The sequence below is a fragment of the Corylus avellana genome, chromosome 6 (genome assembly GCF_965113065.1).
Source record: "Corylus avellana chromosome 6, dhCorAvel1.hap1.2, whole genome shotgun sequence".
Taxonomy (NCBI): domain Eukaryota; kingdom Viridiplantae; phylum Streptophyta; class Magnoliopsida; order Fagales; family Betulaceae; genus Corylus; species Corylus avellana.
Genome location: NC_142495.1, coordinates 20,763,174 through 20,898,376, shown reverse-complemented (window position 1 = coordinate 20,898,376; position 135,203 = coordinate 20,763,174). Strand labels below are relative to the sequence as shown.

At 35.9% G+C, this 135,203-nt stretch overlaps 9 protein-coding genes across 14 annotated transcripts in view; 5 read left to right on the top strand and 4 right to left on the bottom strand.

Annotated features, from left to right (window-relative positions):
• Positions 1-103: 103 nt before the first annotated feature.
• On the bottom strand, positions 104-2,120 carry RBL5 (RHOMBOID-like protein 5). Its single transcript, XM_059602694.2, has 5 exons — positions 1,834-2,120; positions 1,394-1,557; positions 1,138-1,301; positions 793-1,049; positions 104-377 (listed from the first exon to the last, which is right to left on the bottom strand). Exons 1-5 carry the CDS (start codon positions 2,118-2,120, stop codon positions 314-316), a joined length of 936 nt encoding a protein of 311 aa, XP_059458677.2. The 3' UTR covers positions 104-313.
• A 3,156-nt stretch (positions 2,121-5,276) lies between these two features.
• On the bottom strand, positions 5,277-7,832 carry LOC132187177 (Putative thiol-disulfide oxidoreductase DCC). The gene is made up of 5 exons (XM_059601396.2): positions 7,307-7,832; positions 7,101-7,158; positions 6,074-6,181; positions 5,643-5,735; positions 5,277-5,529 (listed from the first exon to the last, which is right to left on the bottom strand). Exons 1-5 carry the CDS (start codon positions 7,482-7,484, stop codon positions 5,448-5,450), a joined length of 519 nt encoding a protein of 172 aa, XP_059457379.2. The 5' UTR covers positions 7,485-7,832; the 3' UTR covers positions 5,277-5,447.
• A 7,934-nt stretch (positions 7,833-15,766) lies between these two features.
• On the top strand, positions 15,767-18,082 carry LOC132187992 (uncharacterized). Its single transcript, XM_088517651.1, has one exon. It carries the CDS (start codon positions 15,767-15,769, stop codon positions 18,080-18,082), a length of 2,316 nt encoding a protein of 771 aa, XP_088373777.1.
• A 7,680-nt stretch (positions 18,083-25,762) lies between these two features.
• On the top strand, positions 25,763-36,626 carry LOC132187533 (Peptidase S24/S26A/S26B/S26C family protein). The gene is made up of 8 exons (XM_059601873.2): positions 25,763-25,941; positions 26,981-27,093; positions 27,452-27,523; positions 32,566-32,601; positions 34,009-34,054; positions 35,133-35,220; positions 35,943-36,000; positions 36,393-36,626. Exons 1-8 carry the CDS (start codon positions 25,863-25,865, stop codon positions 36,441-36,443), a joined length of 543 nt encoding a protein of 180 aa, XP_059457856.1. The 5' UTR covers positions 25,763-25,862; the 3' UTR covers positions 36,444-36,626.
• Positions 36,627-37,667: 1,041 nt separating this feature from the next.
• Positions 37,668-41,594, top strand: LOC132188855 (Tetratricopeptide repeat (TPR)-like superfamily protein). The gene is made up of 2 exons (XM_059603420.2): positions 37,668-41,211; positions 41,301-41,594. Exon 1 carries the CDS (start codon positions 38,228-38,230, stop codon positions 39,434-39,436), a length of 1,209 nt encoding a protein of 402 aa, XP_059459403.2. The 5' UTR covers positions 37,668-38,227; the 3' UTR covers positions 39,437-41,211; positions 41,301-41,594.
• Positions 41,595-42,504: 910 nt separating this feature from the next.
• Positions 42,505-50,837, top strand: LOC132188827 (Pentatricopeptide repeat (PPR) superfamily protein). Of its 2 annotated transcripts, none has more exons than XM_059603384.2 (3): positions 42,505-45,287; positions 45,381-45,521; positions 50,201-50,837. In XM_059603384.2, exon 1 carries the CDS (start codon positions 42,637-42,639, stop codon positions 45,091-45,093), a length of 2,457 nt encoding a protein of 818 aa, XP_059459367.1. In that variant the 5' UTR covers positions 42,505-42,636; the 3' UTR covers positions 45,094-45,287; positions 45,381-45,521; positions 50,201-50,837. The 2 variants fall into 2 exon arrangements, with proteins under 2 accessions (XP_059459367.1, XP_059459369.1); XM_059603386.2 differs by having other exon boundaries at positions 45,376-45,521.
• Positions 50,838-58,723: 7,886 nt separating this feature from the next.
• LOC132186217 (O-fucosyltransferase family protein) lies at positions 58,724-62,951 on the top strand. 2 transcript variants are annotated; one of them, XM_059600077.2, is made up of 6 exons: positions 58,724-58,965; positions 59,612-59,691; positions 60,152-60,222; positions 60,335-60,423; positions 61,002-61,223; positions 61,491-62,951. In XM_059600077.2, exons 1-6 carry the CDS (start codon positions 58,838-58,840, stop codon positions 62,221-62,223), a joined length of 1,323 nt encoding a protein of 440 aa, XP_059456060.2. In that variant the 5' UTR covers positions 58,724-58,837; the 3' UTR covers positions 62,224-62,951. The 2 variants fall into 2 exon arrangements, with proteins under 2 accessions (XP_059456060.2, XP_088373892.1); XM_088517766.1 differs by lacking the exon at positions 58,724-58,965 and having other exon boundaries at positions 60,118-60,222; positions 61,491-62,950.
• A 126-nt stretch (positions 62,952-63,077) lies between these two features.
• On the bottom strand, positions 63,078-65,613 carry LOC132186216 (Pentatricopeptide repeat (PPR) superfamily protein). Its single transcript, XM_059600076.2, has one exon. The coding sequence runs from the start codon at positions 65,474-65,476 to the stop codon at positions 63,911-63,913; it is 1,566 nt and encodes a 521-aa protein (XP_059456059.2). The 5' UTR covers positions 65,477-65,613; the 3' UTR covers positions 63,078-63,910.
• A 64,015-nt stretch (positions 65,614-129,628) lies between these two features.
• Positions 129,629-135,203, bottom strand: part of KPL (kokopelli) — an 8,607-nt gene continuing 3,032 nt past the window's right edge. For 3 of the 4 annotated variants that reach the window (XM_059600073.2, XM_059600075.2, XM_088517122.1), the window contains 2 exons: positions 134,241-135,203; positions 129,629-129,970 (listed from right to left, as the gene is read on the bottom strand). The exon at positions 134,241-135,203 is cut by the window's right edge. In XM_059600073.2, coding sequence (XP_059456056.2) covers positions 134,282-135,203 — 922 coding nt within the window. In that variant the 3' untranslated portion in view covers positions 129,629-129,970; positions 134,241-134,281. Of the gene's footprint in view, positions 129,971-131,619; positions 132,220-134,240 lie in introns of those variants that run through there. The other variant, XM_059600074.2, reaches the window with a different exon arrangement.

Here is a 135,203-nt window from a genome sequence, read left to right as displayed (position 1 = left end):
CAAGAATTTTGAATTTTCATGATCGAATTATGATCTTCTGATTCCTTGGATCGATAGAGACGACCGCCGTTGTTGGTTGGTGTACGTGGGAATTATCCTTAACAAACATCAATAAAGATGTCTACATTTACATGGGAATATAGATAAATATTAAATAATGCCCCCAAGAAAGAAACAGAAACAGTAGTAGATCTGTAGATGAATTACAAACACATACATATGCATCATCTGATATTCAAACATTTGTGGTGATCGATCGATGGATACAACAATTAGATTCACAGAAGCATTCAACGTCTGATGGATGCTCGATCTATAAAGACAAACTATACGTCATCGTCCCACCCTTAAACAGCATAACACAGCAATACCCATACCTGGTAAACAAAAAAAAAACATAAAAAAAGGTTAGCTTATATATTGTCTCAATGGTGATTTTCATTGTTATTTCAGAAAGTAAACACTAGCTTGGAATTATGGCTGGCAAAATGGGTTGGTTGGTCGGGTACAAGATGATTCGTTTGATCCTTTAAGGGTAAACCTGAACACGACCACCAGTTTGACAAGTTTTCAACATGTATTTACTATATAAATTAAAAATATATATATAATTTCATAAACGAGTCAAATAGGTCAACCGGTTTATGACCCGAACTCATTTATGCTAAATCCTAACTCTATAATTTTGTATCGGATTTGCGGATCGTGTAAAAACTTGTTAGCCCTACTTGAAATTACATGCATGCACCATTTTTGTATAAAGAAAAGGAAGAAATTAGTTTAATTACGTACCCAACAATCAAGAGGAGTAAAGCTGAAATCCAGAAAAGGTACTGATACCACTTGTGCCTGGGAATACGCTTGATATCATACCCAGGAGGAATGTATTTGCGGCTTACAAATCCAAATTGAGGACGGACTAAAAGAATGAAGCCAAGTAGAAATCCTGACACAAATCCTCCAATGTGAGCTGAATTGTCCACACGAGGAAGAAACCCCACCGCCAGATTTAAGGCAATTATCACTACCAGAGTTACAAGTGCTGCACACTGAACAATATTATAATTACATTTAACACCTTTTCTCACAAACTAATATATATATATAGTACTCAACAAATTAACCAGAAAATGGTACCTTGTTTGCATAGATTGTCCAGTTAGTGAGAAGCTCAGAAAGCATGGCTCCCAATAACCCGAAAAGTGCACCAGATGCACCCACTGATATTGATGATTTAGAATTAAGAGCAGATAACAAGCTTCCACCAAAACCAGAAAGTAGGTACAAGACTCCGATCCTCACTGCCAAATAAGATGAAAACTGATCGATGATCGATATATCATCATTAAACATAACCTGATCATATATATATATATATAAAATAAGTTCTTACCAAATCCAAATTCCTGCTCAAGCCGGATTCCTATGAACAGAAGGCTAAACATGTTAGCAACTAAATGGACAACTCCAACGTGAAGCCACATGCAAGACAAGAGGCGCCATCCTTCATCTTTTTCCACCACTAATTTCTTTTCAAGCCCCCCTAGTTGTATCAGCCTGTATAATGATCAAGTTATATATATATATATATATATATATATATATATATATATATATATAATAATTAGTTTGATTAAGCTAAAATTAAAGGGTTTGCCCAATTTCATATATAATTGTCAAATAGGACGAAATAAAAGAAACCCATTTTCAAATTCTCAAGATATATATACAACAAATGAATTAACGAAAACCCATATAAGAAAAATCTAAAATCTAGAATAAAAAAAAAAAAAAAAAAGAAGAAAAAAAATGTGGATGAAATTAACTTCTTACGTGGTGGTGGAAGGGCCAAGGAGCGGGTTCTCTCTCAAGGGTTGGAAAGAAAATCTGCCCAAGTATGTGCCCAACAGACACCTGCTCTCTCCGGTGTGGGCTGGGCAATCATTGACGTACATGGTGTACGCGAAGATGGTGAAATTAGCAGCAAAAATGAGGGGGACAAGCCAGGAGAACCATGGCTCAGGGGCTGGAGGGTGAAAATATGGTGACGGCGGTGGCGGTGGCCGAGCTTTGAGGGGTCCACACTCAATGTCACACGGCGGTGGAGGCCGCTTCCCCATAGGTGTCAATGGGGGAGGAGAGTAGAGCTAGTGAACACTGCACCGACGCCAATTCGTGGCGGTGATCAGAGATGCGTTATTAATGTGAACCAATTGTTCGAGAGAGAGACAAATAGGGCGGTATGGGAATGGGATGGCAAAGGAGCGGGTCTTGCTGGCTTGACAGTTATGTTAGGTACTTTTCCCGCTAATAAAAGTAGTCAAGTTTACATACATTAATTACCTTTATTCAGTTACTTTTTTTTTCTTTTTTTTTCTTTTTTTTTTTTTGAGCATGCGAGGGGAGGCATATTCTATGTGCCTTATTGAGATTAAAGCTTTGTTTGTTTCGACGGAAAATATTTTCTTTATTTACGAGTGTTTGGTGTAGCTTTAAATATTGGTTAACTTGAAAAAAATTTCAATTGAAGGTCATTCTCCTCCTCAAACTCACTATCAAATGAATTTTGCATGTTTAAAGATGTATAATTATCGGCTCATAAGAACTCTCATAGGAGTCAGTAAGGGCCAAGTAATTGACCTCTCTTCAAGAATGTTTTATCGATCTTCTTGCATCTTAAGTTATTCAAATTTGGAAATTAGTATTTGAAGTTTTGAAGATTTGACAATTTTTATTCCTTCATGCGTAATTTTCAAAGTATTGCACGCTTCCTTGGCAATTTCACACAGAGTTATTCGTGTGAATTCTTTAGGTGTGAGTGGTATAAAGATGGAATTTATTGCCTTCATTCCCATTAATATAAGTGCTACTTTTATCCCTAGTCCATTTAGCCATTGGCCAGTCTAGAGCGTTTTCATTCAAACTCGGCAATAGTCCAAACGTCTATTGATTTAAGATATGCTCTCATATGAATCTTCCAAAAGACATAGTTAGATTCATCCAAGGAGAAAAGAGAATTAGGATCCATAGATTAATACATTTGATGTGGAGTCAAAGATTACACTCAGGAGATTAATCATTCACAAAGTGAACCTTACTCTAATATCATTATTGAATTAGGCTCCTCTGACCATCTCATATGAAAATTAATTAGTTCTAATAAGAGAAGTGAAGACCTTTTATAACATTCGAAAATCACACCCCTCAAGGCACATTTTAAGGACTATCCACGTTAGCTGAATGGCCCTATTGCACCTCAACAACAAAGCTAATTAAATAACTTGTGGCTTTGTTTTCTAAAGACATATTTCTCGTCATTTTAACTATTGGATTTTCTTTTAAATCAACCAATTGTTGATGCCTTTATTCTTGATAACCTGAGTGAATCAACAAGCCTAAAAAATGATTTTGCTCATGACATTTGTGTGCAAATCAAGAAATTAAACGTTAAATATTTAATTGAAATGTAAGGTCAACGACGGAAACAAGGTTCAAATTCAAGATTTTCATTTTGATATCATGTTAAATTACTAATTATATTAAAAGTTTAAGTTAATAAGAAATTGTTAATTTAACCATAGTCATAAAGCTTTCTAGCCTATTAACATGGGACGTGATGAACTCTGCCATGCTTGGACCTTTAAATATCATTGACGTTTTTGTGGTTGTTTTAGTCTGGTTGGCTGCCGAAGAAAAAGATTGGCCTTTTTCCTATTCATCTAATTCTTCCTCTAAAGCCAAGTTGGCCTTCCCATAGGACTTCCCTTTCTCTGACTTTTTGATAAATAATTTATTCAAATTTATTAAAAGGGCAAGTGTAAAAAAAAAAACACTCTTAAATATCCAGTTTCACAAACTTCAAAACTCCTTGTGTTCTTTTCTCTCAAAATACACCACATTAAATACTATGAGCCATTATAATTAGCACACTGTAATGCTTTGGAAAGGTAGTTGGAAGTTGGGAGCACAATCTATCAGGGACAAATCCTCTAGAGGTCCTCCAAAGTTGAAGATCTTCTAGAGTTGTTAGAGAACCCAGCCTTGCAAAGTTCTTTAAATCCTAGCCATTATTTTCAAATTAAGTGGTTCAGATTTTATTATCTCCATATTTATCTAGTGTGAATGCTAAGGTTAATTTTTCTCTAACTACTTGCATATCACATGTAACAAAGATGTCGTTGTATTGAGTAAGAGATCGAGTTTGCTAATTTTGACACTTATATGCACTTACACACAAGTTCTGGTTCAAGTTGAAGCCTTTGATAAGCATCCATTGCTAGAGGCTTTAGGGTTAGTCAATGCTATTTGAAAAAAGAAATTTTACATATATGATATTTGCCCTCAGACAGATCTGCATCCACGCATATTTTCTAAGCAATGTAAAGTTTCATAAACAGAAAAGGAGAGCAAAGGTAGAGGAATGGAACCCCAAAACATGCATACAATGCCTAGAGAAAGCAGCAAGAATGATGGGCATTAAGCCTCTTACAAATTTGCCAAAGGTGGGTTGTAAGCCTGAAACCAAACAACTGGCCGTAAGGCTAGGAAAGACAGCCTTCTCGCAAGGCGGAGAAAAGCTGAGACCTCGTGTGTCGGTTTGAACATCGAAGTTGGGGAGAAAGGAGGAAAAGCTCCGCCCTCTCCCCGGGACTCTCAAAGCGGAGAGGGAGAGTGCTTTCACTAGGAGATAGGAAGCTCACGGGAGAGATGGGGGGATTTCATTGAGGAGAGGGAAAGGAATTTGCCCAAATCTCTAAAACCTTGTGAGTTCATTAGTATGCTTTTGTGTTATATTAATATCTTGTCGAAATAGATTTGGGAATTTATGCAGAGGCAGAAAGGAATAATTGACAAAGAAAAGCGTTTTAGCATGTGAGAGATGCATACTATAAGAAATGAGCTTCTAGCAGGGGCTCTGCCCCTAGATAAGAGAAATAGAAAGAAATATCAATCCTTTTTATTTAAGGCAGTGATATCAAAGAGATCCTTTGTAAAACAAATATTATTCATCTTGATCATTACAATTTAAAGAAGACGAATAATCAACTTCAAGCATTATTTACACGTCTGAAACAAATTAACTATTTTCTCTAAACTACCACGGAGAGGAACTACAAAAGCAAACCTCTTCTATTTTTTTTTTTTTTTTCCTTGATTGACAAGAATATAGAGGGGAATGAAAAGGAAAATTATAGGCTTACAACTATTTGAGATTTGAAAATTGTCGTCATATCGTTCATTTATTCCTTCTCTTCTGGCTAGCAACACAAATCAAGTAATTTGAAAAGAAAAGCCACATAATATACACAGAAAGTTCAATTGGTAAACATGATTACATCTTCATTCTAGTCCGACAAAACATATAATAGTTCACCAAACGGAGGAACCTTATTCTGGACTTTATGATATATAGAACATATGCCAAGTACAATGATGAGTAAAGATGTTTATATCTCACATGATTCTGAGCGGCCAAAAATTGTGTAACGATTGTTTGCCACATTATCATATGCAAAATCCCTTATGAACCTGCAGTGATCCATGGCAATGGATAAATAATATAGCATCTCCGGCTGCTTCGATTAGATTCAAATCTGAAGTGACAAAGAAACCGTAACAGAAACTGGAAAGATAGTACTTACAGAGGTACAAACTGTAGAAAAAATGCTAACTGGGGGAAGGGTAAGTCTATGTATTCCATTATCTTCAGCACAGCTTCTGACTTGATGTATGACCTGAAATCCACCATGGTTTCTCAATTTTCTTCACAAAATATATCTTTAGGTCCATCTCCTATGTTATAAATTATAACCTCTTTTTTACAAGAAAAAACTCTGTAGCAATCCATTTGATGGATGATAAGAGGCAGGACCACTGAAGGAAATTTGGATTATCAGTCGGTTAAGAATCCTCAAAGTTTAGAAACTATTCTTTTCTTCCTATGCATTGCCTTCACTATCAAATGAACTACTATAGAATATTTTATGATTGGTAACTGAATTATGGCAGCTATGCTCAGAAACTTGATTTTGATTTATCAAATTTAAAGACATGTTGAACATGTTATACAAACCTATCCTTTTCAACAAGTACGACACTGGAGATATCATCAGGAGCTCTTCCTGACCTCCTAAGTAAGTTCTTGCCTGCTTCACTTTGCAGAGCTTCAAACCTAATACTCCTGCCAATATTGAGATATACAAGCAAATGAACAGATTTTGAGTGGTAAAACTTAGCCTAAAAATGTCGCAAGGAAACCATATTCATAAAAAGTATGAAAGTGCATTATCTTTTCTTTCCTTGTGGGGAAATCACTCTCTATCTATCTTTTCAGTATAGTTCATACTTTATTAGATACATCTTTAGTAAGAATTTACTTCAAAATGGTTGAAATGGCAAATACTTTAATGAAATTAAGGTTCTTAACTCAACATTTAAATCCAAAGTGCAATAATAAGTCATGGTAATTTGTTATGCATCAGACTTCCTTCATCTCTACCTTACTAGGCAATAACGTGTGCAGCACATAATTATCATACCCAGAGAAGCTCTGCTTATTTTAAGTGATTTTTGTGATATCAATGTTCTTGCTGAAATCCATATCATACTTTCCTTCAGGATGAACCTTAACCAAGATCTTCAGGATGAGCTTTTACATTTTTTTTATTTTTTTTGTTGACATATCCACACAAGGAAAAGGGGAGGGGATTCGAACTAGTGACCCAGAATGAGGCATGATTCACAGCCGATTGAGTTACCCCCTGAGGACTGAGCTTTTACTTGGTGCAAGATGCAGAACAAATCTCATAACAAGGTACTTGTCCAATGCTAAAAACCATCATGATATGATGATTTTGAACCGTTCAGCCTGAAGAATTCCTTCATTCTTATAAATTTTCAAAGTAAAATGGGCCAAACTTCACCAATTCCATCACATTACATATAAATCCACTTATCAAAAGTAGAATCCATTATTTAGCCCCCAAATATTAAATCTTTATGAGCCACAAGACCAAATTTCAGGTGTTAATGATGTTGAGAAACATTTGAGAAGCATTATAATTAGTATTAATTAAAAGAGGACGAAAAGAAACACTGACCCATTTCGATCATTTCGGCGCACAAACCTCACACCCCCATTACATAAGTTGCATACACCTGTCAAACCAAATTTAGCAGACACGTTTACTTGATAAACCAAAGGGAAAACTTGGCAGAATTACTTTTAAAATCTGGCAGCCATTGCCCCCATAACATAATCTGTACAGAATCCCAGGTAGAGAATGTTAGATAAACTGAGCCTTACCATCAAATAACATGATGGGCCTCGTGTCTTGTTCGAAAAAGCTCGAAGTTGCTTCAACCCAGTCGCCGGCATGGCCTCGAGGAGGAGATAGAGTGGCAAACGTAGCGCCTCTTTGTCTAACGTGCGCAGGGCGTGGCACGCATATCCTTGCAGAGCCACCAGGAGCCAGCAGCGCCATGAAAAAGAGTCGGAGACTGTGCGTGAGCTTCAGCTATTGAAATTACGAATTCGGGTAATTGCCAGATTTTTTGTAGACAATCAGCCTTGAAGTTCTTCATAATTACAGGATGTCCCTTCATCCTAAAGTATCAGCCTATGAAGTGTATTGCATGGAATTACGGGAATGGCTTTCTTAGTAATAGTGTGTGAAGTTTTAGGGTGATTAATCAAGGGATGATTAATCAACCCTTTGCTCTGAGTTGACGTGGCTTCATAAATTTGGTGCCACATGGGAATTCAAACGCCACTGGAATTCCAACAATATCAGGGCCCAGACCAAAAACACATGTACATGCAGAGAGGCCTGTTCTGTTTTCTTCTTCTTCATTTTTTATTTTTTTTTTTTTATTTTTTTTTTTTGAGCAATTAGGGTGATTATTATTGTTCCACCGACTATAGTAATATCGGTCCGTCGAGAATTAATGACAAGATAGACGTAGATAATAAAGGGAATGGGATCCTCTTCGGTCCAAAATATTTAGCTCATGATTAAGATTTTTTCTCATAAATCTTAGGGCCACAAATGAAATACGTATCCCACAAATAATAATAATAAAATATTATTTAAAATTAAAAAAATAATTTATTATTTTATTATTTTTAAACTTTAAATAATTTTTTTTTTTATTTTTTTATTATGAGTACAAGTGTCTCATTTGTGGCCCTCAAATAAATCTTAGTTATGAACTGGATACTTTCCAATATTCTATAATGGGCTGGAGAAGATCCGGTTCCATAATAAAAACTGTAGATGTTGTTGATCCTGCCTCATAGGACATTTTATATTAATTAGATGTAAAAAATTTTCATTCAAAAAGTGGAAATCATACCCTAACATTTACTTAATAATAATAATAAAAAAATTAAGAGCCCAATATTGATTTTCTTCTTTCATCTTGTTCAATAGGAAATAAGTGTTCTAAAAAGAGTGGTAGTAGGGATAGTTAGCAAAAAAAATATTGGGAAAAAAAAAATTCTATTTAGCCCATAAATTTTTATTTAATATGGATTTGGTACCTATATCTCATTTGATCCATGACCTAATATCAATGACACACATATCAACCATAAAAATAAAAAATGACCAAATTCAAGAAACAAAAATCATCTTGTTCCTCATCCCAAACCAGCTATCACCATGATCTACTACAGTAATGAAAATTTTGTGGAGCATTTTTCCGGTTGAGATTTCGGAAATCATTACCTTTACGGGTACTTCAATAACTATCGATGGAATTAAAAACTAGGTAATTTTATACAAACAATTGAATAATAACTTTTTACATAACAAAGTAAAAATTAAAGATTTGACTTTCATAATAACTTTTTACATTTTGTGAAATAGTTATTCTCTTTTGGGAACGTCCCCATGTTAGGAAATTAATCATATTTTCTAAAACTCGTGAGATGCGAAAAATAAGAAGAATGCGGAATAACAAAGATAAGCAATCACACACGACACAAAGATTTAAGTGGTTTATGCTTAACAAGCCTACATCTACTGGCGGAGACGACCCGGATAAAATCCACTATCAAAAGATGGAGTACAAAAATAGTAGAGAGAAAATCACTTAGATCCCAAAGCCCCTATACACCCAAATCTCACTATCACACAAGAGAGATTATTTCCAAAATAGAATACAAAGATAGATGTACAAACTCTTCTTTTGATGGAACGGATGGCGGCTGATCTCTATTTTCTTCTCTCACTCTGCAATACCTTTTTTCTTCTAATCACTTGTTTTTGGCTCCTCTAAAAAACCACCAAGAAGAAAACATCCTTGCTGCCCTTGTACCTCCTTCTCTCAAATTCTCTCTTTTTTCTCCTCCCTTTGGTGCTCACAAATACTCACGTTTGGCACACACAAATTCACCTTGTGCTTTGTTCCTTATATAGAAGCTTAACTCTCCTTTTACATGTTGGTCTAGGACTCCTACTATAAGTCAAACAAGGAGTCCAAGTACACATAGCAAAAGGACTCCAAAACCCACATGTAAAGAAGCAAACCGGTTGAACCAAGAACCTCTCCTACTTGAAGAAGGAGACAAATCATTGGGTCCCACCATGACTTTTAATTCAAGTCATACTTAACAATCTCCACCTTGACTTGAATCCCATCAAGTTTACCAAAACGTGTCTCCTCCAGATGTCTCCGCCTCAGCCCCCAAGGGCAATCACACTCCACAAGTGTCCTTCAAGTCCAAGCGCCTCTTGAACTTGAGCATAGGACCTAATTTAGACATTACACCATGCCTCCCTATCAGCCCCGTCGACCATACAGCTTTATCCGATGACTCTTTCTTCCTGTAGACCCATCTGCACCCTTTAGCCTTCTTTCCCTTGGGTAATTTTACCGATTCCCAAGCTTTACCACTCCATAGTGACTCCACCTCTTTCGACATACCATCCTGAGCAGACGATGGATCTCCACTACTAGCTGCTAGAGCAAAAGAAACCATATCCTCAAACTCATACCTCTTTGTTGCTTTTCGATCACGTTTCTCTTTGCTTCTTGTTAAAGAATAAGATTTTTTCCGGTGCTGTAAGTCTCTTAAAGATTCTCTGTCATCACATTCATCCATGAGTGAACACTGTTCATCAAGCTCCACCTCCACGAATTGTTTCTCTTTCTGCACTGTACTTTCAGAAAGCTCATCTAAGTTAACAAACTCAGACTTCTTCGATTCATGCTCTGTAACTTCAGGTTTTGCACTTGACCCATCCTTGTACATAGCACACTCATTAAAAGTCATATTCCGACTTCTAATGATCTTCCGATTTTGATCATCCCAAAATCGATAACCGAATGCCTCATCTCTATATCCAATGAAGAAACACTTACTAGATTTACCATCTAGTTTACTCATAGCATTAGACTCAACATGGACATACGAAGCACAACCAAAAACTTTCAGATGTGAAAGATTTACTTCTTTTTCACTCCAGACTTCTTCCGGTAGTCTATGGCTCAGGGGAATGGAAGACCCCCTATTTATCAGGTATGCAGCAGTGCTCACTGCATCAGCCCAGAAAGTCTTTGGTAACCCAGCATGCAATCTCAAACTCCTGGCACGCTCATTGAGAGTCTTGTTCATGCACTCACCCACGCCATTCTGCTGCGGCGTTCCTAGGATAGTTTTTTCCATTCTAATCTCATTCACTGTGCAAAATTGTTTAAACCCCCTGTCTTCGTATTCTCTTCCCTTGTCTGATCTCAAACACTTTAGCTTCAAGCCCGTTTCAATCTCAACCATGGCCTTCCATTTCTTAAAAGTCTCAAATACATCAGATTTACTTTTCAAGAAATAAACTCATACCTTTCTGTTTAAGTCATCAATAAATGTGAAGTAATACCGCGAGCCTCCAAGAGATGCCACTGGTGCGGGACCCCACAAATTCGTGTGTACCAGCCCCAGCTTTCCATGCTTAGGTGCTTTGCCAACTTCAGCAAAACTCACCTTCTTCTGCTTCCCTAGCATGCAGCCTTCACACAAATCAGACTCAACTGACTTTAACCCCGGTAGTTTCCCTTTTGACATAAGTAAGTTCATCCCTTTTCTCGCTCATGTGCCTAAGCCTTAGGTGCCATAGTTTTGAGTCAGAACCCGTATCTGCAACAGCAACTGTATCCTTGCTGTTTGTCATCATATAGAAAGTACCCGTCTTATGGCCACGAGCCAAAATCCTAGCTCCCTTGCTGACCTTCCACTTTCCACTGTGGAAATAAATTGAATGCCCTTTCTCATCAAGCTGGCCCACTGAAATCAAATTCTTTTTCAGCTCCGGAACATGCCTGACCTTCTGCAGCTTCCATACCGAGTCACTGTGAACTCTAATGCGAACATCGCCTAGGCCCACAACATCCAGCATCATTCCGTCAGCCAAATACGCCTTCCCGAAATCTCCACCAACATAGTTCTCGAGAATTTCACGGATTGCTATCGTATGAAAAGATACTCCTGAGTCTAAGACCCAAGAATCAAGGGAACTGTCAACAGATAGAAGTAGGGCATCATATACTTCTTCTGTCACTATGTTTGCATAATCATTCTCGGTCTCCTTCCGCAGTTCCCTGCAATTCTTCTTGTAGTAGCCAGTCTTGCCACAGTTCCAACACTCAGGTTGTTGGCCGAATTTAAATTTGCTTCTCCCTTTTCTAGAATTTGATCTGCCTTGACAAGAGTTTCTATCTTGTCCTATGCCCCGAGTCTCAAGGCTTAAAGCAGCACCAGAACAAGAGGCTTCACCCGCATCTTTTCTGCGAACCTCTTCACTGAGAATCAAATCCCTGACGTCTTCATAGCTCAGTTTACTCTTTTCTACAGAGTTACTCACAGCCATCCCCACTGCTTCCCAGCTATTTGGCAAAGATGCCAAGACGATCAACGCGCGAACCTCATCATCAAAATTAATTTCCACCAAGGACAATTGATTTGTAATGGTGTTGAACTCATTGAGATGATGTGCCACCGAAGCTCCTTCCGCCATCTTTAGGTTGAACAATTTCTTCATCAGATGCACCTTATTGTTAGCCGACGGCTTCTCATACATGCTTGACAAAGCCGCCATTAGACCTGCTGTGGTCTTCTCCTTTACAAAGTTGTGTGCAACTGATTTTGACAGTGATAACCTGATAACTGCTAGGGCTTTACGATCAAGTAGAGCCCACTCGCTATCATACATGTCGTCAGGATGTTCTTCCAAAAGAGGTTGATGAAGATCCTTCCCATAAAGAATATCTTCAATCTGTACTTTCCAATACTCAAAAGCTTTGCCGTCGAATTTCTCGGTTCCCATCTTTCCTTCTTCACCTGCCATCGCTCCCACTCGAACCAACCTGTCTCTGATACCAGTTGTTAGGAAATTAATCATATTTCCCAAGACTCGTGAGATGCAAAAAATAAGAAAAATGTGGAATAACAAAGATAAGCAATCACACACGACACAAAGATTTAAGTGGTTCGGCTTAACAAGCCTACATCCACTAGCGGAGACGACCCGGATAAAATCCACTATTAAAAGATGGAGTACAAAAATAGTAGAGAGAAAATCACTCAGATCCCAAAGCCCCAATACACCCAAATCTCACTATCACACTAGAGATATTATTCCCAAAATAGAATACAAAAGACAGATGTACAAACTCTTCTTTTGCTGGAACGGATGGCGGCTGATCTCTATTTTCTTCTCTCACTCTGCAATACCTTTTTTCTTCTAATCACTTGTTTTTGGCTCATCCAAAAAACCACCAAGAAGAAAACACCCTTGCTGCCCTTGTACCTCATTCTCTCAAATTCTCTCTTTTTTCTCCTGCCTTCGGTGCTCACAAATACTCACGTTTGGCACACACAAATTCACCTTGTGCTTTGTTCCTTATATAGAAGCTTAACTCTCCTTTTACATGTTAGTCTAGGACTCCTACTATAAGTCAAACAAGGAGTCCAAGTACACATAGGAGAAGGACTCCAAAACCCACATGTAAAGAAGCAAACCAGTTGAACTAAGAACCTCTCCTACTTGAAGAAGGAGACAAACCATTGGGTCCCACCATGACTTTTAATTCAAGTCATACTTAACACCCCATTGCAAGTGGTTATAATTCTTATATTGTTGGCCGAAGTTTAATTTTTTTACTAACTTAATTAGCGGTTGAATGTGAGAGAATTCCCTCAAGTGTCAATTTGAGGGATTTCATGTTTACAGGTGGTTATATGAATAAAAAGTGAAAAAAAAAAAAAAAAAAAAAAAAAAATCCAGGTTTTATCCCGAATTTTACCCCATTACTCAATTGTTTATCTAACATTTCTACCGTCATATAAAAATGCTATCAACAATTTGTTAGCTCACTATCTTAGTCATGTAGTTTGTTGTGAAAATTACAAAGTAGGGTAGAATTTGGACCGTAATGCTATACATCATCTGATTACTCTCATTACCTTTTATCGCCTAAAGTTTATGTGCCGTGTTCCATAGTATATATATACCAAAACAAGTCTCCAAGGAGTAACTCAATCAATTGGAAACCACACCTCATGAACCGAAAGTCACTAATTTCTTCTGTGGACATGTCAATATATATATATAACAACAAACAAAAACATAAGCAAATCCTACGAAAGAGAATACAATTGAAAGAAAAGATACACGGCTTGTCAAACAAAGGCCACACAAAAGTCTACCAAAGGAGATCTTTACCAGGGGTGGAACGACGTGTTGCACTGGGGGGATGAATGTCCCCCCAAATTTTTTGAAATTCTTCATTAAATATATATATTTTATAAATTTATCTCTTAAATTAAAAACTTTGTCCCCTCAAATTTATAAATTCGTCCCCCCAAAATAATATTCTTATCCTCTTTAATTTTTTTTTTTTTTTTAATTCCACCCCAACTAAAATTAGATCATTTATTTGCCCCTAAACAATAGACAGTCTTTCTCTAGTTCGTTTCTAACTAGCAGAACTAAAATTAATTTGGAGTCTTCAACTTTTGTGTAGCATCACATCAAACTTACCTGCTGGCAGCCTGGCATCAGAACACAAAGCACAAAATCAACCTTTCCGTCTTGAAAACAAAAGCTTCTCTCATCTCTCTTCACCTTTCAAAACCACTCTACTTTCTCTAGAACGGAAGAAGTGTGCACTGTGTGAGTCTGTGAGTTTGTGACTGAGCCGTGGATCTCTCTTACAATCTTAGATCCATCATCCATTTGACGAAAAATTAAAGCTTGGAAGTTGGAAGATGGAAGATTGAAGATGCTTGTAAGTTGTAAGCTTGTTTATTTTTTCTGCCAATGTATATCTGCATTTTGCAAGACTGCAACTCAGCAACTCTTTATCTCTACTCTGAAATCTGAATCTGATTTTTTGGTAAACTGAAGTGGTGAAGGCGTGAAGCAGTGAAGCCCAAAGGTCAAAGCCGTGTGTCGGTGTGTGATGACTGCCGACTGGTGAGGGGCATGACCTTCTGCAAAACTCTCATTTTCTGTCTCAGTCTCAAGCATTTGAAAAGACTTAAACTTTAAAGCATAAGCAGGTCAATGACTGAGTGCAATTTTTTTATTTGAATAGGAAGTTTCAAGAAGTTTGTCTTTGACTTTGCTAATTGTTGCCTTGTTGGTGAATGGTGAGTGACTTGCCACTTGCCCACTTTGTTAATTATTGTTTGGTAATGGTGAGTCATGAGTGTCAGAGTGAATCAGTGATCACGTGAAGTTGTTTTCTTTTTTTTTCTTTTTCTTTTTTTGTTTGGTCAGTACCTGTTGTTTTTATTATTTTATTTTTTTTTTAATTTTGTTGTAGGTGAGTTGGTGCCTTTATTTCCCTTAGATTTTTGTGAATTTTGGTAGCAACTCAAAAGATAGTCAACATGGAAAATGCAAATCATTATTGTGTGATCTTAAAAATAAATAAATAAAATAAAATAAAATGGACTTGTTGTGTGAGGATGTGAGCTTAAAAAATTTCTATTGTTTGAGGCTCTAAGCTTAGCCTTCAATTGGAATTTTTAGGTTACATGTTTTATAATAAAGTGTAAATTGTAATGATCTTATAATATTCAATTAGTAGCTAAGAGTGGAGTTGAGTCACATGACTATGGTCCATGGATGAGAATGAGATGCCAAAAATATGTGATATGTGATCAGGTTTTAACATTTTTTTTTTTTTTTTTGATAAATAGGTTTTGACAAATTTAGGTTGCATTGTGGTAAGGCACAACCAGTTTTGGGAAGGCAAGAGCAAGGTATCACGCTGAAAGGTACTTTTTTTTTTGGACCCTAGAGATTATGATTAGTTTATTTTGCTAGTAGTTTATACTATTGAATATTTATGATGCCATGAGATTTCGAATCGAATGAGTATTTTGATATAGAAAAATTATGCAATTTTTTTATTTTAGTTTTCATTGTTAGATTTTGTGGGTTAATTTGATAGGTTTGAATTTATTAATTTATTTGGCATTCCTTCACATGTTAGTGATAATAAGAAATACAATGAAATTCTAAACAAAAATCTTATACTTCTAGATATTTTTCAGGTTAATTCTTGATCCATAATTTTTCTTAAAGTTAAGAGAAATATGGGAAAGTCAAAAACACTTGATTCATTCTTTAAGAAAAAAGATGCGAGTAAATCAGAAGTTAGTACTTGTACACATTTAGAGAAACCTTTAGCAACGGATCTCGAGGCTTTAGTGACTAATGAGCAACCCTCCTAATGTCCAAGAATTCAACCTGAAGAAATGAATGCTACCTTTTTGCAACGTGATCCAAGATTGCGTCCGCAAATATGGGAATTCCCTGTTAACTTACAAGATGACATTCGACATGCTTATATTAGAGTTAAACTATGTCAACCCAAGCTTTCGGAATATCCATATTCAGGAACGGGTAATAATCGTCGCCGATTTCAAGCCTCTTGGTTTGAGACATACTCAACTTGGTTGGAGTACTCAGAATCAAAGGACGCTATATTTTGTCTTCAATGCTATGTTTTTGCTAAGAAACCAACAGGTCGTCCAGGATCAGATGCATTTACAAGGAAATGTTTTAACAATTGGAAAAAGGCAAGCGATGGGATGAATGGTTCTTTAATGAGACATGTGGGGAAAAATCGAAATTCACCACATAATATTGCCGTGAAATGTTGTGAGGATCTAATGAATCAGTCAGGGCATATTGACAAGATAGTTGAAAAGCAAACATTACAAGAAACAAAGAATAATCGGTTGCGGCTCGAAACAAAGAATAATCGGTTGCGGCTCAAAACCTCTATAGATAGTGTTCAATGGCTTGCATTCCAAGCATGTCCCTTTAGAGGTCACGATGAAAGCTTTGGCTCGAAAAATCAAGGTAACTTCATTGAATTGGTAAAACTCCTAGCAAGCTATAATGACGATGTTGCTGGACTTGTCTTGGAAAATGCACCAAAAAATGCTAAATATACATCACACAAAATTCAAAAGGAAATCCTACATATCATTGCAAATAAAGTGCGGGATGCGATTAGAAAAGAAATTGGGGATGCCAAATTTTGCATTCTCTTTGATGAAGCTCGGGATGAATTGAAAAGGGAGCAAATGGCTATTATTTTGAGGTTTGTTGATAAAGATGGTTTTATTAGGGAGAGATTATTTTATATTGTGCATGTTAAAGATACTTCTGCATCAACTTTGAAAAAAGAGATATGTGCTGTTCTTTCTCGTTACAGTCTCCAAATTGAAAATATTCGAGGCCAAGGATATGATGGAGCTAGAAATATGCGTGGTGAATGGAATGGGTTACAAGCTTTATTTGTTAGGGATTGTCCCTATGCATATTATGTGCATTGCATGGCTCATAAACTACAATTAGCTTTAGTTGCAGCATCTAGAGAAGCCAAGCGCATTCATCAATTCTTTATCCAGTTGGCTTCAATTATTAATATTGTTGGGGGTTCTTCTAAACGTCATGATGACTTGCAATCTATTCATGCTGTTGAAATTGAAAATTTGGTTGCTTCTAATGCAATTGAGACCGGAAGGGGGATAAACCAAATTGGCACTTTGCAACGACCTGGAGATACTCGATGGTCATTTCATTATCAATCTGTTTGTAGCATGATAAGAATGTTTGGTGCAACTTGTTCAGTTATCAACAAGATCTCAAATGAGGGAGCTAATTATTCTCAACATGGTGATGCTGAAGTGGCTTACATGATATTAACATCATTTGAATTGATTTTGATATTGTATTTGATGAAAGAAATTATGGGACTCACGAATATGCTTTGCCAAACTTTGCAACAAAAGTCCCTAGACATTTTAAATGCCCTGAGTCAAGTTTCAACTACACAATCACTCATTCAAAACATGAGAGATGATGGGTGGGAGCCTTTGCTTGCTACTGTTAAATCATTTTGTGAAGAAAATGATATTGATATTCCTAATATGAATGCTCATTACACTAGAGCTCGAGGTAGATTTTGTCGTCAAGATGAAGGGTCTCCAACAACAATGGAACATCATTTTAGAGTTGATATATTTACTGCTGCAATAGATTTCCAGTTACAAGAATTGAAAAATAGATTTAATGAGCAAGCTGTGGAACTTCTCATTCTTAGCGTCTCTTTAAGCCCTAAAGATGCATACAAATCATTTAAGATTGATGATATATGTAAGTTAGCTGAGAAGTTTTATCCTCGAGATTTCACCGAGCAAGAAAAATTTTGTTTGAAATTTCAGTTGCAGCATTATAAGCTTGATGTGCCAAAGCATCAAGATTTTCAAAATATGTCTACATTATCTGAGTTATGCAGAGGATTGGCAGTTTCAGAAAAATCAAAGATCTATCCTTTGATTGATAGATTGATTCGCCTAGTGTTGAATCTCCCTGTTTCTACTGCGACTATAGAACGAGCTTTTTCTGCCATGAAACTTGTAAAGACTAGATTGCATACTAGAATGGAAGATGAGTTTCTTGCAGACCATTTGGTAGTTTATATTGAGAAAGAAATTGCTAAGAATTTCACTTCAGAGATGATAATGGATGAATTTTATTACATTAGCGATCGTCGTTGAGCATAATTTGAAGGAGAAACTATGTTCTTTTTTTTTTTTGATCTTTTTTGTACATGTCTATAGCAAAAGAAAGTTCTCTTGATCTTTTCTCTGATGATTCTATAGACATGCAACTTTTGTAATGTCGTACAATTTAATATGAAATTAAATTTAAGAGTTCTCAGTTTTTATTTAGCATAAATACACACCTATAAAGAAAGACTATATATATCTATATATTTATGTATTCTATAAGTTCGTCCCCCTAATCCTAAAATCCTAGTTCCGCCCCTGATCTTTACCACTATCAAGTGGAATAACTAACAATGGGAACATATATGAGGAAAAGCTACAAGACGAGGTAATGGTAGCGACCTCATGAGTTATGTTGTGAGTAAGATGATTTACACTCTTATCGATCGTAGTGACAGTCCAAAGCTGACAAAAGAGTTAAGAAGACAAGAGTATCAAAAATAGTAGGAGCAAGTAGTGATGTGTGGTTTTTGATTACCAAGCATAACAACTAAAGAGCCTCCCTCAAGGCTGCAAGAGCTTTTCTCACAGTTGGATCGCAAAGGGAACCCAATGTAGTAGTGTTTAAAATAATGGACCTTTAAGAATTTTGGGGGAGCTTTCTAGGCCTTGAGGTGAGATAGGCTAACAGATTTTAGGGAAAAATTCATTTTACCTCCCTGAAGTTTCAGTGGTTTTTCAATTTGAACCCCAAAGTTTAAAAATTGGCAATGTACCCCCCTAATGTTTCAAAATTTTTCAATTTAAACCTTCCGTTACTAATTTCCGTCAAATTGGATGGAAATCTATGAAATTACCTAACTACCCTCAGGCTTTTTTAAAAAAAATTCCGTTTAATTTAACAGAAATTAGTAACGGAAGGTTTAAATTGAAATTTTTTGAAATATTATGGGGGTACATTGTCAATTTTTAAACTTCGGAGTTCAAATTGAAAAACCCTTAAAACTTCAGGGGGTAAAGTGATTTTTTCCTTAGATTTTATTGGTTTAGAAAGGGTAAGTGGGTTGGGATTGGAGTCTTTGTGAATTTTGTTGTTTCTGACCATTCAAATGAGAACAAAAGGAGACTGCAGTAAAAAGTTGCGAGTGGTGTGTGGATTCAACTACAATGTTTTAAAATGATGATGATTTTTATCCCATCAAGAATGTCAAGGCCAGAAAAGCTTAAAAGTATCCAAATGCCGAGGTGCCATGCAAAAATTAGTTTTTTGGACGGGACTATACTGCATATAGACTTTTAGACAATGAGGGTATGCTTGGGTGTGTGTTTTAAGAGCTTAAAAGTGCGTTTAATACTCAAAAAATCCGTTTAAAGAAAAAATTCGTTTTATAAAAAAAAATTGACGCTTTTAAGGATTTAAAAAGCAAAAAAAAAAAAATACCAAAACGCACTTTTGACAAAAATTTCATTTAAGCTTTTTGTCAAAAAGTGTTTTTTTGACTTAAAACTTTATTTCTCAAATACAATCATAAACATGCTCTAAAAGTGATGGACATAATTAGTGCTGGTTTGAGATTGTGTTATAGAGTTTAAAAGGTACTTTGAGTACATAAAATGTTGTGCACAAAAATAAAAAAATAAAAAAAGGTCCGTTTGGTAAAAAAAAAAAAAAAAAATTAAAAAGTACTTATTTAACTTTTCTTTTTTTTTTTTGTATAAAAAATACCAAAATGTATTTTTGAAAAAAGCTTAAAATTAAGTAGAGCTTTTTTTTTATTTTAAAAGCTGAAATTCTCAACATAATTCTAAACAAACTCTTGTAGCGTGTTTAAATTGCTTTGAATTTTTATTTTTTTATTTAAAAAAAAAAAGAATTCTTTTGAAAAACTTCATTTTTAAGTTTTTTTTTTTTAAGTGTTTTTTTTTAATCAATTTTTAGAATAAAAAAATCAAACAAGTATTTTTTTTGAGTTTTTTTAACCAAATATACTATTTTTTTATTTAATTTTTTTTTTTTAAGTATTAAAATACTTTTTAAATTCTTTAAGGTAATTTTTTCTCGACAAATATAGCTTCCCTTTGAATGGAGGGGAGACGTGATTGGTGCTTTCATGTATCAACATTAAGGTGGTACTGAATTTGAATTTGTAATTTGCCCATTCAATTGTGCTTTGGATGAACACGTAATTTCAACCAATCAGACGCTCCATATGACATTTGTGCCTTTGATGAACTTCACATTTAATAACTATGTCAACCATACATTTTACCAATAAGATGCATTTTTTTTTTTTTTTTGGCTGGTGACGGAAAATAACTTCACACTTTAATAACTTGGATGAACTCATTCTACAACTTTATTATAAAATAGAGTGCTTTTTTAAAACAAAACAATTATAATTAATTCTCTTCTAAAACAACTCTATGAAGTCTCAAATGTACGAGGGTTAAATTGAATAAGATGCCTTGTTAAGAGAATTTCCACATCGTTGTTTATGAAAGCTTTATTTATTTTATTCATTCTTGATCACTTATAAAAAACATGCTTTATTTTATTTCTGTTAGAGATAATATATGGGTCATAGGGGTGTCAATGCGGGCGGTTAAAAGCGCTAACCGTTATAACCGCTAATCGCTTAACCGCTTAACCGTATTAACCGCTAACTGCTATAACTGCCTATCGGTTAGCGATTATTGGGTTTACTAACCGTAACCGCTAACCGCATTTTTATATAATATATTTTTATAATTATAATTATAAAAATATTTATACATATAACATAATCACTTGATCATTAAATCATAATTTTTTTAAAAAATAATTAAATCACAATTTGAGTATTAATATATTGTCACTATAATTTATATGATTATATCACATGATCAATTGATCATTAAATCATTTGATTATATAATAACAAATTATACATCTATAATATGACATAACTCATAAGTATACCAATTCATACTAATACAACAATTAAATATCTAGAAACTTATTTCTAATGTATATTATAAACTTATAAGTCTATATATGTTATAAGTCTATATAAGTCTATGTATGCATATGAATAATATAAATGTATAATATCAATACTTAATCATATGATTCAATGACAATCCAAATACTTTATTCAAGACTTCAAGTGAATTATATTATTAATGTACAATGATGATATGATTCGTATAATATCAAATTAAGTAATTGACATTAGACTAAACAATGACCAATGTGTTACTTAAAAACACAATTTAAGTATTAATGTATTATCATTATATGTTGTGACAGTTGTCTGAATTCTGAACTTTTTTTTATATGTTGTGTTGAATTTTATTTTATTTTTTATATGTTGCTTTTTTTTAAAAAAAAAAAAAAAAAAAAAAGTTAACCGGTTATGATTTAATATTTAAGGAAATTTTTTTAAAGTATAAGTAAATGTAAATTTTGGGTCAAATATTTTTGACTTTTCAATATGGGCTATTTTTATAGCAATTGGGCCCAAGAAGACACTAAAAATACCAACAACAAAAACATGAGGGAAAAAAAAAGCCCAAAAAGCCCTAAAGAAAGCAAAAAAAAAGGCCTAATTTTGAAAAAGCAGTTAGCGGGCGGTTATCTATTTCACTAACCGCTAACCGTTAACCGCTAAGCAGTTAGTGAAATCTACTAACCATAACCGCCTTGACACCCCTAATGGGTTATCCCACATTGCTTAAGTGATGAGAGGCTTTGGCCATTGACATGTATAAAACCCTCATCGTCTTATCCCACATTGCTAAGGAATGAAACTCATTTCTCATGTGTTCTCTATAAATAGATAAGACACTTATATATTTAAATCATTCAATAAAGGCAATATGTAGCCTATGGGACTTATGTGTGTGGTTGTAGGCATATTGCTGAACCACCTTAATCTTGTGTCTCTTTATTTATTATTCCACTTTATATTTCCGCATTATAAAATCTTTCATGGTATCAGAACTAATAACCCAGAATCTAACAATTGGCGTTAGCCTATTAGCTCTGATATCATGAAAGATTTTATAATGCAGAAATATAAAGCAGAATAATAAATAAAGAAACACAAGATTAAGGTGGTTCGACAATATCCCTACATCCACACACTAAAGTCCTATAGGCTACATATTGCTTTTATTGAATGATTTAAATACATAAGAGTCTTCTTTATTTATAGAGAGCACATGATGAATGTGTTTCATTCCTTAGCAATGTGGGACAAGGGGATGAAGCTTTTATACAAGCCAATGGCCAAAGCCTCTTCTCGCTTAGGCAATGTGAGACAACTCATATATATTATCTCTAACAACTTCTATTATTTTATCATTTACCATTTTATGATAAAATAATACAAAAAACAGGAGAAAAATAATGGAAACAATCAAATTTAGTTCTTAAATTTTCATTTGGTCTATATACTATCCAATTAATCAATGATATGCTAGATCAATTATTAATACCACGTGATTCTCATTTAACACATTATGTACTAACTATACTTGCCAACATAACATAATTACTTAAAATTATAGATATATCTTACGTTTTGAAATTTAAAATTTAAAAAATAAGAGAAGTGGCGAGTGATCGATGGTCGTAGTGGAAGACTAAGGTAACTAACTAAAGAGCAGCGTCTTTGATTCTGCAAGGAGAAGTGTCTTCATCTTCTACCCAAAAGATAAAACAAGCTTACAGATTAAAAGAAAAATAAAACTTCACAGAGTATTTGAGAGATAATTATTTGATTTGATAATAATTCAATGGATTGAGTTTTACATAATAAGTTAGCCTATTTATAAAAGAGAAATCTTTGCAATAAAGTAAACCTACTTCTAGTAGAGAAAGTAAATCTAATCTTTATTTATTTTGACATGGAAAGTAAATCTAATCTTAGTAGGAAAGTAATCATAATCCGAGTATGGAAAGTAAACATAATTCTGATGGGGAAATGATTATAAAATAAATAAATAAAAACTATTTTTTTTTTTTTCTTTAGTGGGGACCGATCCTAATTAGTGAGGGAGTTACTCTTTACATAGAGGTGTCGCCATCCCTTTGTGAGGAAATGTAGCCTTTCATGAGAAAAGATTCGCTACTCTTCGATCTTTATCTAATAAGGGATGGCCTTTCTCGTTAATTAGTGGTGGTTGGTCACCCCAATGAAAAAAAGAAATTTGTTTTTTTACTTTTTTTTTAAAGGGTAATTTCACTTATTTCCTGAAATGTCACGTCTTTTGCAAACATCCCTAAAATGTTTAAAGTCTCTCACTTTGGTGTATTAAACTTTCATTTCGTTCCACTTACCCCCATTCCGTTAGAGCATCTCTAGCAGTTGATAGCTATTTTAGCCACTCAAAATCAACTTTTTTAGTTTAGCTACTAATTTTTTACAATGAACTCCAACAGACTATCTATTTTACAATCTACTTTATTTAAATATTATTTTTTTAATCTATTTTTTATTATAGATAAATGAGAGAGGAAGAGAGAGAAGAGAGGAGAAATAAAGAATAAACAATGTTTAGAATGTGCAACAATGAACTTTCAAATATGAAAGTACATTGTAACAAAGTTTAGGAAAATTGCTATTTTATAAGGTCTGTTAGAGCACCAAAATTGTTAAATTTAACTTAAAAGTTAGTTTAAAAGCCCTGCTGGAGATGCTCTTAGATCTTGGGGTTAAATGAGACGGTAGAAATGGTAAAAAGACCTTTATACTCCTTTTTTTTTAAAAAAAAAAATTCCAAATTTACTCTTATTTACAAATAAAAAATTATTATTACTATTTAAAAAAGAATTAAATAAATAAATGAAACAAAGACCCATTGTGGGTATTTTGGGGTGACCCACGATGGGTCATTTGGTGACCACCGTGGGTCACCATGTGACCGCCAGTGGTCACAAGTGACCCGCCGTCGGTCACAAGGACCCACGATGGGATGACCCACAGCGGTTCACTTGGTGACCCATTGGGTCATCACTTGTGATCCTGTGGTTTTTTTTTTTTTTTTCTAAAAAATAATAATAATAATATGACCCGTGGATCATAAGGTGGGTGGGTTATATCCACCAGTAAATCCATAGGTCAGAAGTTTTTTTTAATATAAAATGAGTGCATTTTATAAATTTTGCACCCCTCCGTTAGGAATTTCCTATTAAATACTAACCGAGGGGCTAACTCGAACGAAATGAAAGTTTAATCAGCTGTAAACCACGCCTCATGAAGCAGAGGTCACTAGTTCGAATTCCTTCTTCCTCTTTTCTTGTGTGGACATGTCAAAAAAAAAAAAAAATACAAAAAAAACAAAAAACAAAAAACAAAACATTAAAGATAAGAGATTTATTCCTCTGGATATAATCGAAAAAAGGATTAGATTGTGTAATAATGAGACTAAAAAAGAATATTTACCTACGATGTATGATCCTTTCTTTAAATATTTGAGAAGTGTTTGCAAAATGTGCAACATTTCATTTTTTTTTTTTTTTGAAACATATCATACTCATTCATTGATAAAAGTTGCGAGTCTAAAGCTCTTACAAACAGAGCAAAAAGCTCTGAAGTAAATCATAGCCGAAGCTAAAGATACAGTCATCAATAATAGACCAAATCAACCCAAACACAGCATCCGCTAACCTATGACTAAATATCAGGTTGAAAACTCAGATCTGCATCAAACAGATACCATCTAATGCATAGGTAGCGCTTATTCCTCGGCCTTGAGAGCAAAACCTCCAAACCGATACTTATTCCTCGGCCTTGAGAGCAAAACCCCCAAGCCGATACTTATTCCTCGGCCTTGAGAGCAAAAGTCACAAGCCGATACTCATCCTCCTCGACTTGAAAGCCAGGAAAAATTTCACATCCACAACTCAAAGGTTTGGACCAGTAATATTGGGCAGTAACCGGACGCAACAAAGCAGGAGGAAAAAGCCTTATTACAAGCATAAATAAAACCATACAGGGAAATAAAGGGAACAATAAAACTAATGTAGGAAAATAAATTACAGCAAATAAAACCAAATACAAGGGAACTCAAAGGAAATACAAAACAGAAAAACAACAAAACAAGAAAATAAATGCGAAAAACACTCAAAGCGGGTCACAGCAATCGGAGGAGGCTGATCGCGAGCTGGCTGGAAACCGCCGCGGAAGGTGGCACAAAAAGCTTGGCGCAGGAGGGGCACGTGAAAAGACTCGACAGCGAGCGATGAGCAGCGAAGCGAGCGCGGAGGAGATCGGCGGCACACACAAACAAACAGGGAGGGGGAGAGTTTGAGTGAAAACCCCCAAAAGCAGTACCTACCGAGAGAGAACACAAGCACACCAGAACAGAAAACACCAAAGACAGAAACAAACCTAAACAAAAATCGGAAAGCAAGGAAGGGAGGAGGGATGCAGGCAACGGGCATCCCTCCTCCCTTGAGGCGGCGGCGGCGCTTTGGAGGAGGGCTTAGGGTTTCACATGTGCAACATTTCATGGGGCTAAGTAAAGTTACCCATTTTTTTAATTTAAAATAAGCTTATGATTGGTGCATAATTGGTCAAATAAAACTTATATTATATTATTGATTGGTTTAATGTGATATGCTTTCAATTAATTAGACGAAAGATTATTTGAAACCAAAAGCAAATTTAATTTACTTCCAAAATTTAAAATAAAAAGATTAAATTAATTAAAATCGCATCAAAACCCAAAACTAAATTTGTTTTTCTCTAAAAATAAATGAAACGGCCCTCTGCCGAAGGTCTCCGAGCAAAGTAAGAAGAGAAAGCAGAAGAGAGTGAGAGAGCAGAGTCGCCGAAAACAAATGGGGTGGGTCGGTGAGCAAATGGACTCCATCAAATCCCTTCAGATCCGCCAGGTTCTCACTCAGGGTGTCAGCCTCGGTTAGCGTCCTTCTCTCTTTCTCTCTCTCTACACCCATATCTACACGTACATGTATAGGTGTATATGCCTTTTGTAGAATTTTCTTGATTTCTGCTTGAAATTGTTGCATGATACTGACTGAGGGGTGAGAAAAAATGGGGTGGAAACTTACGTGTTCTGTGCTCTGTTTGGCGGATGAGAAAAATGTGGGCATAGATTAAAAATTGAAGCTCTTAACGATATATGTAATTTTTATGTTCTTTTGAGGCTCAATGGAGCAAAAACCTATGATTTACTGGGCATGATGTGATTCTTTTGGCGTCGTTGAATTGGGATTTTCAATTTTTACCAATTAGGAGCCCCTGCCCTATATCTCTTCACCAATTAGGTTCTTCAACCGTGTTGCTTTAAATTACATGCCTTTGTTACTGTTGTCTCCCGGTTTTTTATTGTAAAATGTTAGCATTGGTAGCCCAACATATGGTAATTGCTCCAATGTAGATTTTTCAAAACTCTGTTCATCAGAAGTAGCAGCAGAATCCAACGTATTAAAAATTCTAGCGTATATGTGAATCAAAATGTTTCAGATTTTATGGAGTTTGAACAATTAGATCTTCGAAATCCTCCAAAAAGTTGTTTCATTCTAAAAACATGGATTGTGGTTCTAAACCTTGTTTTCAAGGTAAAATGTGTTACTTTTTTTCTTTTTTTTTTTTTGTGATTCTGTATTCAGTACAAATGGATATAGCTTCGAGGTTATTTATCCTTTCTATCCTGAAATAAGTCGGTTTCTCAAATTTTCAGAACCTCTGAGATCTTAAATTGTTGATACTGAAAAGAATTTGTTGCTCTTCGATCGGAGGGGCTCTGATCCAAAATTTTGACCAAGTCGTTTTTGTTTTTTTTCAAAACTTCTTTCTTGAATTGAACACATTTGTATATGATGGTACAGATGTTTCACTTTGAAATACAATGCTGTAAAGAACTATTCTCAATATTGTTGTTTCCTAACCTGTCAGCATAAAATTTCTTTACATAAATGTTATGGTTTTGTCCCAGGCATGATTGTTACATCTGCGCTAATAATATGGAAGGCATTAATGTGCATTACTGGCAGTGAATCTCCTGTTGTTGTTGTCCTTTCTGGGAGCATGGAACCTGGCTTCAAGAGGGTAAGTCAATCTAATGTGTGAAAGCTTCCAACTCTCTCTTTCATTTGTAAAGCTACTTCTGCAAGCATAGAGGAAAACTGCATACCCCTATAATGTTTTTAAGAAAATTAGAGAAGAAATATTTTTTTTTCTCCCTATTTATTGTTTACATCTGTAGGGAAGCACTGATTGGTTCTTTCTTTAGCAAAGTATCTTCTCAGAAAGTTGTTTTCCATGGTGGAATTTTAATGGAGGAGAAAGCAATTGCATTTATGCTTGCAATGGATCGTATTCTAAATAAGTCTGCTTCATATATTTGGTTATTCGATCGTAATGTTGTCCTCACCTTGCTTAAGTTTTAACCTTTCATGTCATGCAGGGGGACATCTTGTTCTTGCACATGAGCAACGATCCTATTCGTGCAGGGGAGATTGTTGTTTTTAATGTTGATGTAAGTGCCTTTTAATATATTTTTTTCTTTTATTCTTTGCACTCTAGTTCATTATGATATTGGCTTTGTATGCAAAATTGTTGATAGTTTTCTTTCAGTAAACACACTGGGTTGAAACCATTTTCATTTACCCCAAGCTCTTGGAGGGCAAGCATAATTGCTTCTGTTAGAAACTGAATAGTGATAGTGCTGTTGAGTTATCATTTTACATCTCCCTAGTCATGTTTAGACATCTATCAAATAGAAGGATCATATAGAGTAAAAGGGTATGTTCTTCTACAAGTGAGAAGAAATTATGTAACTGATCATATTAGTTAAGCTAACTTTATAGAAGCACTAGGTAATTTATGGAAGATATGGTTCTAGATGAAGGGATGTTGTAGATAGTGTATGAAAAATGGTTGGGACTGGGTACTAGTTGAAGAACTTCTGGGATTCAATTTCACTCGAATAGCATGCTATTAGGATTGATCCTTAAGTTCTTGGCTTCTCTTCCAATGTGCCCTCTTATCATTTTTGGGGGCTTCAAGTTATATTTTGGCTTGTAAACTTAAGGCTTTGAAAGTTGATTTAAGAGTTTGGAATGAGGCGTGTGGAAATGTAGAGAGAAAGAAAAAGCTTCTCTGGGATGACTTACGAGTTTATGAAGGCTTGGAAGAAGAGAGAGGTTTCAACGAGGAGGAGAAAACAAGGAAGGTTACATTGATTAATGATTTAATGATTTGGAGAGGTCAACTCTTTTGGAAGAGGTGAGTTGGTGGAAAAATCCAGGGCGCTGTGGTTAAGAGAGGGTGACAAGTGCATAAAGTTCTTTCATCGAGTGACCAATTCGAATAGAAGAAATAATTCCATTGATTAGTTGGTGGTTAATGATGTAGTTTCTTCAGATCAGTTTGTGTTTAGAGAACACATTGTGCAGTTCTATGATAACTTGTTTACCAAACAACAATTTAGTTGGCGGCCTAGGTTGGATGGCCTTATTTTTAATTCCATTGGGGGGATGAGGCCATTTGGTTGGAGAGACTATTTGAGGAAGAAGAGGTCTTCGCAGTGGTGAATGCCCTTAATTGTGACAAGGTTCTGACCCGACGGTTTTACTATGGGTTTCTTCCAATCTTGTTGGGAGGTGCTCAAAGTAGACATAATGAATGTTTTCCATGATTTCATACTAGAGGTATGTTTGAGAAAAGCCTTAATGCCACCTTCCTTTCCTTTATACTAAAGAAGTAAGGGGCTGTTGACATTAAGGATTTTCGACCTATTAGCTTAGTGGGTGGAGTTTAAAAGAACGTTGTCAGCGTTATAGCTAACAGGTTGAGATTGGTAATGGAGAAGATCATTTCTAAGCCTCAGAATGCTTTCATTAAGGATAGGCAGATTCTTGACTCTGTCCTCATAGCCAATGAGTGCCTGGATAGTAGGATCAAATTTGGGGAACTAGGTGTATTGTGCAAGTTGGATATTGAGAAGGCCTATGACCATGTCATTTGGGAATTCGTATTGTATTTGCTGAGGAGGTTTGGATTTGGGGAGAAATGGTTAACTGGATAGCTTTTTGTATCTCTTCGGTGACCTTTTTCGGTATTGGTGAATGGCACTCCGTCAGGTTTCTTTAGTTGTCCTTGTGGCTTGAGACATAGAGATCCTTTGTCTCCTTTTCTGTTTCTTATTGGTATGGAGGCATTAAGTAAAATGATTTCTAATATAGTGAATGATGAGCTATTATTAGGCTTCCCGGTGGGACTAGGAGTGGGAGTGCCTCAATATTTCTCACCTTTTGTTTGCAAATGACACTTGAATTTTTTGCGGGGCAAATCCAAATTATCTTTGTAGCTTGTGTGGCTTGTTTTTATGCTTTGAAGCGTATTAGATTTGAGGATTAATATGGCTAAATCAGAGTTGGTCCCTGTTGAAAATGTCACTAATGTTGAAGTATGGCCATCATTCTAAGCTGTAGGGTTTCTTCTTTGCCTATGAAATACCTAGGCCTTCCCTTGGGAGCTATGTTCAAGGCCAAATCTATTTGAGACAACATTATTGAGAAAGTAGAACACCGTTTGGCGGGATGGAAGATGATGTACTTGTCAAAGGGAGAGGTCCTTGATTAAAAGCACTTTATATAATCTACCAACTTCATGTCTCTTTTTTCTCTCCCCCAGTTGGTGTTGCCAATTGCATAGAGAAGTTGTAGCGGGATTTTTTGTGGGACAGCATTGGTGAAGAGTTTAAATTCCATTTGGTTAGTTGGCCTAAGGTGTGCACTCCAATTTCTGAAGGAGGGTTGCAGATCTGGAATTTACTTTTGTTTAACCGAACACTTTTGGGGAAGTAGCTTTAGCGCTATGCACATGAGAGGGTGGTTGTGGGTTCTAATTACAGTAGCTTGTAGGGTGGGTGGTGTTCTCATGAGGTCCATGAGTCCTATGGGATGGGGTTTTGAAAAAATATCAGGAGGGGTTAGAGAGAGTTGTTTAGCCATACTAGTTTTGAGGTGAGTGACGGTTCCAATATTTAGATTCTAGCATGACGGGTGGTGCGGGGATCAAGCCCTCAAGATTGCTTTTCTGAATGTTTAGTATGGCCTGTTTTAAGGAAGCTTCCGTGGCAGGCTATGTGGATCTCTCTAGTGCTTCTCATAAGTGGAATATTTACTTTTTTAGAGCAGCTCACAATTGGGGGGTGGATCTCTTCACCTTGTTCTTCAATTCGTTGTATTCCTTAAGATTTAGCTGGGGTGGTGAAGACAAGCTTTATTGGGTACCTTCCAAGAGAGGTTTGTTCGACATTAGATCACTTGTACCTCATTATAGTACTCATTTTCCTTGGAAGAGTATTTGGCAGAATAAAACTCCCTTGAAAGTGGCGTTTTTTGCTTGGTCGACCACTTTAGGGAAGATCTTCACCATGGACAACCTTAGGAAGAGGCATATCGTTGTGGTTGATTGGTGTTGCATTTGTAAGAAGAATAGGGAGTCAGTAGATCACCTTCTGCTCCTTTGTGAGAGTGCCAACGCTCTTTGGAACACTATCTTCAACAGTGTAGGGCTGGCTTGGGTTATGCCTAACCGAGTGGTAGACCTCTTTGCATGTTGGAGAGGGCAGGTTGGTAGGCTTCATTTTGATGCAGTATGGAAGATGATTCTGTCTTGCCTTATGTGGTGTCTATGGAGGGAGAGAAATGATCGGAATTTTGAGTTTGGAACGCTATCTTCAATAGTGTAGGGCTGGCTTGGGTTATGCCTAACTGAGTGGTAGACCTCTTTGCATGCTGCTGGAGAGGGCAGGTTGGTAGGCTTCATTTTGATGCAGTATGGAAGATGATTCTATCATACGTTATGTGGTGTCTATGGAGAGAAAAATGATCGGAATTTTGAGGATCGTGAGCGGTCATTGGCAGAATTAAAGGCTTTCTTCTCTTAGACAATTTACCATTGGGTTGCTGTCTTCGATTTTAATATTTCTGGCTTTCAAGCTTTTTTAGATCTCTTCTCTTCTTTTAATTAGTGTTTCTCTTGTATACATCCTGTGTATCTAGGTTGTGCCTTTGCACTTTATAATAATACTTGCAATTACTTATGAAAAAAAAATGCTTTTCTTGGCTTGAGATGGAGAAGAGAGAAAAAATTTATAAATATATATCCTATGAAATTTTTGTTCTCATTCGAAAAAATAAAAAAAATGGTTCAATCAATTATAGATTTCTAATGATTCTATATAGTGGAACATTAACTTTATCAGATTAGTGCATGATTGGGAGGTGGGGTCGATTACCTTGTTCTTTGATCTATTATACTCGTTCAGATAGACGAGGCGACAAGGATAAATTTGTTGGATCCCTTTCAAGAGGTAGGTGATTGAGGTTAAATCCTTTTACCATGCGTTTAGTCCTCCCACTAGTCCTTTCTTTCCTTGGAAAAGCATTTGTAGAAATAAGGCTCCATCAAGGGTGGCGTTTTTTTTTATGTGTGGCAGCTCTAGGGAAAATCTGAACTTTGGATAATATAAGACAGAAGCATGTTGGTGTTGCATGTTCAAGAAGAGTGGGGAATCTATTAATCACCTCTTGCTCCACTGCAAAGTGGCCAGGGATTTGTGGGTTTCGATCTTCCTTCTGTTGGAGATAAAGTAGGTCATGCCCCATCAGGTGGTGGAGCTTTTGGCTTGTTGGAGAGATCAGCTCGGAAGCCACCACAATAAAGAAGTTTGGAAATTGGTTTGTCTGTATTCAATATGGTGTATTTGGAGAGAACAAAATGCTCGCAACTTTGACAATTGCGAGAGGACAATGTTTGAATTAAAAGCTATTTTGTTCAAAACTCTTAATTTTTTTGGATGGCTGCCTGCAGTAGTCCCAGATTTTTTAAATTCTTAGAAATTTTAGATCTGTGTGTTTCTTTTTCTATCTAGTGTGTTTCTCTTGTATGCACGACCCCTTTGCGCATTTTTATAAGATTGACTTATCAAAAAACAGAATTAATTCACAAACTCAAGGCTCTGCCACAAAGAAAATAAATAAAACAGTAATGTAGAATGTCAATAGGACTTGCACCTTTTATTTGCTAATCCACTTAACTAATGTGCCAAAATTTGATACCTCCATGGTAATCCTGTCAGTTACATGTTATGGAAAAAGAAAAAAGAATGTTTTGGTTGTAACTATTTATCTTTCAGTTTTGATAGAGATCAACCTTCTTTCTTTCTTCTTCTTCATTTTGGTTTTTAATGGTAAAGCAATTGCATTTGGAAAAGAAAATGACAAACATAATTATCATGAAGATGAAACTGGACGGAAAACTTTAGTAGTGACTTTGAATTTTCATAATCTATTGCAGCTTTTCACAAACCTTTTATTTTATGTTATATATTGACATTTAATAATAAATGCTATTTTTCTTCTTATACTATTTTGAAATTATTTTGTTATGCATGGATGTTTGCATGCATGAGATCTGCTGCTCTCTTGTTCTTCAACTCCCTCTCCCCCTTTTTTGTCCTTTTTTCTTGATGCTAATATTTTTATTTTTGTGGATGTATTCATTCAGGGCCGTGAGATTCCCATTGTCCACCGTGTAATTAAGGTAAATACTTGCAGACCTTATACACACATTGATTCCCATGGAATGCTGGTATCATTGTTACCTTGGTGGAAGCTATGTGTTTTGATTATAAACATGATTCTAATGGTCATTTGTTTCTTCATTTCACAAAAAAAAACTCTCATTTGTTTCCATCTTAGCTTTCACCTATTGAAGTGTATGAGACATAAGGTTGGGCTCTGACTTGCAGCACAATTTTCCGTTAGTACTTTGTTAGAGTTTTAAATTAGTGTATTAGATACTAGCCAACAGACTTGCTCAATTGGATGCTTAAATATATCTGTCTACACCTGGACCCCACAAATGTTGATACTTAATGGCATGTTATTTTGGTGCTAAATTTGGCAAGAATATATTGACTTCATCAACGTAGATAAATATCAAATGTTTTGATCGCTGTTCTAGGCATTGAACTAATCCATAGAATGTTCAGACTGTTGCGTATTGGGGTTGGCTACATATGTCCGGTACCCTGTGAAACCATTCTTGTTACCATCTGTAGCCCTTGGTTCAAGTGAATATATTGCAACTTTTTGGTCATGATAATTTTGAGACACTTGGGAACTTCTCTCGATTATTTGAAATCTCCCCCACCCAAACTCCCTTTTCTTGCTTGTCAGATGCACAACTCAAGTAAGCATTATTTCAATTGACTAGACTTGGTCTATTGATTCTATTTTGGTAAGTAACTATAGGCATCCTTTTCCAAATTAATTGGAGTTGGGAGATACTTGGAAGAAGGTCGACTCAGTAAGTTATGATGTCAACAGAAAGTACCAACTCTGTGCTTGTACAGGGCAGGCACTCAGAAAAATGCTGTTTGGTCATTATGATTTCAAACAGAAAGTACCAACTCTGTGCTTGTACAGGGCAGGCACTCAGAAGAATGCTGTTTGGTCTAAGTTACGTTTGGTACGCGGAATGACAATTCCCTAAGAGAAAAGGAACAGTTTTTTTATTTTATTTTTTTTAATTTTTGGAAATGGAAGGTGGAATGAAATAACCTTCCTGTTTTATAAATGACATGAAGACCTTTTGATATTGTTATTGACAGCATTACAAAAATTTAAAAATATGTTTATTCTCAGACTAAAATTGTAAGAAGTTCAAACTCTAGAATCGTTTTGAAAAAGACGCCTTGTGATAGCGTTTCCTTTGCAAGGAAAATGTTGCATGACAGGAGCACATAGGACTGTGTTTTAGTTTCTTAGTACAATTGAGGCATTATTTTAGCATTTAATGCCAAAAATCAGAAAAAATTGTTTGGAGTTATCTGGAAAAGACATTTTCATGTTTTGGTTATTACTGAGCTTGTCTTTTCTTTAGTAAGGTTTATTAATTATCAATAATAAGTTGTTTAGTGAGTCTTACAGTTAATTTTTTTTGCAGGTCCATGAACGAGAAGATACTGGAGAGGTTGATGTCCTCACAAAAGGTGCCAGCTTTTAGAAAATTGAACATTTTGTTTGGAATTTATTGAGTACTTTATATAGTCCCCCAAGGTCTTAAATGAAGGTTATTTCTGGAGGTGGTTGTGTATCGATATGGATGGGCTGGCTATAGTGTCATAATTCATATTTTTGCTTTCTCTTTTCTATTTCTGCTGTATTAAACATGTTACTCTCTTCTTCTGAGCAAATTAACCATTAGGAAAAAAAAAAAAAAAAAAAAAAAAAGAAAAAAAAAGAAAAGAAAAAAAAAAGACTACAAAAGGAGGGGGTGGTGGTGGACATTACAATGTATAAAAATAAAGATACAAATAAAGTGAGAAATGGATACAAACAGATCTGGTCCCATAGTTCCTTTACCAAAAGGCTGAGAAAATTTGTCCTTGATGGCGGTATGTAATGCAATCCAATGATTGGACCATTGAACTAGGGGTGCACTAAGGATGACTGCGAAGAGGCGGTCGATGATGATCACCTTTCCCGCATCCATGGACAAAGGAGCATGCTTTGCAACAGTTTCAAAAGAGAAGACCATTCCCACTTTATTGAGGAAGAAGGTTGGGATGTGGGCTCTTGGAGGGACGAACTGGTGCTGGAAGCTACCGTAGGAGGCGGTGTGTGTGCCTTGTGCGCTGGTGGATTAGTTGGCTGGTGGTGGTACAAGGTGGGGGTGGGGAAGTTAGTGAGGGGGCGTGTGCATGGCAGGCGTGAACGAAGGGCAGTAGATCTAGCTTCCATCTTTCTAAAAAAAGGGAGAAAAAGAGAAGAAAAAATGACAAAAAAAAAAAAAAAACGAAAAAAGAAAAAAAGAAAAAAAGAAAAGGAAAACAGAGAAGAGAGGTTGAGGAGGGAGGGAGGCTTCTCCCTCCTGTTTGCTGCAGTGACGGGGGAGCGAAGGGAGAGCAAGAAGGCTTTTGGGAGAGCGTTTCTGTGGGTCACACTTAGAGCAGTGAAACTATGTTATTTGAACATGTTAATGATATTATTACATTCACTGTAACCTTTTGTGGGTCCTTTGCTGTGACCCTAATGTTCCTCCATTTGACGTATTGTTGTGTATCTCAGGAGATAACAATTATGGGGATGACAGGCTTCTGTATGCTCATGGTCAGCTCTGGCTTCAACGGCACCACATAATGGGAAGAGCTGTGGGGTAAAAATCCTGGCAATAACCTTCCTCTTTAATGTTATTTATTTGTACGTATTTGGGCTATACTTGCACCATGTTAGCATGGAGACCTCATCATTTTGTGCAGCCTTGCTGAAACACTGTTTTATGCATGGACTCTTCACATTTTGTGTTTTTGTGTGTCTCATGGTTCTGGATTAACATTTTTTCTGGCTGCATAATAATCATCTATTGCACATAAAAGGTTGATCACATCCTTCCAAATGGATTACAGAAAATGGATTTGTCACCAATCTGATGCTAAATAGTAAAAATATCGTTGTTTGATTAACCATAACTATTCCTATAAATGCAATGAAATGAAATTTGTTGAATGCTGCAAGAAACATGTGGACTTGTGTATACTGTATCGGAAGCCTGATGCTCCGATATACTAATGAGCCTTCTGGTAACCTTTCTATCATCACCAACTATTTTGCAATGCTGGATGAACAATGTACGTTATCGGTTGGTGATGAGTTAGGTTTGTGAAGAAGTTGGTATACAAGATCCTGAAAAGACTTGAAACCAAGTTTAGAGTATGAGAAGCACCTAAGATCGCCACCAGTTTTTCTCATACATTGTCTTAATTCTTTTAGTAAATATGGTGTGCTCAAAGGTGGAATAAAAAAAAGAAAGAAACTGCACCTTTTATTTGTTGAATTTGAAAAAAATCTTCATATTGCTTACAAGACTGTTACTGGCAGGTTCCTACCTTATGTTGGCTGGGTGACAATTATCATGACTGAAAAGCCAATAATAAAGGTTTGATCTCTATCAATTTATTTTATTTAGAAGGTTTGTACTTTTCAATAAATTCCATCTACTTATAAAAAAAATGAAGAATTTTGTCCGGTAATTCCCCAAAGCAATGTTTTTTTTTTTTTTTTTGCTACTGTTTACTTCTGATTCCTAAAACTATTATTGCTTAGATTTTGTAATATTCCATTTTTATTTGACAATATATTTAGACAAACTGTCCTCTTTGTTCTTGACTGTTTATTTACAGCGGATCTTTTGAGTTCAACCTTAGAATCCCTAAACTGACGCTCTTTATTGTAATTTTTGCAGTGTCACAATTAATTAGACTTTAGAATACCAAAACTGCTAAGCAATTGAATTTGTATGGAAAGTAACCTTTGCCGTTTCTCTTGCAGTATATTCTTATTGGTGCATTAGGGTTGCTCGTTATAACATCGAAAGATTGAAGACTGAAGCGAATTTAAGCTATGGTTGATCTCCAATGCAGCTGTTTAGCAGCTGTTCTCCTCTTGAATGTCTCTTGTTCATTGGACAAGCTAAATTTTAAATATTAATTAAACTGGAATTGTTGGTTGAAGTTTTTTTTTTGGGGCCTTAATCTAAAGAGTTTGACAGGTGAGAGAGACATACATACATACATACATACCAAGTTAAGAGATTTATGCGTATAAAGATTTATAGATGTGAAGCTCACTAATAAGGTATTTTCAACGGTGTTTGAGACTAGTAATGCTAAACGTCCTCTCAAAACTGATGTAGCTTTTAAAATTATTATTTGATCAAAATCAATGGCAATTTATTACAAATTCAAGGGTGATTTTAGAAGTCACATCAATTTTGGAGGACAGAAACATTGCTTGTTTGAGACAAGGTGGTCTGAAATTTTAATCGGTATGATTGTTAGAGAAGAAAATAAGGGAAACATCCATGACAATGACCCTTGCATATCTTACCTTCTCTTTGCTCTTGGAAATCTTACCTATAGCTTCATTCAAGTAATGCCCTTTTATTTCATTTGTCTGAATATAAAATTGCTTCATCACAAAATTTGAAAGATATAATCTCCCCGAGGCACAAATAGTTGGAAATTCATGTTTTCATCATCTTTGGTAAAAATCAAGGTTTATCAATAAATCGGGCAAACATATTGAAAACAAGTTGAGCAATAAAATGTTGAGTTTAGTCAAGGGCTAATTCTAGTGTTAGCAACTTAGCATTGATGTGTTGAGACCGATACGACAATGATCGATTTGAGTTAAATAATTGTGATTCAAGTTTCTATTTTTTATTTTTTTGAAAGGAAAAAAGAAAAAAGAAAAAAGAAAAGGAATAGGAAGGATAAGTAGTTTTCGATTCTTAAAATTTTTTTTTTGTTTTTTTTGTTTTTTGGTTTTTTTTTTTCTAAACAAAAATAACAAACAATATAAAATACAAAAGACTTAACATTGTTTTTATCTTTATAAGACATCAAAATACCTTTTTTTTTTTTATTCTTTAAATAAAAAATAAAAAACAAAAAACCAATCACCTACTAGAGCAAATAAATCTCGTATTAAATGTACGTATTTTAGACACATAATTGCCGTGATCTCAATCCACACCTAAAATATTTAGGGCGAAATTGTGGTCGGACCAATCACCATCAACTATCCAGCAGCCCACCCTTCCTTACCGTGAACTGCCCCGTAATAGAATGCGCTTACCAGACCAACCACGCCAAAAACCTAAACCCCAAAACCCTCCGAAACCAGCAAGGCTACCGAAACTCCGAGCGAATGAGCTCCCACTCGGATCCACCTCCTACATACCGTTAACACTCATCTCCTTGCAACTTTCATTCCCTCGTACAAACTCTCCTCTGGCGTTTCCTTCGTTCATATTCTACAGCAATGCAAGAATAGCTATGCAAACAACTTTAGCTATATAGGTTATCCCATTGCTACTTTGATCTGATATTAACTTCGTTTTCTTCCGTTTTGGGTGCATATTTCTGGGTTCTTGTATTTCTAACGTGGGTGAATATTATCTCAAGTTAGTGCCTAGAATCTTGGTTTCAGCATCTGGGTATGTTTCGATTTGAGCAAAATCTTGATATTTTATTTGTTTATGGGAGTTAATGATTCTGGGATTTTAAATTTGTTATGTGGGTATTGGATATTCCATGAGAGTACTGAATAGATTCTTCATTTGGATGGATGGGTATGTTTCAGTCTGAGGAGATATCTAGAATATGCTCTCTGTGCGATCTTTTCGCAGATTTTGTCACACTGTAGCCTCCATTGCATCAACAGATACTCCTGCAGCTGTATCGAACTGCATTCAAAATCTGAAACCATTGGAAGAACCTGCCCTTGTGAAGCTTAAGAATGAGCGGGACCCTGAGAGGCTGTTCCATTTATTTAAGGCCAATGCACACAATCGGATTGTAATTGAAAACCGTTTTACATTTGAAGATACAGTGTCTAGGCTAGCTGGTGCAGGCCGCTTTGATTACATTGAGCATTTGCTTGAGCATCAGAAGACTCTTCCGCAAGGTCGCCGTGAAGGGTTTATTGTGAGGATTATAATGTTGTATGGTAAGGCTGGGATGACTAAACATGCTATTGATACTTTTTATGATATGCATTTGTATGGGTGTCAAAGGACTGTTAAATCCTTCAATGCTGCACTTAAGGTTTTGACGAGTACACGTGATTTAGGAGCAATTGAGGAATTTCTTAACAATGTTCCTGAGAGGTTTTTTGTTGAATTGGACATTTTTTCAGTTAATATCGTGATAAAGGCTTTCTGTGACATGTATGTTTTGGATAAAGCGTATTTAGTCATGGTAGAGATGGAAAAGTTGGGAATAAAGCCGGATGTGGTTACCTACACAACTCTTATTTCGGCATTCTATAAGGATAACCGGTGCGAGATTGGCAATGGGTTGTGGAATCTAATGGTGCTAAGGGGGTGTTTACCAAATCTTGCAACATTTAATGTTAGGATCCAGTATTTGGTTAATAGGAGACGAGCATGGCAAGCTAATAGTTTGATGGACATGATGCAGAAGCTTGGGATTACACCTGATGAGGTTACCTATAATTTGGTGATCAAAGGGTTTTGCCAGGCTGGGTATCTTGAAATGGCCAAAAGGGTCTATTCTGCTTTCCATGCCAAGGGGTACAAACCCAATGTTAAAATTTACCAGACCATGATTCATTATCTCTGTAAGGGAGGGGATTTTGATTTGGCATATACAATGTGTAAAGACTGCATGAGAAAGAATTGGTTTCCAAGTGTTGATACCATTCATACGTTGCTTGAAGGCCTTAAGAAGAATGGACAACTTGGTAAGGCTAAGGTCATCCTGGCTTTGGCTCAGAGTAGGGTGCCTTCTTTTTCTTCAAGTCAATTGAGTACTTTAAAGTCCATATTGTCCAGGAATGGAATAAGATGATGGACTTGTAAACCATTAATTTTTTTATTAATGTAACAGGAAAAAGCTAAGCAAGAGCTGGTATTCTTTGTACACGATTCATTTGTAAATTTACAAAGCTAATTGGACATGGATTATTAATGGGTTTACATCATACCAAAGTCATATGCTCTTTTAATTTGTTGTAACTCCTCAATAAAGTTCGTGATGAAATGGGGAATTCTGATGGACGGTGGTCTCCCAAGGTTTTTGTAAGTTCATTATGTGATGACTCTCTCTCTCTCTCTCTCTCTCTCTCTCTCTATATATATATATATATATATATATATATATATATTATGTTTGCCTGTGTGTATGTGTGTGTCATGAGCACTATATGAACTGTAGTAACTCTGTTTCTTCTTTTTGTATTTTCTTTCACTGTAAATGTAATGCCATTCTTTGTCATTATGAGTGTCAAGTTTTCTGCTCATAATTTCTGGATTTCTGTTCCTCTTTCTTTTTTCTAAGTGGCTATTTTTTTTATATACTTCCTATGTACTTGGGTTACGTCCTTTGCGCTTTTATAAGATTGATTTACTTATAAAAGACAAAATTAAGAGCGGCAAGTTTGCATGGACCATAGTGAATTGACTCCTGATAGATAGTTTGAAACACTGCATTAGTATTTCATGTATGTCTACACGGATAGTAATATTGTGTTGCATTACTTGTATAAAAAAAATCCCATTGCATCAATAGTTATGCGATGACATCCTTTGTTTATAGATCCATTTGCTGTTGCATGTGTTGACAATTGTCTACATGCATTAGTATTCATATATTTCCTTTTGTGTTATTCAAATGGAAAATAATTCATCATAGTTAGATATCAATCCAATCCTGATGGGTAGTTAGTTCCCAAGATTTTCATTTTTTCAAAAAATTTCAGCTTTGGTGGTGAAGAACAGAGTGGTCTACAAAAGAAGGAAATTCATCCTTGTTTGATATCAATTGAATGATAAAATCTCGGTAAATAAATATCTTGCTCTTTGTTGTTAGGTCAAATAATTTTGCTGATATTTTGGTATTTATGTCATAAACTCGTAGTTCCAATTATGTAGCTGCACTTGTATTTTAGATGTGGAACTTGTTATGCTCAATGTTAAAGAATCATGCTTATGGAAATAAGATGGCATGTGGGGAGAGTGAGGGTTAAATATTTTTATGTGCTTAATAACTATAATGGGTTTTGAAGGTATTCAGCTTTTTAAAGTTGTGGTCATATCAAGGCAATTGCTGATAAAATGACAGTAGGTCTGTGCAAATGTAAAAGTTTTCCAGCTTTGACTGACCATATTCTTCCCATTTGCTTTTAATTAAGGCAGAAGTAAAGGATTGAAACACCATTGAGCTTAGATGATGGCTCTTGTCATGCAAATAAGAAATACCTTTCAATAGTTATAGAAACTGAAAATGGATATGCAAAATGTTTCAACTATCAATGAAAAAAGCATAGCATGGTCTAATGGGTCAGGCATAATGCTCAAGGGTCATGGAAACAAAGAAGATGATCCCTCTATAATCATGAATGTACAAGCAACAGAAAGCTGTTGGATCATATAGTTCCATAAACAGGCTCCTTTCATTGATTTTTCTTTTTCTTTTTCAATTGGTGGTGTGTGTTTTCTGTGTGGCAGCTGCTCTTAGCTGGACCGTACGAAACTGGAGTTTATGCAGAAGGTCATTTGATTGTGAACTGCAGTTACATGAAACGAGTGATAATGACTCCATGATCTTCTGTTGCGGTATTGGCTGTGAGGAAGTTTTGGACCCTTGATTTCTCATTACATTGGGTGGATTGGTGATGTCTCGATCATATATTGAGCTGTACAAATGTTTGCAGGGGGTGGTTTTTTGGCAAGGAGCAGGCCTGCTGGCTGGATAGTTGTTCCACAGTGCTTAACATTGGTTCAACGGGTGGAGCTTGTTGGATTTGGGATTTTTCCTTTTAGGATTACTTGGATATTTGTAATATGAGTCTGAGTAGCTGTTATTGACCTTATCTTTGTGTGCTGCTTCTTATTTATCCGGGTTGTGCCCCCTTAAGTGCCTTCAGTAGTAAGAGAGTAGAAGTGTATGTAGTATTAGTCATTATGTAAATAAGGTTTCAAACTCTTGACCTATAATAATAATAATATAGGAGTTGTTTATTTTATTAATATTCTACTTGCTACTTAAATTCCTCCTTTTGGTTTACAAGGCTAACAATTTATTTTTAGAAGCATCAAAGATATCTCAACGTTGTAATTTATGGAGTAACAATAATTAATCTTATCATTTAGCTTGTTTATCTTAAAGTTTTGAAATTATTGTTTAAGGAGAGATAATAAACTAATATAATTTTTTTTTAATAACAGGGAGTAAGTCTGTACATAGCTAACCATAAAAGTATACCATGCTAATTAAGGCATGGGCCCTTAAAACCCCTTTTAATTTTTTTATCAAACGACTATTTTTTTCTTTAAATAGACTTTTTAAGTGTTAAACGTATTTTTATACTCTTCAAATACAATCTTAAATAGGCCCTTAGCTTATTTTACTTATAACCAATAATCAACTTGCCAAAGGCCCATGTGTTTAAAACCTTTTTGTACCAAACCAACCAGCACTTGCCATCTAATCTACCTGGCACGTGGACTTGATATAGTCGGTGATAGGGATTCAATTATAGCAATATTACTCGCTTTTTGAGGTGGCCTAAGCCACCCCCAATTGGGGAGGTCCGGTCACTCTTCAATTTTTATAATTTTGTTTTATAATTTTTTTAAAAATACATAATATTTTTATTTTTATTTTTTTTATTAATGGAACATGTGTCTTATTTATGGCTTCAAGATTTTTTTAAAAAGATGATAACCATTAATTGAATATTCTCTTCTAACCATTAGCGAGATATCCTCCCGTCCAAAATGGACCGGAGAAATCATGGTGTGTGCCTAATCACGTAAGAATTGGAAAAAAAAAAAAAGAAAAAAAGAAAAAAAAAATCACGTAAGAATTGCCTTGGAAAAAACCAAATAGTCAAAAGGAGGTGGAAAAAGGTTTAAACCATGGAAGACAACTCTAGCAAATTATTGGAGGTTCAAACCATGGAAGACTAACTTCCTACCTGCACCATTTACTTTCAAATCTAGCGGGTGTTTTTGAAGAGAACCCACTTCATCTCATTCCACGCTCCCATGTCTAAAACCCTTCTCTCTCGCATCAAACCCCTTCACAACCCCAAACCCACTTCGTCTTCTTCTTCACCCTTTCTCTTCAGGCCCTCTATCAAACTACTCCAAGACACCATCCGAATCCTCGAAACCCATGACCAATGGGACCAGTCCCTCGAAACCCACTTCTCCGAATCCCAAGTCCTTGTTTCGGACATTGCCCATCACGTTTTAGACCGAATACACGATGTAGAATTGGGTTTGAAGTTCTTCGATTGGGCCTCAAAGCGGCCGTATGGTTGTTCGCTTGATGGGTCTGCGTATTCTTCGCTTTTGAAGCTTTTGGCGAGGTTTAAAATTTTTTCGGAGATTGAATTGGTGTTGAAGAGTATGAAACTCGAAGAACTAAAGCCGACCCGTGAAGCATTGAGCGCTTTAATTCACGCCTATGCGGATTCTGGGTCGGTAGGTAAGGCTCTTGAATTTTATAATATGGTAGGTGAAATGCATAATTGCGTTCCGGGTGTTTTCGCGTGTAATTCTTTGCTTAGTGTCCTTGTGAAGCATCGGCGAACTGAAATCGCTTGCCGGGTGTATGATGAAATGCTTGAGAATTCCTGTGTAGATGATTATAGTACTTGCATTATGGTTGGGAGTTTGTGTAAGGAAGGGAAGGTCAAGGAAGGTTGGAAGTTGATTGAAGATAGGTGGGGGGAGGGTTGCGTGCCAAATGTTGTGTTTTATAATACGCTCATTGATGGGTATTGCAAGAGAGGTGATGTTGAAAGTGCCAATGGGCTTTTTAAGGAGTTGAAATTGAAAGGGTTCTTGCCTACATTGGAGACTTACGGGGCCATGATAAATGGATTTTGCAAGGGAGGGAAATTTGAAGTGATTGATCGACTTTTGGTAGAAATGAAAGAGAGGGGTTTGAATGTCAGTGTTCAAGTATATAATACTATAATTGATGCTCAGTATAAGCATGGTTGTGCAGTTGGAGTGGTGGAGACGATTAGAAGGATGATTGAGAGTGGTTGTGAGCCGGATATTATAACCTATAATACTTTGATTAATGGTTCATGCAGGGAGGGGAAGGTTAAGGAAGCTGATAAATTTCTGGAGGAGGCAAGGAAAAGGGGACTAATGCCAAACAAGTTTAGTTATACTCCTCTTATACATGCTTATTGCAGACAAGGGGAATACTTCAGGGCCTCAGATTTGCTTATAAAGATGATGGAAGGAGGGCACAAACCTGATTTGGTTTCTTATGGAGCTCTCATCCATGGACTCATTGTTGCAGGGGAAGTTGATGTTGCATTAACAATGCGAGACAAAATGATGGAAAGGGGAGTATTACCTGATGCTGGCATTTACAATGTCTTGATGAGTGGACTCTGCAAGAAAGGCAGGCTTCCTGCTGCCAAGCTGCTGCTTGCTGAGATGCTTGACCAAAATTTGCAACCTGATGGATTCGTTTATGCCACTTTGGTGGACGGGTTCATCAGAAATGATGAAATTGAGGAGGCAAAGAAACTCTTTGAGTTCGCCATTGAAAAGGATATAGACCCTGGTGTTGTGGGGTACAATGCCATGATTAAAGGTTTCTGCAAATTTGGAATGATGAAGGATGCATTGTCATGTATCCTTAGAATGAGGAAAGGGGGTCATGCTCCAGATGTCTATACCTATACCACACTTATTGATGGGTACGTAAAGCAGCATGACTTGGATGGTGCACTGAAGATATTTGGGCTGATGGTGAAAGAGAGGTGCAAGCCAAATGTGGTCACATACACCTCCCTCATAAATGGGTTTTGCATCAAGGGAGATTTCGATAGAGCTGAAGAAACTTTCAGAGAGATGCAATCTTGTGGTTTGGAGCCTAATGTTGTCACATACAGTATATTTATTGGGAGCTTTTGTAAAGCGTGTAAACTTGCAAAAGCGGCCTCCTTTTTTGAGCTGATGCTGCTGAGCAAGTGCATTCCTAATGATGTTATCTTTCATTATCTTGTAAATGGGTTTGCAAATACTGCACTCAGTGCAGTTTCTAAGGAAAGCAATAGGGTTCAGGAGAATGAGAAGTCTATGTTTCTGGATTTTTTTGGAAAGATGACATCAGATGGATGGGTGCAAATAACTGCAGTATATAATTCTATTATCATTTGCCTTTGCCAACATGGGATGGTTAAAACTGCTTTGCAGTTGCATGATAAGATGATCAGTAAGGGGTTCCTTCTAGATTCTGTTTCTTTTGCTGCCCTGCTACATGGTATTTGCTTGGAAGGAAGATCAAATGAATGGAATGACATTATCTCCTGTAATTTGAATGAAAATGAGCTCCAAACTGCTGCCAATTACTTGGACAAATTAAACCAATACCTACCCCAAGGAAGGGCTTCTGAGGCTTCACATATCATACAGGCCTTGATTGAGGACTACAAGTCTAATGACTCACAAGAGGAAGTTCCAAAGCCTTGATGATGTAGGGAAGTGGTAAAATTTGAAATACCTCATCTCCGTCTTTTAAACATACAAGGAAATCACCTTTGGTTTGGCCTGACAAGTGTGTTGGACTACACACCTTCTGGACATCTGATTGATGAACCTATTGTAAATAGATGCCCTTGACGATCCATCTAAATTGACAAGACTGTATTCTAAAATCTTGACAGGTAATTTCTTAATGTAATCTGCATCTAGTTTTAAGAGTTTGGGGATGGCTGCTTTTGATATTGGATTAACCTCAGTTTATGGTGTTAGTGCAGGCAGTTTGGAGCTATTCAAGGACTTGTAAATCATATACTTGTATTTTACTTGTCTTGTTCTATCGAGGCAGTAACCTTAATGTATCAAAGCAAATCTTTATGTTAACAAGATATTGAAGCAAGCTTGACTTCACTTTGGAGGTATGTACAACTATTTTGTTTATTATATAATACATTTTCAATTGTTCAACTATTTTGTTTATTATATAATATATTTTTAATTGTAATATTGTGTATAATGTGGTCATTCATGTTGTGGTGCTGAGAAGGATGTTGTAACGCCCCGCCTGGATAAAGACATTATTTGTACTATCCAAGTGTCGCTACTATTATTCCTAATAAACAACACAACGGAAATTATGCTATATATTTTTTTGAAACCATTTTGAAACACCAGAGCACTATAAATAGCATAACTTTCATTCATATTGAAATTTATATACAACTTAGTTCAATATACACCTCAATATTGTTCCCGATTTTTAAAAACTATACGATAACAAAATCGGCACATAGGCTCACTAAACTTAAACCTCAAGTCTTCACAAGATATTCCCTCATTTCGAGCCTCCCAAAAGTCATGACCCCACAGCTCTACAGGTCATACTGGTCGTACCCTTTTAGTTCGTCAGCCTTTGGCGCAACGATATAAAATTTACAATTTTACAGGTGAAACTTATGTGTCCATGGCTTAGCATGTAAAAACCTCCAATAGCATTTGTGTGTAATGTGAGCCATTTTTGTCTGATACAAATCCTCTCTCTTTTTATAGACCCAAACACTAATGCAACCCTATTTTACTCCATAAGCTAGAGTACATCTTTTTCTGGAAAATTTAAGTATAAGTGCTTTTGAGGTGAACACCAATGTAGATTTAAAAAGAGAGAGAGACTTATGTGTCAATTGCACATAATTTATAAGTACTGGGGGGGTTCGCCAGACACCAAAACACATCTGCGTACATACTAATATCATTCAATACAATTGGTAGCAGATAATATAAGGCTATGTACTTAAATAAAAGATTCTCTGTAAATTCAAACTCGTAAATATACATTTTTAATTCAGAACATAATTCATTTAAACCCGCTTAGCCTTATCATCTTTTACATGTTTTATTCTTGAATTAAGTTGATTTTTCTCATGAACAAGCACCAGACTGACACCATGGGAAAATCAGCCACACTGTGACTGAGCACCAGAACCATGCCACTCGTGACCCCTCAAAACCATGACCAAGCACTAGATTGACACTGCATGTGACTTTCACTTGACTGAGCAACATGATTGACGCAATGGGTGATTTTTGCATGACTGTGCACCAAACCGATACCATAGAGAAATCGACTACAACATGACCAAGCACCATATTGACACCATGTGTGATCCAATCTTATAATCTTTTATCTTTGATTTCACATAAGCTTTTTCCATCCCAAAACTGGTCTTACTTTCTTTGTCTCAAAATTATTTTTTTTTCTCCCTTTAAATTCCTTTCCTTCAACAATTTGTAAGCCATGTTTTCAACATAATTTAGAGTAAATAAAATATGCGTCAGGCTCATGTCACTATAAAACTATGCATGCATTTTATTTACTTGCATATACATGGTACAACAATTCATGATAAAACATTTGAATATTGCTGGTAAGGGGTTTTACTTGCATTCTTTTTATCGTTTCGCTTACTCCTCATGATGACTGAGGAAATTTTATCCTAACGTCAGTTCAGGTTATCCACAATATCCAATTTTTATCTTTATTTATTTGATTAATTTATTTATTGGCTCATTTATTTAGTTATTATAGTAAATTTTCTAGTATTCTAACTTTCTGGTTTTCTCTCCCAAAAATCCAAGAAATTTAATATCCCTCTTCCCCACTCAGTCAAAATAAACCTCTCAACAAAATCACATCTAGAAAAATGCTCAACAACACTTCACCCCCAATTGGTCCTTCCAAAAATCACAACAAATCTCTCAATACATTATATATTCGACTGTACACCCAGAAAAAGCACCCAACAAAGTCAACTCCAAAACTTCAACCCCATTACACAATCCATTCAAAACTACAAAACATTCCACATCTGAAATTAAAGAATAAAACTACTCAACTTTTAGCAAATAAACACCCACTTGGCTCCTCCAAAATCACCCCAATCGGCAATCACCATTCCAATTTGTAGTCCAATTTTGCTTCTTTTTTTTTTTTTTTTTTTTTTTTTTTTAAATTTTTAAAATTTTTTTTTTTTAATTTTATTTAATTTTTCCCAATGAAGCACCCATTCAACCAAAAAAAAAAAAGTTCTCAAGTCCCCAATAAAATCATAACCCACTGAAATCCCTATAAAGAGAGCAGCAACCCACCACCAATTTTCAAACCAATAAATTGAACATAAAAGAACTCACATTTGACGGAAATTATAGCCCCAATCTGGCCAGCTGCTTCTCTCTCTCTCTCTCTCGCTCTCTCTTTTAATCTGAACATTTTATCAAAAACCCCTTCTTTTCCTAAAGTACCAAAATTGCTCCTCATTTCCTTTTGATCTATTTTTTTTTCTCCTTTTTTTTTTATCATTAGTTATTATTTACCCTTTATCAAATCTAAAATAACTTAACTCCCAAGAATCTCCCTTTCTCCAAAAAAATTCCCTAATATCTTAAAATCTCTTCGTAACAAAATTCAGACCTAAATAAATTCCTTAATAATAAGATCAAAGCCTGAACACTAAATTCCACCAACCAAAATTTATTTCCATAAATATCCATGTATTTCTTAAATTCCTCCAAAATTATTACTTTGTCCATAAAATATTATAATTTGGCCGAAATCTCAAAATTAGAACCTCTTTATTTAGGGATTAAAATTCCGGGTGGTACAGGTGTGGTCCTTGAAGTGTGGCTCTTTGCTAGTTTCATAGAGCATTAGAATGATTCTTACTTTTTATTTTTCTAGTTCTTTGACTAGTGACATGTTTGCCAAATAATTAGAATGTATACAAAATGCAATGCATGTGATTTGCATAAGTAAATTATTGAATAGATTAATAATGATAATTGGGTAATTCAATGGAGAAAAATGAAAGAGAAGGTTCTCTAATCTCTATATGTAATAATAGGATGACTATTAAGCAATTGAACATGTTTAATGTCCCTTTTGACATTGAACATGGTAGACTTCTAAAAATGGGCTTATTATCAAGGTATTGTTAACAGTCTGAGAACTTCATTACATTATTAAGAGGATCTTTAAGATGAAAGAAGAGATCTGGTATTGTTCATGCAAAGGATGCTCCTGTTGAGGCTCACATGGAATTTTCTGGAAGTGCCATTCTGTGGAACGTGAGCTTTGCTAGAGCAGCTTAGGATTAGGAGGCGGATGCTTTTATCTCGTTCTATAGGTTGTTGTGTTTAGTAAGAATGAGATGGGAAGGGAAACATAGGCTATCATGGGTCCCTTCCAAAAGAGGGTTTTTTGGTTTTAAATCCGTCTACAATGTTATGGGTTGCCTTGATGGTTTCTGTTTCCCTTTGAAAGAGTCTTTGGAGGACTGAAGTTCTGTTGAGGGTGGCCTTTTTTGTGTGAGGCCCTAGGGAAGATCCTTAACATGGATAATCTCCGGAAGCGGTACGTCGTTGTGGTTGTTGGTATGTTATGTGCAAAAAGAATCAGGAGTTTGTGGACCACCTTCTTCTGCTTTGTGAGTTTGCTTGTGCCATTTGGAATGTCTTCTTCAAACGATTCAAGTTGTCTTGGTTTATGTCTAGACGAGTAGTTGATTTGTTTGCTTGTTGGTGGACTGTCAGCAACACTCGGAGTGTTGTAGCATGGAAGATGATGCCTTTGTGCCTTTTGTGGTGTTTTTTGAGGGAAAAGAATGATAGGCGTTTTGAGGATGACGAGAGGACCTTGGAGGAGTTGAAAGCTTTATTCTTTAACAATTTCTATTTTTCGACAGCTGCTTATGTTTCTCCTTTAGTGATTAATTATCATGTTTTTCTTGTTCTTTTTGTCCACACTTCTTGTGTACTTGGAGGCGTCTTATGCGTTTAATTATATCTCGATTAATTATTAAAAAAAAAAAAAAAAAAAAAAAGGGAGAAAAAGAAAGAAAGATGGGATCAAAGAGTTTTTACAAAACAATATGTTCTTAAATCAGCTAGTGTTTTTGAGGGATTGGCTTGAAGATGTTGAAGAAAATCCGTAGAATTGTTCAACTCTTACTTGCTGAGGGATTTGCTTGGAAAGCTTAGGTAGCAGCTATGATGCACAGGATTTGTGGGACTCTTGGATGACAACAATATTGCTGTCATTACCATTGTAGAAATGGGTAGTGTGGTAAAACTTCTCTTGCTCAACTTGTCTATGCAGATGACAGGATAGGTACATATCTCAAAATTAGATTTTGGGTTTCTGTCACATACATTTTTTTATTTAAACCAGATTTTCAAAGAGAGGATACTATCTCAGAATAATCATGTTATCAACTTTTTCTCCTAGGATCAACTACAAACCCATGTTGTAGATATTTTGGCTTGTAAGATATTTTTACTTGTTTTCGTTTACTTATCAAAAATAGATTTTAACTTGTTTTAGATGATATATGGACTGATAACATCTAGAATAGCAGCAACTTGAAATCATTTTTAGGTTGAGGGGGCAAGGGAAGTAGGCTTTTGGTGACTGGTCAAGTCTCAAAGATTTAGGATGTTATGGGTGCAAAGTCTCCCTATCATCTACTGTTTTTATTTTTCTGTCTCTCTTTCATCTGACATGTTTTGATGATAATGAGTCTTGGTCATTGTTTGAATTTTGTAGTTAAAGAAGGTGGTTTGACGGCCGGTGCGCACGAAGATGTAGAAGAATATGGAACATAAATTTTAAGAAAGTAACGAAGGCTTACCTTTGGTGGGTTAAACAAATGGGATGGGAGGTCTTTTACACACGAAGATGTAGAAGAATATGGAACAGAAATTTTAAGAAAGTAACGAAGGCTTACCTTTGGTGGGTTAAACAAATGGGATGGGAGGTCTTTTACAGTGCACTGTTGATGTTCAAGAATGGAGAAGGATCATGAAGGAACCAGATGAAGAATCAAATTCCAAATCTAAAAGCCACACAATTTTTTCCTGCTCGTGAATTGAGTTATGATCATTTATCTTTTAATCTGAAGCAATGCTTTGAATACAGAAGGCTTATGTATTTGATAATAGTGAACTGATCAACTTAGGGATGGCAGAAGCCTTTATTGAGCCTAATGAGAACAAGAGGACAGAAGCTATAGGAAGCAGATACTTAGATGATTTGCTAAAGAGTCATGGACTTACACTTGTATCTTTTCCACCTATGAAACATATGCTATTTTATGGTTGGGCTACCTTTAAATGTTGAACTCGAGATGGACCTCGAGGTAAATGCGGCTATTTGGCATAATGATATCGATTCGTTTGATGTTTGAGGACTTATTGGGAGATTAGATTGACTGCTTATGGTACTTAGTACTTGTAAGTGATGTTGTAGACTTAAAAGTTTTGAGGCATGCTTGTACAGTTGTACATTAAGGTTTAGTTTGGATCTTTTGTAACGATGCTATGCATAGTATAATTTCAGTTAATGTGATGGTTTTTGGTAGATGCTTTGGTTGTAATAATTAATGCCAATAGAATGATAGAAAATTCATATGTTTTCGCTGTTTAGTATTCTCTTTTGATGAGTAAAGACTCCTGAGTCTTATTCCTTGTAAATGGGACTATGAGGCAATCCGTGAAGTTAATTACTAGTTATTTAATTTCTTGGGCCGTTACAATATACCTCCATGGTTCCTTATACTTGGATTGAGCTAGAAAGCCTAGAATTGTCAACCAAATGGAAAAATGTGAGAAGATATGGCACTTTTTTTTGGACTTCCATTTGAATATACTGATTAGGTTTTCCTTTAAGAGAGGAAGAATAAAATAAACTTAGCCATGGTACATGACCCATAATTTGTAAAAGTATTGCATTAAATACATTGTGTTGGATTCATGTTGATATTTTACTTTTATTCTTACAATGATTCTGCATATAATAAGTAAATAACAAGAAGAAATAACTAATACTTATTCTTACAGTTAGTCATCTGCACTTGTCAGATCAAGAACAATATTAAAATTTAATGTATAATTTTTATATTTCAATGAACAAAATTTCTGTCCTGCTTTCATTATCATTGAAAAAGCGTATAACAAAAAATAAAATAAACTCGAATATCCTTCTAGGCATATGCCTATGTAGGGATTGAGCTCCTAGTGGAATACATAAGATATTGCACTAGGTGCAATACTTTTCTCTTGGCCATTCATTTTGAATAAACGGCTCAGATTACGACAGCACATGATAAAAAAGAAAAAGAAGCAGTGGATGAATGGTTGCTTTGGTGGCCGAACAATCCATTTTGGTCAAATGAGTGAAGTCTAGTTTCGCTATAGGAGTATCGGTTCCCTCACCCCTTATGGAATTATTTGATGGTGGTTTGCCTACCATCAAAAGGATGCGATTTTGGCCACCCCATATGATCGGTTTGAGGTGGCTGAACCACCCCAAAGATCAAAGGGTTGGGTGGTTCTGCTACCCCCAATAGCAACTCAAATAGCTTAATCAATCCCATATGCAGTAATGTATATTTATGCATGTTCATATGCATACCAGAGAGAGAGAGAGAGAGAGAGAGTAGGCTTAGGAATTGTATACAAAAATCAAAAGCGGTGCTCATCCGTACGACTGTTGATGGGATCTTTCTCTTTTCCTTTTTCAACGGTCAGAATTTTGGTATGCGTATGAATACAATCGCTATAACCTGTAGCAATACAAGAAGTGAATTCATGCCAATTTCGTCAATATTTCAAGCAATGTTCAAAGACCTTTAAAAAGCACTTGTATATTGGGTTTTCAGTTGGCTTTCTATATTTGTCGATACAATGGCCATAACCTATAGTAATACAAGTTCTGAACTCAGGCGAATCTCGTCGGTTTTTCGAGCAATGTTCAAAGACCTTTAAAAAGCACTTGTATATTGGGTCTTCAGCTGGCTTTCTATGTTTGTCGATACAATGGCCATAACCTATAGTAATACAAGTTCTGAACTCAGGCGAATCTCGTCGGTTTTTTGAGCAATGTTCGAAGATCTTTTGACAGCAAATTTGCATTGGATCGTCAAGAATATTGCTGTCTGCAGAGAGGTAAAGGAGGCTAGATGGAAGTGAAAAGTGAAGGAGAGAGGGAGAGGGAAAGGGAGAGGGAGATGGAGAGGGAGCGTTAATGGCTTGCACCACAAGCAAACCTAACACCATTGCCATAACCAAACGTTTGCTCATACGATTTTCATTCATATATTGTCTCTTCGATCCAATAGTCCAACAGAGTCTAAACCCTTATCAAGCACATGTTGTTGGGGGTTCTTATACAAGAAATTATTCAAAATAAATAGTTTTTATTTGAGTAAAGAGTTGTTTTAGAATGATCTTCACTTATTTATTTATTTTCAAAATTGTGCCCCTTGATTTGGTTCATGACTTTTCACAAAGGATATCACGTAATTATGTGGTGACTTTTGAAACATGCATGGATTGATGAAGATGTAATATAAAAATGAATAACCCAATCCTTGCAGTATATTGGCATGAAAAGAATGATATAAAGAGGCATGATGAATATCACTAGTAATGACCCCATTCTGAAAGAAGCATGAAAAGACACAATATAATGCTACAAATTACCTATACAAGTAACTATTCAAAAGGTACTTATAAATAATATAAAAAAAAATATATATATAAAATGGCATCTTTACATCTAATAATATGTGAAATATATATATATATTCTTTCTTTTTGAACAACAGAAACTCCTATTTATAATAATTTATAGTTCCTTATTTGTTCAAAAATACATGAACCATAATCAATTCTTTTATAATTTTATTTTGAAAACTGTTGGCCAAAAGTGTTGTTAGAACAGTTTTCAAGTATTGAATACCAAATCGTCATGCTTGAAAATGAAAATGTAAGCATACAAGTGAAGAGCTTGCTAGTCCTTACTTGCGGGAGATAACTTCAATACTTAAGTTAGATTCGCATTTATGAATATAAATTGAGTGCAAGAGTTTAGAGTTTTGAGCTAAGGGCCAAAAGTCTTGTAACACACAAGATAGTAATTAAAATAATTATTACAATTAAATTAAGGGTTAAGTACTGAAAACCCCCTTAGGGTTTGAAGTCTTTATTTTTTGCCCTTTAGGTTTTTATTTTTATCATAGGAAGTACATGTAGTTTTCATAAAAATGGAAATGGTACCTCCGTTAAAATTCCGTTTAAAACTTAACAGAATACCACGTCAGTACTAATCACATTGTGTCATGTGTCCTACAATTAATTTTTTGATTTTTTGATTTAAAAAATATATATATTTTTTTTTCAAAAAAGAAAGAAAGAAAAAAAATTAAAAATTTTGGCAGTGGCTATGGCCATTTGGAGGGTGGCTGGCCACCCACTTTGGCCATGGGGTGACCGGGCCACCCCCATTTGGCCAGTTTGGGGGTGGCGAGCCACCCCACTGCCCAAAACCACCCCCAGTGGACATCACTTGTAAATTGTCCATCAAGCTTCCAACTACCGGAATACGCGATTTCAGAAAATTTATAGTCAACTCCTTCGGAGGAGTTACCACTAGCAGAGGGAAAATCCGTAAGTGGAAAGGCTTTGGGGTGTATAAGGACCTCCAAGGCTAAAAGTGCATGGGCACAGAATTCAGCAAGTTTTGTTCCAGTTTCTTGCCCGCCTGCAGGGCGTTTTCATGTGATTATAGCTATGGAGAAAAATCAAAAAATTGACGACATATTGTAGCACACCCACAGGACCAGAGCAAGTAATGTACTTCAAATATGCACCATCATCGATGTTGTCAAGCTAAAGCTGTTTTACTCTTAATAGTGTTGCATCAAATAATGCTTGTGCTCAGCCACTAAGAGGAAAGGGTGGGGGAGATAATGGGTAGGAATTGATCTAGCCATTGTGCCTGGGATACAATTATAAAGAGGGAGACAACAAAGAAAAGAAAAAGAGAAAAAAAAGCACCACCAGCTGGTTCTATGTCCCTTTTCTCCATGGCTGACATGCGAGAGACAGATTATCAGAAGTCACATAAAAGACAAATTACCGGTGGATTTGGGGGTGGTTTCGGTCACCCTTTTGAGCTCTTTGGGGTGGCCAAGCCATCCCCATTCGGCTGTGGGGGTGGCGAGCCACCCCCAAACCGGCCCAATCGGGGTGGCCGACCCACCCCCAACTCCCAAATTTTTTTATTTTTTTATTTTTTAAATTTAATATTTTTATTTTTTTTTAAAAATAAAATAATTAATTATAGGATATGTGACACAATGTGATTGGTGCTGACGTAGTGTTCCGTTAAGTTTTGGATAGAATTTTAACGGAAGTACCATTTTTGTTTTTATGAAAACTACAAGTTCCTCCTGTTGTGATAGAAATGAAAACCTAAGGGTCAAAAAATAAAAACTTCAGTATTTAACCCTTAAATTAAATTAAATTATTTGAGCAATGGGAATCAATAAAGTAGAAGAAATACTTTGAAATTTTTAGCAAAAGTCTAGTTTCTAAGCCATGGGTTCGAACTGGGAAGGTTCCAATTCGAACGAGCCTTTGAAATACACAGTGATGAGCTTTCTAGAAAGGTCTGTCCTAAGTGCGTTCCATTTAGGTTCAAACAGAGTGTTCTAGTAAGTTCAATTCCATTCTCATTCGAAATAAGTTCGAACTAGGTGTTCCAGAATGCCCAATCCCAAATGTGTTCCAAGTTGGTTTGAATCGGGTGTGTTTTTTGTCAAGCCAAGAGGTCCATTCCAAATTGGTTCGAACTAGAGGATTTTCGAGAGGTGTGTTCCAATTCAAATCAAACTAGGGCTTAACCGAGTGTTCAGTTCAAACCGATATAATTCAAACTAGAATTGTATCGATTCAAATTGGAGTGTAACCAAGGGTTTAGTTCGATCGGGATTTTACAGATTTGAATTGCGTGTGTTTTCTGGAGAATTTATGAGAGTTTTATGAAAGGGCTCAAACTGGGCATTTTTTCAGATCGACTGGGGAAGGCCAATTGTCGACTATAAACTTAATTCACTTATTCTCTCTCTCCTCACGCCACTCTCCTTTTTTTTTTCCTACCTCTGCTAGGGTTTTTGTAACGCTCTAGTGAAATCAATTAACTATTAATTGACTCTATGATTTGTTTTTTAACCTTATTTCATGGAGAACAAGACTCAAATATCTCATTCTCTTTGAAGAGAATCTATAGCGGAAGACTTTGAATAAGGGACATCGCTAGTAATAATTTAAAATCATAATCAAAACAACTAAAGTGAAACTTAAAGCATTATAACATAGATAGACTTTTAAGTACCAAGGTTAAAGACTAGTCATCAAAATATACTATAGATAACTCGGAACCATTTTGAATGAAATTAAAGGTTACACTTAATCAAATGCAACATAAAGATAATCTCGAGTATTTCCTGACGAATAGTACCACCGGCGTCCCATATTGACTTGAGCCATACGGGATCCAAGACCTAAAAAATGACTTTGATTAAGTCCTTCACCACCACTAGATGGTTCTCCGAATCTATCTCATGCTAAACTAATTATAATAGCACAAATATACATAATGGAGGGAAAAGAATACCAGGGTAAGTTAGACAATTTAGTGAGTAAAAATGCACATGACGTACATGTTATTAGATGATGAATTCAGTTGGTTATAAATCACATGTAGTATTATGAAGTGGCAGTTTATCATGAAAGCAATATAGATATAGTATATGCTGTAGTATGAGAATTATGTTATAGTTCAAATCATATGGTTTACTTGAGATATTACCTCTTCTCAATAGAGTTGGTGCTATCCTAAGAGATCTGTAATACAATACTGGTGTCTTGGCTAATGTATATGGATGCCCCGATCACGAAACAACCATTGGATCCAAGGCCCATATAAACATACACCCATATTTGACCATAAAGTTAAGTTGTATAGTAAGCATATGGTTGTTGTCCTGTACGTACCAATATACTATGTCATGGAATGCAATTAGTCTTATTCGTCTTTTACATGCATGCTCTTACAAATCTCATCATGCTCATTATCTTGCTTAATCAGCACACGTTTTCATAAAATAGAGTTCATAGTAAATAAGAAATGCATTTCATGAGAATTGTAAAGATGCATGTTTGGTACACATAAAATAGTTGTACAATGCGGGAAAAGTAACAACAAATATTCATGTGAGTTTGTACTCACCCGGGTCATGTAGTTTCTCCACAAATTCATCCGAGATTTCCACACACTCGTAATCTGTGAAAAGACCTATCATTAGTGCTAGATCTGAGCTTAAACGAGTTATAGACCTAAAATGTTTAAAACAGAGTCCCTGCTTGACCATCAAACGTTCGGTCAGAATGGCTCGAACGTTCGGCCAGAGAGATGTGAACGTTTGATGCTGGGCAGGAAACTCATTTCGAACCAAACAATTTTTTGATCACTTCTAAAGAAGTTCCGAGGACATAATAAGATTCCTAACATACTCCTAGCCCAAAATAACATCTCAATGTAGAAGAAAATACATCCAACGAGAATGAAATGTTAATCTACATTTAAACTAAGATCAAAACCTAAAGCAACAATAAAAGCCCAAATCTAACAACCAAACTATGGAAAACAGTTAACCAGCCTAACAACTAGGTAAATAACTAGCCAAGTTAAGAAGGTTACTTCTCTAGAAGCAAGACCTCCAAGAAAACTCTCATTCTTCTTAAAAAACTCACAAACACTCACAAGTAGAGTTTCTCTAGGGCTCATAGTGTGAAATGGGGTCTACGAGGATAAGGGAGAGGGGTATTTATAGGTTGGAAAAGCTGAAGGAGCTGTTATGACAGTCATGCAGGTGAGCGAACTTTCGGTGGTCCTCTTGCGAATGTTCAGTGTACTATTGAACAATAGTTCCAAGGTTGTAGGTTGAACGTTTGGTTATTACCAAGTGGTTTAAAATTTGGTTAACGAACGTTTGGTGGTCTACCTACGAACGTTGGGTGTACTATTACCCAATGGTTCTAGGGTTATAGAGCGAGTGTTTGGTGGTCCACCCTGTGAACGTTCAGCCAGAACTAGAAAGTTCAAAAATCTTACCAATGAACCCTACTGAACCGGGCAATCTCGCTAACCCTCCAACTAAAATAAACACAGTCTAGTAATTACTTGAGGCACTACATGTTTGAGCTAAGTTGGAGGATTGATCAAGAGGAAGTTTTTAAAGCTAAATCTAAAACTGATTCATGGTGTTAAAGACTCCATTTTCACTTACCGAAATGAGATAAATTCATGACTCGTGTCCATCAGGTATCTGGCAAGAAGAGAAGTGTGTACAGAGTTTAATGTGAATGCTGGGAAACTTTGTAAACTACTGCATTCTCTCCTTGCTCTATGTTTAATATCTCTCTCTCTCTCTCTCTCTCTCTTTGTTATTCGTTTCCTTGATTGGGTGGGTGAGCGATCATTATTCTGATCAATTGCTACAAAGTTCAGAGAATGTTCTTGCAGATGCAACACTGTATTGACAACCATGCTTTTTTTTTTTAATGGAAATGTATTTTTTATAGTCACAATGTTAAAATTTGTAAAACAAAGCCAAAGGACAACTACAGATAAAACTCAAATTTCCTACCAAAATAATTGCATTTATAAAACTTGGCTCAATATCCTACCAATTGATGCAACATATATAAATGTTTAAACATGATTCCAAATAAAAATGCATTATTAGTGTAATATGTAAATCATAAAGAATTCTGCAATATTTTAGTATATCTGAATAGAAGAGAGTAAGTCATAAGCTGGATCCACAAATGTACCACATCCAAACAATTATGAACAGAAAGAGATCCTAGTATAACTTATAAACCCAAATAGCCGAATACTGTTAGAAGTCACTCGTATATTTTTTGTGTGTTACACTAAGAAAGAGGTAATTTTTAAAATCACAATTTAACATTTATTTATAAACCTACCCAACTCCCAAAAAATTTTATAAGGGATCCTAAGCCCTTACGTATAAGAGACACGAGTCACTATTATATAAGCTTATTGTAAAAAAATATTTATTTCTACGTCCCAGAACGTAGGAAACTTCTGTTAATTTCTTAAAAAGGAAAAGAAGATGTAACGAACCGGAGTAGTCCGGTCCAGTGTCTTTTTTAAACTGGGCCACTCAACTTTCTCGCCGGTCCATCATTCCTTACTGTGTACAAAGTACAATCTGAAGAAACCCTAACGATAAAATTCGCTTTCGATTCGTCTCCTTCAGATTGATCAGCCTATACGTACACGAATCTATATATAAGTCTGAATTCAAAAATGGTGGTTTTGGCAGTTAAACCGTTGTTTACCATTCTAGTGGTCTCTCTTGCTCTCCTGCTCGCTGTCGTTTTGCTTTGGCCTCCTTCTCCGTTCTTTCAGAGCTCGCTTCCTTCCAATTCACCATTGTAAGTGTTCAATTTCCTTTTATTTTCTGTTCATTTTTTGAACAAAAAAAAAGCTGGGAGATTTTTTTTCCCTGCTTGGTTTGGTCAACTAGAAAGTGTGGGAAAATGGAGGAAAACAAGATTCCAGATTCAGATTTGAACTGCTGTTGAAGTTAATTCTGCTTTATTTCTTTGGGTTCACCAATCTATGTATGATTTTTCCCCCTTTTTGGAGGTTTTTTCTGCTCTGTTTGGTTAGTGAGAAAAATGCAGGACAGGGAAGGAAAGGATGGGGAGACTTGAGTCTTTTTATATATATTAGGAATTGGAATGCCAGAGAACATAATTACACGCCAACTTTGTTCATAACTCAGTTAATTGGATAAATATTTTGTTTCTCGGACACAAATTTTTCCGAACTTTCTTTTTCTCGATGTCCTGTTTTTTTTCTGAGAAAGTATGGGAGAAAAAATAAATTGGAGTATTGGGATCTGAGACATTTCCCTATTAGTTGACGGGAATTTGTCAATGTCTGGAGAGCAAAAAATAGAGTAGCGCGCATAAGATTAAAATTTATTTATTTATTTTTTTTCTCATTTTTGTTTTGGAGGTTGAACTTTTGCTTTTTGTGGGTATTATTTCTGATATATGAATTTTTTGCATGCAGAGGGAAATCGGACATATGGAGTATCCGGAGGATCGTTGAATGGAGACCTTGCAAGTGGTGGCTACAAGGAGATCTAAATGGTAAGTGGGGCTTTAAGTATAGTTTCCTTTATTATTGACAATTCTTCTGGATCTTTCTGATAAATATTGGATTTGCTAGGTAGCCTGGGTTAAAATTATTTGGAATGTTGGATTCATTTATGAAATATGGAGCATAATTTTTTAAGAATCAAGAGGAAGCAAATAATTTACATAAAGAAGGTAAAAGGACACTTTTAGTCTATAATTGTTCTGAACATCTTTGAGTTTTGAAGATTATTGAGGACAGATTTAAGATGTTTTGGTTATGTAAAATTTTATGGCATAATTCAAGATTTTTAACGTCTTTTATTATGTTTTGGGATAGATATAGAATTTGGGTTGGGGGAGAAATTCCACGCGGTGTTTTTTTTTGTTTTTGTTTTTGTTTTTATATTCTGAGTCAATCTTAATTGGCGTTCATTGCAGACAATTGCATTGGTTTTTTGTTGAAATGCTGCAGTTCTGCCAGTGAAGAGTAATGGATATATTCGAGTGGATTGCTATGGTGGCCTCAATCAGATGCGAAGAGATGTGAGTGCTTAGATGAACTTTGTAATTGAAACTTTCAGATCTATGTGAAAAAAAATGCTGAATTTTAATTCCTGCTCTGGTAACAACGGGATGTTATTTATGTTGAGTGCAGCTGTGTGATGGTGTTGGTATTGCCCGTCTTTTAAATGCAACCCTGGTTTTGCCAAAGTTTGAAGTGGCTGCATATTGGAATGAATCGAGGTAATTCTTGTTTATGTTTGTCAATTAGAATGGGATTGGTTTGAGCTCTAGAAGATTTGTTTTTTGTGCTGGCAAGAATTTGTTTGCAGTCAGGAGAAACTAACAGTATATGAGCATGATGTCTCACCTTAGATCATAGTGAAGAAATGAATCAGGGTAATTTGTGGTCTGCTTTTTTGTTTGGTTTTATGTTTTATACATATCTTATATAATTTATTTTTCATTTGCCCATTAACTAGTTATGGAAAGCTAGTTATTTTTTTCCTAAAAAAAATTATTTTCCTTCAAAATCGACCTTCAGACTTCTCATTTGTTAAAATATTAACTAGTTTACAAAAAGGCTAACAAGATTCCTATGGAGTAACTTCATCATTCATATTATGGTCGTTCTCTCTAATTTACAGTAATTTAACTTGAAAAACTGAACTGAATTCCTCTTTTATTCTATGTTCATAATCTTTAAAGTTCTTGTATTTCTACGATACCATGCCATACAGGCTAAAAGGTTTCTACAAGCATTTTCAAGAGTTTTGTTTTTTGAGGTAATATCCTTGTCTAACCATTTAGCTTCACTTCAGTGGCTTTGCAGATGTATTTGATGTCGAATACTTCATTCAACAGATGAATGGCTTTATTAAGGTTGTACAAGAGTTGCCGCCAGAGATTGCATCAAAAGAGCCTTTTCGAGTAGATTGTAGCAAACGCAAAGGCCAATTTGATTACGTTGAAAGTGTTCTTCCATCTTTATTGGAACATCACTATATTTCATTTACACCAGCAATGAGCCAAAGAAGAGACAGGTACGCCGTTGTATTTCTGTACTTGTTGCTTAGTGAATGACACTAGGAGCTTATTGCTATGAATGAGAAATGTCTCCCTTTTTGACAAGGTTGATTATTGGAGAGATTAATAGCTACTATTTTTTTGATGAAGGGTTCAACTGTCAAAATGCAATATGAAGTTCAGTTATAATAATGTGTCAATTTGAGGAGCTGGCAGCAATCTTAAGATTGGGCCTTGTGATTTTTATGGTTTACTCCTGAACACTTACTTTCTACATCTTGTAGGTATCCTCAGCATGCCAAAGCTGCCCTTTGTCAAGCTTGTTACAATGCATTACGCCTCACTAGATCCTTGGAGAAGAAAGCCTCTGAGCTTCTAGAAGCCATACCCAAACCCTTTCTCTCACTTCACCTTCGCTTTGAACCTGACATGGTAGCCTACAGCCAATGTGAATACTCTGGTATTTCTTCTGCCTCTATGAACGCTGTTGAGGCGGCACGGGGAGATAGAAAACCATGGACTGGAGAGTTAGCCCGCATTTGGAGAAAACGGGGGAAATGCCCTCTTACCCCTAATGAGACAGCCTTCATACTTCAGGCACTTCAGATACCAACAAACACAAATATATATCTGGCAGCTGGGGATGGTCTGATGGAACTTGAAGGTTTAACTTCTCTTTATACCAATGTAGTTACCAAGTCTAGCCTCCTTAACGGTGAGGATTTCACAAGCATGCATGGGAACACAAAAGCTGCATTGGATTATTATGTGTCTATTAACAGTGATTCTTATGTGGCAACATATTTTGGAAATATGGATAAGATGGTTGCAGCAATGCGAGCTTTCAAGGGGTTGTACAAAACTCTCCTTTTAAGCAGAAGAGCTTTTGCAGAGTTCACTTCGCAGGGTTTTAGAGGGAAAGATTTGATGCAAGCCCTATGGAAGGCACATAGAGATGATTATGCAATGGGGAGAGGATCTGCTTTGCCCGACTGCTTTTGCGAGTTTAAATTGTGATTTTAGATTTCAGAGGTCTCTCTTTCCAATTTGTGATTTTTTTATTTTATTTTTTTTCATTTTCTGTACGTGATATTATTTAAAAAGAACTCTTTTAAAAATGTAACGTTTTTATACAATTTACTGATTTAGGTCTTCTGGGGAAGGTCTTGTGGGTAGGATTAAGATGTTCCCCCTAACAACTTGTTTTTACAAGGTATACTGCCTATAGCTTCTGTCCTCTTGTTCTCATTATGCTCAATAAAGGCTTCTGCCATACATAAGTTGATCAGTTCACTATTATCAAATACATAAGCCTTGTGTATTCAAAGCATTGCTTCAGATTAAAAGATAAATGATCATAACTCAATTCACGAGCAGGAAAAAATTGTGTGGTTTTTAGATTTGGAATTTGATTCTTCATCTACTTCATTGATCCTTCTCCATTCTTGAACATCAACAGTGCTCTGTAAAAGACCTCCCATACCATTTGTTTAACCCACCAAAGGTAAGCCTACGTTACTTTCTTAAAATTTCTGTTCCATATTCTTCTACATCTTTGTGTGCACTGGCCGTCAAACCACCTTCTTTAACTAAATTCAAACAATGACCAAGACTCATTATCATCAAAACATGTCAGATGAAAGAGACTCAGAAAAATAAAAAGGGTAGATGATAGGGAGACTTTGCACCCATAACATCCTAAATCTTTGAGACTTGACTAGTCACCAAAAGCCTACTTCCCTTGCACCCTCAACTTAAAAATGATTTCAAGTTGCTTCTATTCTAGATGTTATCCGTCCATATATCATCTAAAACAAGTTAAAATCTATTTTTGATAAGTAAACGAAAACAAGTAAAAATATCTTACAAGCCAAAATATCTACAACACGGGTTTGTAGTTGATCCTAGGAGAAAAAGTTGATAACATATGATTATTCTGAGATAGTATCATCTCTTTGAAAATCTGGTTTAAATAAAAAATGTCTGACAGAAACCCAAAATCGATTTTTGAGATATGTAGCGATCCTGTCATCTGCATAGACAAGTTGAGCAAGAGAAGTTTTACCACACTTCCTGTTTCTACAATGGGAATGACAGCAATACCGTTGTCATCCAAGAGTCCCACAAATCCTGTGCATCATAGCTGCTACCTAAGCTTTCCAAGCAAATCCCTCAGCAAGTAAGAGTTGAACAATTCTACGGATTTTCTTCTACATCTTCAAGCCAATCCCTCAAAAACACTAGCTGATTTAAGTACATGTTGTTTTGTAAAAACTCTCTGATCTCCCCTTGTCTGCAATAAGCATGTATAAGAGGAGTATAACTAAACTTGTTTGGCATTAGTCCCCTTTTCCTTGCCTCCTCCAGAAATTTATCAGCTTCCTTAACCTTCCCCTCCCTACATGAACCATTGATCAAAGTATAATAGTATATAATATCCGGCTCACAACCACTCACAATCATCCTTCTAATCGTCTCCACCACTTCAACTGCACAACCATGCTTATACTGAGCATCAATTGTAGTATTATATACTTGAACACTGACATTCAAACCCCTCTCTTTCATTTCTACCAAAATTTGATCAAGCGCTTCAAATTTCCCTCCCTTGCAAAATCCATTTATCATCAAATTTCCCTCCCTTACAAATACAAACACTTCATCCATAAAATCCAAGATGCTCATCATAGCCCTTTGATCTTTACTAGTGTTTAAGATCCGCTTCTTCATTTCTCGATGTCTTATACACCTTATTACCTCTCATCATATTTGCCAGCTCCTGTATTGAACAAGAAGTGCTTCGCTCCATCTTATCTGCAAGTAACTCAATATGCTCCGATAAACCTAACCCCAATAGACGATTCCTCAACATGTCAATCGTAGAAGTATATGGTGGCATTCCTTCATCAATCATCATTTCAAAGTATTTACATGCCTCCTCCAGTTTACCTTTCTTCTTGCACAAACCATGAACCATGACAGCATATGTTGAAACGGAAGGATAAAATCCTCTCTCCCCCATTCTTTCCCAAACTTCAGTTGCCCTATCAAATCTTCCTACTCTGATCAGTAATTTGAGCACCATGTTATAGGTATGCCCATCCGGAATGCAGTCATCCTTCTCCATCCTAGAAATCAACCCAAGAGCCCTATTCACCTCACAATGATCACAATGGTAAGCTAGGATGGCATTGTAACTCCAATCTTCGGGTCTAACTCCCCTCTCAATCATCTCGTCTAAAAGTTGGTAAGCCTCATCCAACCTTTCATTTTTACAAAGTTTCTTGATAATACAATTGTAAGTATAAACATTAGGCAAAAGATCATATCTCCTCATTCTATCAAGCACACTAAAAGCTGAATGCATATCATTTGCTTCACAATATGTGCGGATGAAAATCGAGTAAGTACAAGCATCAGGGTCAACTCCATTAGACGGCATCTCCTGAAACATCCTGTATGCTTCATCCACATCCCCACCTTTGCACAAAGCCTCCAACAAACTATTATAGGCTAACACATCTACATTACATTTTCGTTCGAGCATTTCGTCGAACAATTTAAGCGCCTCCTTTGACTCACCGATATCCCCCCACCCTCTCATCAAAATGCTATAAGTTTTTGCATTCGGGACGAACCCACTCTTAACTTCATCAAAAAATTGCTGGGCATGCCTCACGTGCTTCCTTTTGCATAACACATATAAAAGCTGATCAAGATCATGAACTCCCGGCTTGATGCCAAACTCAACCATTCTATTGAAAGCTCGAACTGCATCTTCCGGGAGATTAGCTCTACTATAAGCTCTAAATACAATCCAGAAAATTTGTGGGCGAATCTCGCAACAATAAGAATCTCTCATTTCTATAAGAAAATCCCATAATATAGCAAACTGCTTACTACTTCCCAAGATATCAACCAAAATCTGATAGCTCTCATCACTATGCTCAAAACCCGGAATCCTTTTAGCCCAAAGAAAGAACCTGTGAGCTGAGAACCCCAGATTGTTGCACCTCTTCAAGACCTGCTCGACCAAACTTGTGGATATTTGTGTCGACAACGTGTTGAGAGAAAGTTCTAAGTCGTGATGGGGGTTCCGGTGGTCGCTGAGTATACGAGAGATCTCGTTGACAAGGTCTGGTAATGGTCGGTCTGAGAGCTGTGAGGCGTGAGAAGAGAAAGGTTGGAGATTTTGGGGTTTAGGTTGCAGAAGAAAGTGGAAGAGAGAGCACAAGGTTTTGGGTTTACAGGAAAGAGACCTTATGGCCATTTTAGGCTAACAAGCTGTTTGTGTTCTAAAGTGTCGTAGTTGGTACTTGGGAGGCTCCTCTTCAACTGACATATAAAGTGTTCATTTCCGAACATTTTGTTTTCTTCTTTTGCTTTTTATTTTTGTTTTTTCTTTATCTCATTTGATTAATGTGGCTGCTTTATACGTTCTTTTAGGCTTTTTTTTTTTTTTAAAAAAAAAAATTTATTTTTTAAATTTTTATTATTAATTTTTTTTTTTTAATAAAGCATCTAAGAATTAATGAGTAAGGGTGAAAAGACGGTTACTAAATTTTGTTAACCGCCTCTGCTAGGCGGATAACCGTTAGCCGGCAATTAGCGGTTAATAAACATATAACCGCCCGTTATAATCCTTTTTTTCAAAGGTGGGCATTTGGGCTAATTTTCAGTTTTGAGATTTTTTTTATTTTTTATTTATTTATTTTTATACACCACATTGAGCCAAATTACTTCAAAGGGAGCCTATATTGAAAAATCTAAAATATTTGACCCCAAATTTACATTAATTTACATTTACTTGTACTTAAAAAAAGTTCTTCAATGTAAATCATAACTTGTTAAGAATACAAGTTATACTAATAGAAAAAAAAAAGAAAAAAAAAATGCAAGTATATACACTTGCAAAACGACGTCGTTTTAGGGCGCATAATATGGATTAAAAATAGATACGGAGCTGGAGCTTCTAACTATGACAAATGCGCTAACTATGGATATGATGCTGGAAATAGACCAATTTTATATCATCCTTCAATTCGAATTAGCAAAAGCAATGTCTCTTATGTGTAAAACTACGTCGTTTTTTCAAAATTGGTTAAAAAAAATGGTTCAAAAATGATAGAATAATGGTTCAAAATATTGTTGTTATTATTGTTCAAAATTTGTTATTCTTGTTCAAAAAATGGTTAAAATATATTATAATAAAAAATTGGTATTATATATGTATAATTTTAATTTATAGCATATATGGACTTATAACATACATTAAAACTAAGTCTCTAGGTACTTAATTAATAATTATTGCATTAGTATGAATTTTTATAATATGTCATGTTATATATGTATAATTTGTTATTATATAAAGATATGATTTAATGATTAATTGATCATGTGATATAATCAAATATATTATAATGATAATGCATTAATACTTTAATTGTGGTTATATAACACATTGTTTAATTCAATGTCAATTACTTAATTTGATATTATACGAATCACATTATCATTGTACATGAATAATATGATTAATTATTTGAATTATCATTTAATCATATGATTAAGCATTGATCTTATACATTTATATTATTCAATATGCATCTATGTATAATTATAATTTATAACATATATGGTCTTATAAGTTTATAACATACATTGGAATTAAGTCTTTAGGTACTTAATTATTGTATTAGTATGAACTTGTATACTTATGCCTAATGTCATATTATATATGTATAATTTGTTATTATATAATCATATATGAGTTAATAATCAATTGATCATGTGATATAATCATATAAATTATAATGATAAAACATTAATACTTAAATTGTGATTTAATTCTCTAAAAAAAAATATTGTGATAAGTTTATAATATACATTGGAATTAAGTCTTTAGGTACTTAATTATTGTATTAGTATGAACTTGTATACTTATGCCTAATGTCATATTATATATGTATAATTTGTTATTATATAATCATATATGAGTTAATGATCGATTGATCATGTGATATAATCATATAAATTATAATGATAAAACATTAATACTTAAATTGTGATTTAATTCTCTAAAAAAAAAATATTGTGATTTAATGGTATATATATATAATAAAGACGGTTAGCGGTTAGCAGGCGGTTAATAACTGCCCACCTTTTCACCCCTATTGATGAGTATTGTCATATCAGCAAAGTGGGATAGGAGTTAAGTATGTAGCATTATTTATAAAAATTAACCCTTAGATCAATACTTAAAAAAATAAAAATAAATAAATATAAAAACTAATTTTCACATTGACGTTATTCTTGTTGTACGGTATGGTACAAGAGTTTATTAAATAGAATTACTCAAAGTTCTTGAACCCTAATGAAAGTGAATAATTTATCATATTTTCTAAGTCAAAGACGACATTTTATTTGGAGAGGGAGAGGAAAATCATAGGTTACTAATCCGACTAAAACACAAGTGACGTGACATGTGTGAAGGGAAGAAATGAGAATACTTTCAAGAAAAGGACTTGATAAATTATGCACAAAAAGATTAAGGGTCCGTTTAGTTCATGGAATAGACCTCGGGAATAGAATCGTTATTCTTATGGACTAGATATTTTCTATTTAGGAAGAACATATTCTTATGAATAAGTATTCTCATCTATAGGTATCAGTCAAAACGGTCTGGTTTTGGCTCTTATCGGTTAAATAGTTTATTAACCGATACCGAACCATTAAGAATTTGAACTGAAATTATCGGTTATATCGGTACACGGTTAAACAGTTCGGTTAAACCTGTCTAACCGTGGGCTTTATATTGATTTATTTTGTTATGCCAAAAATGAGTTTTTTTGACTTTTGAGAGGCCAAATACTTTTTGTTGGGCTAAAATAACTTATTTAAAATGAGTTGTTTTAGGGCCCAAATACTTTTTGTTGGGACCCAAATATTTATTTTCTGGGCTAAAAATTGAAGCTTTTTTATATTGATCCACCACAACTTTTTTATATATTATAAAATACATTTTTCCAAAGAAAATGGACTAATTAACATAATGAATGCTAATTAGACTAACAAAACTAGTTAATGAAAAATGCTTTCACCAAAGGCAAAGAAATCCCATCCAATGCCATCACTAAAAAAAAAAATCAAACCTACCCAAACCCAAATTAAGATAAGGTTACATATGTATATATATAATCCCAAAACTATGTTGTTTTCGCATCTCTACTTAACGGTTTATATCGGTTAAACGGTTAACCGATATAAAATTTCTAACCGGACCGAACCGAACCGATAAGCATATCGGTATAAAAAATTTAACCGATAAAGATATCGGTATATCGGTTACGGTTAATATCGGTTCGGTCGAAACCGGTACACGACCGGTAATCGGTAACCGGTTAATTTGCCCACTCCTAGGTATAAGAGTTTATTAAATAGAATTACTCAAAGTTCTTGAACCCTAATGAAAGTGAATAATTTATCATATTTTCTAAGTCAAAGACGACATTTTATTTGGAGAGGGAGAGGAAAATCACAGGTTACTAATCTGACTAAAACACAAGTGACGTGACATGTGTGAAGGGAAGAAATGAGAATACTTTCAAGAAAAGGACTTGATAAATTATGCACAAAAAGATTAAGGGTCCGTTTAGTTCATGGAATAGACCTCGGGAATAGAATCGTTATTCTTATAGACTAGATATTTTTTATTTAGGAAGAACATATTCTTATGAATAATTATTCTCATCTATAGCTGGCCGGCCACCTACTATAGGATTTGGGGTGGGTCCCACCATCCCCAGAGTACCAAAAATGCTTGGCGCTATGCTTCATAAGCTTAATGTTTTGAGATAAATACTGATTTAACATAAAATGTCACATGTGCGACTAGTAGTGGATGATGTGGGCATACCTCACATTCCCCAAAAATTCTCCCTTTCCAACACACCAAAAAGAAGAAAAAAAAAGAAAAAGAAAGGTAATGTCCTAGGTTTAGTAGTGATATGCTCCACCTCAACCCCAAAATACCATTTTCATCATTTCGATATATAAAACACTCATCTTCACTCTTGATATAAAAATTTACTATAAAATTTAATAGAATAATATTATTTAGTACATTGTTATACGACTGTATACGACTGTCATATAACTTAATGAAGTGATAGTAAAAATTAACCTTTATCGATCTACAATATTTTAACTTTTATTATTTTTTTATTTTTATCATCTAATTTTAACCTATATTATTATTAAAATAATAATATAGCAAAACAAAGTCATTTTGGTGCTTAAGGCCATTTAATATAAGCCCTAAATAGGCCTTAAAAAGAGGCACAAGATATGCCCAAAACTTCGAAATAGGCGCAAAAGGCCTTTACTTAAAAAGCAGTTATGCAGTGTGGTTTTGGGTTTCATTAACCACTAACCGGTGATTATTTCAACAACGCTAACCACCTAAGGTGGCAAGGGCAAAATTAACATTTGGAGCTTGGGGAGGGAGACAAAATTTAAAAAATTTAGGGATAAAATTTTAATTTTTAAAAATTTAAGGACTTTTTTTAAAATTTTTTTTGGGGACTACAACACCCCAAGGGGCCATGTAGTTCTGTCCCTATGAGGTGGTGCGGTTGCAATTACTAAAATTTGATTACCACTTAAGGTGATTGCGGCTGTGATTATAGGAAATAACTGCTAACTGTAATCACTAGTACCTCCCTAAGTAGGGGACACTCTAATGTTTAAGTGAGTAGATGGAGTATATCTGAGTGGGACGAAATAGAAATGAAAGATGGTATCCCTCTCTTTTTTTTTTTTTTTTTTTTTTCTTTTTTTTTCCGGCCTTTCGATTCAAAAGAAGATGCTTGGTTTATATGACAAGTTTAACTGCGACCATCACATTTCACCAACTTAGACAAAGCGCAAGTCTTTTTGTTCATGGAAACACTAAGTTTGTATTGATTGAATGAGCCTGACTGGGATTGAAGGATCATATCCTTCAAATATTGACAATCAATATTCTCACCCATGCCCTCTAGTTTTTGGAGGCATGCGATCATATCTTGATTATGATTGCTAACTGGAGTCCCTTTAGCCATACTAGTATATAATCAGGCTTCCTGTCGTGTCCTGCTTAGCATCACAACCTTGTTCACCAAATATCTCATTCAAACTAACCATTGTGTCCAAAGAAAGTGGAAAGTCATGCAGCTCATGTTAGAGTATATTTGACAGAGATGTCAAGATGTAACACTTCACAATCTTGTTGAAATGATTCTAGCAGTCATATCTTTTGAGTGGCATCCACAGCTCGGAACTATGGACAAGGATGAGACAACACAAAATTGTGCCCTCTAACTGTCAGCATCTGATCCAAATTACATTTCTAGTACATGTAATTTCGTTAAGTCAATTCGTTTTGATTCTAAATGAAGACATTTAAAATCTGAAAAATATAAACAAGAACATATTCATGGCATATCAATTTTGCAAATCACGAATATAACATGGACCCCAAATAACCATAATTAGTCATTCACCAGAAGAGGGAGTAATTTAGTCTATTTTCATTTAGAAAACAATTTTGAGAGGAGGGAGCCTCCCCCCTTCCCCTTCTATTCCCCGCTCCTACCCTCCCCCTCCCCTTCTCTATTTTATTTATTTATTTATTTATTTCTTTACTATTTTATTATTTTTTTTTTATTTTTTTTTTCTTTTCTTTATGTTTGTAGGTGCTCTCTGACCAGATCAGTAACCTCGGCCTCTCCGCTATGCATCCATCCACCTTCCACCGTGTTGCGCCGTTCATCTCCTCCTCGACCGCTACTGCTGCTTCCTAGTTGTTTGTTTGTGTTTTTTGCTTTGAATAAAAGGTTTTTCTCTCTAGATCTACCCTCATGAGTAAGGATGAATAATTAGTGTTGGCGTTTTGTGACTTTCACCATAAAGTTGGTGGGACCCAGCATCATTAAAGGAGGATTCTTTTGGCTCATGTTTTTTTTTTTATTCTTAATTGCTTTTGGAATCGGTATTCCTTCAGAGCATGAATTGGACTTGAAGCCCTTCTACGAATTGGAGTTGGAGGAGCCTTGATTTAGCCGACCTTTATGTCCTATAAAAAGGGTTGTCCACATCACATAATTGTAGAGAGAAAAACAAAACAATTGTTTTGGTGTGCCAACAATAGAGAGAAAAAGAGAGAGCAAGAAAGAGAGTGTTTTTCCCCTTTTTTGTTATTATTCTCCTTTGGGTAAAGTGAGAATTGGGTGTATTTGAAGCTTTGGGTTTGAGTGGTTTTCTCGCCCTGTTACTCTCTTGTACTAATATTTTGATAGTGAATTTTCTCTGGGTCGTCTTTACCAGTGGATGTAGGCTTGTTAAGCCGAACCACGTAAATCTTTGTGTCGTGTGTGATTGCTTATCTTTGTTATTCCATATTCTTCTTATTTTTCGTATCTCACGGGTCTTGGGAAATAGGATTAATTTCCTAACAACTGGTATCAGAGCTTTTGGTTCGAGTGGGAATGATGGCAGTAGAAGAAGGAAAGATAGGGATCGAGAAGTTCGACGGCAAAGATTTTGGGTATTGGAAGGTACAGATTGAAGATATTCTTTATGGGTAGGATCTTCATCAATCTCTTTTGGGAGAACAACCCGACGACATGTATGATAACAAGTGGGCTCTGCTTGATCGTAAAGCTCTAGCAGTTATCAGGTTATCATTGTCAAAATCAGTTGTACACAACGTTGTAAAGGAGAAGACCACAACAGGTCTAATGGCGGCTTTGTCAAGCATGTATGAGAAGCCGTCGGCTAACAACAAGGTGCATCTGATGAAAAAATTGTTCAACCTAAAGATGGCGAAAGGGGCTTCGGTGGCACATCATCTCAATGAGTTCAACACCATCACAAATCAATTTTCCTTGGTGGAAATTAATTTTGATGATGAGGTTCGCGCATTGATTGTCTTGGCATCTTTGCCAAATAGCTGGAAAGTAGTGAGGATGGTTGTGAGTAATTTTGTAGGAAAGACTAAAACTAAGCTATGAAGATGTCAGGGATTTGGTTCTTAGTGAGGAGGTCCGCAGGAAGGATGTTGGTGAAACCTCCAGTTTTGGTGCAGCCTAAACCTTGAAGCAAGGGGCAAAGGTCAAGAGAGAAACTCTGTGAGGGGCAGATCTAAATCTAGGAAAGATAGGAGCAAATCCAGGTTTGGACGACAACATGAGTGTTGGAATTGTGCCAAGACAGTCCACTTCAAGAAGAACTGCAGAGAGCTGACGAAGAAGACTGAAAATGATGCCGTAAATGTCGTGGTAATAGAAGAAGTGCACGATGCCCTACTTCTATTTGTTGACAGTCCTCTTGATTCTTGGGTCTTGGACTTAGGAGCTTCTATTTATACCACACCGATTTGTGAAGTTCTAAAAAATTATGTGGCTGGAGATTTCGGGAAGGAGTATTTGGCTGATGGAACGGTGCTGGATGTTGTGGGTCTAGGCGATGTTCGCATTAGAGTTCACAGTGACTCGGTATGGAAGCTGCAAAATGTTAGGCATATCCCAGAGCTGAAAAGGAACCTAATTTCAGTAGGACGGCTTGATGATGAAGGGCATTCAATTCATTTCCAGGGTGGAAAGTGGAAGGTCAGCAAGAGAGCCAGAATTTTGGCTCGTAGTCATAAGACGGGTACTCTCTACATGACGACGAACAACAGGGATACAATTGCTATTGCAGATACGGGTGCTGACTCTAAATTATGGTACATAAGGCTTGGGCACATGAGTGAGAAAGGGATGAAGGCACTTTTGTCAAAGGGGAAACTACTGGAGTTGAAGTCAGTTGAGTCTAATTTGTGTGAAGGCTGCATCCTAGGAAAGCAGAAGAAGGTGAGTTTTACGAAAGTTGGCAGAACAACAAAGTCGGGAAAGCTGGAGTTGGTACACACGGATTTGTGGGGTCTTGCATCAGTGGCATCTCTTGGAGGCTCGCGGTATTACATCACATTTATTGATGACTCAAGCAGGAAGGTATGGGTTTACTTCTTAAAGTTTAAATCTGATGTATTTGAAGTTTTTAAGAAGTGGAAGGTCATGGTAGAGACAGAAACTGGTATGAAATTGAAGTGTCTAAGATCAGACAATGGGGGAGAATACAAAGAAGGGGGTTTTAAATAGTTTTGTGCGGTGAATGGGATTAGAATGGAGAAAACTATTCCGGGAATGCCACAGCAGAATGGCGTGGTTGAACATATGAACAGGACCCTCAATGAGCATGCAAGAAGTATGAGGTTGCATGCAGGACTACCAAAAACTTTTTAGGCGGATGCAGTAAGTACTGCTGCTTACTTGATAAACAGAGGACCATCAGTTCCTTTGGGCCATAGACTACCTGAAGGAGTCTAGAGTGGAATGGAGGTAAATCTTTCTCATTTGAAAGTTTTTGGTTGTGTTTCATGTGTCTATATTGAATCTGACGCTTGTAGCAAGCTAGATGCTAAGTTTAGAAAATGTTATTTCATTGGCTATGGGGATGTGGCATTCGGGTATAGGTTTTGGGATGATCAAAACCAAAAGATCATTAGAAGTAGAAATGTTACTTTTAATGAGATGGTCATGTATAAGAATAATTTGAGTGCAGAACTAGTAAGTACGGAGTCAGAGGCTAAGAAGCCTGATTTTATCAACCTAGATGGAATTTCTAATGGTGCATCTCAGAGAAGGGATTCAAAAGTTGATAAGGATTCAGAAACTAAAGAGGGTTCAGAAGTTGAAGAAACAATAGATCAACATATTGAACAGGGTACATTGATAGTGGCTGTCCGCAGATCTACCAGAACCATTAGATCTCCATAGCGTTTTTCACCTTCCTTGTTTCATATTTTGTTGACGGATGGCGGCGAGCCAGAGACATTTGTTGAAGCCTTGGAGGTTGAAGATTCAATCAAGTGGGAGTTAGCCATGAAGGATGAGATGGACTCATTATTGACCAACCAGACCTGGGAGCTGACTGAGTTGCTAGCGGGTAAAAAGGCTTTGCACAATAAATGGGTGTTCAGAATAAAGGGTGAACATGGTGGTAGCAAACGCTACAAGCCAAGATTGGTAGTCAAGGGATTCCAACAGAAGGAAGGAATTGACTACACAGACATATTGTGCTGAGCATTGTGGCGGCGGAGGACTTACATCTAGAGTAGTTAGATGTAAAGACGACATTCCTTTATGGTGAGTTGGAGGAAGAAATTTATATGCAGCAGCCACAGGGATTCACAGTGCAGAGGAAGGAGAGTTTAGTGTGCAAACTGAGAAAAAGCTTGTATGGCCTGAAACAAGCTCCAAGACAATGGTACAAGAAGTTTGACAGTTTCATGTGTAGTACTGGGTTCACGAGATGCAATGCAGATCATTGCTACTACGTCAATAGTCTTAAGATCTCTTACATTATTTTACTCGTGTATGTAGATGATATGCTCATTGCAAGGGCCAGTATGGAAGAGATCAACAAGTTGAAGAACCAGTTGTCAAAGCAGTTTGCAATGAAGGATTTGGGTGCTGCTAAACAAATCCTTGGGATGAGAATCATCAGGGACAGGGCCAATAGTACACTGAAGATTTCACAGAGTATGTAAAGAAGATTCTCAGCAGATTTAGCATGGATGAAGCTAAGTCAGTGAGCACACCCTTGGAGAGTCACTTCAGACTGACCAAGGATCAGTCACCAAAGACGGATCAAGAGAAAGCATACATGAGCAAGGTACCTTATGCCTCAGCTATCGAAAGTCTGGTATGCAATGGTCTGTACTAGACCGGGTGTTGGACATGTAGTGAGAGTTGTGAGCAGGTACATGAGTAATCTAGGGAAGCAGCATTGGGAGGCAGTCGAGTGGATTTTGCGATATCTGAGAGGAATTTTAGATATGTTCCTTTGCTTCACATGTGCAGAATTGAAGCTATAGGGCTACGTGGATGCTGATCTAGTAGGTGATGTTGATAGCAGGAAAAGTACTACAGGGTTTGTATATACTCTAGGAGGTACTGCTGTGTGTTGGACCTCAAGATTACAAAATATTGTAGCCTTTTCCACTATAGAGGTGGAGTATGTGGCCGTGACAAAAGTTGGAAAGGAGATGGTTTGGCTACAAGGTTTTTTGGATGAGTTGGGAAAGAAGAATGAGAAGGGCATTCTACACAGTGATAGTCAGAGTGCCATTTTCTTGCAAAGAACCCTGCGTATCATTCATGAACAAAGCATATACAGTTGAGGTATCACTTTATTCGGTCTCTTTTTGAAAGTGGACAATTGGTACTTGAGAAAATTCGTGGAACTGAGAATCTAGCAGACATGTTGACAAAAGGTGTGACTATTGAGAAACTGAAGTTGTGCGCAGCTTCAGTTGGTCTTTGAGCTTGAAGATAGGTGGAGGAGACATCCAGATGAGATTCACTATGTTGCAACTTGATGGGATTTAAGTCAAGTGGGAGATTGTTGGCGTTTTGTGACTTTCACCATAAAGTTGGTGGGACCCAGCATCATTAAAGGAGGATTCTTTTGGCTCACGTTTTTTTTATTCCCAATTGCTCTTGGAATTAGTTTTCCTTTCAAAGCATGAATTGGACTTGAAGTCCTACGAATTGGAGTTGGAGGGGCCTTGATTTAGCTGACCTTTATGTCCTATAAAAAGGGTTGTCCACAACACATAATTGTAGAGAGAAAAACAAAGCAATTGTTTTGGTGTGCCAACAACAGAGAGAAAAAAGAGAGAGCAAGAAAGAGAGTGTTTTTCCCCTTTTTTGTTATTATTCTCCTTTGGGTAAAGTGAGAATTGGGTGTATTTAGGGCCTTCGGTTTGAGTGGTGTTCTCGCCCTGTTACTCTCTTGTACTCATCTTTTGATAGTGAATTTTCTCCGGGTTGTCTTCGCCAGTGGATGTAGGCTTGTTAAGCCGAACCACTTAAATCTTTGTGTCATGTGTGATTGCTTATCTTTGTTATTCAGCATTCTTCTTATTTTTCATATGTCACGAGTCTTAAGAAATAGGATTAATTTCCTAACAATTAGGTGTGAGGGGTTTATTTCTCACGGCCTGGATAATAAGGTGTGAGAGGTTATCTCTTGTTTTTTTTTTTGTTTTTGAATTCTTCATAACTCAAACATTATCTATAACATACAAAATAGCCTCTCGAACTATTATAAAACAATATCTATGAAATATCACCGTCTCAAACAATTTCAGATCTACAGCAAATTCCGACGAATCAAGTCTCTATCCGCTGCCTAGCCCATGATTATCTGGCTTTTATTTTTTTTTAAATTTTTTTTTATCTCCACTACTAGTGTTTTATCAATCACAATCTCCTTCACTGCCTTTACCATGGTGACAATTCTTCTTTGTGATTGATAAAGTAATGATTAAGTGATTAAATTTGCCTCTTCCTATCAGCTTAAGCTTTTGGGATAATTGGTAATTCAACCTTTCTTGGTGTCATAGCCGATTCTGTCACTTGGCATTTCCGATTGGGACATCCTGCTTCAAAAATCATCCAGCAATTGAAAAATCATTGTAGCTTGCCTTTTAAAAGTACTGATAGTAGTAGTTCTTTATGTCACTTCTACCAATTGTCTAAGAGCAAGAGTCTCTTGTCTGCTAGGCAATCTTCTTTTCTACTTGAAATAGTACATTTTGACATTTGGTGTTCTCCCATTTCTTCCTTAAGTTGATGCAAGTACTATATTGTTTTCATTGATGATTTTTCTCGCTTTTCTTGGATATTTCCTCTTCAATTAAAATCTAATGCATCCAAGGCTTTTGTTAAATTTAAGTGTTTTGCTGAGAATCAATTCTCTCATAAGGTTAAAGCATTTCAATAAGATGGTGGGGGAGAATTCACATCTAAACAATTTAAAAAATTCTTATAATCTAATGGTATACTTCACAGAATGTCTTGTCCTCATACCCCAGCTCATAATGGAATAGTAGAACGAAAACATAAACATTTAGTTGAAACAGGGTTAGCTCTCTTAGCCCACTCTCACCTTCCTCAAACCTATTGGGTTGAGGCTTTCAACACTGCTCTCTATTTGATAAATAGGCTACCTATGATAGTATTGAAAAACCAGTCTTCGTATCAGGTACTTTTACATCAAACACCAGATTATACTCATTTCAGGGTCTTTGGATATGCTTGCTATCCATTGCTTAGACAATATAACAATTACATACTTATGTTTCGATGTAAGCAATGCATATTTTTTGGGTTACAATTCTAACCACAAGGACAATCGATGCCTTGATCCTGTATCCACTCATATTTATCTCACTAGAAATGTTGTGTTCAATGAGTCCAAGTTCCCAGCTCAAAAGATACAACCATCTCTACTTCAGTCTCCTACAACAGCTGCTTGTTCTGCAATTCCAAGTTCTTCTCAAAAGTTTTCTGTAGCTCAGGTACATATTATTCCTTTATCTTCTCTTTTGCATGAATCATATATATCACATCCTAATGAAGACCTTACTGATTATTGGAAAATAGTTGGAGCTCTCTAGTACTGTACATTGACACGACCAAAGATTTCATTTGTAATAAATCAGCTCTGTCAATTTATGCACTCTCCTGCAACTGATCATTGGTCAGCTACAAAAAGAGTGTTAAGATATCTCAAGGGCTCTGTTTTTTGTGGTTTATGTTACAACAAGGGTTCTTTGCATTTAAATGCCTTTTGTGACTCTGATTGGACTGGGAATATTGATGATCACAGGTCTACTACTAGGTATGTAGTTTTTCTTGGTAAATGTCTTGTCTCGTGGAGTGCCAAGAAACAATCTATTGTCTCTAGATCAAGCACCGAATCAGAATATCGGTCCATGGCCATTGTCACTGCAGAACTCTATTGGATTCGGATGTTTCTTCATGATCTTCACATCTTTCTTCTTCGGCCTCCTATTTTATGGTGTGATAATCTTGGTGCCTTGTCTCTTGCTTCGAATCCTATTTATCACGCAAGAACTAAACATATAGAAGTCGACTATCACTTCATGCGAGAGAAAGGTACATGTAAGGACATTCTTCTCAGATTTATCTCTACCTCTGCCTAACTTGCTGATTTATTTACTGAAGGTCTCACAACTGCTCGTTTCAATTTTCTACGAGACAAGCTTCTGATTCATGATGTCCCCATCAGCTTGCAGGTGGATGTTAAAGATATTGTTCCAAGAGAATTGTCATCCAAAACAGTTGATCATTCAGCAGGTGTTCAATTAACTCATGACTCTGCTACTCTATCCTTGAAGACTTATCCACATTCAGTTCAAGTGTCATCATCTGAAGATGCAATTCAAAGATAGCATATCCAAGTTTAATATTTGAATTTGGATATTGTTTTGGATTAGTTTCTATAGTTATCACTTTACTTTGTAATTATCTTCAATTGTAAATTGATTATACATTTACTTATAAATAGAAATGTTGGCTAGTAGTGTACATTCACTAAGCCATTTCCCAATTTATTCTCTTTTCTTATATGGTATCAAAGCCAAAGGTACTAGGATCGAACCTTGACTCCATCAATTCACCCCCCATTTAAATTAAATATTCCACGCGTTGGGCCTTACCTATTAAAAGGGAATTTGAGCCCACACGTGAGAGGAAGTGTTAAAGTAATGATTAAGGGATTAAATTTACTTCTTTCTATCAACTTAAGCTTTTGGGATAATTGGTAATTTAACATCTCTCAAGGCCGGTTTAAATAAACTTTGTTAGGAAATTTGGCTACCTATGTCTTAGATATAGTCTGCTCAGAGCAGATCTGCTCTTTAACTATATTTGTACATGGGTTATCGAAAGATTGAAGTCATAGATAACACCTGATTGTAATAATTTTTTTGTTTGTATCTATGACTTTGTAACCTTATAGCATGTGGCTATGATTTTTGTAGAGCTTTATGCTTTGCACTGTAAGAGCTTTTTCCTCTGCTCTGTAAAAGCTTTATGCTCGTGATCTTTAATCAATGAAATCTTCAGATTTCCATTCAAAAAAAAAAAACAAAAAAAAAAACAAACAAACAAACAAAAGAAAAGAAAAAAGAATGTAACGACATCTTAATCCTGCAATTAATATCCCTCAGCAGCAAAGTGACATTAACTATTATTGCCATCTAGGTATCTCATACTAAACATTTACAATTTGCCTCTCTTCCCTTAGCCTTTAAGTATAAGATAACAAAAACTTTGCATGAATGTTATCATCTTGTGTGTGAGGTTCTAGTTTTTTTATGGAAAGAGCTAGAGTGGCCATTTTGGGCTTGTTAAAATATTAATTAAATGATTAAATCAACTATTGCCTATTAATTTAAGCTTTTGAGAAGTAGTGATTTAATTTGGTATCATAATAATTGAAGTCCTAAGTTCGAACATTATCTTCGTCTTTCACATCTTGTTTCAATTATGCCTACACATAAGGGAGAGTATTATAATATTATTAAGGTAAACTACAAAATTGGTCCCTGTATTTTTTTGGTGTGTTTCAAATCTGTCATTGGGTTTTTAAAAGTAATATAGTCCTTGGGCTTTGGGCATTTATAATTGTGTAAAATTAATCATTCCATCTACTTTCGTTAGTGGGTTGTTTGCCACGTGTAAAAATATGCTAGTTGGTCCAATCACGTTGCGCCATATGTACCATCTCCACGTATTCATTGCTAGATCACAAAAAATGGCCAAATCAATTCTCCATCTGGTCATGTGGCTAGACGTTTGCCTTGCCACGTCACTAAAAATAAATCACACATAATCCATTGCTGAATCTAGGGTTTTCTTCCACGCCTAATCCATCGTTGTGGCGGTTGCGCTTTTGCTGGACCAATCGAGCCTAATGTCAGTTGGTAGTGTTCTTTTACACAAGGCAAACTACCCACCATTGGAAGTTGACGAAATGATTAATTTTACATGGCTAAAAAGCCAAAAATAAATTTTATCACTTTTTAAAACCTAAGGACTGATTTGACACACAACGAAAGGATGGGGACCAATTTTGTATTTAACCCTTATTAATTAAATTAATGATTAAATTAAGCATTTCCTATCGGCTTAAACTTTTGGTACAAATTGTGATTTAATTGGCCTAACCATATTTTGTGCTAACCAATCCCTCAACAAAATGATTGACATGTTTAACTATAGTTGAATGGGAATTAATGTGTGTATAGGTCGCGCACATGTACATGAATTCTAGATTGCCTAACCAGCATGAATAATTATCAAAACAGCAACTAATGCTGGAGGCTTAAGAGGATAAGGCTCTGTAACGCCACCAAAATTAAATAATTAGATTTACTACATTTGAAGTGTTACTTGTATTGTCATCACCTAATTAAATGGTAATTAGTTGAATTCACTACACTTAACTGATTATTAGACTATGAGAATAACTTCAATTAGGTCATGGTGTAAATTGGATATTTTACACCCTCCAATAGGAAGTAGACACCTGAACTTGAAACACCAAAAAATAATATAACCCTTTAAACCAAATAATTTTCTTTCTCTTGACAAAATACCTTAAAGACAAAATACCCAATAATAAAACCACCAGAGTCATTGTCTTGGTTAGTTTTGGAGACTATGGTGTTGAGGGCTTGGAGGTGGGTGGGGGGTTTGGTGGTGGGTGTTGGGTTAGAACGAATGGAAAAGTCCATGCGATTAATTTGAATTAAAGATATGATGTTTTTATCTTCATTGTATTTGGTTTTTTTTTACCTAATATATCGAATTTCTATTGAAGGCTATCAAAGGAAGTTTTACACCACATCTTGATAGCAGGGGCTCTCTTATAGTATACTATAGCTGAATGTGAAAATAAATGATCTGAGACAACTAATGATGAGACCTTAAATAACATCAAGTATCATCAATATAAAATCATAAGTTCTAAACAGACACTACTATAGCATTATCAATTAACTACAAACTACACAAAAACTAATAAGGTAAGCCATTCACTCAGAATCTTCGTCCTACCGAATTTCTCATTCTACAGCCTAGCACCTTGCTAATTTGTAAAACATCGAAGTGTTCTACAAGTGGAAGGGAAACAACTATGTAAGTTCATGATTTAGTAGGTGAATCATTATGAAACATGTAATGAGCCTTAAGGAACAGTTCCCAACTATCACTACTATATATATATATATATTTGTGGTTTGGTTTGCTATGATGATTGGATGTTTTGTATGCTAGGCTGTTGATGGTTGAGAGTTATGTTGCTGGTAGATGGTGTTCATTTGGTGTTTTTTGGGTGGAGATGGGTTTTTAACTAAAACAAATAAGAAATATTTAAATATTATTATTTAAGTAAATGGAGAAGAAATTTAGATAAATAGTTGCATGCGAACTTTAAAAAGTAGTTAGTTGAACTAGAAAAAATGAGGTTTTGTTAACCATTTTGCATAGAAATATACATAAAATTTGTGAGATGGACATGTCACGGAATTGATTGTCTGTTGCAAGTATATTTATCCAATAACATTCATCCGTGGCTACTTTCTACCAACATGGTGCTGCCATTAGATCATCGCCTCTCAATTATTCTACTATACATATTATTTTTATTAATTTATATGAGTTAACAAATATTAGACCTAAAGTTTCCATAAGTCACTATATAAATGATTACTCTCGTGGTAAGTACTTATGACCCTAATTTAATAGATATAATGTTCATTGAAACTTGGCAAAGTTAATAACTATAGTGCTTTGCTAAAAGGCACTACATTTTTAAATAACTCTAATTTGATTAAGAAAACGTTTTGTGTGTACTATAAGGTTGGCTAAAGGCAAAGACCAAAGATTCCGGGTTGAGGATTAGGCATGAGTAGTCACTCTATTAACAAACATAAATTAGTTATGGATGAAAATGGTGCGAAGGGAGATGTGGTGATGATGTTATTGCGGATTATAGTTGTGGTAGTTGTAGCAGAAGTTGATGAGGTTTTCCTTCCCACTTTTCCTCCCCCTCCACTTTCTCTTTCCCCTCGTGGTACCTTTCTTTCTCCATTGGATAAAACTTCTATTTACAAAGAATGTGCTGAACAATGTGATATCGAATGCTTGGAGAAGCTATTTTTTCCTTCCTCTCAGAAGCCACATTGAATTCCTCCACAGGCATACATGAACTGCGTTAGAGATTGTATGGATGATTGTCTTAAAGAGTCTTAAGTTCTAGCAAACTCTGAAATCTTGACTCTTGGTTGTCCAGAGTTCTTGAGAAACATTTTTGTACATGGTATGAAATTCTCTCTCTCTCTCTCTCTCTCTCTCTCCATAGACATATTTAAGCCTACTCCCATCTCATTAGACTGATATAACATTGTCTATAAATCATTGGATCAACCATTGTGAAAAAAATAAAATAAAATAAAATAAAAAATAAAAAATAAAAAATTAAAGACTAATGAACACTTTCACATTAGCCCAATGAGATGGGAATGTCACGAGGGTTTAGTATTTAGCATTTTTCTTTCTCATAGAGTAATCCTACGTATTACATTCTTGTCTCACTCCCATCTTATTGGGCTGATCGATGTTGTAGTGTGTTGTGCCAAATACTACCTAAATTAGTAGATAATATTTAGTACGTTTTACTCGCAAGTGCACAAGATCAAACGATAGTATAGTGCAGCAAGTACGAGATTGATCCCACGAGCATTGTTGATTTTGTTTTAGAATTAATTACAATATCAAAATTGTCACTAGATTGATATTGATAATATGGAAAGAAATAAAGATAAATAAAAAGTAAAGGTAGGGCTTTGATATCCACCACTAATCATGCTCAAATAATATAACAATATGCTAATGATCCAAGCATATTATGAATACCTAATGTTTGCCAACCTAAGGGCATGGGTGTATACTCAAGCTATTGATTTTCCTAAGCAACGAGTTAGGCATGTGTGTATACTCTAACTCTTTTCTTTCTCAAATGAGTTAGCATGGGTGTATACTAAGTTGTTCTTTAAGAAAGCATAAATCTATGGAAATCGACAAACACACGGAACCTAGAGCATGGGTGTATACTCCCGGTTTTCCATGTTGATTAATCCAAGAATCCGGTATGGATTTCTTTTGTTACTTTTATTAAACCTAGGACTAGGTCATCCAAATTGATTTAATTAACTAATCCATATCACATGCATATAATGGCCAATCACATACATATAAGGAATTCAAGAAAACAGGAATTAATCAAGTTAAGCAACACAATATGATTATCACAAAGGTGCCAATATTGAAATATAAAATAAACATAATTAGGGCTTCAATCTAGCCCTACTAAAGAGTTAGTTATACATAATTAAAATAAAAACTAAAAAGAGAAGGGAAAGAAAGAACCGAAAACCGCTCCTAGAAGTAGCCTCCAATTCCTCTCCCCAAAGTTGTGTCTCTTTTTCCCGAATCCTTATTCTCAAGGTTTAGAGGTCTATTTATAGGGCTTTAGAAGTCCTTGTTACACTTGTAAACTTAGAAAATTTGTAGGGTTTAGTCTTATTACAAGTGGGACTTGGAAAACCCTAATATGGAAGGAAAGGGCATTTTGGCCGCAACTCTTTGTTCTCTAGTGCACGGGTGCGATCGATCGTAGGTCTGCGATCGAGACTCTTCTATTGTGCACACGATTGCACATGGCCGCACTCGCTTGTCTTCTCTGGTAGTGCACTTGATCGCAGGTTCCCTGCACTCGATCGCACTGTCAGGAGCTTCAACTTTTCCCAATTTCTCTTTTTGAGCCCAAATCTTCCAAATTTACTCCATTCTTTTCCAAAAGCCTACAAAAGCATGAAAAACACATAAAAGAACTAAAATAGCATAATTTAACAACACTTAAGGAATTAACACATATAAGTTTAAGGGGTAAAATAAGAATATTTTGACACTTAACACAGTGTCTATCAACTATTTGATCAATCATTATTAAAAAATAAATAAATAAATAAATTTAAGAATTGATGAACATTGCATCATCAATCTAATAAAATGGGAGTGGGATACGAGTGCGATATTTAGCATTTCTCTTTATTATCATAATAGTAAAAGAGAAATGTCAGTTTTTTAATTTTCTTTTTACCTTTTTCTTTCTCTTTGATCGCAATAGAAAGCCCACCTTCAATTATTTATCTTCATTAATTAATTGTGTTATTTCAAAATCATTTTTCTTCCACATGAATTTCTACCATGTGGTAGAAGTTTTATTTCTAATATTTTTATTTTTGACGGTATGTAATTTGCTTAAATATCATGTTACAACCATATATCCGCATAATAATAATAATAATAATAATAATAATAATAATTCTAGTTGTCCAATGACATAATAGGTCCTTGTTAAGGAGAAAAGAGCAGAATTAAATTCAAGATTAAATGTAATTTTAGTACCTGTGGTTAGGGCCAAAATCAAAAGGACCCCTCAGTTTTAAAAAGTGTCACAAGTGGTACTTGTCATTAATTAAAAAATCTACTTGGTACTTCTGTCAAGATTTCGTCCATTTTTTTGACAGAAATTCACGTCACCTCATTTAAAATCATGACACGTGTCATTTGTGCCACATATTGTTGCCAAATGAAAATATCCTATTAACAAAACTAAATTTTACACAAACTGAAAAAAAAAAAGAAAGAAAAAAACTAGATTAAACCACCCAAATCGATTGAACCCTAATTTTCATGTTCTTCCCAAATCAAACAAACAAAACTTTCACCGCTTATCTAAACATTATCCTTCACCTTCAATGGCCCAAAAACAGTGAAAAGCAAGAGAAAATAGATGTCCACTGCTTATCTAAACATCATCCTTCACCTTAAATGGCCCAAATACAGTGAAAAAGAAGCATGCCGGAGATGTAGATGAGAGAGGCGAAGAGGAAGATGCCTTGTCATTGGAGGAGCATAGAGAGTAGCAGCCACTCCAAGCTCTATGCTAGTGTTCGACTAGGCTGCAATTGTGCCGGCCCGAATCGCCTCGCCTTACCCCTACGGTACCACGGCGACCGAAGCAGCGACGCTAGTGGCAACGGCGTGCTGTGCCCGTTGCTCGGTAACTAGTTGTACGCGTTCATCTCTCTCTCTACGGCACAGTTATATGAGCTGGCTTGGCTTTCCCTCTCTCTCTCTCTCTCTCTATTTCTCTATGCCTTTGCTTTGGATTTTTGGAGAGGAAAAATGGCGGAGAGAGAGAGGAGGGGGCAGAGAGAAAAAAGACAGTGGGCGAGCACGTGCTGGGAAGATCGATGGGGATTGATGGTGGTGGTGTTTGTTTGAAAGATCGATGGGGACAGCCGTTTCCTCTCTCCACTCACCCTCTTGCAGCCATCCTATATCTCCTGAACCCTTCGCATCAAACCAAAAGAACCAAACCCCCCATTCCCACCCCTTCAAACCCTAACTCTACTGTGGTTGTTTGTGGCTCTAATTCAGGAAGAACATGAAAATTAGGGTTCAATCAATTTGGGTGGTTTAATCTTGTTTTTTGTTTCATTTTGTGTAAAATTTAGTTTTGTTAATTTTTAATTTAATTTAATTTTTTTATCCCATGTCAAAAAAAAAACATAGGTACCATATGTGATACAGGGCGTCGTCATAGGATATTCTGATTTGGCAATAATATGTGGCAAAAATGACATGTGTCATGATTTTAAGTGAGGTGACATGGATTTCTATAAAAAAAAAAATGGACAGAACCTTGACAGAAGTCCCAAGTGGATTTTTTAGTTAATGAGAGGTACCACTTGTGACACTTTTTGAAACCGAGGGTTCTGTTTGATTTTGGCCATAACCACAATTACTAAAATTGTATTTAACCCTAAAATTAAATCGATCACACAAGACATCAAGATTTAAGGAGTTCGACTTAACAAGCCTATATTCACTTGTGGAGACAACCTAGAAGAAATTAATTTTCAAAAGATAGAGTACAAAGAGTAGTAAGAAGAAACTTTTCAAAATCCAAAGTATCAATACATCCAAATTTCAGTCTCACATAAAAGGGAAATAATCACAAAAGAGAAAATACTTTTCTAAGTTCTCTTCACCAATTGGCATTGCAAACGTGAGAAAAACTAGTGAGCCTACACTGCTCTCTTCGTTCCTGTGGTATCTCAAAAAGGTTGAACTTGGAGTTCCTTTCATAAGGGCTTAATGTCAGCTAGCAAGACCTAATACCACTTGGAGTATATTTTTATGTCGGCTAAAAAAGAGAACTCCAACACCGAGTTGTGAAAGGAATACATTGACGGCTAGGAAGCCAATTCTGAAGCCAAGAAGAAAAACAAACTTCTGGGCCCATATGAATCAAAACTACAAACATCAATCAAGTCCAGTCAATGCTTGAACTTGAAAATTGGAATTTTTTTTGTTAACATATCCATTTGATTTTTCACCTAGACAATTTTCTTCAATATGATATTACTATGTGTCACAACCTTCTGAAGAAAATGATATATGACACCAATGTGCTTGGTCCTCTTATGATACATTTGATTTATGGTCAAATGTGTGGTGCTGTGGCCATCCCAAAATAAAATAGTCGTATCCTACTATAAAGTCAGATCATTGACCAAACCTATAGTGCCCTGGGTAATTACTAGGCTGTGGTAAGCTTAGTTGGAGGGATAGAAAGATTTTTCGGTTTGTTAGCATGCTTTAGGAGTGAGATTTTTGGAATTTTGGTTCTGACCGAATGTTTGGCTTGCAACCAAGAAACCATTGGGTAAAACAGTACATTGAATGTTCGTTGATCAAACATACGCCCCGCAACCCTGCAACCCTTGGTAATGACCGAACATACGCCCTGCAACTGTTGAACCACTGTAGGGCCGGCTCAATGGCTAGGCCACTGAGGTGGTCGCCTAGGGCCCCCAGTTAGTAAGGCCCAAAATTTTTTTTAATAAGGCCCAAACAAATTTTTAATAAGACCTAAAATTTTTTTTAATTTTATTTTAACTTAAGGCCTAATATTTTTATTTTTTATTTTTTAAATAAGGCCCAAAATTTTTTCCCATAAAAATTTAAGGCCTCTAAAATAAGACCCAATATAATAAACTCATTGTAAAATAAGACCAATTAACCCAAAAAACCAAATATGCCACATCAATTTTTTGGGCAACTAGTTAAAAGTTAAACTTAAAAGTCATGGAACAACAATGAGAATGAAAGTAATAATAATATTATTAAAATATAATAATATTATTAAAATAAATATTATTTAATTAATATTTAAATATTTAAAAAAAATAAGGTCCAACTTCAAAATTTTGCCTAAAGTCCCCAAATACATTGAGCCGGCCCTAAACCACTGTACGAATAGTACACTAATGTTCGACTGAAAATGACATAGAGGAAGCGATAATTGTGAAAGACTAGCTGCATTCTCAATGCACACACAATCAACAAACATTGAAATAGAATAGAAACCAATAATACTATTGATCAAAAGCTGTTTATTATAATGACACCCTAAAGCTACTAAAGGATAAAATCTCCCAACAAAGGAAATAAAATAAAGAAGGAGAGTTTACTAATCATGGGAATACTTGGGCACAAAGGATTTCCAAATATATGAAAATACTTGGTGCCAAAGAAAAACTAATGATGGAATCATCTAGACGGGAAATCTGGATAATTAAAGAAAGATATTATGTAGAATATCTTCTAAATCACAATTTGTCAATTAATCTCCGCTTTCCTTCTTAGGCTTCAATCTCGATGATTAATTAATTAATTACTGTCTGGCGAACTCAACATACCTGACAGACCATTCTGCCTGTCAACTTGTCCTACATCACAGGACCACTAAACGTTCGCTGACTTGCAGACTGTCATAACAGTGCCCTTAGCTTTTCCAACCTTATAAATAGCCCCTCCCATGCCCTTCTAAACCTTATTCTGCCTTCTGAGCCTTAGAAAAACTTTGTTAGAGTGTTTTGTGATTTGTGAGAAGGAGAAGTAAGGCTTTCCTGAGAGTTTTTACTCTTGTTAAGTGTTTTCATACCTTGGTTGATAGTTTGGGGCTTATGTTGTTTTAGGTTTTAATTTTGATTTAAACATGGGTTAGCATTTCATTCTTGTTGAACGTACTTTATTCTGCATAGAGATGTGATTTTGGGCTAGAAGTATATTAAGAACCTTGTTGTAGAGTTAGAACTTGCTTAGAAGTGATTAGGAGGCTGATTGGTTTGAAATGAGTTTTCTGCCCAAACGTGAACGTTCGCACATCTCTAGCTGAAAGTTCAAGGTCGAGCCTAAACGTTCGAAGCTCAAGCAGAAACTTTGTTTTGGACATTTTTAGGACTAGGACTCGTTTTAGCATAGATTTAGGACTAATGTTAGATGTTTTCACAAATTCGAGGGTGTGGAACATTTGGAGGAATTTGTGAAAGAACTTTAGGACCTATGTGAGTACAAACTCATATGAATACTTGTTATTTTTCTCGCATTGCACGACTATTTTATGTATTATAGGTTCCTCGGGACAACACCAATTAATTAATATAATGTCAGGCTGTCCCGAGGGACCGTTGGGTTCAGGTATTTTGCAATGCTAGACATTGTATTTGGTCCGACATTATATTATAGGTCCCTTGAGACAGCATCAACTCTGCTGAGAAGGGGTAATATCTCGGGTAGACCACACAATCTAAACTATGACTTGAATCTCATAATTACAGCATATACTATATCTATATTGCATTCATAATAAACTGTCACCTCACAATGCTGCATGTGATTTATTAACAACTGAGTTCATCATTCAAATGACATGTACATGTGCATTTTTACTAACGACTTACCCTTGTATTCTTTTCCCTCAATTATGAATATATGTGTTCTTATAACTAGTTTAGCTGATGATGGATTCGTGGAGCCAATTAGTGGTGGTTAAGGACTTGATCCAAGTAATTTTTGAGGATCTTGATCCAAGTAATGTTTGGTTAAGCATAGGCGTTGATGCTATTTCAGAACAATTAGTAGTAATTTGTACTATATTTTGATGACCGATCTCTGGCCAATACATTTGCAGATCCATCTATGTTATGATGCTTTTAGTTTTGCTCTAGTTATTATGGTTGTGGTTTTAAATTATTGCTATCTATGTCTCTTACTTGAAGTCTTCCACTGCGGTATCTCTTCGAAGAGGATGAGATCCCTGAGTCTTGTTCCAAGAGGAATAAGGCTGGGAGGTGAACCAGGGAGTCAATTACGAGTTAATTGATTTCACTGGGGTATTACAAAACCTTTCAGCCAAATTGTTTCTTTCACTACCTTTACCATTGCCATATACTCTGCCTCTATGGTAGACAAAGCAACTGTCGACTATAATATTGCCTTCCAACTAATGACACATCTCGAGAGAGTGAGACACAACCCGTCAGAAGTCATCTCTTATCTAGATCTCCAGCATAATCTAAATTGACGTACCCTATGACACTGTAATCGATGCCACTGTCTCTGTCATAGATTAAACCAACATCTATAGTGCCCATAAATAATAAAGTACCTATTTCACTGCTTGCCAATGTAGCAACTAACGATATTGATTGCCTGTGAAATATCTGGGCGAATGCACACCATATAATAAAATGATGCTCCCAAACACACTAGACTGAAGAGTACGTGACACAAACCACCTTTGTGATGATAACACCACTGATTTTCTAAAATGATTTAAAGAAGACACATTAGCTAAACCTGTCATTGCACTGTCCTAAAGAAAGTAGAGGCCACCAACCTTGTTATTTTCCATCACAACCAATGACCCTTTACTAACCCTAATTACTATACCTTCACCGAAATACTTGTATCTAAGGGTGTCCAAAGAGCCCAAAGAAATAAGATTTCTCTTCAAATATGGTATTTTTCGAACATTCCACAAAGTTCTAACAATCCAGTCATGCATCCTTATTTTGATTGTACCGATACTAACAATCTTGCAGGCAACATCGTTTCTTATTAAGACTGAACTACCATTGACTAACTCACATGTATTAAATCAATCCCTTTTAAGGAACATATGAAAAGTAATGGAGGTATTCAGGACCCACTCATCGTTAAAATGATCCTTAGAGATGATAACTGGAAGAAGAAATTTTGAATCTTAAGAATTTTCTTCTACAACACCACCCACAGAAGAGGAACTCGGCGTATCACCTTCCTCTTTATTTTTTAGCTTGAGATACTCGGATTCAGAATTCTCATACTTTTTGCAATAATAATACTTCAGTTTATCCTTCTTGTTAGACTACGATTGGCCGTTTGATTTACCTTTATTTGAGTCCCTCTCACTGGTCAACCTCTAGAATTAGAGGAATTTTCCGAACGAGCTTTAATGAATGAACCATCTGCCTGTTATCACTATCTTTTCCATTCAATCATGATCTCAATTACATAGAATCCAAAGTAGACTTAATGTCCTCAAAGGGGATGGTATCTTTACCAAACAACATTAAATTAATGAAATTTTTCTAAGAAACTAGGTAATGAACACATCAAAATCAAGGCATGACCCTCATCATCAACTTGAATATCAATATTTTTCAAGTCTATAGGAATTTTATTAAATTAAGGGGTAATTACTTTTTCCCCCCATCAACTACAATGCATTGTTACTTTACCCTCATGAACTGACAACCCTACTGCATGACCCTATTAAACTTCCATTTTGTGCCCAAAACCCCCCTTCCATCAGTCAAAGGTGTTAACTCAAACGGTCAACCTATTACATGCGCCCCACATGCCATCTTGAAATAACAATGCGTTGTAGTTGATGGGAGAAAAGATGGGATAAAAAATTTTAAGATGGCATGTGGGGCGCATGTGACGGGTTGACCATCGGACTTAACGCATTTGATTGACGAAATGAGGGTTTTGGGCACAAAATGGTAGTTTGATAGGGTTGGACAGTAGGGTTGTCAGTTCATGAGGGCAAAGTGACATTGCGTTGTAGTTGATGGGGGAAAAGGTAATTACCCATTTCTTTATGGGTAACTTTATTTTAGACCCATGAATTACCACCGGATTTGAAACCCCTCCCAAACTTCAAAACCTCTCAATTTGAACGCTTCAACTTTCAATTGCAGTCAATTTGAACACCTTCGTCATATTTTAAACATTAAAAGTGAGACAATGACAGTTATACCCCTGAATTTTTATAAAATTTCAAATTTGCCCTTAATTTCAAATTAAAAATTAAAAATATATATATTATATATATAAAAAAAATACAAGGTGACCCACGGTTGGGCCACCTTGTGACCTTTTTTTTTTCAATTTTTTTTTAATAAAAAGAAAATTGAAGGGTAATTTTGTCTTTTTAAGGGTTTTAACGGCAAAAATTGACGTAGGAGTTCAAATTGATTTCAATTGAAAGTTTAGGGGTCCAAATTGAGAGGGTTTGAAGTTTTTTTTTGGGGGGGGGGGGGGGGGGGGGGGGGAGGGGGTAATTCAGGAGCCTAAAGTGAAGTTACCTCTTTTTCTTTATTTGGAGCTTCGGTGTGCAAGAGCATTCGGTGAAGTTCATACGGCAAGCCTCTGCAAGTTTTCCATAAGGCCTCGTTCCCTAGAGCATTTGCTGGCATCTAAATGGCTGATGACACAAGAGAATGCATAATACTTTGTTCGCTTGGCGTTTGCTACACAGGCCGAATAGATGCAGTTCTTAGTAAAGCCTGAGAGCTTCGTTCGCTGGGTCGTCTGAACGGGAGTTGCACATAGCAAATCCAGCGAGCTCTGTTAGCAAGGCCGTTCGCTGTGGGTTCGGGCAAAAGATGACAGAGTTGAACTTTAACCTAGTCGCGTCTGAACAGGTATCAAGTCCATCCGAACGAAAGCTGTGAGTTGCTGTTTTAGGGTTTTTCAACTTTAACTTGGATTTTTGTATAACCCTAGATGTGTTTGAGCGGGACCGTCAGGCTTTTGAACGCTACCTCGGATTTTCCATATTAAGGTTATCCTTTTCAGGAAGGAAATGTAATTCTTAGTTGCTTATATATAGGACTCTTCAGAGCACGATTTTTTCAAGCAACTAGTGGGCAAATTCTATATTGTGCTAAGAGAGAATTTTAGAGATTCAGAGCGTGAGTGCTATATTTCTTTTAGAGTGTTGCTGATATTTGAGAATCTGTTCTTTAACGATAATCAAGAAGCCTGTCGGAGGTTCTAACATGGGAAATCAATAGAAGAAGTTTCTAGAGGTTCTAAGGAACTACTGCGGTAGAAAGCAAGAAGGATCACTTGTCTAGACAAGTCTTTGTCAACTACAAAGGTTTTGTAAATGTGAACAACTTGTAATTTCTGCTTCTTATATAGTGCATAATTTTATGGGTTTAGCTGCCTCAAAGTGGTCTTTCCCTTTCGAGAGTTCTTCAAATGTTTCCACTTCATCACCAAAATATCTATGTCTATCTACTTTATTGCTTTACATATTTTGGTGTTTGATTGTTGCATGCTTCCTAATTGAAATTCCTCAATATTTTTGTTAAACACCTATTCACCCCTTCTAGGTGTATTTTGGAGTCTATTTGTATTTTCATATTTTATCTTGTAACATTCATACATGGCTACTTTGGGCCAACTTGGTGTTGCCATTAGATCATAACCGCTCAATTATTCTAATATATATATTTTATGTTTATTAATTTACATAAAAATCCATTCTAGAGTTACAAATACTCGATCTAAAGTTTCCATAAGTCACTATATGCATGATTACTTTTGTGGTAAGTTATGAACCTAATTTAATAGACATGATGTTCACACAAACTTGCTAAAGTCAATAACTATAGTGCCTTGCTAAAAGGCACCACATGTTTAAATAACTATAATTTGATCAAGAAAACCTTTTGTGTGTGTGTATGTGTATATATATATCCTTCTTATAAGGATTGATTGGGTAATTCAGCTGTAAACATTGTTAATACATACATCTACATCTATATAAGGTTGGCTATAGGCAAAGACCAAATATTTTGGGTCGCGGATTAGGCATGAGTAGTCATTATATTAATGAACATAAATCAGTTATGGATGAAAATGGTGTGAGGGGAGTCGTGGTGATGATGTTATTGCTGATTATAGCTATGGTAGTTGTAGCAGAAGCTGTTGAGTTTTCCCCTTCCACTTCTCCAACATCTTCCCCTCCCACTCTTCCTTCCTCTCCATTTTCTCTTTTCCCTCATGCTACCTTTCTTTCTCCATTGGATGAAAGTTCCATTGATGAATGTGCTGAAAAATGTGATGAGGACTGCATGGAGAAGCTATTTTGTGCTTCCTCTGAAAAGGACCATCAATCTACTCTACAGGCATACATTGAATGTGTTGGAAAATGCATGGATGATTGTCTTAATGGATCTCTAGTTCGAGTAAAATCCGACATCCTGACTCTTGGCTGTCCAAACTTCTTGAGAAACAATTTTGTACATGGTATAAAATACTCTCTCTCCCTCTCTCTCTCTCCATAGACACATTTAAGCCTACTTCTATTTGATTGGGCTGATATGACAGTGTATATCAATCATTATTTAAAAAACAAAATTCAAGCCCAGTGAGATATTGATGTGATGAGAGTTTAGTATTTAACAATTTTCTTTCTCATAGAGTAATCCTATGTATTATACTCTTATTTGACCTCCATCTTATTGGGTTGGTATGGTAGTGTCTATCAACTATTGGATCAACCCTATTAAAAAAATAAAAAATAAAATTTAAAGACTAATGAACACTGCAATATCAATCTAATAAAGTATGAGTAAGATGTGAGTGTTATATTTAGCATTTCTCTTTAGCATATTAGTAAAAGAGAAATGTTTGGACTGTTTTCTTCGTTCCTGTGGTATCTCAAAAAGGTTGAACTTGGACTTCCTTTTATAAGGGCTTGGCTAGCAAGACCTAGTACCACTTGGAGTAGATTTTTATGTTGGCTAAAAAAGAGAACTCCAACACCAAGTTGTGAAAGGAATATACAAACGCCTAGGAAGCCAATTTTGAAGCCAAGATGAAAGTAAATAAATAAATAAAAAAGAAATAAATAAATAAATAAAAATTGGGCCTAAATGCCTTTAATTTAAGTAATACATGATAAATCTGCACTTTGACTTGAATTTCTTCAAGTCCTCAATGCAAATCTCCTCTTGACGTCTTCTCCAACACCCCTAAGGATAATCATAAACTACAAACACCAAATAAGTCCAAATGCTTGAACTTGAAAAGCTTAACTGGTTTAGTCAACATATCCATTAGATTTTCTGCCGACGCAATTTTCTTCAATGTGATATCACCATGTGTCACAACCTCCCGAAGAAAATGATATCTTACATCAATGTGCTTGGTCCTATTATGATTCATTTGATTTATGGTCAAATGTATTGCGCTCTGGCTATCCAAATATACAATAGTCTTTTCTTGATGTAAAGTCAGATCGTTGACCAAACCTCTCTGCCAAATTGTTTCTTTCATTACCTCTACCATTGCCATATACTCTGCCTCTGTGGGGGAGAAAGCACATGTCGACAGTAATGTCGCCTTCCAACTAATTACACATCCCGAGAGAGTGAAAACACAACCCGTCAAATGTCTTTTGTTATCCAGATCTCCAACATAATCTAAATCGACGTATCAAATGACACTAGAATTGATACAACTGCCTCTGTCATAGATTCAACCAACATCTATAGTACTCCGTAAATAATGGAGTATCCATTTCATTGTTTGCCAGTGAACCTTGCTAGGATTGGCCATGTAGCGACTAACATTGACTGCCTGTGAAATATCGGAACCAATGCACAATATAACATACATGATGCTCCTAAATGCACGTGATACAAACCGTTCCTTCTCTTAACTTTATGATGATAACACTATTGATAGTTTGAAATGATCTAAAGACACATCAGCTAAATCTGTTATCCTATAGTCCTGTAAAAAGTAGAGGCCATCAATCTTGTTACCTTCCATCACAACCAATGAGCCTTTATTAACCCTAATGACTCTACCTTCACCATAATACTTGTATCCAAGGGTGTCCAAATAAATAAAATTTTTCTTCAAATCTGGTATCTGTTGAGCATTCCTTAAAGTTTTAATAATCCAGTTATACATCCTTATTTTGATTGAACCGATACTAACAATCTTATAGGCAACATCGTTTCCAATCAAGACTAAATTACCAATGACTAACTCATAGGTATTAAATCAATCCCTTTATGGAACATATGAAAAGTACAAGTAGTATCCATGACTCACTTGTCATTAAAACAACCCTAAAAAACAGAAACTGCAAGAGCAAATTCTAACCGTTAGAATTTTCTTCGACACTGCCACCTCAGAAGAGGAACATGGCTTATCACCTTCCTCTTTATTATTTTAGCTTCAGATATTTAGATTTGGAATGCCCATACTTTTTGCAATAATAACACTGAACTTTATCTTTCGTGTTGGACTGCGATTGGCCGCTTGATTTACCTTTATCCAAATCACTCTCACTGGATCAACCTTTACAATTAGAAGAGTTTTCCGAACGGCCCTTAACATATAAACCTTAAGCCAGCTATTACTATCTTTTCCATTCAATCTTGTTCTCAATTCCATAGAATTCAAAGCAGACTGAATGCCCTTTAAGGAGATGATATCTCTACCGTACAACATTGAATAAATGAAATTTTCAAAGAAACTCATTAGTGAATACAACAAAATCAAGTCTTGATCTTATCATCAACTTGAAAATCAATATTTTTTTACATTCATAGGAATTTTATTAAATTTATCCATATGATCACAAAGAGGCGGTACCCTTCTTGCAGATTCTGCATCTTGAGGGTATATAATTGTTACTTCAAATACAAATGTTTAATGAGGGACTTCTTTATGTACAAGCTCTCAAGCTTCTTTCAAAGTCCAGTACCATTTTTTTCTTCTGCAACTTCTTTTAAAAGTCCATATGAAAGCAACAATAAAATTGAACTATGGGCTCTTTCTTCAAGTTCCACAATTTCCTCCTTTAATGATGTTGATATTGTCTTGCCATCCAAAATCTTCTCCAAACCTTGTAGTCGCAACAAAATAATAATCATAATAATAATAATAATAATAATAAAATAACAACCTCCACGTCCCTATTAATCACATTTGAACTTGTCAAAAAAATCTCAAGAGTCTAACTCAAAAGGAACATGTCAAGGCAATTTCAACCATGTCCCTGCACCTCTTCCTTTTTTATAAGCACCCCTTTACTTCTCTTTAAATGTTTTAAAACTAGTCCCTAGAATGCATAGGTCTCTTGAAAGAAATTAATATGATAGAAAATTGAGCACATGTAGACAAGATTAAAACTCCTTTTCTATCTCTTGCAAAAATAAGATAAAAAGAAAAAGAAAAGAAAAATTGCTTTTGGCCATGATTTTAGTTTCCGAGGCACTGTGATTGGGAGTACATAAAAATATTGTAGCCTTGATTATAGTTTTCGAAGATATTGTAGCCAATAATTTTTGCTATCTTTTTCAACATGTACTTAAGCTTTAGCATTACGAATTTCAAGCAACAATTTCAGAATATGGAAACTTGTAGAGGAAAATTGAATAAATTGACGGGAGGCTTGAAAAAATAAATCATAAGTTATTTTTATATGTTTTAAAGATATATATATTTTTTTAAAACAGTTTATTTATTTGATTAATTAAATAATTATTTTTCAATTTAACTTTTACTTTTGCCCTTTGTGAACTAAAATTTTGGCTCTGCCACTAAATTTGAGTGTTTATTTTTCTAGTAAAATTTAGATTTTGGTTATTTTCTCTCATTCAAAATGCTATGCATATCTTATTTTTATTTAATTATAGAGTTAGTTTAATCAAATTATCATTTATCATAAATAATTTCGATCCTTATCATATAGAACATTTACTCATAAATATTTCGTTTAATGGGTAGTTCATGTAAATGTGACATATTTGGTGACCAAAATGCATTGTTTTATATCAATACAATACTCTCTAAAGATGAGATTAGCATCCTTTGGACTTCTTGGAATAATTCCACCATCAAATTCCTTAAATTCTAATCATTATTTCTAATTAAATTATTTAAATTTTATCAATTAATATTTATATCCTTAATTTTTTTTTATATATATATATTTTTTATTATTATATCTCACTAAATTGTAAATTCATTGTAAGCAACTCTAATAAAAAATTAAAAAGAAAAAAAGAAAAGAAAAAAGAAAAGAAAAATACTCTTTAACCTCCTGATCTACCATCTATTTTGCATTTATACTGCTAAACTTTAAAAAGTGACATAGGGGTCTTTCATACTTCTGCTGTGTATCAAATTAGGTACTTTTACATTTTTCTTCCAAAAATACCCATAAGTTTATTAAAAAATAATAAGTTAAAAAAAAAAAAAAAAAAAAAAAACTGAAAATGCCCAAATGGGTGGCCTTTTCATATTAGCCCACTTATTTACTTATTATTATTATTTTTTTCAAATGGTTATTTTTTAATAACTTAAAGGTTATTTTGGAAAGAAAAATGCAAAAGTATTTAATCTAATACGCGATGGTAGTATGTAGAGGCCTCAATGTCACTTTTTAAAGTTTAGACGTGTAATTGCAAAATGGGTCACAGTTTGGATCGCCAAAGTATAATTTTCCAAAAAAAATAATATTAAAATTTTAAGAGTTTCATTGTCAGCTGCTCTAAAAATTCTAAAAACTCCAACTGACTTTAAATAGGAAGCTAAAAAATTTGCATATTTGTTCCTGCTTACAGTCCCAAAGGCCAAGAAAAGTACTAGATTAGGGGTGAAATAGCGGTTGCGGTTAGCGGTTAGTGGCTAAAACCGCTAACCGCAACCACCTAGGCGGTTAGTAAATTTTACTAACCGCCTCCGCTAACCGGGTAGCGGTTAACCGCCTAGGCGGTTAACCGCCCGGTTAGCGGCTAACCGCTTTGGAATAACCGCTTTTTTGGGCTTTTTTTTTTGCTTTTTTCTTTGGACCGATTTTGGGCCGGGTTTGGGCCGGTTTTGGGCTCACTTTAAACATTTTTTTTCTCATTTTAAACATTTGTTTTTTCCCTTTTCATGGCCATTTTAGCATTAAAAATTGCTATATACCAAAATCTTGTTGGCCACCTTCTACAAATCTACACATCATATAATATACAAATAAAATTACAACAAAATCATCACTTCACTTGTAGTCTTATACATAAACTCACAAGCAAGTTCATAAACTCACACATAGAAATAAAATAAAACACAAACAAATTCATAAACTGACAAGCAACAAAAAAACCAACATATATGGTTAAACTTGAAGCTTGAGGCCCATTTCAATCAACCAAAAAAAAGTCATAAACTCACAACTTATTGTTATTATATATATATATATTATATTTAAAAAAAAAGCGGTTAGCGGGTAGCGGTTAGCGGATTTTCAAAACCCACTAACCGCTAACCGCAACCGCCTAGGCGGTTAGCAGTTTTTGCTAACCGCTTTTAAAGCGGTTAGGCGGTTAGGCGGTTAGCGGTTAACGGTTATAGCGGTTAACGGTTAGCGGTTGCGGTTATGCGGTTTTAAATTTCACCCTTATACTAGATGGAAGAAGGTGAGAGGCTTTCTAGGTCACTTGTAGGCTGTGGTTCTACTGTGGATCGATAAGTTACTTTCCATGTTCTATAAACTTTGGCTTGTTTTCTGTTTTTTTATGAACTTCTTGACAGCCATCTTGTATTCCTGGAATAAGATCTTCGACTTGTGCTTATTATGGCTTACATGTGATTAATAATGATGTCATGTCTGATCTCCTTGTAAATTTGTGAGCTTATATTTAAAATTTTATGTGGTTAATTTCCTTATAATCCCAATGGATTGACACGAGTGGTAAGTCATGAAGTTTCATCATGTTTAAGATTCGACTCATCTAGAGTCGAATTGGACGGAATCCGTCCAATTTCAGGTAGATGAGAACCGAGAGAGAGAGAGAGAGAGAAAGAGAGAAAGTTGGTGTCCGTGATGGTTGATGGACGAAGAAGAGAGTGACGCTGTGGCTATGAGTAAGATTGAAAGTGGATAAGGCAGAAAACTCAAGTAAGGTAATTAAGGATTTCCCCTTTGATTGTTCCAATTTGGGGATTTTGATTTAGGGTTTGAATTTATGTGGGTTTGAATTTATGTGGAAGTGAAGGATGAAGAGGTAGATAGGAAATGTACAACAATGATAATGGGTTTCACCATTGTTGTCTGCAAGTTGAGAGAAAGAGAGAGAGAGTAATTGGACCTGCAACAAGCAACAAAGGGGTAGTGGCCCTTGCCTAGATTTGGCGAAACCAGAAAAGAAGAAAGAGCCGGCCGTGGTGGAGGCTGAACTCAGCCAAAGTGGTGAGGGTGGAGCCAGGCGCCATAGTTGCAAGTGGTTGAGAAAGGGTCGTGGGTGTTCAGACCATGAAGGGAAAAGACGAAAGTGCCTCAATTTGTTGATGGATCGGCTGCTTTCGTCGCTATTCTATTTGGTGTTTTTAGCTGATATGTCAAACTTTTATTGAAGGCTGTAAATAGGGGTTTTACAAATGTCCGGATAGAAGAGGCTCTCTGTTCATAATATATTATGATATTTATATGATTGGATTTTTATTTCCTAATATAGGTCAATTTATGTTTCCTTCTATAAGTATATTTAGGTATACAAGATCGACGTATCCAACTATAAATAGGAATCTACTTGTATAGATTTCTTAGTTCCACTCTTATTTCGGTAATTTAGATTTCCCAACAAACTTTAACATTGTATGGAAGGTTTATCATATTTCAAGATGGTATCAGAGCTACTTTTTGTTGGCCTAAACGGTCCAATCACACAACTCCACACACCGCCAATATTTTCTGCCTTTGACACTCCGCACGTTCAAAGTTGTCCAATCACCTTGGTAGTCGTACGAGTACCACTACCGCCACGCGCTGCCTAAAGATTCTATTAGTACTCTCACACGCCGCCAGGCTCAGCCAATCGCTTCATAGCCTCTCTATTCGACATATCTCATGAAAAACGTTCAGAATCAGCGTGATCACATGCACATTAGTATTTTGAGTATATTAATTAATCCCTTAGACTTATTTAATATTAACTTTTGATTCCTCAATGAAGTCTTTCCTAACAAAACTAAAGCCAAAGATAGTGTCACTTTAATTCTCTTTTTCTTTATTCTTGACTCACTAATTTTATTTATTATTTTTGTACTTGTGAAAGCCTTATTATATGTACGTTAGTATTTTGGAATTCCCTAGCAAAATGTCATGGCTAGGGACTGAGACTAATCAAATCCATAAAATCTATTTCAAGGAAAAATTTCTTATCCTTCTAATAAAGGACCTGGATTCTTTCATAAGAAAAGTTTCTCACAATGTTACAGGTGATCACCCAACGCACTGATAATTTTAACGACAATAAAGGTCTCACTCCTAAATGTATCAAAGTGACTTCCACTTCACATCCAAGTACACAATCCTCTCAGGATTTGGAATTAATATCATAAGGAGTCTAGGGAGATATAGTCATTCCTATTACTGGGAATAACTGGCCCCATGGAATAAGTGGTCCCATGGAATAACTATTCCCCTAGGAGTGAAATAGCTCTAAAAATCATTTCCCAAAAAAGTTGTTCTAAAAAAAAGATTTGGTTGTGTCCCCATCATTGGCTGACTACCCTTATAGAAAAAAAAAAAAAAAACTTCACTTTAGACCTCTAAACTACCACGCGTTTTGAGAAGACCTTCCAAAATTCAAAACCCTCAATTTACACCTCAGAAGGAGTTAAATTGAGTGAAATTGAAAGTTCAATGGTGTAAATTGAGAGTTTTTGAATTTTGGAGAGTCTTCTCAAAACGCGTTGTAGTTCAGTGGTCTAAAGTGAAGTCTTCCAAAAAAAAAAAAAAGTTTTTTGAAAAATGATTTTTAGAGTTAGTAGTTTTAGGAAATTTGGTTCAAATATGACTGAATTCTAATTAGAAAATTTGGCCATTCTTGTGTTGCCACCAAACAAATAAATATGAATGGTCATTACATTCTGGCTTCTATATTCTAGTAATACTAGTTTATATTCCTAGAAAATCATCATTCTAGGGTACTAAACTTAGTCTTAATTTTCACTAATAAAAAACTTAGCCTTAATTTTTTATTTGCTTAAATAGAGTGCCCTTAATTCATTATTGTGCCGACTTGCTTAAATTAAATATGACTATTTTTTAAAAAAAACAAAAAAAATATGATAATAAGCGAATTTTCGCAATGGCATGGCCATGAACCTGTGTATTAACCTGATTGACAATATAACTAAGTCTCACAGAGTTATATACATCATCTATGATTCAAGTGAATTGTCGCAATGGCATGGCCATGAACCCGTACATTAACCTAATTGACAATATAACTAAGTCTCACAGAGCTACATACATCATCTATGATTCATTAGAGTCCATATAATTGTAGCATAAACTAAATAACATTAGATATAACATAACACATTTGAGTTGACATGCACATTTATGTGAATAAAGTTTTACATACAAAAGAATGGATATACAAAAGTATCATAAGCGACACAAGCCATATACAAAATATAAAGAGTTTAAACATGTACATCAAATGTCTATAAAAAAGGTGGAAGATAACAGAGTCCGACAAAAGATTATCCGACACACTATGCCTCAAGCATCATAGTAGCCTAGATACATGGCCACCAAATCCTTATCAGGTGTCTTAGTACCTGTATCAACAACAACATCTTATGCATGATCACGAAACCGAAGCCGAAGCGTGACCACACAGACAAATAATTGAGTCCATGGTCTATAGTAAGTATAGAATTTATTGGTTTTCCCAATGAGACAACCCTTCACTACTACGTATGTTTACAATAATGGCTACATTAATAGCTATAGCCGATAGGGTAAACATTATAGTCTTGAGAGTTATTTGAAAACATACTAAATTAGTTGTAAGAGTATACGTAAGCCTAATCTTCCGCTCTCGAAACATAGGCATACAAGCCCATTTAATTTTATACGTACTTATATATTATATACCTTAGTCACACCTATAGACGTGCATCTAGTCATAGTCAATATGTATAAACTCGGTTACATCTCCCCCCACTTATACATATAGATACATCTAGCATAATGACCATCATATAAAACATCATAAACTATCATATGCAATGATTTGTAACGATATACGTATGCACGGTTACATCTCCTGACACATAAGCATATTGGACTTGTGCTTATGCTTTCATGTGATTAATAATGAAATATTGTCTCTGATATCTCCTTGTAAATTTGTGAGCTTATATCATAGTATTTACCTTAATTAAATTTGCATGTACTTCATTCCTTGTAATAACCCACTTAAACTTGCATTTAATTTGCACCCAAATCAAATTCTTACTTGTCTTTGAAAACGATTCTCATCTAGTCAACCTTCTATACTTTGACCTATGGGCACGTGGGATATAGATGATTTCACCATCAATTAAATTTAAATTGTTAAAAAAATTACAGCTTAAATGCTGTTGTTTTTTTTTTTTTTTTTTTTTAACAATAAGATTCTTGCAAGATTAATAGGGGAGAAAATCATGCTGATGAATTATAATAATAATAATATATTTCTTTAAAGGATAATAATAATGTATAATATCACATGTGTACAAGTTATATGTATCCTCCATTTAGTCTATCTAAACCTTTAACCTTCTCACGGTGAGGTTTGTGCATTGCGTGACACATATTGTACAACCCCGGTGCCCCAATGAGGTACAATAGCCTGCCACCACTAATTGCCCAACCTAAGGTGATCCACACAACTAGTGATGCTGAAGACGTGACCACCATCTATACATAGTTGCGCCGGTCACTTCTAGCCATAGGATCCAAGGATCTTACATTAAAATAAAATTGAACCATATGGTCAAGCCCATATACTAATATTCACATGATATTAGTGATGTCATACAATGATATTAATCATTTCAGATTATTGTATGGATTTACAAATCACACAATCAATCATTCATTTTCTCAAATTTTCCGTTTGAACAAAACATACAGTTCACAACATTTATACAAATCATTTCATACGAGTATAAGATATGCATGCTAGATAATAATAAAGTAAGGGTTAATTACCTTTTTTCCCCCATGAATTACAACCCTTCGTTAATATAGCCCAATGAACTGACACTCTCACCACTTGACTACCTTGAACTACAATTTAGTTACCAAAATCGCCATTCCATGAGTCTGCCTCGTTAAAAAATTTGAATTGGCACATATACCGTAAGTTTAGGAACAAAATTTACCGAAAATCTACAATTGCATTTTCAATGAAACAAAGGGAAGAGAGTGTTTTTAAATAGTGATTCTTTTAAGATACTATGTAATAAATCGAATAAGTGTATTAATCAAAAAAAAAAAGTAAACAGTATTAATCGAAGAAATGTATTTTAGGAAGGGCTTAAAGAAAATAGTATTCACAATACAAGTGCAAAAATTAATAACCCCACATTATAGACGACCACATTTGATGTTAGTCAATAAATTGAGTAAGAATAGAGAAAAAGAAGGAGACTTGTATTTCATTAATTGAATTTTTTCTCTTCATTAAGAGAAAGTTCTGTAGACTCTTGTCTTCTTTCAAATATCATGAAGAGTTCCCGCCTTGGGAGGATTCATGAAGGAATTAGGATGTAATAATATCTATTCATACAGATATAAAATAAAAGGTTATCTATTGATTCAAACGCTGAACCGGTAGGATAGGGATAGGAAAAGCGGAAAAAACTAAAGATTTCACATAGTACTTCTGATCTAAAAATCAATATAATTTATTTAGAAATGCTACACATTCCAAATTTTCTTTCCAAAAGTTGGTTCCCAAATGATGTGTCACCATCCCATGAGTTGATGACACACTTTCCAAAATAATAAATCTCATGGGATGGTGTCACATCATTTGGAAAACAACTTTTGAGAATAAAATTTGGGATGTGTAGCACTTATCTAATTTATTTCATATTTTTCACTCAATGAGAAAATGGGTAGAGGTGAAAAGGCAAGTGGTTAACTGCGCTAACCATTATTTGCTAACCGTACTAACCGCTTTTGAAGGCGGATAGCAAAACCCCTAATTGCCTAGGCGGTTATATATATATATACAATAACCGTCTAGCGGTTAGTAGAGGCAGTTACGGTTAGCGATTTTAGCCAATAACCGCTAACGATATCTGCCTTTCACCCCTCAAAATGGGCCAAATTCTAGAGGAACAAACCTATAGGACTTGATGTAGACCAAAGGGCCTGGGAGTTCATGAGGAAGACACATGCGGATGTAAGTGTGAAGACACCCCGAAGAGTCGTGACATGATCACAATCTCACGCCAATGCCAAAGCTCGTCCAGACGAGGAGATACCACCGTCCATACGTGAGTAGTTTAGAGATCCACACGAATAGCCCAGAGAGCCCTGTCTAGAGTTCCTGTCCGAACATACATCAAACAGAGAGCTCTGTCCGGAGTCCCGTTTGAAGCCAGTTCGAACGCCTATGTTATCTTTCGTTTTTTTATGTTCAAGTCAATTCCCGTCCTGACGGCCATCGTAGCTTCTTAAACCGACTTTATTTCTGCCTTTTTTAGGTTTAGAGTTTGGGGGCCTATAAATACATGCTTATAGCCTCCATAAACGTAGCTTTTGATATTATTTGAGTTTCATGTAATAAGAAGCCTTAGAGTTGAGCTTTCTTCATATTTTCCTTCAAACCATAGATAGACTCTATAGTTTTGAAAAGAATTCTTAGATCTTTGATAGACTCAAGGTCTAGAATTATTTATCCGTTCTTCTTGTTTCTGTTTTGTTTGCATCCCACCAAGTCAGGGTGCATCAGTTGGTATCAGAACGCAAGTTGCGTTCCCATCGCTCTAGTCACAAGAGGAAAGGGCAACCGCTATGCAAGTTTACACGACGTGTGCGAGTGAGAGGAATCAGTTCTTGGAGAACAAGAGACAACACGGTGGCAGAACATGGAGGAGCAATTTGAGGCTATGAGGGATTAAATTGAAGACCTCACTACCAAATTGTCCAACATGCGTGGTCCCAACGGGCGTCATCATCGACCACCACCGCATGTTTCAAAGGAGGAAGATGAAGATGGCTATGGGTAAGTGTAGTACCCCGACTTTTTTTTGGGGTGTTACAGTATGAATCCGAGAACCCTTTTGCAGAGCACCTAATGCAGGGCCATCGACCCCCTATGAAAGCTCATGCTAATCGGTGGGAGAGCGGATTCAAACACGATGTTCAAGAATTCCACAGGGGTCTTCAACCCAAAGAATTTCTAGATTGGGTGGAGGCAATTGGAGAGGTTCTCGACTTCAAGGGATTGCCAGAAGATCGGCGAGTTTATTTGATCGTAACCAAATTCCAGGGAAGAGCTGCGGCATGGTGGCCGTAGTTGAAGCAAGCTAGGGTGGGGCTGGGCAAGAGGAAGATCGACAATTGGGAGAAATTGTTGAAGCATATGTGGCCCGCCTTTTTACCCCACAACTACACCCGAAGCATGTACCAACGGCTACAAAATTGGAGTCAAGGTTTGAAGTCCGTGGATGAGTACACAGAAGAGTTCTACAAACTATTGATATGAGTAGATCTATCCGAATCGGAATATCAACTAGTGTCCCAGTATATTGGGAGGTTGCGACAACAAATCCAAGATTCATTGAATCTTTTTGATCCCGCCAATGTTTCGGAAGCCTATCAAAGGGCATTGCTACTTGAGAAGACATTGACGTGAGGTCCCTTAGGCCTGTTTGGCAGTGGAAGTAGTGGAAACAACAACTGATCGAGTGGTCTGTTCACAGCTTGGTTACTACTCAACCGGCCATCCAAAACAGAGCCCCCACAACCGTGGGCCAATCAAGCCGAACCGAGACTGCTATCGGTCCCAAGTGCTTTTGATGTGGTGAACCAGGCCACAGGATGGCAGATTGCAGCAAGGGAGAGAAGTATGGTAAGGGTCTACTTGTCGACTCAGGGGACGGCTTTGATTAGCAAGGCGATAGAGAAGAACAAGAGGTAGTTTTCGACGACGGTGGAGAGGTCGACAAATAGTTTGTCACTAGGGATGATGGTCCTCTCTTGATGGTTAGGAGGGTGTGTTTTACACCCCAGAAAGTGGAGGGTGAAGATGAGCAGCGCCATTGGAGGCAAGGTCTACAAACTCATCATTGACTCAGGTAGTTGCGAGAACATCGTGGCGGAAGATACGGTACAAAAGTTGGCTCTAAAGACAGAGCAACACCCTACCCTCTACCGTTTGGAGTGGATCAATAAGGGCTTATGAGTGCTAAGGGTTAACGGCTTATGAGGCCACACCCAACAAATGGTGTGTTGCACTGCCTCCGATCATATACACATAACACACACACACACACACACACACACAGAGTACCGGTGTCACCACATTTGTCACATCATAAATAGCACCACATCACATATAATATTATCAAGTAGCCAAATAAATAGTTTGTATATATTTTCGAGACAACAATTGTCAAAATAGCTCATGTCACACTTTTCATGCATAAATTGCTATTTTATTTAGTTCAAGAGATAACCCAGGTTTGTCTTTGAAAGCATTATGTATAAAATGCACTGGGTCATTATTTATGAAAATACTAACACAAGATAGCCCACTTACCTTGATCCTCATATTCTCCTTTGACACACACCGATGTGTAGCATTCTATAATTGCGGTCGATCCCTTGAAAACCCTCTTAGAGTCTTTATATAAAAATCCTATTTGCACAATTCTTAATCGGAAACCATCGTTCCTGGCTTTTCTCCACTATCCATGATAGCACCCAGCCTCAACCACTGGAGACCCAGTCCAAAATCGCAACTCTTTCTTTCACATTCTCTCTCTCTCTTTCTCTTGTGCGTTCTGGGCAGGGGAACCCATCTCTTTCTCTTAATCTTCCTCTCTTCTCTTTCAGCCCATCTCTCTCTCTTTCTTACTGTCTCTCTCTCTCTAGGGTCTAGTCTGGGCAAGAGAGAAAACAACCCCTCTCTTCCTCTTCTCTTTCTCTTCTTTCTCCTGTTGGGATCGCTTGTGTAAATTTCAAAACTTTTCTTTTTACATAGCAGATTAAAAAATGCAATCCCCAAGAACTTTTGCCAACAAGATAAACATGCTTAGATCTAATAACATATAAGTAATATTACTTACATGTAGCTTCGGCCTCTCCTAGGCATTAGAGCATAAGAGCGTACAACCGTTCTTCCCATGATGTAGGTCTAACCAATTGTTGTTCCAACAAACTTGCAAACCTTTGATATGAGTCAATACTCATTCCATGTTTTTTGCATTCTTCGTGTTCTACGTGTTCTTGATGAACTTGTGGTTGATCTTCAAAAAGATCTTGATGAACAATTTCATCTTCTTGGGTTTCTCCAAGAACTTCATGGTTCTCTAAGAATTTAGGATTCAATTCTTCCATTAGATCTTCTCTTCGATGACTGAATATGACTGTGAGTGTGTGCTCACACTATTTTCTCAAGACACTGGAGAAAACTAGAAGCAAAGACCTAGAGAGTAATTATCTCGCTTAGCCATGTATTACTTTCAGAAGAGAGAAAATAGTTTTTCAATTCTTCTGTAAGTCTAATGTGTTTCCACACTCAATTCATAATGTCCTTTTGCTTCTCCTTGGCACCTCTATTTATACTACTGGATCTTAGGAGAAAACTGATTCTTAACCATGTGGGACTACCACTTGGTTTAGCACTTGGGCTTGGGTTTTATCCTCACGCTCAATTCTTGGGGACCATCAGGTCCCCCAAGCTACTGCACATCGAGTGAAGGAAGCCGGCTTGCTGCCTTCTGCTGTGCAGTAGCTTGGCTTCACTCTATTGTCTTCTTACCCCAGACTTCTCTCTCTCTCTCTCTCTCTCTCTCTCTCAATGCTCAACATGCCTCCCATGTGAAGGCTTGCCTTCACTATGGGAGACATCCCTGCCCACTTAAAACAACATGAGGAGCATTGGTCCCCATGATTCTATTGGCTTCATGTGAAAGCATAGCTTTCACGTGAAGTCCTTTAGTTGAGGCTAAAATCCTCTTGCTAAATAATCCTTGTTCGTCCCTTAAATTACAAAAATACCACTTGTCTTATTACCAATTTTGTCTTTTCTCTATTTGTGGTTTAATACAATTATCAAAGCAAGATAAATCTCATAATCACAAATTAAATCCTCTAATACCATAGAAAATCAAATCCTATAATTATCTGCTCATTAGCAAATTTGGATCTTATAAAATAAAACCACCAATTAAAACCCATAATAACAAATGTCACATTATCCTTAAATAACTATTTCCTTCAAAATAGGGAAATATTTTTTGGGGTATTACATCTTGTGTGTGATTGTCTTGAATTGTACCAAATTCTGCTTTCCCTGAACACAAAACTTACAAAAATCAAGTTGAGTGTTGTGCCAAATACTACCTAAATTAATAGATAATATTTAGTACGTTTTACTCGCAAGTGTACAAGATCAAACGATAATATAGTATAACAAGTACGAGATCGATCCCACGAGGATTGTTGATTTTGTTTTAGAATTGATAAAAATATTAATTTGTCACTAAATTAATATTATATAAAACAAATAAAAAGTTATAAAGATAAATGAAAAACTAAAAGTAGGGCTTTGGTATCCACCACTAATCATGCTTAGATAATATAACAATATGCCAATGATCCAATCATATTATGAATACTTAATGTTTGCCAACCTAAGGGTATGGATGTCTACTCCTTAAGCTATTGATTACTCTAAGCAACGAATTAGGCATGGGTGTCTATTCTAATTCTTTTTTTTCTTAAAGGATTTAGCATGGGTTGTTCTTTAAGAAAGCACAAAACTGTGGAAATCGACAAACACATGAGGCCTAGGGCATGGGTGTCTACTCCTAGTTCCCCATATTGATTAACCCAAGAATCCGGTGTGGATATCTTTTGTTACTCTTATTAAACCCATGACTCAGTCATCCAAATTGATTTAATTAACTAATCTATACCACATGCATATAATGGCCAATCACATGCATATGAGGAATTCAAGAAAACAAGAATTAATCAAGTTAAGCAACACAATATGATTCTCACAAAGGCGCTAATATTGAAATATTAAATAAATATAATTAGGGCTTCAATCTAGCACTCCTTAAGAGTTAGTTACACATAATTAAAATAAAACTGAAAAGAAAAGGGAAAGAAAGAACCGAAAGGTAGCCTCCAATTCCTCTCCCCAAAAGTTGTCTCTCTTTTCAAGGATGATTATTTTCAAGGTTTAGATGTCTATTTATAGGGCTTTAGAAGTCCTTGTTACGTTAGTAAACCTAAAAAAATTCGTAGGGTTTTAGTCCTATTACAAGTGGGACTTGGAAAACTCTAATATGGAAGGAAAGGAAGTCTGTCCGCAGCTTCTAGAATTTTCCAGTGCATGGGTGCGATCGATTGCAACCCGTGTGCGCTCGATCGCAAGTGCAATTGATCCTAGACCATGTGCGCTCGATCGCAAGTGCGATCGATCACAAATCTCCTGCAATCGATCATACTACCAGAAACTCCAACTTTTCCAAAATTTTCTCTTTGAGCCCAAATCTTCCAGATTTACTTTCTTTTCTTCCAAAAGCCTACAAAAGCATGGAAAACACATAAAAGAACTAAATAGCATAAATTAATCAAAACTAAAGGAGTAACAAATATAAGTTAAGGGCTAAAATATGAATATTTTGGCACTTAACATTGACACCCTTCAACAAATTTATCTTATGAAGCTCCAATATGCCCCGCTCACTCATATGCCACAAAACAATACAATCAGACTCAAACTCCTCAAAGGTGATTCCACCTACAATTGTACTTTCCAATAGTTTATATATATTATTTGAACTTTTCTGCCCTCTCATCACTATCATCGCACCCTTAGTCACCTACATTACTCTCCTTTAGACTTATAACCATAACCGTTTGAGTTTAAGGTACCCAATGAAATTAGATTCTTTTCCACGTCTGGTACATGTCTAACATCACATAACGTTCCAACCACACCTTCAAACATCTTAATTTTGATATTATCTATGCTAATAATTTTACAATGTGCACCATTACCCATAGTAACTATACTAGAATTAACTGACCTATAGGTGTCAAACCAATTTCTGTTGGACGTCATGTGAAACGAACATGCTAAGTCCAAAATCCAAGAATCCATATGATGTTCTAAATTTGAAGCAACAGAAAGCATATTACCATCCAAATCGTCCGAGTTTTCTTTCACTACGTTTGCAGACATTGAGGAACCTTCATTCTCGTTGTCCTTGCTCTTCTTTCGATCTAGACAACTTTGCTTTATGTGCCCTTTTTTCCCACACTTATAACAGTCAATGTCCTTCCTCGGCCTGGACTTTGATCGAGAATTCTTGCCATTCTAACTAGGGCTGGCAATTTTGACACGACCCGACAACCCGACACGAACACGACACGAAATTAGCGGGTTTGGGTTTACATTAAACGGGTTTGGGTCATAAACGGGTCGACCCGTTTATGACCCGTTTATAAGTGCCTGACGGGTCGTGTCGCGGGCCGTTTGTTTGTTTGTTTTTTTTGTTTTTTTGTTTTTTTTTTTTTCACTTAAAAGAATTAAAGAAAAAATGAAAAAGTAAAAACAGCACAGAGAGGCTAAGAGCCATAGATTAGATCGTGAAGCCTCCAATCCAGATCTAGAATTATAAACAAGAACCCATTCGGCCATTCCTCCCTCTCGGCCTCACCGGACCTCACGCCACCGCCCACGCCACCGCCCACACCACGGCCACACAACCACCGCTCCTCCACTGCCGGTCTCTCTCTCTTGCTGCTCCTCCACTCGTCAGTCCTCACGCAGCCACGTCTCACGCCAAGCCACGCCACCGCCGCTCCTCGCCTCCTCTACTGCCGCTCTCTATCTTCAGCCGATGTCGTATCCGGTATGTATCTCTCTCGTCAGTCTCTTACTCTCTCAAGTCTGATGCTCTGATTTTGTGGGATTTGCTTGGTAGATGGTTGTTGTGGGATTTTCTTGGTATTTGATTGTTGATGTTCACTTGTTTGTAGAGTGTGTTATTGTTAACGTATGGGTTAAGGTTAACGACTTGTGTCATGAACAGAAATTGTTTTCCCCCTCTATTCTGAGCATTCTGAAGTAATGATGGATGTATTTCTTGTATTTTTGCATTAAATGAAAGCTTCTAATTCAACTAAGGTAAAAAAAAAAAAAAAAAATGTTGAAAGGTTTCTGTGCTAATTGTGATTTTGGCCGGGAACGGAAAAATAAAATAAAAATGAAAGCTTCTAATTCAACTGAGGGAAGAAGTATGTGATTTTGCCCCTCCCACTCATACTTCTTCAGTTCTTCACCTTCGTCACAGCTCTCTCTCTCTCTCTCTCTCTCTCTCTCTCTCTCTCTCTCTCTCTTTCTCTCGCTCGCTATTTCTCTGCTTTAGTTGCCGGATCTCCCAATGGCTTTTTCAGGTTCTGATCGAATCTGGGTTTTCTTCCTTTCTAATTGTGTTATTCAAATTGGTAAAATTTCATCCATTCATGTGTCTCTTTTTAAAACGTATCAATATCGTAGAAATTGGATTCTTTTTCGATATAAATTAATATCTCATTCTTTCCCTTCTTTTTGGTTGCTGAGATAATTGATGGAAACATGGAATGAAAAGGGTTTTAGTTAACTCAATTAGTCTTGTAGGTTGGTTGGTTGGCTTCTTTCTCGTGCAGGTTCTTTTTTTCTTTTTTCTTTTTTTAATTTATTTTAAGCTATCAAGTTATCAACAAGGGAATTGGGGCATTACTAAATCTTACTTAATTTTAGTGAGCAGTTTATTTATTTATTTTACTTCTGCAGATTCACCTTTGAATTTTTTTTATTTTACTTCTGCAGTTGTATCTACTTTCGATTTTTTTTTAAAAAAAAAAAAAAAAAATTGGTGAAGAATCTTATTTTTTAGCTTTAAAAAAGGGAAAAATAGTCAAGATAATAAAGGGTGAACCTCTGTATTAGAAAAGGAAGCCTTATACTCATTTAATAGATGAAGAAGCTGAAGTGAAATCACGGGTAAGATGGTCAAGGTTTTTTTTGGCTCTATTGTTTCCTACAATCTTCTCTGGCAGCAGTTTGCTTATTTTTCTTTTATGCTATTCTTTCTTTTATTTTAGGCACTTATATTCAAAAGTAATTTTGTGAAAAGTCTGTCATATATGCCCCTCTCTCTCTCTCTCTCTCTCTCATTGTTGGAAAATTCACATTATTCCACACATAGTTATGAAGAATTATATGTGTCTTCCTATGTTCTTTTACATTTCTACCATTTCCAATTTACATTCTTCCATACTAGTTCTGCTAATAACTTACTCTTTTCCTTTAAATTTATTTTCCACCTTTTTATTCCAATATGGGCCTTGTTTGATGAATGACAAAGAATTAATGCTTACTTAATTTTTTTCATTTACTTGTATTTTTTTTATCTTACTTTAATGACATTAATTTCTCTTATCTTTTGATATAGAACAAGCTTTAATGACGGTGGATAACGAAGAAGAGGATGTTCTGACATTGGATAGTATCAGTTCCTGTGAGATTCCAAGTTCATCTGGACTTGGAGCATGTTAAAATGAGCATATTTGTGGATCATTCAACTATTCAAGAGTGGACAACAAGTGGCAAAAATGAGAACCCATTTTGTATTTGTAAATTTGTAATGATGTAGTTTTTTTTTTTTTGGTTATTTGATTAGACAATTAAGCATATTAACTTATAACTATTAAGTGATTTGGTATGGCTAGCCTGCTAGGAGTTTAATTTTAAGAGATAATTGCTAAAAATATTATTATTTTATTTAAAAACAAAAAAAAAAAAATCATTTTTTTAAGTTAAACGGGTAAACGGGTCGTGTCGACCCGGCACGACCCGTTATTTTAAACGGGTCTCACGGGTCGTGTCGTGCGACCCGTGAAAAACCCGGGTTCGAGTCGTGTCGGGGGGTCCGACCCGTTTAATAAACGGGTCGTGTCTGGGTCTTGGTTAAACGGGTCGCGGGTCCCCGCGGGTCGTAAACGGGTCGACCTGCGGACCCGTTTTGACAGCCCTAATTCTAACCACCCTTGTTACTGCTTCCTCCATGCTCCAGGTTACCCTTTACAGGCCAACAAGGCTCCATTCTAACAAGCCAATAGGGCTTTTGTAACATCCTTTAACTCCAAGACTCTTTCCCCCATGTAAAAATTGAAACCAAATTCTCTTAAGTAGGAGAAGTTGGGAATGAATTCAATAGCATCAATGCCTTGTCTTCATCTTCGAACTCATCAATCCTTTTCAAATCGACAATTACCTGATTGAACACGTTGATGTGTTGGCTCAGATCCGAGCCCTCCGCCATCTTCAAGCCGTACAAACGCTGCTTTAGATAGAGCTTGTTCATCAACGACTTTGACATATACTGACTTTCCAGTTTCAACCAAACTACTGCCAAAGATTTTTCGTCCATGACATGATACATCATGTCATTCCCCAACAAAGCCGAACAGTAGCCACCGCTTTAGCCTCAAGTTCCTTCCAATCTATGTACGACATCCCATATGGTTTCGTCCCATACAAAGAATTCACCATCCCTTATTGCACCAACAAATCCTTGACATGTCTCTTTCATAACTCAAAATTATCGGATCCATAGAAGTTCATCATGTCGAATTTCACAGAAGATATGCCACCGCAGAACTTGGGCTCTGATACCAATTGATGTTACCATGCACAACGATGATAAATAATATGGAATCGAAAAGAGAGAGTCGAGACACAGATTTACATGGTTCGGCAATGTGCTTATGTTTACAAGAAAGTGCTGCTATATTTTACTATTCAATGATTTAGAGTTACAACATAACATATTTATAGGGAAACCCTAATTGTAAGTATTTTGGAAAATCCCAAAATACCCTCGCAACTTATTTGTCCCTAAGCCCATATAAACTTAATTACACCCAATGGGCCAGTAGTTTCAGTATTACTCTCTATGCCTGAGAGAATATGAGCCACTTTTTCCAACACTCTCTTTCTCTCCCTCTCTCTATCTCTCTCTCTAAGATCCCTTCGACCGTGAGCCCATCTGTAGTTGAGGGCTGTACAACAGCTTCAGTACCAAAATATCAAAACAACGTCAAAATGACTAGACTTTGGCAAAATAGGCTAAGGTTTTTGACGCTTGGGAGTGAATTGGAATAAATCCCAGAAAAGCTATGCCTATAAATGGGAGACCCAGATGGTGGAATAGGTTTTTCCAGTATTAAATGTCACAATTGGTGAGACACAGATGGGGCTTCCATGGTTTTGTACGTAAACGAAGGAGACCCGTAAAAGGATAGGAAGGAAATTCTAGGGTTTTGCGTGGAGACTTTGGAGTTGACTTGTGCTGTTTCCTCCTCAAAAAACCCTTACCTTTTTACCAAAACAACCAATTTACCTCATCCATCACTACAAAAAAATAGATGTTTTTTGACGTGGCAAACAGTAACTTATGTTTGCCACGTCAAAAACTTTTGACGTGTCTAAGTAGAAACGTCAAAAAAAATATTGTTGACGTGTTGTATTTTAACACGTCAAAAGTTTTTGACGTGTCTAACTAGCACGTCAAAAAAAATTAATATATTTAATTTCTTTAAAATATATATTAAAACTACTCAATACATTTATTTTATAAGACCCGCAAACCTCACATTAACTCGGCCAACACAAAATATGTGGTCGGTGAGTGGATACATCTAATTATCTATATATCTAGAATATTAATTTATTTATTCTCTAATTAATTGTAATTGTGTTGTATGGATAATGTGGACATATAAGAAGAAAAAAAATTATATAATAGAATAAATGTAATTTTTAATAGAAATTATATGATAGAGTAAATATAATTTTAATAGAACTATAATTTAATATATAATCTTAATAAAATTAAAATAAATATAATTTATTATAATTTAAATTATATAATATAATTAATTATAATTTTATATGTTTTTGACGTGTTGTATTTTAACACGTCAAAAACTTTTGACGTGTTAATTTAGCACGTCAAAAACTTTCTCTAATTAAAATTTTATGTTTCTAATAAAAAAAAATTAAAAAAATATAGGTAGAATTTTTGACGTGCCACATTTGGCACGTCAAAAATTCTTGACGTGCCATGTGGCACGTCAAAAACAACCCTCGGGAAGGCGCGCACGCCAGTTGCCTTCCCAATTTTTTTTTTTTTTCTTTCTTTCTTCTTTCTTCTTTCTTCTTCCTTCTTTCTTCTTTCTTTCTCTCCCCCGCGTCTTCTTACTGCAGACCCATATTTTCAAAATATATTTCTTCTTTCTTATTTCTTTCTCTCCCCCACGTCTTCTTGCTGCAGACCCATATTTTCAAAACCCATTTTCAAAATATATTTTCTTCTTTCTTCTTTCTTTCTCTCCCCCGCGTCTTCTTGCTGCAGACCCATATTTTCAAAACCCATTTTCAAAATATATTTTCTTCTTTCTTTCTCTGCAACATTTCTCTCGGTGATCACCCGCGTCCTCTCTCTCAGCCAGGTCTTTTCACGTTGTCTCTCTCTCGGTGGTTCTCTCTCTCTCTCCCTCAGTGGTTCTCTCTCTCACCGGCGCCCATCACCGGCACTGCTCCTTCCGGCGACCAAGCCTTCTCCGACGCAGTCTCAAAAATCAGGTATATATATATATAGTTATTGATTTTATATATATATATATATATATATATATATATATATATATATATATATATATATATGCAATTTACAGTGTATTACTTGTTAGGTAATTAATTATTGCAATTATATATTGTTGTTGTATTATATTAGCAAATTCTTTTTACATGTTAGCTAATTAATTAATTAATTTCAAACAAGTACTTGTTTTACATATATGTTTTGTTTATGGTGAAAATATTGTTTAATGTATTTACGTGCATGCATGCAAAATTACGTACCATCATAGTTTGAAATAATTTTTTTGAACATTAATTAATGATTAGATTTTGTAAATTTAGAATACATTCGTAAATGCTAAGATATAAAAAGAAAGTAAGGAACAACTAAATTTTATAATAAACGGAAAAAAGAAAACCAACATTTAACCTAGCTAGCTAGCTACCTATAACTAATTTATTTAGGGTCCCCATATATAAAAAAATTAATTTAGGTCTTACAACTTTAGATTATGTAAATGTCATAAAAAAACGATAACAAAAAAATAGATAGCGTATAAGATAGGAACTGTAAAATCCCTAATGGAAAAATTCACTGCCCCTGTAAGGTGTGCCGTAATAACCAGCGCCACTCTCCGGGTTTGGTATTTGACCACTCGATAGGGGGTAAGGGAATAATGGATTGGATTATTGGATTATGTGGATTATTGATTGGATTATGTATTAGATAGTTGATTATGTATTAGATATTTGATATTCTATTGAGTTTTGGATTATGTATCGAAATATGTGGATTAATGGATTGGATTATGTACGTGGTTTGAATTATTGGATTATGTATATGGATTATTGATTGGATTATATATGTGGATTATTGATTGGAATATTAGAATATTGGATATTAGAAATATTGGAATATTGGAATAGGATTTATTGTATTGAAATATTGTAAGAAATATAAAATATATATATATATATATATAGAAAGTTTTTGACGTGTCAAACGGGTTGACACGTTAAAAACTTTTTGACGTGGCAAAACTGACACGTCAAAAACTTTTTTGACGTGGCAAGACTAAGTTTTTGACGTGTCAGTTTTGCCACGTAAAAAATTATCTTTTTGATGTGTCTGTGTTTAAACGTCAAAAACTTTTAATGTGTCACTGTAGACTCGTCAAAAATATGAGATTTTTGACACCCACCCTTTTAACCTTTGATAAACGTCAAAAAGCACACGTCAAAAACCCCTGGTCAAAAATTGTCACAATTTTTGTAGTGCATGCCCAGTTTCCTTTGTCCCATTCTTAATGCTCATGTGGGTTTGTTTTTTCATGTAGATTTAATCTTCTGGTATTTCATATTGCGTCAATACACTTCCTAATTTTTTCTAACCGACTTGTGCTGTTAGTCTAAAACGGTGTAGTTTTATCCTCAAGGGGTAGCTCAATCGGCTAGGGACCACACCTCATGAAGCGAAAGTCACTAGTTCGAATCCTCCCTCCCCCTCTTGTGCGGACATGTCAAAAAAAAAAAAAAAAAAAATCTAAAGTTACAAAATTAGACCTAAAACTTTCCATAAGTCACTGTGCATTCTTCTCCTTATAAGGATGCGCTTGGGATTGCGATTTCGCAAGAATAATCTGCATTTTTAAAAGATATCGCAAAACGTAACACATTTGGCATTGTGATTTAAAAAGCACTAAATCTAAAATAGGAAGGAAAAAAATATATGTGATTTCTATAAGCAAGCTATGGGATGCTTATTTATTTATTTATTTATTTATAAAAAGAGCGAATTTAAACCAAAATCATAACTTTGCATAACAAATATTTGATAAAAATGTATTTTTTAACATCTTTTACAAGCGCCTTTGCGATTTAAAAAATTAGTGATTTCAAAAACTAAATTTTTAAAATCGCACTTATTGAAACCGAAATCCCAAATGGACCCGAATGATTAATGGGGCAAATGGACAATAATTTCTAATATATATTGCATTCAATTTAAGATAATTAACCACAAACATGAAGAGTCGAAGGCAAGTTATGGATGGAAATGGAGTGAGGGGAGTTGTGGTGATGATATTATTGCTGATTATAGCAGAAGCTGATGAGATTTTTCCTTCCACTTCTCCAACATCTTCCCCTCTCACGCCATTATCCAATTATTCTTATATATCTATAGTGTCTTTATTAATTTACAAGAAAATAAATTCTAGAGTTACAAATATTAGACCTAAAAGTTTCCGTAAGTCATTATTAACCCTAATTAATAGATATGATGTCCATCCAAACCTACGAAAGTAAAACTAAACTGCTTTGCTAAAAGGCATTACATTTTAAATAACTCTTATTTGATCAAGCCAACCTTTCGTATAAATAAACAAAAACAAAAATAAAAATAAATAAACAAATAAATAAACTTCTTCTCCTTAGAAGGATCCATGTGGCAATTAAACTGTAAATATAAGTCAGTTTACAAGGTAAAACATGTTTATTTTGAGAAGATAAGTTTTTATCCCCAATTTAAGATAATTAACCACAAACATGAAGAGTCAAAGGCAAGATATGGAAGGAAATGAGGTGAGGGGAGTTGTGGTGATGATGTTATTATTGATTAAGGGTTTGGTAGTTGTAGGAGAAGCTGATGAGCTTTCCCCTTCCACTTCTCCAACATCTTCTCCTCCGTTGGCTATCTTTCTCTCTCCACTGGATGATAGTTGTGTTCACGTAAAATGTGCTACAGAATGTGATAACGAGTGCCTAAATTTTCTTCAACTTCCAGATTTTCATGAGATGTACATGGTCTGTATTAAAGCTTGTATGGATGTGTGTCTTAGAGGGTCTCAAGCTCTAGCAAACGCCGACATCCTCAATCTTAGTTGTCTAAACATTTTTGGACATGGTATGAAGACAATACTCCCTCTCTCTCTCTCTCTCTCTCTCTTACACGTAAACATATATTTTCTCATAATTTCCCATCTTGAAATTATTGGCTAACATTCCATCTCAACTCTCAAGATCAGGGCATCTTCAACCTATAGATAGATCTATTCTTTAATATTTTAAAATAATCCTTGCTCGAGTCCATCTTTTAATATTGCATGTTAAGAACTAAAATTCTGACTCTGCCACTAAATTTGAATGTTTATTTTTTTCATAAAATTTAGTCTTTGTTTTTGTTTTTTTTTTTTTTTTTTCTCATTTAAAATGCTACATGTACCCTTATTTAATTGTATATTGAACATTTACTCATTCATTTAATCGGTAGTTCATGTAAATGTGCCATATTTGGTGACCAGAATGCATTGCTTTCTAACAACACGTTACTCTCTAAAGATGAGATTAATTAGCATCCTTTAGAGCACTTCTTGGTATAATTCCCACCATCAAATTCCTAACCATTATTTCTAATTGAATGATTAAAATAATATGAATTAATATTTATCATTTCTAGAAACTCCTTAATTTTTTTCATTCATCATATCTCACTACATTGTATACTACTCTAATAAAAAAGAAGGGAAAAATATAAAAAAGCCCCACAAACTACCAGCCGTTTTCGATTTAGCCCCCTAATGTTCCAAAAGTGATAAAGTAGCCCCCCAAACTACCAAATTATTGCATTTTGGCCACTCCGTTAGTCAAAATCGTCAGTTTGGACGAAAACTGCAAAACGACGTCGTTTGTTACGGGTAAGTTACTACAATGCCCTTTTGAGAAAAATATAAAAAAGCCCCCCAAACTACCAGCCGTTTTCATTTTAGCCCCCTAATGTTCAAAAAGTGATAAAGTAGCCCCCTAACTACCAAACAGTTGGAATTTGGCTACTCCGTTAGTCATTACTGTCAAATATGATGAAAAATTCAAAATTACGTCGTTTTGACAATGGTAAGTTACTAAAATGCCCTTTTAGAAAAAAAAATCATATTAAAACAAGCACGCTAAATGGCGCCGTTTTGCTTGAAATTAAGGTTTCCTTACACTTACCAAAACGGTGCCGTTTTGATAAGTGTTAGGAATAAAAAGAAAAAACCTTAGACACCACGCAGAAAAAACCCCCAACCCCAGTTTATCTCTCTCCCCCAAACCGCCGACCACCACATCGTTCTATCTCCGGCAACCTTCTCCCTCAAGTGAAAAAAACGCAACGCCCCTCTCTCTCTTTCTCTCAAAACGACTGCCCCTGCCATCACCATCCATCACCGCGGGCCACACCATCCACTAGCTACGAAGCGCCACCGAAAAATTCTTACCCATTGTAGAAATCAAACAAAAAAATCACGTTCGTAGATAAACAACACCGATCCGACAGCTATACCATGAAATACAATAAAAAGATTGAGTTATGGGTAAGATTTATAGGCTGTCGGAGATAGACGACATGGTGGCCTGCGGTTTTGGGGAGAAAGATAAACTGGGGTTGGGGGTTTTTTCGTGGGTCACCTGCGTGGGGTCTAGGGTTTTTTCTTTTAATTCCTAACACTTACCAAAGTGGCATCATTTTGGTAAGTGTAAGGAAACCCTAATTTCAAGCAAAACGGTGCCGTTTTGCTTGCTTGTTTTAATATGATATTTTTTTCTTCCAAAAATGGCATTTTGGTAACTTACCATTGCCAAAGCGATGTAGTTTTAAATTTTTCATCATATTTGACGGTAATGAATAACGGAGTGGCCAAATTGCAATTGTTTGGTAGTTTGGGGGCTACTTTATCACTTTCTGAATATTAGGGGGCTAAAATGAAAACGGCTGGTAGTTTGGGGGGCTTTTTTATATTTTTCCCAAAAGGGCATTGTAGTAACTTACCTGTAACAAACGACGTCGTTTTGCAGTTTCCGTCCAAACTGACGGTTTTGACTAACGGAGTGGCCAAAATGCAATAGTTTGGTAGTTTAGGGGGCTACTTTATCACTTTTGGAACATTAGGGGGCTAAATCGAAAACGGCTGGTAGTTTGGGGGGCTTTTTTATATTTTTCCCAAAAAAGAATATTAAAATTTTAAGAATTTCATTGTAAGCTTCTCTAAGACTTCTAAAAAATCCAATTTTAACACCTTGCACATTTCTTTCTGCTTACAGTCCCAAAGGCCAAGAAAAGTACTAGATGGAAGAAGGTGTGAGGCTTGCCAGGTCACTTCTAGGTTGTGGTTCTATTGTACGTGGATCAATAATTAAGTTACTTTCCATGTTATATAAACTTGAAAAACGTTAGGCTTACAAATAAATTTTATATAAAAACTTTTATAATATGATGTGACACAATATGATTATGTTTTTCAAAAGTTAAATTTTTTTCGTAATTTTCAATCAAGTTGTGCCACATCATGTTATATAACTTTTTTTTGTAAAATTTGTATATAAAGCCTAGCATTCTTCTATAAACTTTGGCTTGTTTTCATTTTTTCTGAACTTGACTATAGCCAGCTTGTAAGCCTGGAAGAAGTTCATCGACTTGTGCTTATGCTTTCATGTGATTAATAATGAAATCTTGTCTCTGATATCTCCTTGCACTACAAAAAATAAGGGATTTGGTGACGTGTAAACAGTACAAATTTTTGAAAATGTCAAAAATTGGTGACACTTCACTATTAAAAATACACTATTTTTAAATGAGAGCCCCTACTATCAGGTCTTGGTGTAAACTAGGCCTTTTACAACATCCAATCAACATGTGGCACCTCATCCATTTAAGAAAAATGCAAAACATTAAAGTGAAAACAAAAGCACCAGATCAAAATGAGAAAGCACAACAAAGAAGAACTGGAGTGGCTCGCTAGATGGGCTGGGTGGCCGGTGAGCCGCGCGGCCACCCCGTGGTAGGCCAGACCCACAGCGTGGGTTTGGCGTGAACCAGCCGTGTCACGCCAAACCCATAGCTGGGTCTCCCGATGGCCAGCCGTGACCCGATCTTGGATGCTTCAAAACTCTTTCTAATGCCTCAAAACCCGTTTCTAATACTTCAAAACTCATTTTTAAATTCAAAACTAAAACCTAAAGGTGGAAGGTTAATCCTTTAGGGATTTTATCACCCTATAGGCTAGAGAAGATGACTCACGGTGACAGAGAATATGACTTACGGCGTCGGAGAGAGGTGGCTTGGCAGACCCACGTGGCAAAACCCACGACAGACCCACGGCATGGGTCTCGCCAAACCCACGCCATGGGTCTCGCCAGGTTCATGTGAAGGGGTCTGACCAGACCCCTTCACCAGCTCTTTCAGCTTTTTTTTTTTTTTTTTTTTTCCTTTCTCAAAGCAAATCTAGTGTATTTGGACTTAGGTTATTTTGGTGCACATTTTATGTTTTTTGCTTAGGTGTCAATTGTTGATTGGGGGCTGTAAACATGGGGTTTTAAGGGACATCCAGATTTAAGTTAAACTCATTTTAAATAGAGAATAACTTATATAGGGAGGTTACACAAAAGTCACATTTTGTGCCACCAATAAGGACTTGACACATCAGTTAATTTTGTTAGACTTATACTCCAAACAAAAACTCAACCACACTAGATTATACTCTAAAAAAAATAAAAAATTAATTTTTTTATTTAAAAAAAAAAAAACAGATTTGAAGGGGTGGCCAACCCATTGGGTGGCCGGCCGCCGCCCCCAGGCCATGGGGGTGGCCGCGCGGCCACTCCAATGGCCTGGGGTGGCTCGCTGCCACCCAATAGGCCATGGGGTGGCTGGCCGCCACCCCCAGCCCAGATCTGGGGTGGCTGGCCGCCACCCCTAGGCCTAGGGGTGGCTACGCGGCCACTCCCATGGCCTGGGGGTGGCTCGCCGGCCATCCCATAGGCCATGGGAGTGGCCGGTGAGCCACCCCCATGGGCTGGGGGTGGCGGCCAGCCACCCCAGATCCGGATTTGGGGTGGCTGGCCGCCACCCCATGGCCTATGGGTTGGCCGGCGAGCCACCCCAGGCCATGGGAGTGGCCGCGCGGCCATCCCCATGGCTGGGGGCGGCGGCCGGCCACCCAATGTGGGGGAGGGGTGGCCAACCGGCCACCCCTTCAAATCTGTTTTTTTTTTTTAAATAAAAAATAAAAACAAATTAATTTTTTATTTTTTTTAGAGTATAATCTGGTGTAGTTAAGTTTTTGTTTGAAATATAAGTCTAATAAAATTAGCTGATGTGTCAACTTCTTATTAGTGGCACAAAATGTGACTTTTGTGCAACCTCCCTATATAAGTTATTTTCTTTTAAATAATATGGTTTGAACAGTGAAATGTCACTAATTAATGACGTGCGAACATTGTTCGTCATTAATTTAAAATTTTGAATTTAAAAATTTTAAAAATTAAAATTTTTTGAAATATTTTAAAGTTATATTAGTTTTTGTCCCAATTAACTTTTCCCACGCAACCCCCTTTCTCTCTCCTCTCTCACGCACTCCTCCCTCTCTGAGCTCCCTCAACCCCTCTCTCTCTCTCTCCCTCACTCTGGCAACTCTCTCACCTCTGACAGCTCTCTCTCTCACTCCGGCCCATTCTGGTACTCGACCCAAAAAGAATCAGATTGGTGCATATAGGAGTATTGGATTAAAAAATCGCATGAGAATCTCAAGGTACTGCTACTTTTCATTTATGTGATTTCATCACATATTTTATTATAATAAAAAGATATCTGTGTTATGGTCTAAGTCTAAGTCTTGAAAAAAGAAAATAGTCCTCCTTATATCATTACTCTTCAGATCTAATAATTTAACATTCTATTAGATATGTGCACAAGAAGAGCCCCATTGTCACGTTTATTAATTTTCAATTTCCATCACATAAGGAGTGAGTTTGCTTTTATTTTTTTTCCTCCAATTGTTTTGACCATTTCTTATCAGAAATCTTTTTTTTTTTTTTTTTTTTTTTTTATATGTCCACACAAGGGAAGGGAAAAGGGAAATTCGAACTAGTGACCTTCACTTCATTAGACGTGATCCACAGCCGATTGAACTACCTCATAGGAACTTATCAGAAATCTATTAATCATTTAGTTAGTGCGGTATTGCCTCATGATCTTTCAAGGCCAATTATTACGAAGGCATGCATGTATGCTCCATGCATTGGCATGCCCAAAATTAAGTGTGTTAATATTCCATAATAATAGATATATCCCATGTGTCTTAAACCACACATATCAGAATATATAACCTCACAAAAATGGCACAAATAATAAAATAAAATAAAAGATTCCACCTTATTAGATAAAATAAATATTTTGTTTATTCTCCTTGTTTTTATTCATACCCCTGTTTTTTTATTACAAAAACAAAAAATTGCATAAACTATGAGCTCAAACCTTCAAACTCACTCGCTGTTAATTTAATTGATTTTTGCCTTTTCTTGTCACCACTTTGTTAATTTCTCCACGGAAGCAGCTGATAAATCAATGAAGACTATCAGGTTGTAAAAGTAAAATTTTAAATTTTAATATATATATATAACAAATAAAAAAGAAGAAGTGATTTTTTGATTCAATGAAAAAATTAACCTCATCATGCCAAGCAATCCTCTTGATTTGGAGAAAGTCACAACCTTTCCTTCAAATACATCCATCAGATCAATTTCATGAGATTCTTGTATAAGCGAACGAGGGATTTTTGTAACCCTAGTGAGTTCTGCACTCGCTGCAGGATGAACATGAACTTCATCAATTGACTTGTCATAGGTTACGCAGACCTCCACAGTATGTGGAATTCGTATTGTAAGACTTTGATCCAGTACAGTTGCTTGTCCATCATTACAAATCCGATATGGTTTCCACATTACATCAACTCCGCACGTGTTTCGAATTCGTGTTACAGCCATCTGATTTTACAACAAATTAAGTCATAATTTGGCAAAAAAATATTCAGACATTAGAGAAAACAATAAAAAGCCCGGTTGAGTCATAGCCTAACTAGATGCCATCAGAATTTCAATGAAACTTAAGATAGTTTACATTAATCTACTATGAGGACTCCAATTGCGGGAGTTGAACTCATGTCCCAGTACTTATCTAACCACATGGAGATTGCCTTAAGGCCATTCAACTGCCATCCTTGATAGTAAAAGCCTAATCAAACGTTCATGAATGGATATATGCATATTTGCTTTTATGAATTTTTCTTTCTTTCTTTCTTTCTTTCATTGTTAGTGTAAGTGTTTTGTGAGTTTTTGGGTTTAATTTTGATCATAATTTGAGCTAATAATAATGATGAAAACTGTCACGTATATACCTGAAATTAATAATAAAAAATTATAGTTGTGAATAATTTGTATCATATGAAATTTTTTGTGGGTCCTAAAAACTTCTAATCAAAGTTCTCAACTTCTATCAATGGAGAAGATAGGTGGCATACCTTTTCACTTTCTACTTACCCCTACCAGGACCTGCAGGTAGAAGACGCAAAAGGGGAGAGTTTGGCAGATATATAATTGTTTCAGAACTTGGATTTATATATATAGTGATAAATTATTGTACGTACACATGCGGAAAGTAAATGGAGGACGTTTAAGGAGTTAATTAATTATGAAAATGTTTTGGGATTATATATATATAGATTTGAACCATTAATGAATATTTTTGGAATACTGATGATCGATGAGAACATTTTAAACCATCAGTGGGCAGCCCAAGCAGAGTAATGCTAGAAGTTACTCTTGTATCACTCTCATGATTGATCATTATTGAATTTTGATCAATAATGATAATTTTAAAAGCTAGCTCATTTTTTGAGTGACATTAACAATTACATACTAAATAGTAGTGTATAAAAATGCCATACGCACACAGGCTGTTTTTGGGGTGTGAAAAAATATGAGAAATATTACCTCTCTCATCCCATGTTCTTGGCAATGGGAGGGTTTTAGACGGTGGAAAATGTGTGATTTGCTCTAGTAGCAAACACCACCACGAGTAGAAACGGTTTGGTCGTGAAGCCATGGTGACAATGGAAACTAACGTGAAACAACCATTATAAAGGTCCTAGAAGTATATGTTTCTATGTTTTCTTACATTGGTATTAGAACAATTACGTTGTTTTCGTATTTTCGGGTCTCACATGGCACCAGTGGCGGAGTTCGGATTTTTGTTCAGAGAGGGCAATTTTTTTTTTTTTTTTTTTTTTTTAATGAATGAAAAAAATAAAGTTAAGCAAAATTAATTAAAAATATTAAAGAATATTACTAATGAAATAAATAAATAATTCAACCACATTTTAACTATTATTCAAAACATAAAAATGTAACTTCCAATTTATTTTGTCATGCCTAGCATGTTAATTTATTCAATTGTGATCAATGTATTTCTTGGCAATGAGAGAAGTAATTAGAAGACTACACTTGTTTAAGGACAAAGTTTTCCTCCAAACTAGGTTGGAGGAATTTCCTTCAAGCTAGTTTATAAAAGCAACATATGTCCATTTTTTTAATAACATGTGACGTGCACATGAATTTTTAATAAGATTTATTTCAACTTTGTCCCTGCTATTAAAAAGGCATATGCTTTTCACATTTTCAACGGATACATGTCGCTTTTATAGACTAGGTTGAAGGAAATTCCTCCAATCCAGTTTGGAGGAAAACTATGCCCCTTGTTTAAAGGCTGCACCACGTACAACTTGGGATTTTTCTTAAGCCCTTTCAGTCGATGCAGAATTTTTTGAAAGGGAAAATCATTCCAATCTCATTAATAAAAACGATCACGAGAATATAGCTCGTACATCACAAGAGCACAAAGCTCAGAGAATACAAATCATAACCGAAGCTACAAGGTTACAACATCATAAACACATACATAACATTCTATCATTTAAGACCTATCCATGATTTCAACTTTCGCTAAGTTATGACTAATCTTCAAATGAAATAACAGATCTGCTCCAAGCAGACACAATCCAATGCATAGGTAACGTTTATTCCTCAGCCCTGTGCACAAAAAACGTCATTGCCTACACTCATCCTCCTCGACCTGAAAGCCAGGATACAATTTTCGTCCACAACCAAGGGTTTGAACTAACAACAAATACCCCACATATCAACAAGAGAACAAGGCTTTATTACAAGCAAATAAAACAAGAACAAAAACTACACGGAAAACCAAAACATAATACAGGGAAGATCAAGACAAACAGAAACAAAACAAGGAAACAAAAAACAAAACCAACAACCATGAGCAGCACCGGAGGGGGAGTGGCGGCCATGCTTAAGAGAATCAAGATCAAGCTTGAGGCAAACCGGATCTGAACCCCACAAGGAGACCGGAGCATGGGGAAAAGGCGGCCCCCCGAAGGGGGCCTCAACAGCTACTAGGACCGGAAGCAAGGCGCAATGAAAACCCCTAAAGAGGCGGAGAACGGGAAACAAAACCTGCACAGGCAGGGAGGGGGGGGGGGGAGGTGGTGTTGAAGGGGAAGGGAGGAAGCAAGCCCATCCCTCCTCCCCCGACGAGAGGACCTATGCAGCGCTCCCTAAGGAGCTAGGGTTTTTGCTTGCCTTACTCTAGCGGCTTCGTGCCTACAAATTGTGTGCTGTGACTAGTAAATTCGATGCAGACTTTATATCAAGTTTTAATTAAAAATAAAAATAAAAATTTCATGTCAATCGGCACCGCACGCAGTTAACCGTCTTTTTTCAAATTTCAAAACGATGTGTTTTGAGCTTTATTTAAACTGTGTATTTTTGACAAAAATGAAATAGAGCCATCTTCTTCCCTCTTCCTTCCTCTACCTTTCTTTTGATGATAGGTCAAACGTAAGAATTCCTTTAAATAAAAATCAAATTAAACCAAACGTCTCATGACATTTTAGATGTAAGCCATCTTATCACTACAAAAAAAAAAAAAAAAAAAAAAAAAAGAGATTTAGTGACATGTCTACAATGTAGGTTTTTTCACATGTCACCAATTGACGACGTGTCGATTTATCATAGGGGAATGCTAGAATGAAATCATTTCCCCACATTTGGCCCATCAAAAGCTGATGTGATAGGCCACTTTTATTATTTTATTATTAAAAATCTTTTAATTTTTAAATCAAAATTAAAACAATAAGAAACTAAAAAGAGATTGCAAGGGATAGGGGGTGGCCAGCCACCCCAGTTCTGGCTACGGGTGGCCACCCCAGACCGGTCTTGGGTGGCCGAAGCCACCCCTAGCCAGAATTGGGGTGGCTAGCCACCCCTTGCAACTTCTTTTTAATTTTTTATTGTTTTAATTTTGATTTAAAAATTAAAAGATTTTGAATAATAAAATAATAAAAGTAGCCTATCACATCAGCTTTTGATGGGCCAAATGTGGGGAAATGATTGCATTCTAGCATTTTCCTTTATCACATGTCACTATGTATTTTAGTAATGTGTCGAAGTTCACATGTCACTCCCTAGTGACATGTGAACTTTGACCCGTCACTAATTAGTGACGTGTCAGCTATTAGCACGTCACCAATTAAAAAAAAATTAAATTAAATTTCGGAAAAGGAAAAAATGAAATAAAAAAATTGAAATTAATATAATTTTGTGACGTGTGTATAATTGCACGTCACCAATTGGTGATGTTTCATAGTGGCATGTCACCACTTTGGTGACGTGTCATTATAACAGGTCACAAGTATGGTGACGTGCCCATGTGGCATGTCAACAATTGTTGACGTGTCATTATGACACGTCACCATAGTGGTCATGTTCCACTGTGGCACGTCACCAATAGGCAATTACTTAATTACTAAACTAAATGCATTTTAATTTAGTAATTAAAATGCATATTAATTACTATCCGTGAGCTTGCTCCGGCTCAGCTACCGTGTGCTCAACTCGATTATTAAATGAGCCGCTCGTGAACACGAAATTAAACTCAATTATTTAATTGGTGTTGACGTGGCGTTCTGTTAAGTTTTGAACGGAATTTTAACGGGGCTACCATTTTTGTCTATATCAAAATCACAGGTACCTCCTCTGATCCAAATGAAACCTTAAGGGTCAAAAAATAAAGTGCTGAAACTCTAGAGAGGAATAAGGTATTTAACCCTAATTTTTAAGAAGCCATGTATTTTTAGTGAAATGTTTACTTGTAAGTATGTCATTTTCATGTCTTGATCACTTAATTACCTCATTTAAATATATATTTAGTGAAATGTTTAATGTACGTTCAACTGCTTATTAACCTTCTTACGTGATAGTAAAAATCACAATTAATGTGAAATATATAAATTAACTCGTCTAAAATTTAAAAATGATTTTTACACTCAAAAGTAATTTACATTGATTACTTTCAGGTTTGTCATCAAGCACTATATGATGTGGATTTAAACTTCATTTAGTAGTCTAGTTAATTTATACTCAATAACTTTGTCCCTTTAAAAATTGCATGGTCCAACAACTTTATTTAATGCTGGGATTATGTATATATGCTCCTGAAGGAAAAGAGAGATGGGGTCGTTCAAAGTTGAAATAACTTCATTTTTATGTGGTGAATATCTATCTAAAGTGCACTATTTGATTAACGGAAAATTTCAAGAATAATCCAATTGCTCAAGCGTCTATATAATGAGAAAACTTCACTACAATTGAGTCCCTTCCCGTAACTCTATATAATCACTCAAAATATATAATATCTCAAGGAAAAATTGCACCAATACTGACGAATTAAGCGGATTCCATTATGTTAACAAAGAATTAAGCAAATTAATTAACAAAGAATACTTACACTTGGTTTCTAAAGATGGACGACCATGTACAGTTTGTGCTTTCTTCTGACTGTCGTGAAACTCGTAATGTTAACCCTGCAAATTGTTGTGTTCTCTGTCCTGCCCAAGTTCTTATGCCATACTGTTTTAGAATACAAATTCTTGCTCTACCAAAGCCCCAAGTTTGAAATTCCAACATTTAATGTTCCCAAGCTACCTGAAATAAGAACCACATCACAATTAAATAGAGTACAATATCTAAAAAGAATTTCCTTATTTTTTAAGCACTCTTGGCACGTTTATTCATGCATACTTGAGAATGATATAACTTGCAAGTGATGTACACATTTATCCACATTCTAGCAAGAATAAGTATCATGCGAAAGTTCAAAAAACAAAGCCACAAGACATGGCAATGGTCCAGAGGTTTCTACGCAAGGACTATAATGATCAATCAATAAATGCAAATGTTTTAAGTCAACAAAATGGACATTTAACTAAGTAAAACAAAGGTCGTGGGATGGTCCCGTGCTCTATAAATTTAATAGATGACTTTATTGTGAAGTTGGACACAAATTCCACCCTATTGCAAATTGGAGGGAATTTCTTCACTCTATACCACTAAGTTGCAATGATCATAACTTAAGTGTATACAACAGGATATAGACTAGGCTACTGAGGATTGTTACTGCTTCCACTATAGGACAAGTCAAGCTGTCGCTACCAACTGGTGGCAGAAATAAATGGCTACTAAATTTAGGGTTGAGTCCAAAGCAGAAGAAGTAGCATTTTTGGTCCGGCAGAAAGTGCCTATGGTAGCTTTTGGATTATGTTAGAGTCGATTATTAACAGCACTTATATTCAAAGGAGGAAATGTTCAAGCTACGTGATAAATATTGAGGCAAGTAACTTGAATGATTACTACTCACACTACTGTATCAAGTTACAACTAACACTAGTTTTATGCCACTATTCCATTTAAAGTATTTTGATTTGAGGGCAACAATTCATTGTCATTAAGGTTCTATGGTCTGTCATTCTTTTCTCCTCTCTAAACATTTCCTGGCAATTTTAAATGCTAAAACCATGCTTTGAACAAATCTTATAAAACTATGGTTCTTTTTCAATAGCCTCCTTTATCAATTCCTTACCCATCCCATAATTCGTTAGCATACCATGATTGAAGTTATTCAACATTCCCAACAGTAATTCCATTTGAAATCCTGTATTAAAGATTCTTACTCATCCTTTAAACGATTCACTGCCTATGATAGCACTTCATTTTAGAGTCGAATATACAATAATCCCACATCATATCAAGCTAACAGAGAAAATTAGACATTGTTTTCTACTTTGTATCTGCACAAGTGCAAGGCAATCTGCACTTCAAAATGAAGTGATTGATATGGATGATGATCCCATACTGGACAATATGGATGAAGCAAACATTGTTTGCTGAAATGTTGCAGCTATGAAGCAATTGATAAGCATTATATCATAAAGGAAAAGAAGGGTTAGTATTGTAGGATGAGCCATATCTGTTGGTGGTAGATGTTGGAGTTGTACACTAGCAATGTTAGAAGAATGGATCCATAAAATGATCTCAGAAAGCTTTAAGGAAATTGAGATTGAAGGTTAAGCCACACCGGGAACTACACCATACAGCATGCATCACCAACATGAATTGGCCAACATTGAGTGGTCAAACTAGGAAGAAGGAAAAACAAAAACAAAAAGACTTGTGAAATTTAATGTTTCCAAGTCATGCAACATGTAGAATGTGACAATTTTTACTCATCCATCAATGGCAACAGGAAGTAAACTTTTGATAAGTAATGTTGTATATATAAAAAGCGCGAGGGAGAGCAACCCTAGTACATAGGGAGTATACAAGAAAACGCCTAGAAAGAAAGAGAAAAGAGAACAAGGAAATCAGAAAAGCTAAATAAACAATTGTCCAAGCAAAGAGGGAAAAAAAAGAAAAAGGGATTGAGCTCCTCTAATGTCCTCTCTAGATTCTCGAAGCTCCTATCATTTCTTTGCCTCCATAGACACCAGATGATGCATAGGGGCACCATCTTCCAAACGACCACACTCCGAGAGCTATCCCTGACCACCAACATGTGAACAAATCCTTCACACTGTTAGGCATAACTTAGGAAAGACCAAAGCGACTAAAGATAGCGTTCCATAATGAACAAGCAACCTCACAATGGAGAAGAAGATGATCAACAGATTCTCCATTGAGCTGCATAGACAACACCAATTAACCATGAGCCACCAACCAAACAAAGAATGCCACTTTTGAGGGAGCCTTGGTCCGCCAAATACTCTTCCAAGGAAAAGAGGGATTGTCTTTGTGTGCTAGAATCCTGAAGGATTTATTCATTACACTTCTCAACGTAATGGTATTATTGGACATGCACCTCACTCTCACCAGAGTTGAGCTTTCCAGTAGAGATGACACTGTTTTTGTATAGATAAATGAGTGTATTAAGAAAGGGAAGAAGAGGCAACATTACTACCCGGTGGGTATATAAGAGAAACACTTATAATATAAAAAGAAAAGCAAAATTAACTCCTAAAGTTAAACAAGTCCAAAAGTTGCAGATTAGAAGAAAAGAGAAACAACTAGATGCCGCCAGCCAAGTGAAAAGTGATCATAGGAACTTGAGCTCCAACATAGTCGCAGAAAAGTCAACCTTGTCTAAAAAGTTCAAGCATTTCGTTCTCTTCAGATGCACCACAGAAGGAATAAGGAAACCACATTCCAAATCACACTACTACAGCATCCTTTGCAACATGCCAGCATCTCCACAGAGATCTTAAGCATATACCGCAGTCCAAACAATGACAAACAAGGGGCCAAATTCCCTACCTATCGAGCAATGTTGAAATAGATGGTCCCTTTTCTGCCCCATTAACTATACAGAGGTAGCACCAATCTAATAGTCATTCCACACTTTGTAAGATCATGCACGTTGAGGATTTTCACCAAAGCCAGTCACCAATAGAGAAAGGCCACTTTATGCGATACTTTCGCGTGCCAAATGCTTTTGCAAGGGAAGCTAATGCCAAATTCCCCCAACCCAAATACTCCAAATACTTGATAGTAAGCTTTAACCTCAAACTTCCACCTCTTTAAAACAGATCATACCATCCTATGCAACCAATCACTATAGATTTTCAGAGAGTAAAATAAGTAAATGACAGAGACACAATGCTTCTACTTCCCAATCCTGCACTGCCCTTATAAGTAGTCATAATAGCACCTCTATCTACACATATACAATGGGACTTAAAGCCAAAACATGGACTGCACATACCACATATTTGTTATGATTCAATCATGCACCACAACAATATCAAGCTATTACAAGACAAAGACTTTTGAGCTTTAACTGTATATATATATATATATATATATATATATATATAGTCATTTAAGGATTGCTAAACTTAAAATGGTCTACATCAGGTTGTTAACAGGCAAATTAACTGTTACACAAGTAATAGATTTGTCGTTTTGATAAGTAACTGAAATATCAAAATTCTATGTGGTTGTTTGTTACTTGTTATACAAGTAATAAATTGAATGTGGTTGAATCTCTTTTGGAATTAGTGAATATTTGATAATTAATATGTCACTACTTCTTCAGTCTAACTATGCGGTCACACAGTTCTTTTCTACTGTTCTCCTTCTTTGTTTGTTTGTTTTCTCCCCAGTATCTATCTCAATTTCAACAACTAAAGATGACTAGCTAATCCACACTTAGATATCAAAGAAACCTATATCAACATTTGTCCTTCATTGTACTGAATTCTATTTATCCCTTGATTACTCTAACCCTATGCCACTCTACCTCTTCAGTATAGTTTCCAAATGTGTAAAAGATTTTACAACAAATTTGCAGCTCAAAGTCTCAAACCAAGAAAAGAGATTCTGCACTTACACTGCAGGTACACGAAGTAAAATCACATTGGTATCATTCACTAAATCATGCGCTAGTCCTTCATGCATTCTATTTATGCAAATCATCCACCCCAACCACAAAAAATAAATAAATTCAATCCCCTCATTCTACAATTCTTAACAAAAACAAGAAGAAAAAGATTAGAAATTTAAGAGGGTGATGACCATAATCAACCAAAGTTCAGTATAAACAATTCAAACCAAAGGACCTACAAGAACTTAATTTAAGAATCTGGGTCCACAGCGACAGTACAACAACATTTGATACACGCTTACTTGTGCATGGCTATCCTACTTTGAGTTCCACTGCCACTAATTTCAATAAATTAACAAAACCCAGAAACCCAACAACCGAATCTTTCAAATATAACAAAAGGTTGGTTGATCAAATACCCATGTTCCCAAATGCAAAGATGATGAAATGAATAGTCAGATATAACAAGCGAAACCAATTATACAAGTAAAACTATTGTCATTTGGGATTTGACACAGAGAGAGAGAGAGAGAGACTCACAGGAAGCCATCGGAATCTTTGAGGCTTTGGAGACTTTGTTCTTAACTCATCTTTAGCTGCGGTTTTTGCCTCATAAACCCTACTTTAACACGCCTCCTTTTGGGCAGCTTCACTCCACCGTGGCGTCGAAACATCTGCCACCACTTCAACTTCTTTGCCACCTTCTTATTACCAACACGTCCGATCCTCTTCCATATCTTTGGACGCCCTACATGCTTCAACAACCCTCCCACCAGCGTGTTAAAATGTCCAACATGGTTCTTGCGTGGCACATTAGCGACTATCGATTTTTTCATCTTCTCGTGGACCACATGTGCGTTAGTATGGTGAAACATCTTCTGCAAGGGCTTCCACATAGAATGGGAATTACCACGATCACCATCACGGTTGTGATGATGATGGTGGTGGTGGTGGTGATGGTGGTGGTGAAAGATGAGTCCTAGCTTGTTCTTGAATCTCCTCAACCGTCCGGTCACTTTCTCAGGGTTCCTTTGATGGCCGGATCTGTCTCTTGGGGTAGCACCCACTCTCTCCCTAGAGTGGCTCAGTATAGAATATGGAGTGTTACTGCTACTCTCCACTAGGCTACTTTCATGTGTCGTGCTTGTAGTGTCTGTCTGACTTGACAATGAACTACTACTGCTGGTGATCCTTTGTCGATGAGTAGGAGAGGATAAGTATGACCCTGAAGAGCCACCGCCATGACGACGTGGTAAAAGCTTTCTCTTTGCTTCAGTTCTGTTCTCACTACTAGGCTTGTGATATAGCAGAGTTGGTTTGATTGGCATCTGAAGTACTGGCAGCTTTTTCTTTCTACTCGACTTGTGACCACCAGGCTCAGCAGGTGACTGGGGTGGCATGGACGTCTGATTCTCCAGTGGATTCTCTTTGGAGAGCTGACTCATCGTCATCCAAGGCCTCTTGGCAAGGCCATCCTGATCCATAGGGACCCTGAGCCCGTGA

Bases quoted from the DNA above. Each gene is read 5' to 3' on its own strand.
- RBL5 (XM_059602694.2), bottom strand. From the start codon at position 2,120: ATGGGGAAGCGGCCTCCACCGCCGTGTGACATTGAGTGTGGACCCCTC. The intron at 1,050-1,137 runs GTACCATTTTCT...AATATTGTTCAG, and splicing joins GGACAATCTATGCAAACAAG to TGTGCAGCACTTGTAACTCT. The intron at 378-792 runs GTACGTAATTAA...TTTGTTTACCAG, and splicing joins TTACTCCTCTTGATTGTTGG to GTATGGGTATTGCTGTGTTA.
- LOC132187177 (XM_059601396.2), bottom strand. From the start codon at position 7,484: ATGGCGCTGCTGGCTCCTGGTGGCTCTGCAAGGATATGCGTGCCACGC. The intron at 6,182-7,100 runs GTCAGTGTTTCT...CAATATTGGCAG, and splicing joins CGCCGAAATGATCGAAATGG to GAGTATTAGGTTTGAAGCTC. The intron at 5,530-5,642 runs GTAAGTACTATC...GGATCACTGCAG, and splicing joins TTTCTACAGTTTGTACCTCT to GTTCATAAGGGATTTTGCAT.
- LOC132187992 (XM_088517651.1), top strand. From the start codon at position 15,767: ATGAATGCTACCTTTTTGCAACGTGATCCAAGATTGCGTCCGCAAATA.
- LOC132187533 (XM_059601873.2), top strand. From the start codon at position 25,863: ATGGGGTGGGTCGGTGAGCAAATGGACTCCATCAAATCCCTTCAGATC. The intron at 27,524-32,565 runs GTAAGTGCCTTT...GTATTCATTCAG, and splicing joins TTGTTGTTTTTAATGTTGAT to GGCCGTGAGATTCCCATTGT. The intron at 34,055-35,132 runs GTGCCAGCTTTT...TGTGTATCTCAG, and splicing joins GGTTGATGTCCTCACAAAAG to GAGATAACAATTATGGGGAT.
- LOC132188855 (XM_059603420.2), top strand. From the start codon at position 38,228: ATGCTCTCTGTGCGATCTTTTCGCAGATTTTGTCACACTGTAGCCTCC.
- LOC132188827 (XM_059603384.2), top strand. From the start codon at position 42,637: ATGTCTAAAACCCTTCTCTCTCGCATCAAACCCCTTCACAACCCCAAA.
- LOC132186217 (XM_059600077.2), top strand. From the start codon at position 58,838: ATGGTGGTTTTGGCAGTTAAACCGTTGTTTACCATTCTAGTGGTCTCT. The intron at 58,966-59,611 runs GTAAGTGTTCAA...TTTTGCATGCAG, and splicing joins CTTCCTTCCAATTCACCATT to AGGGAAATCGGACATATGGA. The intron at 59,692-60,151 runs GTAAGTGGGGCT...GAAATGCTGCAG, and splicing joins GCTACAAGGAGATCTAAATG to TTCTGCCAGTGAAGAGTAAT.
- LOC132186216 (XM_059600076.2), bottom strand. From the start codon at position 65,476: ATGGCCATAAGGTCTCTTTCCTGTAAACCCAAAACCTTGTGCTCTCTC.